This window comes from Conger conger, chromosome 3 (genome assembly GCF_963514075.1).
Source record: "Conger conger chromosome 3, fConCon1.1, whole genome shotgun sequence".
NCBI lineage: Eukaryota > Metazoa > Chordata > Actinopteri > Anguilliformes > Congridae > Conger > Conger conger.
Genome location: NC_083762.1, coordinates 20,618,729 through 20,762,907, shown reverse-complemented (window position 1 = coordinate 20,762,907; position 144,179 = coordinate 20,618,729). Strand labels below are relative to the sequence as shown.

Here is a 144,179-nt window from a genome sequence, read left to right as displayed (position 1 = left end):
GATTGGGAGCAGGACCGGGTAGTGTTTGCGTGGGTGAGCCGGGGTCTGGACTTGCTGCACAGAATGAGGACAACCCCGCTTTTTTTCTTAGCTTTTTCCAGAATTGGCCTCCACACTGGCAGAAATGTATCCAGCCTAAATATCATACTGTACAAAGTACTCTACAATATGTACTCTACTGTGTACTAGTACAAGTTTATGAGCCTTGTTTTTACATAAAATTTACATAGGCATCTTACTGTATGGCAAAAAACAAAATTCATGCATTGCTTTCTGACAGTATTCTTTAGACACAAACCATTTGGTCTCAGCCAGCTGTGCTTTTTAAGGAACGTAAGTTGTAATTGGAACTGGTTTCAATTATTGGTTCAAATAGCAGCTGGGATGGGTTACCGCTATTGAATCCTTGAGAAAGTTGCTTGAATGTGTTCTGTGAATATCCAGTCATATATGAATAGGTGTGTTAAAAAATGGGTGACTTGCATAGATTACAAGGGTGCCAAATTATGAAGGATTATACAGTCAGGCCTCCTGACAGGACTCATATCATTGGATGAATTCATCAGACAGGGGTTGTGCAGTTTTGCTTATTTACAGTGGGAATGCTGTAGTTATGAACTCTGTATGACCATCCTGTATGCTGGTGTGTATGTTTACCTTTCTATGGCATAACCATTTCTTTCACTTCCCTGTCTGTGTGTGGTGATCTGAGTGCTATTAAAATATTCACAGAGAGGATGATGGGAAGTAAAGTCCAGAGAATGATGTTGTCAGATCTGCCAGAGGGAGGGGGGAGGGCTCACCATTAGCATGGCCTTCACCGCTTTTTTGTGACGTCCTTCTGACTACAGCACACGTCAGCTTGACCCAAACAAATGCAAGAAGGTGGTGAGAACCTCCTTTGTGTCTCCTGAAAGGGAGAGGGAGGTTTATGTCAGAGGTCAAAGGGCCGAGCTATGTTTCCTAATTTAATGGGTGCACACCTTCTCTCTCATGGCTGCAGTGTGTCAACTGATGTCACCGCTTGTCCGCCTCAAGGCGTCAGTCAATGCCACGTCTGATGTCATCAAAATCAGCACTCCAGTTCGCAGTGAGCTCCTCCACAATGTGCTCATGCAAGCATATATTGGGAATGTCGCTTCAAATCAGGTCAGGACAAAATGGTTGAATGGTGCTTTGTGACTACCATGCCACTCGGTGGACCTCGTAGGTCATTGGCCGATTGGGACTGAAGTGGTCCTGATCAGGGAGAAAACGAGCTGGACCAAGGTGAAGTAAACTTACTGTGAATCAAGAGAGCTGTGTTACCCCAGTCTACCGAGAGTTTCAATGAGCACAGCGTGCTGTACTTTTCCCCAAATGATTCCCCCCCCCCCCTCCTTCTTTACAGTAGGCTACAGTATATCCCAATACTCCCAATCTGGGTGGGGAGTTGTGTCTGAAAGCACCGCAGTCGTGTTGAGTGGCCCATTAGACGTCATTTGGCTTCGCTTTAAAAGGCATTTGTTGGAGCTAATGAACAGATCACTCATTCCCATTTGTGTTGGTGGCAAGGCTACAGAAACGGTTGTGTAATTTGAGGAGGCTGGATTGGCGCAGACAGGCAGGTTCAAGGCTCCAGGATGTGTGGGATGTGTTTGTGTAATTGATTTATCCAGTGAGAGACTCAAACCAGCACGCTTCCATTGCTCTAGATGGACTATAGCCTGAAGGTGTTATGACAGAAAGACAAACTCGGGAAGATAAAAACGTGAAAGCGATGCATGCGAGCAGCTCTGTACAGCAGCCATGTTGAATATAGCTGTTATGCCATTTTACATCAACTGTTTATCAACTACCATTGCCTTCTAACGTAATCGCGGCGGTATTTTGAGTGTACGAAACCTTAGCACGGTGGCGCGACACAACCCAAAAACTAGAGCTCCTCTCCGACGAGGTGTCCCGTCAGAGCGCGTGGTCTGCCCTTGAGGGAGGCGCGGTGATTTACGAGCTCCTCGCCCCCATGTCTGGGTCGGCGGGGACAGGAGTGGGCAGGGCGCGGATCCGCCGGAGAAAGGAGAACAAGAAAAGACACAACAGCTGCTCCGGAGACTCTCCGCGGCCTTGTAGCTGCAGGTGGGAGGCCAACAAAAGGGACCCTGTTCAGCTGTCTTGTCTTTTCTCCTCCCCCCTTTAGGTGCTGGGCTCTGTCCCACTCACATTTCTCTCGTGCACGGCGGGTTCATTGTGCGTTCAGCCTGATGTGCCTTTTCAGAGACGGGAAGAGCGCTCGATTCAGAGAGAAAGAGTCGGAGAGGAACAATGCGCACCTTGCACGGTCTTCGCGTGCGCTTGTGTGCGCGTTTGAAGGGAAGAGACGAGACGAGAGCGCTACGTGTCTTTGTGCAACATAAGGTGCTTCAGTGATCTGTTTGCAAGCGTGGGCCGCTCTTGGGTGTATACCAGATCTGGGAGAGATGGCGGTTTTTCTGCCAGTGGACAATTTGGCGCTGACCGCGTTGCCGCCAGACGGCTGCCGCGCGTCTAGACAGAAAGGAATGATCAGTGTATGGAGGAAGAAAGGTACTGGTGCATAGATACCAGGGTGTTGGTTTGATTTTTCCTGTACCGCCATTTTGTTTGCCTCTTTGATCTGATTATGCTGGCCCGTAGCCAGAGAGGACCTGGATGATGGACCCTCCGCAGTAGTGCATTTGGTGACCCACCTGCGACTTGGCCTAATCCCACACAGAACATCGCAGTTTAATAACATCACCTAGTGTGGAGACCAGTTGTGAGTATGTTATGCGGAGAGATTTTCTTAAGACTGGCTGTGGTTAAGCAATAAGCACGCACCGCTCTGGAGCCAGAGCAAACCTGACTTCACATGCACCCATCTCTTCAGAGTGATACTTGTTGTCCTGTATCTCAACTTCTCCCACCGCATGGTGGATCCCAGTGAGATAAGAGAGAGGGGGGTTAAGGTGTGAGTCATAAAGCCCTTCTCTCCTCACTGTTGTGTTTGTGTTTCTGTTGGCCACAGATGATATGTTACACAGTTCCACCGCCCTCTATGACCTGTGCCATTTCAATGGCTTCAGTTGGTTCCTTGTGGAGGGATTTTCCTGAGTGCAAAGGCAGCCAGCATCACACAGGCCGAGTGTGGGCGTGTAGCGTTGAATTGTGGGATGTCCCCAACCTGCGGCAGCGATGAGAAGATCCACTGTTCTCTCGGTGTTTGTCTGCGGTGGGGGAGGAGGACAATGGCCGCTTAACGTCAGGAAACTTCCTCAAATCCAAACTCGCCCCAGCGCCAACGATCCACAACAATGCGCTCATTCATGTCTTGCGATTATTAAAATTGTAATTCATACATAACTATGGCTGTATCGTGAGGTATTACTTTACATCTGGCATACTGTCAAGACTTACTTTTCCAAAACAGAACTTATTCATTAATATAGTGACAAGCGAATCAATCTATTAGACAAAATGCTCCGATGAGGAGAAATGTTAGCAGTGGTTAACAGTGTACTTAGGTCGTGTTGAACATGAATAATAAATAGGTGTGAAGGCAGTTGAGACTGATGAGGAAGTGTTGTTGCCGGCGATGACTGTGTTTGCGCGCGTGTTTGCGTGTCTTTGTGCGTCTTTGTGCGTCTTTGTGCGTATGTTTCTCGGTGATGGCCGTGCTGTCTCCAGCAGTCCTCACTTCCCCAGAAGGTAGCAGTTAATCTCTCAGGCGCTGGGGCCTCCTATCAGCTAATCTGTGACATGGCTGTCTCCATGGGGAAGAGGGGGGGAGGGGGGCACTGGCTGAGGTGGGCCTTTAAAAACTCATTTATTTTATTACAGTAACAATGGGGCTGCTGTGGCAGAGTAATCTCCCATTAAACCATTACTGTGTGGAGGAGGAGAGGAGGAGGGAGAGGGGGAGGGGAGCTCCTTCCTTCCTGTGTCTTCAGGGCCCTCGGGGCCTCCCCCAGGGGGTGGCTTACTGTAAACAGCTGGACTCACACACACACACACACACACACACACACACACACACACACAAAGTTATGCACACATGCATATTAATGTATATGTGTGTGAATAGGACAGTATCTATGTTTGTATGTGCACACGTGCGTGTATAATGTGTACCCACTCACACACTCAAATCATGAAAGCATTCACTCTCTATCATACACACACACCCATTTTTGTGTTCCTGTTTTGTGTTTTGTGTTTATTCTTTTGCTCCTTAGCCCTGGCTAAAGCTTAACAAGTGTCATTAGCGTGGCTTTTTTTTTCTTCTTGTTTGTAGTGTTTTAGGTATGTTTCTAACTCCCAGCTGAAAATGAGCATTCTTGCATGCTGTATTCTGAAGTTCTCATGTCCTGTCAGTATTATTGCACGACGAGCAGAAGGCAGGTGAACACCTGTGTGTGGGTGGTTAAAAACATAGATGGTTGTGTGCAAGTCCATGAGGAACAGTCAGCCTTGGGGTCAGTTAGTCACGTTTGGGAATGGCAGTGGCTTCCCTGCTTTGAATACCACAGCTTTAGAGCAAACACAAACACTGTAGTCATCTCCATCATGTCATCAGTGATGGTGTCAGTGATTCATGCGTTCATCCATCACAAGAATGCACAGAGTGACGTGAGGGAACAAAGCTGAGTGAACGATTCATCTGCGAACTGGGTGTTGACTGACAATTCACTACTTCAGCGTAATCTTGACAGTTTACCTGGTGTGTCCCCAGTGCTTTACACAGTCACTGAATGGTTAATTGTGGATTGTCTGCCCTTGTCACTGATTGTGTGTCTTGCCCACCCTTCCAAGTGACTGAGCAGGTGTATTGGTAGTCGGGGTACAAAATAAGTATTGCTTGGTACTTTCAATGAAACGGTCACCAAACCCACCCAAATGTTTTCCTGGGATTCCGTTTTTTCCAAGGAAAGTATTGCTTTATATTTGTTGAGGCGGTAGCGCACCGGCAGTCAGGCTGATATCAGGCAGTGAATGAGGGCTTCAGCGTTGTCACAGACGGATAGAGGGAGCGAGTTTCTGATACTGCTCACTCGCAGTGCACATACATACACGTGGCCCAGGGGAGACGGCGTGCTATCCTAGGAGCTCCTCCAGCAGTTTCTTACATCCCTCCTCCTCCCCCCGTCCCTCCTTTCATAATGTCTGTCTTTCTTCATTCAGTCCTTTATTCCTATTGATCCCCCTTTTGCAGCTGACAAGTGTGAAATGAATACAGCGTCTTTTCTCTCTCCCTCTTTCTCTTGCTGTTTATTCTCTCTCCTGCTACCTCTCTCTCTTGCTCTGTCCTGTTCTCTCTCTCTCTCTCTCTCTCTCTCTCTCTCTCTCTGCTTACTCTTCTCCAGTAGTCAGGTTAAAATCCAGGTTTTGAAGATCCTATCTGCAGAGATAAATCTCTCAAAGCCCATTCACATCTCGGCGATAAGTCTGTCTTTCTTCTGTGGCCTGTGTGAATGCGAAAGAGAAAAGGGTCTTTCAGCCCCAAGGGACTGCGGTTTGGATGCTGGGGCAGAGGGGGGAGCCCTGCCCCCTCCCTCAGCCTGAGCTGGGAGCCTGGAGCTGGGAGGCAGGTCTCCGGATCAGAAGGTCACGGGGTCAGTGGTGTTGCCTTGTCCGTGCGGAGAAGAGGGGGAGAAGAGGGGCGTCTCATTCGACCTACTGCTGGGCTTTCCACCTCGACACCTCAGGATAATCAGCTCATACCATGTCATTATACATTAGAGAGTAAAGCTTTTTGGTGCCGCATTTTTGTTTGGTAGTCTGCAACATTAAATTCTGTTCTCTGAAAACATACATTAAGGGTATAGTGAGTGAATTTCCTTCAGTCTCCAAAAGTAGGATTGTATCTTACTTGCACTTGAAGCGAGTTCCTTTCGCTGTTGATTTTTGAGTGTTTGGTGGTGACCAGATCTCTGTGGGGCCTTCATTCTAAAAACCTTTCACCCTTAACCCACACCCTGACCTTAAATACCCACAAAGCCATTTTGTTACAGACAACAGAGCGCTGAGTTATTGCTGGTATGGGTCCGGGGCACCACTGGTGCTCCTAAAACAGAGTCTGCAACATAGCTGCCGTACAGTACCGTATCTATTTTTCTGCATTTTTTGCTTCTTAATTTGAAAGCAAATACTTTTGTGATGTGTTGGTCACCAAGCAGGCAAACACAAATAAACTATCAGCATTGTTCCAAACAAGAGCAAAACTACCTCATTAAATGTCAACTCCTTGAATGATGACTCTCTCTCTCTCTCTCTCTCTCCCCCCCCTTCTCTGTATTGTAAATTAATTCATGTTAGGTTTTGTTGGCATGCTGTGTGAAAACAAAAATAGCTGATGCACTTATAGAACACAACACACCCTAAGTGTTACTAACGTAGATGATTATCTTGTTCCATTTCTTTCTCTCTCCTCACTCTACTGTGCACAAGCACACTCACATACATACACACTTGGCACTTTCACACGAAACCTGTGGCCACACAGACACCGACAGACACATGCACGCACAGACACCCACGCCCACGCCCACACCCACACCAACACCCACGCGCACAGAGACGCACTCCACCACTGTCACCATGTCTCTTGGGTTGTACAGATTCACTTTCTCCCCGCTACATGTTCTCTTGGTCTATTTGTACATAAATGTTTTTGCAAATCCGCCTCCTCCAGCATCTCCACATCCTCTTTTCAGACTGCGTGTGTGTTTTTTGTGTGTGGCATGTGTGTCTGTCTGTCTGTCAGTCAGTGTCCTCAGATTTGTGAAAGTTTCAAGTGTATTTTTGTCCCTGTATTTTCATGTTTATTGGTGCATGTAATAATGTGCTAGGTCATTACCTGATAAGATATTCTAAACAATTCTCTCATAAAATGGATTATGATTAGACATGTTTGCCACTGTTGGTACTGGTGCACATGTTTGAATAATATATTAAAGAGCATCCTGATCTTTCATGATGTTATATGGGCCCTCTGGTATATGCAATACACTTCCCTCTATGTGATCTGACATCTCTGTTTGTGTGTGTGTGTGTGTGTGTCTGTGTGTGTCAGCACATATGTGTTTCTCTTCTGGGCTTTCCCTGAATGGAACCCTCTTTACTGTCTATCTAGCGGCTGTGTCATGGAATTTACAGAAATCCAAACAACCAAGTAGTTCAGACGCCTCCAGACTCAAGAAGTTGCCAGATCATTTTGATATTTACGTGTAAGAAATGCTGACTCAGAATGAAAGTCTCCAGTGTAACCAAACATAGCAGCGCTACCTGTGAGAAATTGTTTCTGTTTCAACTTCTTCCGGGCTCCACAGTAAACAAGAGTTACCAGAGAGGAAAATGATGTTTTGAGAGCAGGTCAATCAGGGTTAGAGGCAGAGATAAAATTTGACAGTTGTGTTGGTTTAGAGAGCGATTAATGTATTGGCCTGATACCAGGTGGTTATGCCTTATTCCTATTTGGGAGTCATTTTTTCTGTATGGCACAAAAATAACTTATATTTAAACAGCATAATTTTCCTACTCTCTGCCTTTTCCATTTTGAAAACAGTGGCACTTGCGTATAGCAGGGAATCCTGCTTTTGTGTTATTAGTTTGTGCCCGGAAGAAAGATAAAAATGACATGGTACACCTAAGACTATCGACTTCTCCCCTGTGCAGAGTATTAATCTATATAAATCAGAGATTCAAACATTAATTTTTATTGACACATCTTTGTCGTTTTATTTGATGGCCATACAGAGCCCCAGTCTCCAGATTTCTTGTGCCTTTGCTTCTGTCTCAACAGCAGTATTGGGAGGGATAACCGATAAAGAGTTTAACCACGTTTATCCAAATACCATGATTGTGTGGTTTTTGTATGTTTTCCCTGCTGATTATGGGCCTTTGCAATTTAGTGATGCAAATCTGCTGATTTTAATGACTTCTCCTGCTGGTATTTTGCCTGAATAAAGGATAAAAATATATGAACTTGATGAAAGTAAATTAGACAGGCTTGGTTTTATTTTATGGTTCATTTTTAAGATTCAAACTGTAAAAATGTGTATCACCTTCAAGGACAAGAACCTCATAATTACGAGATTTCCAGATATGGTGTTTCTTTTTCATCAATTTCTTTTCTTTTCCTCACATTGATGGAGTTTTGTGGGGTACTTATTTACATGGGGCTTATGGTTTGGTCAAAACTGACTGCAGTTTATTTCTGTTGAGATTTGTCTTGGTCCTTTATTCGTCAATGTCACTCTTTGTAGCCCGGGCAGCCCCTCTGTTCTGGGAGATGAACCTTGGTGCTCTCTTTGAGCTCTGTCCATTGGTGTGGCTGTGGCCTCCTCTGCAGACCTGGGTCATATTCGTAGTTGTTTTCGATTCAAATACTTTTCTACACTTTACTGAGCTTGTCTTGTGTATTGGAACCTACAAATTAATCTCACTAAGTGCAAACCCCACCTTCCTGTCCTCTTGGTTGGCTCAGTTGCACCAGGCAAGATCAATTGAGCACAGAAAAGATTTGAATCCAAAACAATTGCATACTTCATCTAGGTGTGTCCCTCTGGATCAATTTCAGGACCTCTCCAGCGTTGGGGGCTTCCAGGCTAGGCCACAGTACATCACATCACCTCTGAAGAAGAGCCAGAGCCCTCTCTCAGAATGGAGAAGTTATGAGGCTCGTGGCTCCATGGTCTTTTGCCTTCCTCTGTGATGCATCGTGCTGTTTGTGCTTTAAGTTTAGAAAAACAACATAATTCTTGTACCTCATATAATCCCATGGCCATCATTTCAGAAGTAACGGCCACATTTAAAATAATTTTGGGTGCATCCACTCCAAACAGGGATCGGACCTTGATCATTGATCCCAATTTTATGGTGCTAGATGTGTCACGGTGACACCGGTGAACACAAATCCTGGCGATAACTCCGCAAAATCCTCTGGTTTCATAACCCTGATTAGAGTGGCCAGACTCCCATAGAGTACCACAAATCTCCCTAAGCAGGTTATGACATAATGGCTGCTCGCTGGTGTTCGGGGCATTTATAGATGTTGCTGTGCTGGCCATGACATAGAGGACAAGGACACTGCACCAGCCTTTTTCTCCTGGGTCCTCCGTGTCAACTTTATTTCATAAATAAATGGCAAACATACATTTATTATTTGTATGTCTAAATGTGTGGTGCTGAAGGTGATTATAATGGTTACATGTACAATATCAAAGTTCCTTGTATGTCAGTGCATACATTGATTAAATGGCATAGCACTCCATTGGGTCACTCCTAACTGCAGTACAACTCACTGCATTATTGGAGATATTAGTCCTTATCTCTTTCAGTGTTTTGTTACACTGCTTCCCATTGGTCAGAAAACACCAGCCCAAGTTGTCCGATTCATTGTTGTCAATCGGTATTGGCTGGACCAGATGTTAGTTTTTTTTTTACCTCTGTAACCTCATAATGTGCTTTGCCTGCTTCCCAGTGACACTGGGGTGGCTCGGCCTTTACCACAGTGCCCCCATCCCCCCCGGCCTCCAGCCCAGAGGAGCGAGGGCAGTGGGGGGAATTAGAGATGAGAAGTAGCCTTCTTAATCTCCCTTATCCTGTCTGAGTCCAGGCCCACCTGCCAGCGCTGCTGCATGAGGGATGCACCCTTTCAGCAATAAGACATTCAAATATGTCGCGAGCGAATATTCAAATAACCTCCGGCCCTTTCCTCCAGCCAGCGCGCTGAGAAACTCCCAGCTACTTCTGTTTAAATAATGACTTCCTGCGAAGAGATCTGCTTTCGCTTGCACTTTTTGAGAAGGAAAATAAATGACATGAATGAAATGGCAGTTATTCCAGGCTGTGCTGCCACCTCCCCCCTCCCTCTCCCGTACATAGGATACTGATAAGGCAGAGTGCTGGTTTTACCTACATTTTGCATTTGAATGCCCAACCTGAATACGGCTGGGTGTTGAAACCGAGTGTTCGCTCCCGGCAGTGGTGTCACCCTGTCTAGCCCTCCCTCACCCCTCTGCCCAGTGTCTGACAGGCAGTGCCGGGGCCCCTGGCTGGGCTCTGGCCCTTCTCCGTGCCTCTGCCCTCGTTGGCTCGCTGCAACATACAGCTCAGCGGCTCGGGGGTGGAAGAGACCCAAGAGGAGTGGCCAGAATCTCTGCCGTCAAGGAGAGGCGGTCTGCCGCTGTGCCGACTGATCGAAGTATTGATCTGGAGCACTATGAGACCGCTGTGCTTTGTCAAGCCATACTTCACAGTGCAGCAGTTATGAGGCTTGTTTTTAAACCCCCGTCCTCGGCCCTGGGGAGCAGTACAAATATAGACCCTGCCTAAAGCCGTCTCTTCCACGATTCTCCGCCGCTCGCTTTTTACCTTGCGTCGTCATTCGTCTCCTTTCTGTTCCTGTTTACGGCGGGGGCAGCTCCGCGGCTTCTGGTCCCAATTGATGTGGGCGAGGAGTCCATTCCCCCTGTAATGCCGATGATTTAATTTCACCCCTCCTCCGAGCGTAAGGCCGGCATGCTTTCGAGGGAGCCGGCTTGCATGAAATGCGATTCCCTATCAAACAATGCCCATAATACATATATAACAACAACTGTTTATCGATGTGGAGGTTTGATAGCAGTGGATAAATAGTGGCAATTCGAGATTGATAGGTATAGTGGCGGTGATGATAATCCGAGGGAGCGGCGAAGCGGCGCTTAAGCAAGCCGCTCTGACGTGTCGCTGCGCCGGAGTGATTTACTCGGTTTGTCGGCTGTCGTTCGTTTATTTGCATATCGGGACGGCAGTGACATAACGGCTGCGGTGGTAATTAAACGAATAACAATAGGAGCAGTAATGATGATTGACAGGCCGCTCCTCTGCATCCTGGCCTCGGGGAGGAGTTCTCGGGATGGCGGCTGCCCTGGGCTGCAGGCGGGTCTGCGGTCTGTCAGAGACGCAGTCAGCGGGCTCTGATTCTGATTCCAGCTCCGAGGGCCACCAAGTGCCCTTCAGCTGCCAGGAGATGTGGGGTGACACTGCATCATGTGGGGGAGAGATGGCGAGGTTGAACCACTGTCACTCTCCCCTCATGGAGTTCCCCAGGATGTGTGTGTGTGTGTGTGTGTGTGTGTGTGTGTGTGTGTGTGTGTGTGTGTGTGTGTGTGTGTGTGTGTGTGTGTGTGTGTGTGTGTGTGTGTGTGTGTGTGTGTGTGTGTGTGTGTGTGTGTGTGAGCACGCATGCTGTCACTGCACGGCTTAGCTGTGAGAGACGTGCTTTCTGTCGCAATCGCCCGGTCGGATTTCAGCAGGTCAGTTGACAAGGAGCACTGAAGGCTTCTTGTATTGATTGCTTTTGTCTTGGGCTATAGCTCAGACGCCTGACATCATCGCTTCCAGACTTCAAATCAACTCCAGCAACAGCTCTGCAGCCCTGATGGTGCACCTTTCCTCAGTCTGTGAACATTTCTGTTCTCAGTTTACTGTCGCACCCTGGCCCTGGAGCGGTGGGAGATGCATAAAATTCTAATTGTGATGTTCATTATCACCCTCCGAGAGGTTCAAAGGTTAGAGAGCTTCCACTTTCATTAGTCCACCACAGTATAATATTTCCAATGGCTAAACGAGCATTGCTTCTACTTTTTGAAAATAAATCACCAGGAAAGAATTTTGGAGCACATACAGTATTAAGCTTCTGTAATTTTCTTCACTTTAATGACCACCTTCTCGCTCTGTTTTACATCCAACTAAATACATTCCTTGTGTTTGTTCTCACGTACTGTGAGATATTCCTCAATTGAATATTAGTTTCATTATTTATGCTAATTTGTAATTTAATTCAGGAAGTACTCTTGGAAACCCTTTTAAGAATTCTCAATGGGGCAGTGTGTTTATTAAAACCACTGATGAAAATCACTTTCATAATGCTAATATGGAACATTGTGTTTCTGCACAGTGGGGTCCTCCTCATTTTAAGTATCGGTACTAATTTAATGGCAGTGTTTCTAATCTTTCTGCATCTTTAAATGTATGTTTTTGTAAATATAGAGAGATGGGTGGCTACTGTAGATATTGGAGTGTTTTCTGTACAGCTCTCAGTGCTGACTGTCCCTTTCTATCGCCGCTTTCGGCCTGCTTTTGCACTGCAATACAGGATTAATTAGCCTGACCTGCGACAAAGCATCCAATCTCCTGGGGTGTACCTGTGCGTATGTTCCTGCTAATGTGTGTATGCCTGTGTTCTGAGCATATTTCTATGCATGTATTTGTGTGTGTGTGTGTGTGTGTGTGTGTGTGTGTGTGTGTGTGTGCATGTGTCCATGCACAAGGGTGAGTCTGGTTTTATTCTCATGTTCTCAGAGCTCAGCCTGTGATTTAAAAAAAAATTAATAGGAAGTACTCTACCTCAGTTCCCTGAAGACCTATATACTTAAGTACTAACCATTACAGCTGGTTTATCTATCAGTTGTTCCGGCGGCCTCTCACAGGTGTTAGCTTGGTTCTTAGCATAAATTAACCCAGCCCCCACCATAAGTTAAGCCTTCCATTCACAGACCTGAAGACCTGGAGACATGAAGATGTAGGAAGTCTATCTGCTGTAGTTTGTCACAGAGAGAGGACAGAGAGAATCTCTATCAAGGAAAATTGTCTTGCGGTTCAGTAATATGTATTTTGGAAATGCACTCTTCAGATAGTATTGACAAATTTGGTCAATAATAGTAATGATAATAATAATGAAAAATACATATAATAATAATAATTTGTTATTTGGAGTAATAAATAAATATAAATTGTCTTAAAGCAGGCTTATAATATTTATGTAAAGGTTTTTGTATTTTCCCAGCCAAGCCCTGTATCCCCTCACAAATTTGCACAAAATCCGTTTTCCCCAATCAATTCTCACATACAGAATTCTCCTGTTTCTATCAACACCTTATTAACACTACCTCTCCTTTGGGAATGATCTTACACAATCCAACAGCAGTAATTACTTCAAGAAATAGTCTGAGCATAGCGGCTCCGCTATTGTTACACTGCAAATAAATGTTTATCACTATTATTAGGTTTTTATTATTGTTATTATTATCGTTACATACATAATGTGTATAATGTTCATAAATGTCAGGGTCACACTGTGCTGTTCATAGAGGCGGCAGATGGTAATGACAGTCATAATGGAGCAAATCCGATTTCTGCGGTATGAAAGACGTCCCACTGGCTCCCCTCAGGAGGACGGCACGAGGCAGTCGATTGTGTATCGATGTGTTTACTCATGGTGAAATTGGTGTGCAGCAGTGTGTGAGGGGCTTTTTCTGTGTGTGCGTGCGCGTGGCACTGTACAGACGATGCGCACACGAGCGGTGTTTGAGAGAGGGCGGCGGACTGGCGGAGCCCTGGAAGGTGTGTCTGGGGAGCCCTATTGTTCCTGCACAGTCTGCTGAAGCACTGCTGGAGAGAGGCAGGGAGAGAGGGAGAGGGAGCGAGAGAGAGGGAGAGAGGTTGAGGGAGAGATTAGGATGTTGACTATGGCGTCCATGCTGCTCCGGGTCTGGGCTGGCTGGGCGTGTGCTGGGATTCCTACAGAAGGTTCACTACACTGCTTAACCCTTAAGGGTCTGGAGTGCCAGTCCCACTTCACAGCTTGTGCAGTATAATACAGTGTAACAAACCAGAAAGGTGTCAACTGGAGTGCTTTACATTAACCAGTTTATTGGTGGCCATATTCGGTTGCCATTGCCATATAGGGCAGCATTGTTTTGGATCTGGAATCGAATCAAACTGTGAGGGAAAGGTTCAAAGTGCTTTTCGAGCACTTAGCTCTGTCTGGCACAGCGAGGCCTGTTTTTTACATCCTGTTTTGTGCTGGAATAAACAATCTCCCTAACAGACACGCACTCGCTGACAGTACTAGTGTACTAGCAGCGCATACAGCATTAAAGCACAGAGATGCAGATTCAGACACACGTGCCCCTCACACAAACGCGTAAGTTCAGTTAGATACCATTTACTTTACATTTACTAGTGGTGCAGTTCATGTAGTTCCTGTAATTGTGAGGAGAGAATATGAGAGCAAGGGATAGAGTATGGCAGCCCCACACACTTTCACAGCGGGAATGTTATAAATTATTCATGCCATCAAGTATGCATTCCGTAAGATTTTTATTTTTTTCGGCGAGGCTAAGCGGAGTGGAACGTGGAGAATTTTCAGCAGCTTCAAGGGTGTTCAGAGTTTCCAACCTTCCAATCGCTGTCAGCCCCTCACTACCCAGACTGTTAATGATTTTCTGTGTGTGTGTGTGTGTGTGTGTGTATGTGTATGTTCCTATCTGCTTGGAACGCCTGAGTTCTCAAGGTTTTATTTGGGGGAATATGGCCAGAGATTTGATAGCGGGCGAAGTGGCTCCCACAGGGCCACATGAATAAACACTGTGGGGATTACGGTGTCAATGTGGCGGGATGTTCTCACCCATGTCGAGAGGCTTCCGCCATTAGAGATGTGACATAACTCGGTATGTGGCGGTAACATGCTACATATCTGCTGCCCTGCTTGCGTTTGTCCCCAGATCACTTATCTAAATTAAAATAAATTGGGGATTTATGCTTATTAAGGTCTGAGAGATTGTCTGGTTTAGAGACTGCTGCTCTGATAAACACAGATTATCCCTGTTTAGGCCGTATCGGTTGTGTATTTATGTGGTCCTCAATCTCTGGGAAGAGGGAAAGTGCGTTTTCTCACATCAGCATAATATATAAGGTGTTTGCTCCAGATGTGTATATACTATAACTCATTGGGCATGGGTTCTATGGTTTATGTGATACAGGGATGCGATTGTCTGCAAAGAATGTCTGGAGTCTGACAGTTGAATCCATGTCGTGGTTACATTTTCCCCCTGTCGTCGCTCTGAAATGTTGTTGTTTATGGTTATTCCATTGGATCTAATGCTCAATTTGGTGCCTTTTGAAAATTACGCAGGTCTTCCCGTGGGTAGGTGTTAGTCCTTTTCAGAAGAAGTGATATTTATGCATCTGTTTTGAGATGCGGTTGTATTTATGGGAACAGCTGTCACCGGAACCACGTGTGGCTTCATCTGGTAGAGGTTTTGTCCTGTGTGAAAATGATCCCTTGCGGATATTGAGTTGTGACGGGCCGGGACGACCATGCCGTTGTGTTGTATGCGGAGATTGTGCGGTTGTAAGAAATGTGAGAAGGACTGGAAGTGTAGAAGGATGGTATTCTGAGCGGTGTAAATGTGATGTCACATGGAGGGAAGGAATTGAAACAAGCTGATGGTTGATCCCAGCTCTGGCAGCAGTGCTTGGGTGGATAAGGGACTGAACCATGATGAGTAAAGAAACCAGGCTTCCTAATGGGCCCGGAGATCCCCACTGAGTGTAAGAATATGTGCACACACACATACACACACAGCCTTAGAAGAGAAGGGCTTAAGCCAAGGTTGCAAACCTGTCCAAGGTTGCCTTGAAGTGTGAGGCTTAGTAGGTATAATGTGGCATGTTTGTCTTGAATAGTGTGTGAAATGGATACTTTCTCTCTCCGCAGCTGCCTGGGTCGTTGAAGAGGAAGCTGGCTGCGGCTGAGAACTCTGGAGTGGTGAACGGGATGTCAGACGGCCCCACGATGCAGGGAAACGGCAAGCGACTATGCCTGGAGGACGTCACTCTGGCCATGGGCTTCCAGCACCCCGCGTACTCCTCGGGGCCTGGGGTGGGAGGTCACAGCGTGGGTATGGAGGGTAATGGACTGAGTAACAATGGCCTGGGCTCCCCATATGCCATGCCCCCCAAAGTCAGCCCTGGCTCAGCTGCGGGAGGTGGAGGCGCTGCACACGGGGGCATGCTGCCCTCCTTCAACCCCAACGGGAACAGCTCGGCTCCCTCCGTGGAGCAGGAGCTGCAGAACATTCTGGATGAGCTCACCAAGAACCCCGACCCCTCGCTCCCCGAGCTGGACATCGAGAAGATCCTGGGGAACAAGGGCGACGAGCAGACGGGCGCGGTGGGGGGCTTCATGCACCCCGAGGGCAGCGGCACCCCCAAGCGCTCCCCGCAGAGGCCCTCTCACCTGGAGAGCCACCTCACCCGCTCCCCAGGCTTCACGCAGGCCGCGGCCGCCGGCTCCCCGCAGGTAGGCCCCAGCCCGCCCTACTCGCTCCCCCACCCAGCGAAGCCCGTGCCCTCGCCCCTGTCGGCCTCCCCCCTGTCATCCTCGGCCCAGACGCAGAGCCAGGCGCGCTCGCCCATGCTGTCCGCAGCTCTGTCCAACCGGCCAGCCGCTGCCTGGCACGAGGTTTCCCGCGCCCAGCAGCTGCAGCAGATGGCCTCCAACAGCAAGCACCTGTCCTCCAGCGCGGCGCCACCCCCACCCCAGGCCTCACCGTGGGCCGGCCCCTCCCCGCCCTACCGGCCCAACGAGAAGCTGCCCAGCTCGTCTCCCCACCAGCAGCCCTTCAGCCCAGCCGGCAGCATCCAGAGCCCCCAGAGCTCGCTCATCTCCGGCATGGCCCCCGCCCCGTCCGCTGGGCCCTCGCCGCCCTACCGGCCCGAGAAGCTGGCCAGCCCCGCCCTGGCCCAGCCCCCCTTCAGCCCCCAGAGCGCCCTGCTCACCAGCAACGCGGCCCCCAGCGCCTCCGCCCAGAGCTCCCAGGCCGGCTTCCTGCCCAACATGCCGCCCTCGTCGGGGGGCACGCGGCCCTCTCCCCCCTACAGGACGGACAAACACTCCAGTCCCACAATGCAACAGCAGCCGCCGCAGCAACAGGCCCCGCCGACGCACTCCTTCAGCTCGCAGAACGGCTCGGGCAACATGGCCAGCCAACTGTTCAAAGCCATGACCTCCAGTCAGCCCAGTGGCCTGAAGCTGCTCAGGCAGCAACAACAACAGCAACAGCAACAACAACAACAGCAGCAACAGCAGCAGCAACAACAGCAGCAACAGCCAGCTGCACAGCCTCAGTCCCAGGGGCAGCAGCCCCCGGTGGTCATCTGCCAGGTGGTCAGCAAGGCCAGCACGGGCCAGGACCCCTACTCCTTCAACAACACCAAGCCGCTCCGCCACTTCGACCCCGAGCCGCCCACTCAGAAACTGGGGCCCTTGGTCCCGGGGCCGGGGTCTTTGGGGCACTACCCTGGCCCTAACATGCAGCAGGCCCCCCCGGGGCCAGGAGCGGGGCACTCGCAGCTTCTGCAGCAGCAGCAGGAGATGCAGCAGCGCATGCAGAGGAGCATGCAGGCGGGCGGGATGGCCCCGCACAGCCGAGCGGTGAGTACTTTACCCACACCTGTCACTCGCTCAGCCGCCTACAGAGGAGGGTGCCGGCAGAGACGATAGCCTGTCGCTAGCGCTTTCTTGCTGTTTGCCACGGCCAGGGGCGAAAGCGTTGGCTGGCGTTACCCCCTCTCTGTGTGGTCCACCATGTTGTTTTGTGCACTCTCATTAATTGATGTGGCCTGTTGTTTGGAATGCCCTGAAAGGGCCCCAGATCCTGATGCCTTGAAAGGGGGTGGGGGGTTGGGGGAGGGTTTTCTGATGTTGTACTTGGAATAGATCCCTCTGACAGAACTGCATTTGGACAGAACCCCAGTGGTGAGCAAAGGCCATAACCAGACCACTTCTCCATTTCTCTAGTGTGCTGTTTGTTTGTTTTCTGTTGGTGCTGGGAAAGTTGGAGTGATTACAGCGAGAGAAGGCGGGAGAGCGAAGGGAGAGAGAGGATAAGAAATGCTGTTACTGGGGTCAGAGAAATGTGCTTTCATGGGTCTGCTGACACTCCCGACCATACACAATTAAATTGTGGCTTTCTATACTGGCACTAATAATCATAATGACAACAACAACAAAATTATAATTGTAATAGCAACAATAACAACAATAAACAATAATTTAATCGCTATCACTATTACTATTTTTATTATTTGTATTAAATCCATATTAACAAATAACAGTAACACAGATGGTACGGCCAACCTTTTCTGCCTTTGTAATTGAACCATTCTGGCTTCTCTTGAAAGGATAAGAGACTTTGTGAATAACCTCTTAACTTCATGACAAGTCACTTTTAAGTTTTAATTTTTTGTTAGTTTTCAGGCTGAAGGCTCTTTTAGGGGTCTGGGTAAATCTCGATTCTTGGAGTTTTTCCCACATTTAAGAAAGATTTTTAACTCTGAGCGGCTTTGTACATACAGCCCCTAATTTCATACTATTCAGTGCATACTTCTACGCATATCTCAGAGATATGTAACCAGTAAGAGTATGTGTATGAAGTTTGAAAAGCATGATAGAATTGGGTCCAAAGCACCAATTACGATCATGGCGATGACAAGGGAAAACCGATTGCTCAGAGGTTCATTTCAAAACTTTTGTTCTGATTTCAAAAGAAAATTGGCCAAAGTAATAAAACCATGGAAAAGATTAGCGTGATTCCCCCAGATTAAAATGGCCTGTTGAAGACTGTGTCCTTTCTGTGTGAGGCCCCTCCCCCCCTCCATATGTGTGACTGACCTCATGGACGTGGGTGTCATGGAGATGCCCCCACCAAAACAATTGTGTAAGACGACACAGTGCTAAGTGCCCTCCTGACCCCGGACACTATTTGCCTATGTACTCGCCAGTCGCTCATTAAGGACAACAGGAAGGAACATTACCCCAGACGCCCAGCAGAGCCCTGAGTTGTCAGTTTGGACGCGCTCTTATTTTGAAAGATGGAGCAGGGAAGAGGGAGGGAAAGGAAGGGAGAAAGAACTAAAGTAAAAGCTTGTGTGTGTTTGTAATGTAGTGGCCAGTGATATAGGCTCTTTGTGGGGGGCAGGGTGGGGGCAGGGTGGGGGCAGTGTGAGTTCAAATCCCAGGTGTGGAGGTGGGCTGTGGGCTCTATTCCAGCACTTTGCCCTCAGGGGGAAATATTACAGATACTGGAGCTTCCTGCTGTGGGGTGAAAAGCCCTGGTCGTGTTGTCCTATGTGTTGAGGGGAGCTCTGCTGTAGACCTGTATGGAGAGGGTGGGCAGTGTGCAGTGAGCTGCTTGTGGGGTGGTGCTCCTTTGGGGCCCTGGGAGTAGGTCTCCGCACTGTTGCTTTCCCCATGTTCTCATAGGGCCTCTTAATGAAAGTGCTGGATGCTGCTGAGCTCGGAGCAGAATTCCTGGGAGAGGGAGAGAGCTTTTACAAGTGTGAGTGTTGTGGGACTGGGGGGTCTGCCCCCTTCTTTCCTCAAAGCATTCCAATTAACAGAGGAATTCTTATTTTCCACCTCTACCTTCTACCAGCCGCTCCTCTGTCTTTCTGTCATTGTCCCCTGCGAACACAGACCATTTCTGCAGTAGTGTTTGACAGCTCGAATTGGTGCATTTTGGAGTAAGGAGAACAGTTTATTACTTGGGCGTTTGTGTGTTTTGTGTACGTGTGTGTGTGTGCCTCTGAGTGTATGTGTCGATGTTTGTGCCTGTGTGTGAGTGAGTGTGTGTATGTGAATGTCTGAGAGCGTGTGTGTTCCTCCTGTTTGTGCCTGTGTGTGTGTGTGTGTGTGTGTGTGTGTGTGAATGACTATGTGTGTGTGTGTGTGTGTGAATGACTGTGTGTGTGTGTGTGTGTGTGTGAATGTCTGAGTGTGTGTGAATGTCTGAGTGTGTGTGGGTGTGGGTGTGTGTGTGTGTATGAATGTCTGAGTGTGTGTGAGTGTGTGAGTGTGGGTGTGTGAATGTCTGAGTGTGGGTGTGTGTGTGTGTGTGTGTGTGTGTGTGTGAATGTCTGAGTGTGTGAGTGTGTGTGTGTGTGTGTGTGTGTGTGTGGATTTTGTTTCAAAGTGCCGCAGCAGCATTCTCTCCTGTGCTGCAGCTTCTTTGAGGAGTGCGGTGTGTTTGAAGGCAGGGACCTCCCCTTTCAGCTAGCAGCTCTCTTTCATCAGGCCAATAAAGGATAATGAATTTGGGGGGGAGGAGTTGGTTTGGCCTCTTGGCAGTAGTGGCTGAAGGCTAAAGGGGCCCCTCAGTTTACAACCCCCTCCCCTCCAAAAAAAGCCCCTTCCCTTCTCATTCTCCATCATCTCCACGTCTCCTGGGCTTGTCTCCCTCCCTCCCCTCCTCCTCTCTACTTTTAGAGTCTATTGATTCCCACCCTCGTCTGACAGCAAGGGGGGCTCTGTGGAACTTCCTTTGCATTTAGTTATTTCAGATGGGGCCCTTCCTCTTTTGTTTGTGTGTAGCTGCATCAGTTTTTTTTTTTTACATAAGTTAATGTGCTTCTGCAAATATGCACTGATTACTTACACTTACGATATAAAGAGTATGTTGCAATGCAATAGTCTGTCGATACTGTTTAGCAGAAGCGATTTGTCTTACGGGGAATACAAGACAAATATTGCTGGCTCAGGGATTTTATTTTCAAGAGAAACTAGTCGTGTTGTTGGCTTAGGCGCAGTTTTGAAATGCGAAGGAACGGAGCCGGTCTGAATGAGTGCACAAATCATTTTGAGCGGTGTCCACACGTGTTCTTCTTGACATGATTGAAGAGGGTCTGAATGGGGAAGCAAGTTTGTTTCTTTTTTCAGCAGTAAATGGAGTCACTGTGGTTTACCTATGTAGCAGCTTTCACAGCCCCTGTAGCGCTCTCAGTTCTTTAACAGTTTATCTAAACTAACATCTGTACTACAAGACTGGCCATTGTGTGTTTCACAGTTAGGAATTTATTACGATTAATCGTAATTCTGTAATGTATTGTTAGCTATGGCCTTTGAATTTGATAAAGCAAGTTTCATTTCTGAAGAAGCTCACGACTTCCCAGCGCATGTAATGGTGCTCATGTACATTTCTGCGGCAGGGAATTTATGGTAGAAAAAAGGAACCCAAAAAAAAACCAAATGAACCTGAAAACAAAGCATACTTCTTATCTAACCTTGCCTTCCTGGCAACAGTTTCTGTCCTGCGATCATTGACGCAGATTGGGATTCCCCCCCCCCCCCCCCCTCCCCCCAGAAAAAAAACTCCCACAGTGGAAATGGCTTTTGTTGGGTCTCCAGTCTTCACACCACTCATATTTCAGAAGAAATCCACATTTTACCCTCTGCTTGTGTTTATATCAGTGACACTGTGTACTGAAAGAAAAATATTAAACCATAAGCAAAATGACTCCTGAGTGATTGATTAGTGATCGGGGTGAGAGAAGGAAAAATCTACCCTTGTCTTGTAATAAAGAGGCAACCCAGTCAGGAAAAGACTTCACACTAGATCCAATTATAAGGGTCTTTATTTCTGCGGTAAGCGTGTGCCTGCTGACAGAGTCAACACTGTATAAAATAAAATAAAAAACATTATTTACAGCAATCCTTTATACCCTCTAATAGGGACTGTGCAAACGTGTGTGCCAGTTTCAAGGATAACAACCTCATTCGATAAGAAAATAAAAGTTTTCATCCTCCCTTTTTTGTAATATTTCTTGCTCAAGGCCTGTAGGAGTTGGAACTTTCCGGCATGTCAGATATTTGTAACTGGCTCAAGCGGTTACTCAGACATTCATATAAAAGATAGAAGCAATGCTGATCATAACAGAACACATAGTTATTTGAATCTATATAAAAAAGCAATGAGAAGAAGAATAATAATATGGAAAGCGACATGTTACCCCTTAAGGGTTTTCTGTCTGTGTGTGTGTGTGTGTGTGTGTACTCATGCCTCACACACACTCATTCTCTTACGCACTTTCATATCCTCTCTCTCTGTCTGTCACTCTCACTTGCTCTCTCTCTCTCTCTCTCTCTCTCATTCGATCTCTCACTCTGTTTCTCTCCTTTGCTCTCGCTCTCCTCTCTGTCTCATTGTCTTTCTCACTTTCTCTCTCCTTTGCTCTCGCTCTCCTCTCTGTCTCATTGTCTTTCTCACTTTCTCACTCCTTTGCTCTCTCTCTCATTCGATCTCTCTCACTCTGTTTCTCTCTTTTGCTCTCCTCTCTGTCTCATTGTCTTTCTCACTTTCTCACTCCTTTGCTCTCTCTCTCATTTGATCTCTCTCACTCTGTTTCTCTCTCTCTTTCGCTGTCGCTCTCCTCTCTGTCTTCTTGTGACGGATCAGCGTTTCCCCCAAGCTGTGGAGGAGGGGTGGAGAGTGGCGATGGCGGTCATGGTTTGGGATGGGAGGCTAATGAATCTGGAGGCTAGGCAGCTGTGCAGAGAGAGACACGCGCCCTCTCTCTTTCTCCTTTTTCTCTCTCCCTCACACACACACACACACACACACGCAGAGCACTGCATAATTGCTGGCTGTGTTCTGTGTGAGTTCATTAGTTTGTGTTGCTTGCGTGTGTATTTGTGTGGATGTTGTGCTTGCATGCAATGACTTGGCTTTTCTGTGGGTCTGTGCATGCTTGTGTGTGAGTAGTTATGATGTAATGTGAGAGGGTGTTTAGGTGTCTTATGTGTGTTTGTACAATATGTGTGGGGATAAGTGCTGTTTCAATTTGTGTGAATTTGTGTTCCTTGCCAATGTCTACAAAGTAAATATGTTTTTCTGTGTACATAATCTTCCCTGCCATTTAGAGGTAGCTCAGACTATCTCCCTGGAAAGATACAGGGTCAGAGGGGGAGAGGAGATATTCTAGGTGTTTCTTTTTGCTTGTCTTAGAGAATAACACAAGTTCACCTCTGTGCAGCTTGGGTGGTTTATAGCCCTGGTGGAGTCCATGAGCTCTTGGCTCATATGTTACCAAAGAAACGTGTCAGCGAGATGGTATATTTTGAGAGTTGTCGTGGTGACAGCATGTGTTTTTTGTTTTTTCTGTGTACACAGCATATGCGAGTCAGCACATTAGCGGCTGTAGGTGAAGTTTAACTTTAGGTCCGGCCATCAAACTCGGGGCATTTGAGGGTGGCTGTGGCCAAACGCACACACACACACACATACCAAAAAACATCTCCCCTATCTCTCTATATCTCACCCCCCCTGTTGCTCTCTGTCTCTGTCTGTTGCTCTGTCCTTCCTCCAAGGCTAAAAGGAGGGGGTGGGAATGGAGTTTGAATATGCTGCAACACCACCAGCCCCCTCCCCTCCCCCAATTGTGACTTCCAGCCAGAATCCTCCACAGCAGGGAGTGGAGGAGTAACCTTGTTTCCAGTTCGTCCTCAACTGAACCACTTCTGATTTTAACATTGTAAATTTCCCTCTAAGTGGGCCAACATCACAGATAAGTTTGAGTGTGTGCCTCTCTTGTTTGTGTTGGCTGTGGTTCTGTGTGATTATGTATGTTCCTGCGTAATCGTGTGAGAATGTGTATTGTCAAAAGGAGAATTTTAGCTGGGATTTTAGCATAAATGTAAGCAACTTTTCAATGAGGTGGAATTCAATTCTGTGATCGGTTCATACACGACCAATCAAAATAATTTGGGTCTGTTTACGTCTATTTTTACATTTGCTGAAGCATTAGTTGTTGTGGTTGTGGTGCGCTGTGGAACAGGCCCTTTAGGTGTGGCGGTGTAAGTGAAAGAGAGCATTCACAGTTAGCATTCACGGCCTCCGCTCTACTCTGCACAGAAGTCAATCACAGTACCCTGTCCTCACCCCTCAGGGGGAAAAAAGCAAGGCAAATAAGGGAAAACAAGGTACAGACTTTTAACACGACTACCAAAACCAAGGATCACTTGTGATCGCATACAATCGTCTCAAACAAACAGTGTAGTTCCTGGGTTTGACAGAAATTGATGAAATTAAGCTGGGTAAAACCTGGCTGCTGGGGTAAAGTTGAATCGCAATGGTGGGGTGGTGTGAAAACGTACTGTCCACCGTAATGCAAGAGAAAAAAAAATTAAAAAAATCAGCCGTTGGTATTTGAACTGGTCACTGGTGACTGTTGCTGGTGTCATAGTGGTCGGCCAGCCTTACTTCATCCTCCCCCCGCCCGTAACCCACAGCCAGACGGACTGCCCCCGCCTGGCAGGCATGGAAAGTCCTCCTCCAGCCAGCCTGTGACTGGGAAAACACATGGAAAACCAGGATTTGCTCCGGCCAAGAGGCTCCACATACAGTGAGCCCCTTTTAATAAGCCTCCGCTACTTAAAGGGGGTGGTTGTTCGGGATTTCCCTGAGGGTCTGAGTCCTCGCTGGGACTCCAGGTGTGTCTGTCTGGGTCTGGCTATGTGGGGTAGAGAACTTTTGGGGTAGAGAACTTTTTTGCAGGGAGGCAAGGCAGCTTTCAGAACTGAAGAGTACATTTTGGAAATACTCCCATCTGGGCCTGTGTTGAGTTCTACTCAGTCATACAGGGACAGAACCCAGGGCTCAGGACAGAGCAGTGCAGGGCTGCACATGTGTTTACAGAACAGTTGTACTCCGTCTCTGAAGTGGAATGTTTATCATGTTACACAGTGGCGTGGGCCCACTGTGTTCAGCCTGAAGTTGAGAATAGTGTTCAGTAGAGTGAGTGTGTTGAGGCTGCTGTGTTCAGGCTGCTGTTGAGAATAGTGTTCGGTAGAGTGAGTGTGTTGAGGCTGCTGTGCTCAGGCTGAAGTTGAGAATAGTGTTCAGTAGAGTGAGTGTGTTGAGGCTGCTGTGTTCAGCCTGAAGTTGAGAGTAGTGTTCAGTAGAATTCTGTAAGGCTGCTGTGCTCAGGCTGGTGTGTTGTGCGTGTGTAGAGCTGATCTATTCAGCCTATGAGGTGGGGAGCGGCATTCAGGGAGGAGTGGTGTGGAGCTCGCGGCCGGAGAGAAGTCCGTGTCAGCGCCTTTCTTTAGCTCCCAGGGCTTTTATTTGCAGAGGAAGGGAGAGGGGGGGCGGGGGGTAGGGGGTGGAGGGGTGGAGGGGTGGAGGGAGAGGGGGATTGAGAAGGGAGGGAGGTGCAGGCAAATTCTTAACACAAATTCCCACCAGCATTTTCAGGAGAATGAGACAGCTACTGCACCACTTCCTGTGGCAACTAGAACCACACACATGCACACTGATACATAAATATTGACAAAGATAAATACAACCTAATGTACTCTCCCCCACTGTACCACCAGAACACACGCACACGTGCACACTCACACACTCTCACACACACACACACACACACACACACACAAACTGTTCATAGACAATCGTCCATGAGCACTAGAGAGGCCATGCACTTTCCAATGAAAGTATTCCATTGTTGCTGTTCAGGTAGCAGTTTGGTAGATTAAATGTACCTGCTCTGAGAATTGACCGACCAGAACTGACTCAATCCTCCCTCCTCCCGCTTTCTCTTTTTTATCCTTTTGTCTGTCTCTCTCTCTCATTTCTCCCTCTAGTCCTTTGTCCTTTCTTTCTCTCTTGAACTCCAGGCTCCCTGATTACTGAAGGCAGCTCATATTTAATTCTGTCACTTTATTTCTCTGCCTTTGCAGAGGAAGAGAGGGGAGGGGAGGGGAGGGGAGGGGGGGGCAGAGACAGAATGGAGGCAGACAGACTCAGACAGCAGTCTTGGCGACTGAGTTCTGGAGCACCGGACAGAGGGGGGTATACACACACGCACACTCTATCTGTGTAGGCAGCCACAAACAAAACACACACACACACACAGACGCACATACTGACTGATACAAGAATATAGACACTATCCGACTTACACACATTCACATGTATACACACACAGATACAAAACAGGCACATTCACACACTACACACAATCACACTGCCTCTGATTTGTATCGGATTTTGGAGTTGGAGGTCACCGGCTTGGTTCCAAGAATGGAAAAAACACAATTTGTTTTTGACGGCAATAGAGGTCGCATAGCAAACATTACTTGGATTTCCTGTGGTTGACAGAGGCTTTCCAAATGATAGGAAAGGAAAACAAAAACAAAACAAAAGCCCTGGTTACTTTCCCAATCCCTCATTGATTTGCTCATGTAACCTGCTGTCGTAAAGTGAGATGTGATCAACAGAAAGTTTGTAATGTCTAAACATTTGACCACACCCGCCATTTCCCCACACACTTGCCATTGTCATGTATAATAGTCTCATATTGAGTTGATTGGACATATTAATTGTAGCTTGCATGTACTTAGCCTCTGCAAGAGGTACTATTAACCACTGTGATGCAGTGAGTGACTTATCACTTTTTGCAAATGCCTGCCTGTGAAAGCATTAAATACTTCTAATGTAACAAACCTTAAAAACACAACTGTGAAAACATACAATAATGTCTATTGTATCCTGATTTTTTCTCCTTTGCCAAAAGGTATTTCAAACAAAATCAAGGCAATTACTGGAAATGCTGCTGAAATGTTTTAAAAGTCTTCTGGTTAATTATGTGTTAACACTTTGTTGGGAAGCAGGCTAAGTAAGCTGAGAACTTTGTTCCCTAATTTTTCATGTGAAGTCAACTTAGTATATGTACAGGATAATGTATACAGTCATGATATAATTTGCAAAAAAGAATATTTGTATATATTTATGCTATGTATATTTTGCCAGCTACTTAATTTAGATGCTTGCCTTTTTCATTGGATGAATATTTATTGGTCACAGAATGGTCACTCAGCATTCTGTAGCATGTAAAGGGTTAATGAGGACTCATTGTTATATTTATATCTCATTATGCCATCTTTGAAGTGCAATGGTAGTAATGGTTCAAAGACATTTAATTGTTGTACATTTACCTTTTTCAGTCAACCTATTGTACAAATTGGTCTGGCTTGATTTCCCCCCTAACAATAAAATCCAATGACCTGCTGTCATGCTGGTAAAGGTTGTTTGCATTCTCTCCTTATTGTTTTTGAAATAATTTGCATTGTACCACACCCCTTTCACATATTGTACGCAAAAATCAAACTGCCCATTTACATGAAATCGAGTGGATGACAATGTGTGTTCAGATGGACTGGACAGCACTGCTGTTTGTCATTAGCCCGTGCCGTTCGGTAATTCTGCTGTGCGTGGACCCTCTGCCGTGGAGCAGACTCTTCTGCAGTCCCCGCACATTTCCCCAGCGCAGGCCCGGAGAGCCGCCTTTTCGTCTCTGACCCGCGGCGACGGCTCCGGTCTCCAGACGGAAGCCTTGCAGGACCGGCCTTGGCCCATCCATTACGGCGGCGGCTGCCCTGCCCAATCGCGCCGCTCCGTCCCGCGCCGGCCCCCATCCGTCCTGCGCCGTGTCGCTCCGCTGACAGCTGCCCGCTCCGTCCCCGCGCCCGCCCCAGACAGCACCCCGCTGCTGAATCAGTGCTTTTCCCCGCTGAAAGTGCTTTATTATACCTGTGTGGCTTGGCTTTTATATTCCCCTCCATCTTTCTGCCCCTTCAATCTATTCCGGCTGACAGACGGTAGTTTGTTGTCTTTTCTCGCCTTGTCTTCAGACGTCCCGTGGAGAGATAGCTGGGCGGGAGGGAGCTGGGGTGGGGGCTGGTCTACAGGGGAACTTTTCGATCCATTGTGCCACATTGCAAAGGAACTAAAGTGAAACTGGTTTCTGTTCCGTCTCCAGGAAGCAGATTAAAAATGATAGGCGTGCTGTGGTAAATAGGGAAGTATTGTCTTAAGCAAATAGATGATGGTATTGATCGTAAAAAGCTGCTGTAAAGTTTTCCTTCCTGGGACTCTGATAGCTGTGCAACATCTTCAACATCTTTCTGTTACTCCCCTAGTATTTTTTTTGTTTATTTGTTGGGGTGCCAACCGTAGGTGCAGTAAGAAAGATGCATCTATTTCCAAACAAATAAACTGGACACAGTATGGATCCTTTCGTACATGGAGAGTTTGGGCGTAACGCAGAAGGTTTTCCCACATAACACCGTTTGAGGGAGTTATGATTAGAGAGTGGCACTTTACTAGTTGAAGGTGAAAGTCTGTTCTAATAGCTTTCTTAAGCAGTCTTATGGAGGTTTTTTGCCAATGTTATCACACAATGGAAGAGTACTTCTAAGTGAAACTTGAAGGGCAGGTTTGGAAGTAATGATTCACATGTTTTCAAAAGAATATCCTGAACTGGACTGGATGCAGAAGCTTTGGTTTATTTGGATGTGTTTGTTTACCTGTGCTTTTGCATGTGCCTGTGTGTGTGTCTCTGCCTAGTCCTGGGGATTCATTTCTTGAGAAGAGTCTTAACTGGAGCAATATACTGTGTGACAAGGCCCTGTTACCTATGATAGAATAGAATACTGAACTTCTTAGAATACCTGATTCTGACATCAACATAGCTACACACACACACACACACACACACACACATACATGCATGTGCACATGCTAACACACACACAATGCACATGTCCTCACAGACATACAAGCAGACACATGCATGCGCCAACAGATATGAGTTTACACAGATGCTGAAGTTCTCCTAACACAAGTGTGCAATACTAATGCAAATTATCAGGCGGTACAATCCACCGGGATAGGCCTCTGCCGTCTTCGATGAAGAAAACAAGGAAAAGTACGTGCAAAACAAACTAGTTCCAACAGCTCCTTGAAGGCTAGTCATAACAATGTGGTTTTGTGTTTGGAAGTTGCTTGTCTGACAGCATTGGGCGTGTGCCTTTCAGTGAAGCCCTGTGATTGGCTGAATGTGATGCAAGAGGGAATGTACTTCTACTCTCAGAGATCTAGCTGTGTGGTGTAAAGGTTAGGTCTCTAGCCCATGAGTGTACATCAGGGGTTGGGCACTAATCTTATACCCTTTAGCACTAAACAGCACATACATTGCACTAGCAAAAAAAAATCAGCTGAGTCAATGTCTCACATGTAAATCAGGTTGCCAAATTAGATGCGTTGTAATGTGTGTTTGAATTGGCACTGTACACAGGCCGGTTTGCTAAATAAAGCATGCTGCCTGTGCTTTGTGCTTAGCAAAAAAAAAAACTGTTTCTGTTGGTTTGATTGTTTTCCAAATAGAGATCACACAGAATGTTCTTAATCTTTTCTTTCATCTCAGTCTGAAAGATGGGCCTCTCCCTTCTGAAAAGCAATCAGGTCTGAAAGGGCTCATTAACAAATAACGATGACAGAAAAAGCTACAAGTAATTACTTTCTATCTTCTTCATTGTTGTTTTTGTATTGGTGGCATCAGTGCATTTGTTACTCTTATTGTTGTTTATAATAATTGTTGCTAATCAATACTTCACCCTGGGAAGGTAGATTTAAAAAGAGAAAAGGTGCAATAAAGAAATAAATAATGACAATGGATTAACGCGGCCTGTGAGAGTTTAAATCCCTCTGTCCTTGTTTCACCCTGTTGAGCCATAGAGCCAGGGTGATATGGGGTGTGAAAAATGAATGTCATAGAAGATAGCCTAGCTTGAGTCAGACTCAAATGAACAACACGCGTTTGGCTATGAACAACACAATGCATGATTAGATTATTAGTGAAATGTAAACACACTGTTTGTTCCATGGTATCTTTAGCATTAACCTAATTCATATGGGATTACCATGGGCTACTGGGGGCATATGGGAGGGAGGGAGAGGAGGGGCCAGTGGACTGGGGGGGGGGGATTAGGACTTGACATTTCAGCTTCAGCCAAAGGGCAGACTATAGCCTCATAAGTGGTTGTCTTTCCATTTCCTTGCTTTTCTCGACCATAGTTTTTGCATTTAGACCAATTAGAGACCGGTGCATTACTTTAGAAGTTTAGAAGGAACATAAGAGAGAGACCACTCAACTCTGCAAGAAACGTCAAGCAGTTGTAGCATGTCCATGAGGATTTATTAAGTGCCACACTGGCCCACTTCCTATTCCAGATGTCTGTTGGATGTGTATATCCCACTGAGAACGCCTTGAGGTCATGGTGTGAAGTCTGTTTTAAGGGGGCTGCTATAGAGTATAGGAGGGGTGGCTAACCTGGTTTCAAGATGTCTGTCAGTTATCTGTGGCAGCATACCTTGATAAATGAGGTCAATTGATTAGACCAAGCCATCTACTCTGGGTCTGGAATCTCTGAATTAAAAGTAAACTGCAGAGCTGCCCAGGTCCACGGTTGACTGGCCGTCACGTCGGTGTACATTGAGTATGTACACTCAGTGAGCACTTTATTAGGTATTTGTTAGACTTATTTTCTTAGACTTTTTAAGTTTTATCCTGCCGTAGCCTATGTGTACAGAGATGCTCTTTTGCATACCACTGTTGTAATGTGTGGTTATTTGCATTACTGTCACCATCCTGTCAGCTTTGACCAGTCTGGCCCTTCTCCTCTGACCTCTCTTATTAACAATGCGTTTCTGCCCGCATAACTGCTGCTTGCTGGATGTTTTTTGTTTTAGTTTTTCGCTCCATTATCTGCAAACTCTAGAGACTGTTGTATGTGTAAGCAGTTTCTGAGTAACTCAAACCACCCTGTCTGGAACCAACAATCTTTCCATGGTCGATGTCACTTAGATAACATTTTTAACATTAACATTAACTGAAGCTCCTGACCTGTATCTGCATGGTTTTATGCATTGTACTGCTGCCACATGATTGGCTGATTAGATGGTCGCATTAATAATGTGCTCAGTGAGTGTATATGTTAAAAAGCTCAACATTCTCAGAAAATAAATGCATCCGAAAGGAACCCTGTGAACCCTCTGAAGAACCCTATCTAGTTCAAGGGTCATTTGTCAGGCAAAATAGTCCTTTGTCTGGGAGCCTTCATGCTTCACACTTATGACAGAGGGTTCCATAAAGGTCTAAAACAGGTTCCTCTTTGGAGACGATCCAAAGAACCCTTGGCGGAATCTGGTGGAGGGATCCCGAGCGCCTGCTGGTTTGACGTGAGCGTGGCAGCGTGAGGGAGCCCTCCTGGGACACAGGTGAATAATGAAGAAGGCTGGTAATGAGTGGGAGCCTCTTCAGATGCTTGCGTGAGGGAGACTCCAGGGAAAGCTGGCTGCTGCTGAGACAGATTGCGTCGCTGCCTGTTCTCTCTCTGCTCTCTGGCTCTGCAGACAGGAAGCACTGGAGCTCCTCTCTCCGTTGACTGCTCTTGAAGAATGGATGATGATGGGGGGGGGTTGGGTTTAGAGCATTTCATCATGATTTCTCAGACCCCATGGACCCCTGAGAAGGTGTACACGGTAATGGGGTTTCTGATTTCTCTCTCTCACTGCTCTTTCTCTCTCTCTCTCTCTCTCTCTCTCTCTCTCTCTCTCTCTGACCTCTGTCTAAATTGAAGATGAATAATTAATACAACTCTGCCTTCCTTTAATGGCTTCACACAACAAGAGCGGTGTGCTTATATACTCACACATGGATTGACATTCCTTTCCGCCATCTACCTCTCTTCACCCTTAGTGTGGCTCAGAAGGCAAAGTAAAATATTGCTTTTCTTATTGCTAACATTGTATCACTGTGCGTATTATTAACAAACCGATTTCTTATTACCATTATATTTAGCCTTATTAGAAGTGATAGTGTTTATGGCAGTGCTGCAGTCATAGTGATGAGCTAGATCGATTAGTATGATGGATGGATTATGAAGGGAGATGTTTAGGAATGTGTAACCGTCGTGCTAAGAGGGACACATCCATAGTAGTAACACGGTCCACAAACAAAGGTTCCCTAACCACACGAGGAATTGTGCTTTATTATTTTTTTATGATGGGGGTGTAGGTCCTCGATGAAGCACAGGACTCTGGCCAGTGGCTTCCGGCACAGATTGTAATCTCTCTCAGGCACCTGCTGCAGGTCCACGGACAGTGACCCCTCTGCTTTCTTGTGAGGGAGAATGCTGGAGGTCCTCGCACTGCTGTTGTTAGATAAACTAGCAGGAGCAGAGGAATGCACTTGAGCTCTCCTGCGCTTGCTCGCTTGTTTGATATGTCTTCAGGCCAGACGGCCATGATACTGCCTGGGATTCGGTTACATATCTCCCAGGGTGCACTGCAGGCTGAAGCATGAGTAATTCATGTCAAGGCGTGGGTGGATCATGGTCAGGATATAAAGTGTATTTAAACGGATCTTTGTGTGTGTGAGTTTTCTTTTAATTGAAACCTGTGCTCCAGCCATAAGCCCAATCAATTCTCATTCTCTACCACATTCACAATACAAATTAATGTGGCAGAGACAAATTCTCTAAAACACCTGTATGCAAAACAAATATTGCCATGGTCAAGAGTGCAATATGAAATTATATTCACATTGCATTAAATACATTTTTCATGGTCCAAATACTTACAAGCCTCATAAATGAGTCGAATAAACCTTGAATTGTCTCTTTGTAGAGGCAAAGTGTAGCCCAATGAACCATAAACCCCACCCCCACCCCCTGCCACGCAGCAAGATTGTTGCTTTGAATATTTAGTGACTCCCTTGACACAGTGAGAATGCCAACATCCTTTGTGTTTATGAATATGGGCGAAAATGTGTGTGTGCGCACAAGCATGTATGTGAGGGGAGCTGAATCTGCCTTTTGGTGTTTTCTGAATTGTATAATTGGATCAGTTTTATAGTGGAGGTTCTCTTTTTCTCTCTCTCTTTCCTTCTCTCACTCTCCCTAGAGGAGTTCACCAAGCAACAAAGAAAGAGGTTCTTTCTGCGCTTTGAAACAACAGCTGTTGACAATGAGAGAGAGAGAGAGAGAGAGAGTAGAAGGGGGAGTGAGAGCGAGAGAGAGAGAGAGAATAGCAGTGCCAGCAATTTCTCTTTACCTTTCTCCTCTCTCTGTCCTTCTCTCTCCTACCTCTGTATCGCTGCCTTTCCCTCTCTCTTGTAGCCCCCCCCCCCCCCTTCCCTGTGTCGCTTGGCTAGTGAAGAGCACCAGAGAGAAACATACATTTAATATTTTACTAAATACTCTGAGTACAACAAGGTATAAAGATCTCTACAGTGTTTAGACAAATTCAACACTTGACCCTCTACATTAAATAAAACTTTGTAGCGCTGTTAAACCCCACAGTACATTAGCGCTTTTAAGGTTAACGCGAGCATTTATCAACAGGGGGTCATGTGACCTGTCCACACGAGTGAAATCACAGACTGCACAAAGTAATCAGGTGACATAGCAGCTTTGTTAGTGTGTGCCATTCATTCTGGTCTTTATAGTGGCAATAGCAGGACTTCTAGTCTCAACTGAATTGCTTGTCAAATGAGCAGTTTGTGTGGGTGAACTGATTCAGCAAACATTTCAGATTGCCAAGGGGGTAGCTTGTCTTGACAGATGATCATTTTTTGAAGCGCACACGTGAACTGAGCGTTTCGTAGATCTAGAAAGCCCAGCTATGCGCACTCGTTTCGATCAGGGTGGGTGTTCGCATTTTCAGTTGGCGCGTGGTACAGCGCGTAGCAGTGGGCAGAGACGGTGGATGCCGGACATGCTGTCTTTGTTGGAGCGGAGAAGCTGAACTTGTCCCAAGTGACCTTGCCCCAAGGAGGAACGGGGAGGGCGGCTGCAGCGGGCGGCTGGGGGTGGGGGAGCTGGACTCGCAGATGGCAGGAGATATCAGTCCAGGGTGATATGGAAGGGCCTACTTAGAAAAGAGCACAAGCGCATTAACCTCTGCTCTCTCAGAAACAACTGCTGTTCACTTTGAGGAAGGGAGGGGGGTGGAAAAGGCTGTCAAATAAATGTACAGATAGACGGGAAGATGGCTGGTGGATATGTGCACAAGCTGCCACTGGAGCGGTCGTTTTGTGTGCGTCTCATTGAGAGCTGTGATCAGTTCTAATTAAAATTGCCCACGTAGAAGCGGTCTGATTCTATTGAATGCCGCTCATTCTGCTTCAACAATGGGCTGTTTTAACCAGCTGCACAGATCTGGGCCTCTCAGTACAATCATCAGTTGGGTCCCACCTCTGCCAGGGATTTCTGTTGATTGGGAGGCAAACATAAGCGACCGGAGCCAAGGTGCAGTCAGCACCAAACAAAATCAGAACCAAAGAAAGTTCCCCTTCTCCCTTGGTCAGAGCAGTGCTCGTGCTGTGCTTTGTCATGTTTTGATTTCCCGTAGAGAGATGAAAATACGCTTGTTAAAATTCAGTTGCACCACAGAAAATGTCATGCATTTTCTTCCCGTGGATAATTGCAGTTACTCAAAAAATGTGTTCAGTTACAGGTTGTTTTCAGTGGCATAGCAGTCATAACAACAACATATTTTGACAGTCATTGTTACTCATCACATTTGTCCTTTTGCTGGTTATGTACAGGTTAACAGTAATTGCAGTATGACTGTCAGGAAGTCGCAAATGAAAAACTGGAAAGGAAACCCAGATGTAGGAGTTGAAGCAGAAATATCTCTGCGCTCCTGTGCAGGGAAGGCAGACAAACGAGGGTAATGTGAGAGTGATCTGAGACTGCTCATACACTCTCCTGTGGCTCAGTCATATCTATAGGGCTGCCCACTCTCACCTCCCTGCAACTTGGCTCTGCCAAGACACACCTTTCTTTAGCTGAGTGCTGTCTGTGTGCGTGTGTGCCTGTGTGTGTGCGTGTGCCTGTGTGTGAATCTGTATTTCTGTGTCTGCGTGTGTTTGTCTGTATGTGCGCATATGTGTGTGCATGCAAGTTTGAATGTGCATGTGTGTAGATCTGTATTTATGTGTGTCTGTTTGTGTGTGTGTGTGTGTGGGGGGGGGGGGGGGGGGGGACTATTTTTGAGTGTCTGTTAGTTTGTTTGTGCATGGGGGTCTCCATTTAAGAGTGTGGCTGTTGTGCATGTGTGTGTGTATATTTATGTGTCTGGATTTGTGTGTGTTTGGGTCTGTATTTAAGCGTGTGTGTGGTTGTGTGTGTGTGTTTGGGTCTGTATTTAAGCGTGTGTGTGCGTGCGCGTGTGTCTGGCATGCACTGGGAGAATGGAGTAGAGGGGAGGGGAGGGGGGTGTGCATGCCAGTAAAAGTCCGGGAATTCAGAGCGGTGTTTCAAAGGATCCCAGGATAGTTTACAGGCTTCAAAGAGGCAAGAGCTGGAGGGGAAAGAGGGGCATGGGAGACTGGATATCCCCCTCTGCCTCCTTTTCTCTCTCACTCGTTTCTCCTTAGCCACTCTGAATACCTGCTTCCATTCCTTTCTGTCGTCCATGCCTGCCTCTGCCTGTTTCTGTCTTTCTCTCGATCCATCGTTTTATTACACAGCATGTCTGTCTCTTGTGGAAGGCACCTGGGACTGTCCAACCAGGACTCCTCTAACAGAAAGAGGGGGTTGTGCGATGTTGCGGTTATGGTTGCCGTTGCCCCCTGGCCAAGTGGCTGCCAGTCTTCCAGGCGCGGCCTTGTGGTTTTGGCCGGCAGAGTGGACGCCCTGGACATGTCTGCCGCCCGAGAAGTAGGTCAGGCGTCACATTCGTTACCGTCCCCTGGCCCTGCGTCGTGCCCCCCGCTGGCACCCGCAAGCCCTCCGCACCGGCAGACCGGTCTGTGTCACATCGGGTAGGGACTACCGGCCGCGGCCAGAAGGGCGCACTCGCTTGACCCAAAACCTCGCCATACCTGGCTCTAGTACTGTACATACTGTAACTAAGTCTATGGCATCATGGGAAGGCCACGTGGACATCATGTTAACAGTCGTCCTAATTACTCAGGGATTACAATAGGCTATGCTTGTTGTGCTTCCTTTTTCAAGAATATATGGTTTATATGTCTCTCCAGGGAAGTGGTGGGAATACCGTGCTGCACTTGGTTGTGTTTGGAGCCACGGACAGTAATTTGGACCATGGACACTGGAGTCATGAATGGACAGTGCTCGTGATCCAGCCCTTCCCTAACAGCTGGATCAATTCCAGTTCTCTGAAACCTGTTTGCAGAACACCCCTGTCTGTGTCCCAGTTTTCTGGCTTTGAGCTTGAAGCAAGGTCGAACAAAGTAACATGACAGAAACACAGAGCTTTATTCACCAATCGTGTTGCAGAGTGGGCTTCCTTCCCTGGTAGGCTTCTCGCTCTCTATGGCTCTCTTCTTGGTTTGCTATTGCAGTTTCCCATAGTAATTAAACATTCATGCTGGTTAAAGATGTTGACTACATGCATATATAAGCTATTCCTGTTTATGTAAGTGTAATACTGTGGTGACGATACAGCGAGACAGCAGGAGCATCAGCCCTCATTACTGTAACATCAACAAGGACCAAATTGACAGCAGATTGATGTTCGACTAAAGCGTGATTCAATGCCTTAACGTTTTCATGGTATCGTGGCAATAAATAGTGTTAATATTCATAAACACAAAGGATGAGTGTGTAGCATGAGAGAAATGACAGTGGGGAGTCGAGAGCTCAACAGACATTCTCATTCGTTGAAAGAGAGTATCCATTGGTGTACGGGAGATTGTGTATCAAGACCAGATATTTGTGTATCAAGACAACCTGCAGCAGCTTTTACTGTGGTCAATTATCTTCCCATGGTAGTATTAGCACCCCCTTGCTTTTTGTAATTCAGCACAAAGGCCTTGTTTTGTGTAGTTCAACATACAGGCAGGTCATTAACGAACACCTCAATATATCCAGAGGTCCTGGTATGGTGCCTGTATTTCAAGAACTTTCTGCTTATTCTTTTCTCAAGCAAAACATTTCTGAGGATGTGTTAGTGATTTTCATAATTATAGTTACCCCGCTGAGTGTGCTGAATCACATTTTAGAAATAAATGGCAGATTCCTCCATGGGCGGTTGTATCTTGCGCAGAGATTAGATGGACTTCCTTCAAGCTCCTCCACATGCTATTACAGCCCGTGAAAACCACAACCAAAATTGACAAATGAAATGGGGTACAGATCCTATTAGAAGGGAAGCAAAAGAGCGATGAAACGACCATTGAAGACTGAGACAATATGCAAAATCAATAGCACGTTTCGTTCAATTTGTATTAATTCAAAGTACACGTGCACTATTTTTTCTTTTTCTTGCTACAACCATACAGAATGCAGCATACAACCTCTACGTTAACCCGTGGAACAAAGCCTTAAATAGCCATACCACAACAGAACTGAGGTAGGCTATAACGCTACATGAATAGAGAATTGGTTTTTTTTTTTAGAGCGGTAGGCCTATTTACGTAGGCAGACTTCAGCTTGTGTTTGTGCATGTCTTGCACTTCTCATTAAATCCTAGCTAAGAAGGAGAAGGAAAGTGTGGCAACAGGATGCACGCACACACCAGAAAGCAAGTAAACGACGGCAATCCCGAGGAATACGAGTTCACAAGATAATTAGCGTTCCTACAATAGCATAACTCAGAAACCAAACCCCAACCCCCAGCTCAAATGCGCTAACCCCAAAGAAATTAGCAATAGCCAAAGGGGAAAAAGCGCCTTGATTACACCACCCGAGCAACTGTGTAGGGAGATGTGCGGGATACAGCTTATTAATGTGTAAAGTACCTATAAAGTTACGAGGATAGATAGGCTTGATAGTAAATGCTGGAGGGGTACGGACTATAAATGTTTTTTTAGCGGTCAGTCATTCATGGAAGTGTCATGCTTTATTGTTTCTGTATTTACATCTATAGTGGTGAAGACAAGTAGCCAACACATTCGCATAAACTATTCTCTCGAGAAAATATAATATATTTTTTTGGAGATGGATATTATAGCTAAAATCTTAATGATCAAATCAGTGTTCATGTCTTGATTTTATATTATCATAATAGGTGTGGGGTTGGCTATCTGCGCCTGTACCATCAAAAGGTGTAGGCTGCTTGAATCTTCAGCGATTCTTGCGAGATTTAGCCCACGTAGGCTATATCTCCATAGTGGAGACGCGTGCGTTACTTGAAAAAGATGGAACAATACCAAGTATTCGCCCTACTGCCGTGAGAAGGTAGTGGGGCGTGTAGTTTGGCTGTGTGTGTGTGTGTGTGTGTGGAGGGAGGGAGGGATGGGGAAAGCTGCTTCATCAACAGATCTAGGGCTGCTGTTTGCTTTGGCACGTCATTGAGTCCACTGCAATGCATGCTCTGTCTGATTAGGACGGTCTTCAAAGGATATTATCATTTCATTGTAATGTCCAAAGATTATGGTAATGTCTAATTGTTTAAGTGCGAGTTGATTCCTGCGCTCCTGGCATTCACGTTAGACTACACATCAAGGCTGTGTGCGTTATTTCCTTTGTTTCGTGCGTGTGCAACCGCAAGAAGAGAGCATGGATTTTGGTGGAACGAAACATCTTAATTTGACTAGTAGCCTACGCTGAGAAAGGGTGATTGACGTGCTGTTATAGGGTGACAGAAACAGACACTGCAATTCACGGAAAAGATAAGCGCCACTCTTGTCCCTGGCCGCACATGATGTGTGCCTTCCATCCTGAAAGAATGCGATCAAAACGAGCGAGCCGGCAGACAGAAGAGGGGATCCAGGGACACCATCTAGCGTTCATCGGGAAAAATGCGGCGCTTGAACAAGACAAGGGTGTACGTTAAAAAAACAAAGGCATGCATTTAGGTTAACAGTAGCCAATTGTCCAAACGACGAAACAGCCCGAGTGCTTTTCCATGCTTAGTAATACATATCTGGGAACTGGTTTAGGAAGGCTTTGTGAACACGCCTTGTATAAATGGGTGTGGGTTTGACAAGATGCCAATGCTCTCTGTGTACTACTGATGGAGAGCGTAGGGAGTTGGATAGAAATAAAATGACGCCCAAGTGTGGAGGACTACTGATCATATATTCCGTCACTACAGTTTCAGAACTACCTTGATGCGCGGGTGTGGCAGTATGACAGTGTATTTAAATGATTGATCGTTTAAAGTTTACACATGGGTAACTAATGGATAACGTTTAAATACATTTTTATTGCACACAACTGTGGGTGAGGTTTATTGAGCGCAGTCTCACTCAGCAGTGACCACAACACTGCGTGCGATGTTTATGGAGATAATTTTACCTCTCACCCCGGGCCCTTTAGCTGCGAAATAAATATATAGGGGACTGGCGGGTTTATAGCCTCTGGACACCTTTCTGTTGAGAGTAATCATTTGAGTCTATCCTCATTTGTTCATGGCGTTTGATCAAAGCAACTGGGATTGAAATAACGGTTTTAGGAGACAGCATGAATCTTTGTTTTACCCTGTGGAGTGAAGGCCTGTATTGTACCATAATTTTAGTCGACCGCCGTCTATCTCTAGGGATTGTGGTCTTCTGAAATTGGGAGTATTTGGGAGTATTTAAATTTCTATGCATAAGACTGTGTATAACAACTGTATGCACAGACAAGAACGTGTTCTTATCCATATTATCGTTATTATTGTCGTTATTCAATAATAATGTTCGGGTGGAGAATTTTCTCTGATGATCTGGTGTTATATCACTACTGGGGCCATATGTCAGCAAACGAGATATGTAGCTACTGCGGTAATTTACCCAGTAAAGCTTTTGCAATAAAAATTACCATATGGGTTTTTCTCCTGAGACGAAATTAAGTCTATTCAACCATTTCAGATAAGTTACAATGGTGTGTACGGACGCTTGCATCAGTTACAAACCGTAAAGCAGTATGATAGACTACATACCGTTTTTTTTTAAAGAGATGGAGATGCATGCATATAAATTACATCCATCACCATAGTCTAATACTGACAAAAAGGTATTTTGGACTAATCTTTTTCTAGCAGTGAAAGGAAAAAAATGTTTTCAACGAAAATAAAAACCTAACTTTTGTCTTAATTTTTTAAAGAGGATATGAATATGTACACCAAAAGTGAACTTGTCATTAAGCTAAATGCCACGGTATTTGTAAGCGGTTGCCCTCTCTAGAGGAGTGCCATCTGGTGCCATCTAAGACCGTCGGTGGGTGATTTACAGGAACGCGTAAAAATCATAATTTGATCTGCAATACGTTTAAAGTAGTCTGTAAAGAATCCATTGTCATTTTTAAAGATGGTGCCATGGTATAAATAATAGTATCATCTGCATAGTGGTGTAATTTTGCTGGGTTTAATCCGATATCATGATCATTTATATAAATAGAAAACAAATTATCCCAAAATAGATCCCTGAGGAACACCCGTCTTTCCTATGCAGAGTTATCAGAGTTATAATTGTCTATGGACACACACTGAGTTCTCCCAGACAAAATAGTTTGAAAAGCAATTCAGCACAGGGTTACTAATACCTATGTATTTGAGTCTTTGCAGGAGAAGACCATGATCCACTGAATCAAACGCTTTGGATAAATCAATAAAAAGTGCAGCACACAATTTTCATCACCCAGAACAGTAATAATATAATTTGTGACTGATATGGCTGCAGTTATAGTACTATGCCCTTGTCTAAAACCTGACTGAGTTTGACTAAAAATATTATTATCTGACAAAAGGTGCTTTAGCTGTTAGTTTGCAACTGATTAAAATATTTAGCTGTAACGGACAGTCTGGAAATAAGGCGATAATTATCCAGGACAGAGGGATCTCCAACTTTTAATAAAGGAAGGACAAACGCTGACTTCCTGGAGCTGGGAATCACACCATAGCTTAGACTGAGATAAAAATGGAGGCATAGGTCTTGCAATCAGATCTGCAGCAGTTTTTTAAAAATACGGCTCAATTTGGTCAGGACCAGCAGACCTTTTACGATCAAGACTTGATAGAGCTTTGTAAACTTGAGTGGGAGAAATGGGGGGAAAATGAAAACTATTTCCAGGGCAACTTAAGGTGGTGGCTACACTGTCTACAGAGAGACTTGAGAGAGTGCACACTGCACAGCCTGCAGTGATAAAATGCTTATTAAAATCTACTATATTATGTTAACCCTTAATTTTGCTTTGATTTACTTTTATAAGATCAGGAAGAGTAGAGGGTGTCATAGGCCCTGATGATCATTTAACCAACTTCCACATTTTATGTGGATCATTAAGGTTCTCATTTATGGATTTAAGGTAGTTTAAAATTTATTTTATTTTTTTAATCAATTTAGAGCATTTGTGTCATAATGCCCTATAATGTACCCAGTCCCCAGCATCATTACTTCTTTTAGCTTTGGCCCATGCATTATCTCTTTCTCTGATAGGGGATGAGATAGATTAATTAAATCATGGGTGGTCTTTCCCACTGACTCTAAGGTGGATGCTTATTAATTAGGGCCAAGAAGGTTGTTTTAAAATAATTCCACGCCAGGTCAACGTCCGCCATTTCACAGACAATGTCCAATTCTATTATACAGATCATGCAAAAAGGCTTTCTCATTAAAATGTTTTTCATTTTTTCAAAAAATGTGTCCGGGCTTAGTCCACTCCACTGCAGTTATCCTAGTTTTTTTGAATATGTAATAAAATGTGTAGGTTGTGATGTGGGCATAGCTCCAATAATGTATTCCACACTGAGCAATTGGAGCTTACATGGCAGAAGTCCATGTCTACTAAGGCTCTTACCTTTGCACCCTCTTCTTTGTCCTCCCCGGCCTTTCCTTTTGTTATTGTTTCTTTGGTGCATGTTGGGAAGAGATTTATGATCGGAAGAAAAGCCTTCTCTGTCGGATGTTGCAATGACAACCGCCCCGGGCTCAACATCAGAACAATTAGTAATATTATTACGAAGTTCCCCACCGCCTCACCAGGCAACCGCCCACACGCACGAACGGATGAAAACAACCAAATATGAACGCGCCGCTTACATTGTCTGCGTTTGTGTGTGCTCCACTGGTGAGATGCTCATTCAAAACCAACAAAACACTGCTTTCAGTGCTCTAGTATCATGCAGCAGCCTGTAATTTCTTAGAGAATGCCTGGGGTTTTCTGAGAAAGGGGGTAGGAGGCAACACATGATTGAGCAGGCTATTCGATCCCAAATGAAACCAAATCTTTATGTGCTTTATACCATTAATTCTCATGATGTTTGAAAGATGGAAGCTGCGGGGGCAGCATGCCCTGAAAATTGTGGAAATACCTAACCTTGCACAGAAGACAGGTTTAAGCTCAGAATACACAAACACTTTTCACTCTGGTGCTTTTCCAATTCTGCCTGGCCAGGAAAGGGATCAATAGCCATTACCAACACTAGTGCTGACAAGTCATTCATTTCCACTGCAGTGAGCAGCAATACTCCCATCGGGATGTCATTTCTGCGGCCACGCTAGATCTGTGCATAACTTATCATACTTTGCACATGCAGAAATGTGTGCAAGTAAATAGAGATGTATGGGATCAAAGGTATAACACATCAAAGATCCGGGATTTGTATTGGATGCGAGCAGATTTTCTCGTTGCCTTCTCAAAAATAAATGAATAAAAATATTGACTGGATATTTTATTTCAAAAGTGTAAAGGTGGCTCAGAGTACTTTACATTTTCTCATTTCCTGTATTTTTAGCTTGCCGTTGTGCATTTATTTCGCACACACTATATGGTAACATGGGTGTTTAAGCAGAAGGGGATTGTGGGGTTTCAGGACGAGAGAGGAAGTCTTCTCCATGTGGGAATGCCTGATGGAGCGGGCTCCCCAGGGCCAACACAAACAAACGTTAGGCTCTGGAAACCCGCCCAGCACAGTTATTTACAGCCTGCTGTCAGGAAAGGAAGCCTAGCTGGGTCAGAAAGGGCAGAGGCATTTTGTTTTGGTCAGTTTGTTTAATTTTTTTAAAACTCTCTGGTTCCCCTTTTTTAGATGTTGCTGGATGTTTGTTGATTTACATTTTGTAAGGCCTCAAATGAGGAAGGATCCATTTAATTCATGGGCCCCCAGCTTCTCCATTTCCCTAGTTATTTCTTTAAAATGGAAATATCTTCATTCGTGACATACTGTAGCTGTTAGTGTTTTTCCCTCCAGTTCTTTTTTATTTACAGATTTGATAAAGTACTCTTTTCCATACTAATGCTACCCCATGTGCTTTTTGAGACAGTTTGAAGAATGGATTGATGTGCCTTATTGATTCGTTTGCATGCATGTCTACCATTATTTAAGTAGTTTTGACTGATGGTGAAACAAAGTTAAAATGTGCTCTTGAGTCTTGAGTTGTGCCTCCCTGACTCACACCTCTCCGTCTCCCCCTCCTTTCTCAGGACCAGAGCCCCGGGATGGTGCCTCGGCTCCAGGACCCCTCCGCCGTGCCTCGGCCTGGCCAGAGCAACTACAACATGCTGCTGGAGAACCAGCTGATTAGGAAACAGATCCAACAGGTAAGCCAGACACCGACAGGCAAACTGAGGGACGGCCATCTTTCTGAGTGCTCTCAGTCAACGATTTCACCAAATTGACTGGCTTTGTCCACATGCACATGTACAGTGTAGCACATGTGCGCGTGTGTGTGCGTGCGCGCATATGTGTGTGCTCTCACAGTAGATGGGCTCAGTTCAACTTTGGCAAATGGCAATGTGACTGAGTAAGCATGCCTGTGATGAGTGACAGCGTGATTCATCGGTGTCTTGCAGGAGAAGCAGAGGCAGATGGAGCAAATGAATGGAGGCCAGATGTCAGACTGCCAGCAGGTGGCGCCATTTCAAGGTGAGGACACCACAGGCATTCGTTTAAAAAAGGAGCATTCAGAAGACAAATGTGGAACTGAACTTAGCAGTACAATCTGGAGGAGGATGATTGAATACTGATGCAGAAGGGAGGGAGACGGTCACAAAATGAAATTGCTTCACAGAGATGGGTTTGAGGTGTCAACAATACACAAGATAAATACAGTACACACCTTGATGATTGTGCTGAAATTCATGCTTCAGGCATCCCAGCAGGTAATAAGATAAAAACATGGGCACATTTGGAAAATGTCCGCCCTGCTGTATATATGTTTACACGATTAACGCTTTTCACACATATTTGGGTTTAAATCCAGTATTCTCCTGTTGTACCACCATCACTGTTGCCCTCAACATGATTATATTTTGATATTTCACATTGTTCAATATATGATTATATACTGTATAATACTGAGGCTGGAGAGATTATTTGAAGCCAGCGCTTAATGGTAGCCAGTTCCAGTTGTATGCAGCTCGATGCCACCTTGTCGTAGTGTTTCAAATCAATCTCATAAGCAAACAACACTCTTATGTAGGGATGTGCCTTTGGCTCAGATTTACGTATTTGTAAGTGGCTCCAATTCTTATTACTTTACCACGAAAAAGGAAGCTGCAGACACATGATCCAATACATTAAAGTACATTAGTAATTTAGCTGACATTTGTATCCAAAGTGACTAACAGTTGAGAACACTTCCCCATGGACCAATGTGGGGTTAATGGCCTTGCTCCAGGGCCCAAGAGTTGAACAGATCCTATCGTGGTTACAGAGTGCTCGAATCACAAACCTTTTGGGTCCCTATCATGCACCTCATTGAATATTCTTATGATAGCCATGCACATTATACTTGATTTCCCTTCAGCCAATTTCAGAATGGGTCTGTAGGCCCCATGCATTAATTTCTAGAAGGTCATTTATGATTTTTAGGGAACCAGTGACAAAATAGAAAGGCCAAGATAAAACTCACACCTTGTTTACCTACCTAACACTTTCTGTCTCTCTTCCCCTCCTGTAGGTGTCGGCCGTCCCCTCCCCTCAGAGTGCGGATTCCCCATGGGGACGCCCCCAGCCAACCCCTCCATGCTGTCCCACAACCCCATGCTGTCCAGTCGGATGGGCCTGCCTCCGGGGCCCCTCCACCAGCCAGGCCGCGGCGGCGGAGCCTTCATGGGCAACGCCGGCCCCAAGCAGGCCCTCTATCACCCTCCCCAAGAGTTCGGTATGCCCCTCCAGTCAGGCCAGAGCATGATGGGAATGGGCGTACCTTCTCGACAGCCCACGCATCACAGCCAGGCGCCAGCCCGGTCGGGAATGCCGGGCCCTTCCTTCCCCGGCGGGTCCTTACAGCCTCAGCACCTTCGGCATGCCCTTCACCAGGGCGGCGCCGTCCCGCGTATGGTGTTCAACCCCCAGCAGCCATCACAGCCTCAGTCTCAGCTGTGGCAGCAGCAGCAGCAGCAGCAGCAGCAGGGGCTCATGCGCATGGGCTGCAACACGCACATGGACCCCGGGCTCCACCAGCATGCCTTCCCGGGCAGGGGGGCGGGTGGGGGGCCCCCTCAGTTCTCCCAGCAGCCCCTGCGCTCCGGCATGCCCGCCAACTTCCCCCCCCACCAGACTGGGGCTCCTCTCCCGAACCAGGTGGCCCCCAACCTGCCCGGCAGGCACATGCAGAAGCTGCCCCCAGGGCACCCCCTCCCCTCGATGGCCCAGCAAGGCTTGAGGCCCCGGGGCCCCTTGTCGGCCATGGCTGTGATGAAACCAGCGCCCCTGGGGATGGTGCCGCCCACCCACGGGATGGCTCCGCCCAGCTACTCCTCCTCCAGCAAGCACCCTCTAGGCATGGGCTATGGCAGCGGCAACCCAGGACATAAACTGGCCCCGTGCGAGTGTGCCCAGCACCAGAGCAACGGGGGGGTGCCTGGAGTGCCGGGCGGAGGTGGGGGCGGTGGGGGAGGCGAGGTGGACTTCATAGAAACACTGGTGGGCTCCAACGAGGACTGGCTGAACAATCTCACCATGATTGATGAGTACCTGGAACAGAACTCATAGTAGGGCCTCCTGAGCGGCTTGGCCTGGGACGCTTTCCAGGGACAGGGCTGCGTTTCGGGAATGTTCAGAGCCATACACGACAGGACGTTGTGTGAACTTGGTGAGGAGCGATGCACTGCAAAGGCCCCCAGTCTGAAACTTTACCCTCAGGCCACTCCCTCGCTCCGTTGGTCACTCCAGGGTGGGGAACGTGGTCACGCTCGCAGACGGGCAGACGGACAGACGGACGTGCTCCAGTAGTTGTTCCTCTGGATGCTGTGGCCACACCCCAAGAAGCCATCAAGACAAAGCTCCTTGTCCGGTTATGTCTGCCAGGTGTGTTGAGCAGGAAGTGTAGCAGGTCTCCGAGGTATCTGGCCCAGAGGGAACGCTCACTCTTCATGCCACCAAGGGTTCAGTGTAGACGCTGTGATCGGCGGTGATGAAGAGCACAATCTCCAGCAGTACAAACAGCTTAGTGCTGTATCTGATTCATGCAGATGTAGACATAGTCCTGATGCAATTCACAGGCAACACCGATTCCCATGGCCTCCTTTGTTTCCCAGCAAATCAGATTAAATAACCAAAGGAGGTCTAATTAATCACTTTGGGCAGACCAGGCACGTGTTACACTTCAGTGTATTGCCACAAAATCGTTTTAAACATCAAACATGTTATTATGAATGGATGCCATATTTGACATTTGTTGTGACTGAAGGTCTTACACCATTTTAGTTTGTTCCCAAGCCAAAATAGACACAAGATGTAATCTCAGTAAAGGATGTACTGAATGAGGTTTGATACTCTGTGCTTCTTAACTGTACAATGTTGTGAACTCCTGTGTTTGGTATGGTCTTTTCTCTTCTGCTTATTCGTCAGTGGAAATCTTCCTGCTGAACTGACAACAGATGAAAATTGGCTGATGTATGTTTGTCACCTCAAAGGTGATGGTACTGTGGTTCAGATTGACCAGGGTCCCACAATCTCACCTGTCACCTCAACTGGTGGCCCAGTATGATCCTGAGTGAGCTGCTTTGCTCTTCATACCGTATCCTCTCAACTGTGATTGGCTAGGGTTCCCATGAGAAGCTACTGCCAATCATGTCTGAAAACAGAAGTGAGGAACATGAGAAAGGCAGGCACCTGTATTCTGGAAAACTGCCGGTGCACAAAGGGGACCGCATTAATGGTCCTGTCAGTTCTGTAACTGTTTAGACTCATGTTTTTTTATTGTGAGTGGAGGGAAGTTGGTCTACAAGGGGCTTGTACATAATAAACTATTTTGTAAATTATGTTTTCCTAATCTATAACATATTAAAAAGGAGAAGTACACATATTTATACTTCTTTTTGTGCAAATGAATTCTGAAGGTTTCTTTGTAAATAGAAATGAAAGTAAAAACAAACAAAAAAAACAGTGGTGTAAAAAAAGCATTGATATTATAGCTTACATTGAAATCTGTTTTACAATAGAAGAATCCTTTATTTTAATTTGTTTTGAAAATGCAGACAATACAGTTAGTTTTTCAGTAATACTGTGTATTACAATGTTGGAATATTTGTTATGTTTTTGACATAACACTGCTCCTGGTACTCTGGTTTGGCCCAGGGTTCTAGAAAGTGATGGAAAGATTCTGGAGATAGCAGGCCCAAACTCTGCACCCAACACTCTGAACTAGTTTGAGGTCCAGGATCACCTGGATTCACCTATTAAAGTTGTCTTTTGTCTTCACCCTTGACCCCCAAACTCCACACACACCACTGGCTGGGTGTCTCAAGCCTACCAGCAAGACCCTTATGTTTAAAGAAAAACACACTACACCCATACTGAGGAATGACTGATGAAGCATTTCACAGACATGGATACCACCGGTCTCTTATTACTTTGAAGAAGACACAGAAAGGTACCTCATATGGACTATTATATTTTTTTTGCAAAACTGCAAAATACCTGGATTAGAGACACAGGTCTGTGGCTGTGGTGGGATACCTTGGGAACATTCAGCAGCCAAGGAAGGGTACCGGACGGTATATTTCCTAACAAGGGACACTACTGAAACATGGGGTCAGGGATTTTCAGCTTAGGGTGAACTGCAAGTGTTGATATTTCTACAACCCTCTGCACACTGCCTCCATTGTACAATACTGAGGTAACATGAGTAAGTACTGTACGTCAATTTAAATGAGCACCTGCGTTCCATATTTTATCTCGCACGAGGCGTGTAATTGTCACTCAAAACTACGGATTTTTTGTTGAAAGTGATTTGAATTTCAGAGGCTGAATGAAAGAAACAATGGATGCAGCGTGCCAGAACTTAACGTTAGCTGACTGTTCTAGAAAAGATCCCGCCATACCCTGTTCCCACAATCCTTTTGTGCAGTTCACCCTAACTCTGGGTGTCCCTTCTCTTTTGGTTCTGTAACCAAGGAGATTATTATAAGCCATTACAGTTTGTGAATATCTGTGATTTATTTTATTTTTGTCTTGATATTTTTTAGATTTTAAAAAATAAAACTGTATAAATGGATGAAAGGCTCTGTGTCTTTTTTCAAATTGGGCTTTGTTTTTTCATCCTATTTCTGCTTTCTTAGCTTGATTGTTGTGTAAAACAATGCTTTCAATGCCACTCCCTTTTCATTTCCTTTTAATCACATAAACACACATTCATGCCTCCTGGTATGCTGCTTACACCCTGCTTTTTTCATGCTTGAACTTGTATACCAATTATTTACCTTTGGGCTGTTTTTGGTTTGGCTGCCTTACATGACATAAATTAGACACATAACCCATTCATTTTGCTGACGTTCCTCAATGTGACATTCCACATGTCTTAATCGTTTTTGCTTCAGTATTAATCACAAAGTAACAGCAAGAATGTCTAGTGGTTAACAGCATAATTAACTGTGGTCACAAGTCTAATGCTTTGTACTGCTGCCAGAATCATAATATAAAGCAAACACGCAAGGTATACGGATATATATATATATATATATATATATGTACATACAAAAGAATGGAGATATGATCTCTCTGTCATGTTAATGGATGAAGCTGACTACAAGGCAATTTATGCACAAAATAATTTATATTTTTTACCTTCCAGACCTGGGTGAAATATGTAATTGTTTTTGATTCAAATACTTTTCTAAGCTCAATTGATCTTGCCTGGTGTGCAATTGAGACAACCATGAGGACCAGAAGGTGGGGTTTGTACTTGTTGAGTATTTCATAGGTTCCAATACACTAGCCAAGCTCAAGCGCATACAAGCATTTTAATCCAAACAATTACTGTATGTATTTGACCCAGGTCTGTTACCTTCCCTGATAACCAGATACGTTCTGAGATATTTCCCTTGTCTAAGGTTTAACTTAATGCCTTATTGTTTAAATAAATGGTACATTGCACTTTAATTTTGTCCATGAGGACGGGCAGTAAATCTCTCCAAATGCCTACCTGTGGATCCCCAGCACGGATGAATCTGGCTAACCATATAAATGTAATGGAACATAAATATAATTGACAAGAAGTGCATTGGGATTTGAGCCTTGCCATACCAGCAATTTTCCTTTCTGGATATTCCAGGCTTGGAATTAGCTTTTGTTTTATAAGCCCCAAAGGCTAGGATATTTTGCTTCCATTGAGCACTTCTTGAGTTGATCCTGTTTATGGATTAGTGTCCATCCTGCCGAATGAAGGACACTCAGCAATGCACACATGCACAAATTGAACATGCACACATTAAATGTACCGTTCAAGACAAAAAATATGCAGGACAGACCATCAAATGGGTGAAGCCCACTTCTTCACTGTCATTCACAAGGTTTATTTCTGATTGTATTCCATACTAAATCACAGGGCTGTGACCTGGAATGGTAATGTTATTCATGTGTTTCCTGTTTTGTGATTAAAGCATGCTGACAACATGCAGTTGCAATGTTTCCATCTGTCCAGTATGTATGCACAAAACAGTTATTTTTGTTTCTTTGAGTAAATGTACTTGGACTAAATTAATAAAGCAGGTCACCACAGCTTGTGCTTCTAGATCCAAGCACATGGATGGATGGATTTAGAGGATTTACCTGAATTGACCTTACCTACCTAAAAGCTATTAATAAAAGATTCAAATATGTATATTAAGGTAGAATATGTGTCCTTGGACCGCAGAGATAAAGTGCCATGAAAAAGTATTTGCCCCTTCCTGTTTTCCCCTATTACTGCATATTTGTCATACTGAATGATCTTTTAGATCTTTATACAAAATGCTGTATGAGACAATGGGAAACTGAAACAGAAAATAAAAGTAATTGCTCCCTTAGTCAATCAACCAATTAACCCAGTTTAATTGATAATTACATTCAGCTGATTGAACATAACCTGGCTTGATTGCAGCTAGCTCTTTTGAATCTAAACCTCACTCATATTGAACTTTACCATCAGAGTAAAGTCGCCACCACAAAGGTTCTACAAGCACACTTGATCAAAGAAAATTCCAGAAGAGATGAGAAAAATGAATCCCATCAACCTATCATATCAATCATGCCTATCACATGGTCAAGACTTTAATTTGTTGGTCAGACCAAAAAAAAACAGAATGGAAAAATAAATATGATTCCTTTTACCATGGAATGATTGTTGGTGCCTGACGGGCTAGTTTGAATATCTCAGAAATTGCTGATCTCCTGGAATTTGCACACACAACAGTATCTAAAGTTTATAACAAAGCATGTGAAATACAACAAACAACCATTGAGCGGCTCTGGTTCAAGCTGACAGGAAGGTGACAGTAACACCAATAACCATGCGTGACAACAATGGTATGCAGAAGAGCATCTGCACACAACACTTCAAACTTTGTGTGTGAAGCAGAAGCCCAACCAAAGTAAAAAAAAAGTCTAATAAATAGCTAATAAAATACAGTGGTCATTGACTGCATATCAGTCTGGAAATGCTTATAAAGCTATTTTCAAAGCTCTGGGTCTTCACTGAACCACAGTCAGAGCCATTTTAGAGGAGCGACTGGCCTGCCAGAAATTGATCCAAGGGTACAGCAACAATTCATCCAGGAAGTCACAAAATATCCCAGAAGAACACCCAAAGAACTGCAGACCACTCTAGTTCAGCTAAAGTCAGTGTTTTGGGATTTGTGGGAGAGTGGCAAGGCAAAATGCTCGTCACCCATTTGCAGAAATTAGCTAAATTTGCACCAAGCAAATATAATATTTCACAGTAAGAAAATCATACCAACAGTCAAACATGGTGGTGGTAGTGTAATGGTGTGAGGTTACTTTGCTGCCTTGGGACCTGAACCACTTGCCATTATTGAGGGAACCATACATTCTGCTCTGTCCTCAAAAATGATTGTCTAATATATTTTGTGTTAGGATCTGGAACCATTCAGTGTGACAAATATGCAATAATAGAGGAAATCAGGAAGGGGGAAAATACTTTTTCATGGCAGTGTATGGTAATTTAGTGTCTGGGATGAACCACAGGACATTTTATTTTTATCAATCTAGCTTAAAGATTAAAACAAAACAAATCTTACATATTGTCAAGTCATCCTGGACATGTTTCAGGTTAATCTTTAACTGAAGTGAAACAAAAGTTGTTACTATCTACTGATACCTGGCGGACTTGCTATTCAAACAACTAGAGCCAGCCATCAGGTCAAATATTTTTTTTGGCAGTATGTTAAGATGTCCATGGCCATGTTATAATGGCTGCAGTTCTGTGCAGGGAGTCCACAAAATAGTACCCTAAGTAGAAACTTATAGTAAAAAAACACCAAATGTATTAAGACAAACTCTCTATAATCTGAGTGTGTTGTTGTTAAATGATAACCTGCTCTTCTAGTAACCAAAGGCCAAATGATCCTTGTTGCATGTAACCTGCCAGCTTTGAAATGCACACTTATGCCCAATAGCCTACATTAAAAATGAGAATGCTTTTTATTTTTCTTCTTCTTCTTACAAATGTTATTGTTGTTGTTGATGATGGTGATGATAATGATGATGATGGTGACGATGTTGCCGCAAAACAAAAGAAAAATACAACTCCCAAAAGCCCTTGTACGAAAGGACTTTGCAACTGTCCAATCTGTGTGCCGGAGGCTGTCACATGACTTCGAGCCATCGCTCCTCTCTCTCTCACTCTCTCTCGCTCTCTCATAGCGGTCCAAAACACGAAGAAAATCAGGAACTGAAGACTGGAATCGCAGATTCTGGGTAAGTACAGTACATGAATTTGCGGCTTAAAGTCGATTTCTGAAACATATTATGTCCCCTAAATCCTTAACTGGCGTAAGCTATTTTCTGGAGCAGTAGAGGCGCATTAAAAGGACAGATCACAGTTTTGGGCCTGAGATAGTTCCTGGTCCCCCTTGCTTGCTTCAATGAATGTGGCTCACTGGACGGAATGATGGCTAGTAGTTGGAAGATGAAGTTAAAGTTTTGAGATTTGATGATAAAATTGCATTCTAATGATGCTTTGGTAGTAACATGGTTATTCGTATTTCTTTTGACACATCCAGACAAGTAAATATTTGTTATAATGAATAGGTTTTATTGGGTTTATTTTCAACTTCCAGAACGTTAATGTTACCAACTTGCTGCCAGGCATTTTAAGTAATTTTTGACACAGTGTGGGATATTTCACACACCATATTTAATTGCTATTGATCTCTCGCACATTAATACAAGCGGATCGAATAAAAGTATGTTTAACGTTAGTGAAATTGTTCATGATCATTTATCAGGTCAGAAAGTGACTTGGCTAACCTACACGCCCCTACGAAAAACTAGAACGGTAACGTTACTGTATGTTGGGAAGATGTAGTTGCATCGAAAATGGACCTGCTGAATAGCTTGTTAGCTAGCTCGTTTTCGAAGCGAGTGTATCTTACAAAAGTTCAGACTCACACAACTGTATCATTTAAGTGTAGGTTTCTAATTCGTAATGGTGCATATCAATGATTTCCTTAAATTGGCCACACATTATTATTAGGCTACGGAGCAAAGAGGGCATCATTTTTACAGCTCATTTTCAGTAACATTTTAATGCGTGGGGGCAATTTCTTTTTAGAATAAATCATAGCACCGCAACTAACCTATTGCGATGAGGCTTATAAATGGCATTGTACAAGTTATTTGGGAAACCCACCTCCCTGATCTCTGTAAACGCGAACCTACTAACTAGCTCCAACAAATGGCTACTTTTCCAGTCCCTTCTCTGTAACTGGAAGAATTGATTTAATCTTGGCATTGGAACACAACATAAAAGCTAAATGAACTGATTTGTTGCACCTGCACCTGTATTTGTTTAGTATGATTTTTTCTCTGAACCATATACAAAATGTCTACACTGGCTTCATGGTCATATTGTCCTAATGAAATTACTGAATTGGCCTACTTTAAAAATTGAACAAGTGAAAAACAAATTCTGTTCCATATCCTACTGACTTATCCTACACCATCATAGCTGCTGTGGGTCAGTTCCAGTCAGCTGATTTCACAAATTATTTCTACCTCCTATCTGAAGTATTCTGCAAATTATGAAATTCTGAAGCTGGATTTATCACTTTTGGTATTTTCACTGTCGTAGCATGAGTCCACTGTCATTTTTATCATTGCATCATTTTAGGTTCTGTCTAAGGCTAGATGCTCTTTTGTCCTCATATTGAAATGTTATTTATAGCAACCTAAATGTAAGCGACATATGGTAGTGTAAATGATTACTAATACTGAAGCAGAAGTTCACCTAGTACAAATACAAGCCTATGAGAACACAGTGAACCATGGAATTGCATCGAGATGGCTGTCAGTTGAGCTATAGTGCCAGACACACAAGGAAAATAAGCGTGTTGAAATATTTTGTTATGCAACTAAAATGTGTCAAGTTGATGTCTGTGCGCATCTAGTTCATGTGGAAACTTTTGTACAGTTGTACAGTTTGCATTTGTGCTCTAATTTAAAACAGAAAGCTGTAACCTGTACCAGTAACCTGGCAAATATTGGTTATTGCAACCGGACCATGATTTACATATTGTTGCTTCCCTCCAGAACATTAATACGATTATCATTTCTATTTATATACACTCATTGAGCACTTTATTATTCAGTTAATGTCCACGTCAACCATCAGAATAATAAAATTTAAAAAACCATTGCATGATTGTTGGTGGAATATTTCTATTATTGCTGATCTCCTGGGATTTTCATGCACTACTGGGATTTTCATGCACCGCAGAACTGTCACTACAGAGTGACAGTTCTGCGGACGGAAACGCCTTGTTGATGAGAGAGGGAATGGCAAGACTGGTTTGAGCTGACCGAAAGGCTACGGTAACTCAGATAACCACTCTGTACAATTTTGGTGAGCTGAAAAGCATCTCAGAATGTACAGCATGTTGAACCTTGAGGCGGATGGACTACAACAGCAGAAGACCATGTTGGGTTCCCCTTCTGTCAACCAAGAACAGAAAGCTGAGGCTGTCGTGGACACAGGACTGCAAAAAACGTAGCCTGGTCTGATAAATATCGATTTCTTCTGAGCCATACAGACGGTATGGTCAGAATTTGGCACCAACAGCATGAATCCATCGACCCAACCTTCCTTGTGTAAACAGTCCAGGCTGGTTGCAGTGGTGCAATGGTGTTGGGAATGTTTTCTTGGCACACTTTTGGCCCATTAATACCAATCAATCATTGCTTCAATGCCACAGCCTATGATTATTGTTACTGACCATGTGCATCCCTTCATGCCCACAATGTACCCATTTTCTAATGGCTAGTTCCAGAATGGTAATACACCATGTCTCAAACTGGTTTCATGAACATGACAATAAGTTAAATGATCTTCAGTGGCCTTCACAGTCACCGGATCTGAATCCAATAGAACACCTTTGGGATGTGGTGGAACGGGAGATTGGCAGCATGACAAATCTGCAGAAATTACATGATGCAAACATGTCAACATGGAACAGAATCTCAAAGGAATGTTTTCAACATCTTGTGGAATAATAGTATAGTGTTCCTAATAAAGTGCTCAGTGAGTGTATATGTGGGTGTGTACGTGTGTAGCATATTGTTGTACTTTATAATCCCTATAGATGATATTGTACAGTGATGTCATTGACCTTTTGTGTGATATATTCTGCTTTCAATGAGACAGCTTGCACGGCAGCAGGGCTCTCTGCTGTGCTATATATAGTTAAACTGGTAGCTTGAAACCTGAACTGTGTTTTTTCCCCTTGGTGTGATCAACAGCTGACTTGATCGACCGGAAAACCCCCACCACTTCTTTTATATGGGCCGTTGTGTGGTTAGGTCCTACTTTGTCTATGTCACACATTCATTTTATAGTAGATATAAGTCACTGATTTCTGAATTTTAATATTTTGATGGAACTAGTTGAAGAGTGAGGCCATAACTCTACGTCTTTTCTTTTCATAAGCAATCTTTAAATCTGATGTTGCCTTTATTTTCTTCTAAAAATGAATAGTTAGTGATCAAAGGCAATCATGTGAACATCTTGTGTTTACAGGATTCCCTTTAGCAAATTGTATGCAGTTAATTACAGACCTAGCACAGACAGAGATTGTGCTGGTAGACATAGGCTAATCTAGCACCACAGATCTGTTATCTGTCTGTCTTCTGTGGTCCATTCTTTGTGATTAGAAGCTAGACCTCGGACACCATGCACATATTAATTTGGATAATGCAAGGATGTTACAGGTCCTTGATTGCTAAAAAATAATTCTAATTAATAATTTTATTAAGTAAAGTAAAACTCATTTTATGCTCATGAAGCATTTTTTTCTTCTTAATAGCATTTTGGACTCAAGCTTAGTGATGATTAATGTACCAAAAAAAAGAACTAGATCACCCAAATTTGGCATATTTTAACCATCCCCTGAATACTATAGTCTATAATTTTGTTTTGGTTTGTTAAGTTGAACATTTTAAATGTTGCCTAATGGATGCCCTGTGGCATGTAGCACCACAAGAACTACGCCTCGCTATCTTTGAACTTGCAGTCCAGCCCGTATTTCCTTCTGCTATGTCATTATCTTTCAGTTTAGAGCTGCTAATCTTCACATTGTGTCAGTTCCATCGCTTGACCATGCCTTACTCTTATCTGTATCCATAGGTTATGAGGCGGAAAGTCACATAATTTCATTCTTCATAGTTTTTCATACAGTAGCCTATATCCAGTAGCGTATATGCAACCGCATTACATTTTTTCTGCTTTGTTTTGGTCTTGAGGCTGTTCTTTTTTTAGTTCTGCGAAACAAACTGTTTCCTGCTTGTGGGTGCCTGAATGTCTTTTGTTTTCATCGGTTTGCTGTGGAAATGTTCAGCGTTTGTCCTGAACATCAAAGCAGGTTCTTGTTAAAACATCAGTGAGGTTTAAGAATTTTCCCAGTGTGACTGTCACAGTTTTTATTTATCTGAAATGGAATCCTGGTAAGCCAGATGTAATTTACTTTGATGCGTTAATATTTTCAGGGACAGGAGATATTGTATGGTTTGGGGTGAAGTTCAGTGCACACCTAGAGTGTGTCTGCAGTCTATTGAAGAAAGAATCAAGCGTGTACATCACCTCAGTCCATCAGGAAGTGCCCTCATCTAGGCAAATTGTTTAAGTAAGCAGATTCACCACAAAAGTGAATTAGTAAAGAAAACGAAATCAAGTCAATTCAGATGAAATACGGGTACTTTTCCATTAAATTGGGTTTCACAGCTGTTTGTGAGGAGGCCCTCTACTGCAGTTTGGCAAGAGAGGCCGCAGTCAGCTGATGTTGCACACAAGAGACGTTCTGTACCGTGTCCTTTGCAGGTTTTTCATTGTGTGTGTGTGTGTGTGTCACAGCGACACACAGTTTATTGTCAAATTTCTCCATAGGGCTTTTGTCACTGAGGTTTTTTTTCCCCATCAACAGTTTGGTCATCGTTTTGGTTTGAAAAATATATTCCCAATGTATCCTCTATCTATTGAAGGGCATGGCCCCAAGCAGGCTGGAAGTGCATGTGGCTATCTGCTGATTATTTTCCCTCTGTGGGGCGCATCACTGCTCTGCACTTATAATTTACACCTCTGGTGGGTACACCACCCAGGACCCCCTGGACATGTACGAGGCGAGGCCCCCACCTGTGAATTTATTATCTGCAGCCTCTTTGAGTCTTTCATTTGTCTTAATGAGGCAGTCGCAGTGGAGTTAAAGTCTCTGGAAATTAGGATCTGTGACTGCCTTTGCTGTTGCCAACTTCCTTTAAATAACAGCTTTTAACTGAAAATATTTTGTGTACAGGCACACCATTATACAATAATATCATGGTATTTTTTTCTAGAAAATGTGTATTTATGTTTTTAAATGATTTTAATTTACATTACATTACATTATTGGCATTTGGCAGACACACGCTACAGGCTGCCCCTAAATATCATATTTCATCAAGTTCATCAAAACCACAGTGGTGCGTATATTTTGTTGTTATAATTATCGTGATTTGGAGCACAAATTTCTGTGAAACTGTGGTATGGGTGTGGCCTGCTAATAAGGTCCTAGTGTTAGAGAAGTGGAAAGTAACGGATTTAAGTAGCAGAAAGGAGTCAAAACACCCACTCGGTCCTAACTGCAGTATTCTGTGTGGCAGATTGGAGCAATCTCCTCCAGCTCACTGGTCAGTAGAGGCAAGGGCCTAACAGTTGTGCGCAAAAGTCCCAGAGGACCAGCAGTTTCTGAGATATTCAAACCACCCTTTCTGGCACCTACAATCAATCCACAGTCAAAGTCACTTGGATCACATTTCTTCCCCATTCTGACATTTGGTCTGAAAAACAGCTGAACCTCTTGACCATGTCTGCATGCTTTTATGCATTTAGTTGTTGCACATGATTGGCTGATTAAATATTTGCATTAACAAGCTGGTGTACAGGTCTACCTAATAAAGTGCTCAGTGAGTGTATATCCAACTGTATAAATGTATAAATATACAGTAGCCTATGTAAAAAATGTATGGATGTATAATACATTTTATTTTCTAAATTGTGCAAGTCCTCTGTGTGTTAGCAAAATGCAAGTAATGTCATGTAATGGAGAGGTTTTTTCTCCCACTATTAATAAGTAATGAAACAGCAGTGACAACAAGAGATATTCTGCTCTATTTGTTTGTGGTACTGAAAGCTGCCATAAAGAGGAACTGAAAGCAGTGATCGACCCCTCTTTCAGTTTGAAAGGGTCACATCGGGGGGTTCTAACAAGCATAAGTATAGAATGACCACAGTGGGCTTCCTGTTGCATGCTAGGATCGCATGTTTACCAGCTCGGTGGCCATATTGGACCAGAATAATCTGCTAAATCTATGTAGGTAGAAGCTATTATGTGTTTTTATAACATCGAGTTTCTGGGTGGTGTATTGTAGTGGTTCTCAAACTCAGTTCTTTGGGGACCCCTGAGTATGTTGGTTTACATGAACTGATCAAATTTAAGTTGTTGGTGAATCCAAAGGCCCATAATTGGTTAAGGTGTGGACACCTGGCCTCTAAAACTGTAAATTTGGTAGAAAATGAAGAACTCAAAGACAAGGTAAATATAATGAGCCAAACTTTCATTCTGCTAATAAGATTGAGGAAAAATTATGAAAGAATTTAAACCCATGTGTTCAACCATCTTAATCAATCAAGATGTTGGCTGCACCAAAAGCCAGCATACACAGGGGTCCCCCAGGACCCGGTTTGAGAACCACTGGTGTATTGGAGAATGTTTCTGGCATCTAGTACTGTAATTCTGTAACTAACAGCAATTATTTAGTTGATAATTGCTTCAAATTTAACCACCCATATTTCCTATATCTTAAGGACCCGAGCTACTGTGTGCTGCGAGGGGGAGATTTCTGTGGGAGTGGGCCGCAGTACATTGTGTGAAAGGTAGTGCTCTTTTCCACCCATTGGGCATTTGCAGAGAGTCTAAAACTGGGCAGATTAATGCTAGTAAAAGATGCCAAATTACGAATGATTCGACAAAACTGCCGGGTCATGCCCAGGCTGTATGAAGAACAGAGCAGTATCGATGCCAAAACAAAGGATCAATCAAAAACTGGCAACCTCTATACAATATTCATCCTGGGTGCCAGTACGTTTGTTCCAAGTACAAGTGACTGAATCAGAATTAATTCTGTTTGTCATAACATACCATAGCTGTGAAGTGTCTTGCAGTTGTTCCTGTTTTTCACTGCAGGATCCAGTTTCATACAGTTCCAGTCTCTTTGCTGTGTTCGCAAGAAATCTGAATTAAGAAAGGGACAAGGATTAGTATTTCTCTTTACATAATGAACCGATAACTAATAAGTACATAAATCTGATGTGTAGTCTGGCTCAGGTCTCATTATTTTAAGTGTATTTCTACTTGCTAACTATATCTGTGGAGGGTTCCAAAGTCAGCAGCTTGTGAGACAGGGTTCAGTTAAAGACAAACCACCCCAGTGGCTCACCCTAGATAATCTCTTACATTAAATGCTAAGGCTGGTCAGCTCTGTTTGCTGAGGATACCCACCCTGTTTCCCTGTTTTGTGCGTGGTGAAGTGATGTCACTGGTGTTCATATCCAATCTGTCCCTGCCAACCTGAGTCACAGTCTACTCACCCTGTGCCCCAGGGGCTCTTACAGAAAGAGTCTTTTCCTTGCCTCTGCCTGGCTTTCCCCCTCTGTGTCTCTCTTTGTTCTCCCGCTTCTCATTTTCATTGTTCTTCACAGTCTATAAAATCTATTGTTCAAATCTACAAATAGGCATGAGTGTTTTCAGGGGAACCATAAGACGTCATGAGTCTGGGACCGCAGGATTACCCAAAACCCCCTGCTCTGTGCTCCTCTGTGCTCCTCTGTGCTGCTCTGTGCTGCTCTGTGCTGCTCTGTGCTCCTTTGTGCTCCTCTGTGCTCCTCTGTGCTCCTCTGTGCCGCTCTGTGCAGCTCTGTGCCGCTCTGTGCTGCTCTGTGCTGCTCTGTGCTCCTCTATGCTGCTCTGTTATAGTGTGCTCTGCACTCTAGTTCACATTCCAGTTCACTGACCTTTATCTGTGAGTGAGCAGGAAAATAGCCCAGGGACAGTTGGCCTGGATATGCGCTGCACACTGTTATACATGCGAAAAGAAACTGGTTCCCTCTCCATCTCTCTTTCTCATTCCATCTCACTCACCCTTTCTGCCTGCAGGTACATAAGTATACTCCTTCAGTCTGGGATACCACTCTTTTTGAGACTGTATGAATTTCTGCCTGTTGCCATACTTAGACAGATTTGTAACCTGTACAGACAGGGCAGTAGTACTTGTTATGAATGATTAAACCATTGTGTATTTTGTGCCTGCAGTTGTTGTTTGCTGTTAGTTTGTGTCTGCTGGTTGTGCGCGTCAGATGGAGTTGAACTGATCGGTTCTCTCCATTCTGTTGATGATAGGCATCGAGGGAGAGCCTCAGAATGGAGCCACACGCAGATGTGCCTTTATTGCCAGGAGAGGAGAGAGTGACAGGTGAGTTATAAACATCACCATCATGGCCACCACCACCACCATCATCATCATCATCATCATCATCTCTATTTCCTATTTGACATAACTGCTAAATGACCAATTCTATGTTATGTGCTAAAGGCCATTGTATTATGAAATGAGGAATAGATGGAATTTGGCATGATTGAGATGAATAAGATGTTTGAGGTCAGAACCATCCCTCTGGTCTGGTCAGTGTTCATACAGAAAAATATTATCTCAGATGAAGAGTATTACGTTGTTGTGTTGCTGTGTTGCTATTTCAGAATATTGATTTCACAAAAACTATTGATTCTGTAAAATGCCCCATATTTCCATTGGGATATTTACTTGCCATGTCAGTAATTAGGCCTAGCTCATGTATAATTGGTTATCTATCAAAGGTTGTTTTTATCCTTTTCAGTATTGCTTTTTTAGATTGGTAGTTGCAGTCTTGTTGGTTGTCTTGCAGAGTATTGTAGGTACCTGCAGAATCTTATAGGCTCTTCAAGAATTTGAGGAGGTCACGGTTTGTATAGAAAATAAAGCATTTCTAAAGATAAACGAAGATTGGCTGCTGGAGTATCATGTTGGTCTCATTTACCTCATGAAATAGACTATTTTCTTTGAGTACCCTCGAGGTAGTTTACCCATGCTGGTGTAAACAAATGGTGCTTTTTAAAAAGGAAATAAAAATTGAGTTGTAAGACTTGGTGGCGTGGTCTTCTGTGCCACACTGAGACAGTCAGTTTTTGTACTGAGTTGCTCCTTCGCAGTTCCCCTTTTCTCTCAGTAGCTGTGACCTGCCAGCTGTAATCAGACTGTGGAGGGTCGCAGAGAAAAGCAGATGATGAAGTGGAACTCGTAGTGAAAGCATGTAAGGCTAGTATCTCATGAGCAGCCAGTCACTACCTTATAATCCAATACTTTCAGTATTGCCAAGGGACTTGTGATTATGACCCCTCTGAATGTGTGTTGTGTCTGTGATGAGACATCTGTAAGGGCAGCATCTGTTTATATGCTGTGTGTGAAAAGCAGAGTTCCGTATTTGTATGTGTTTGAAGGGCAGTTCAGTGTCTGTACTTGTTGTGAAGAGGACTTCAATTTGTGTAGTGTAGCGTCTGATACTTGGGTAAATTTGTGTAGCATTTATATATGATTAAATGTGTCTGTCTATAGATGGTGGGGTAAGTGTATTGTTGAGTGTGCTAACCTTGGCGCTTGCTCCCTCTCCACAGACAAAGACCTCATCTATATGTGTCCCTTCATTGGGGCAGTGAAAGGAAAAGTATTCATCACCAACTACAGACTCTTCTTTAAGAGCACTGATATGGTAAGTAAACATGGGTAGAACCTAAATTACTGAAGGGGAAATAGGCATTTCATGAGGAATGTATTGACTTGACTGGCTTGCCGTGGTTCTGTTTCTGGTGAGCTGATAAACTGTCATGCTCCCAGTAATTACAAAGGACAAATCTGTGACTAATGATAACTTTTTGTCAAAGGGCTGTTTGATTCACCCAAAGCTGTCATTTCAGCAGTCACCATAATGTGTCAACAGTGTGCTTAGCAAGCGCTAAATTTATTCTAGTCCATGAGGAATGTAGATTCCCAGGGTTTACAGATTACAGGCATTGCAGTTATTCCCTACTCTTCTCAACAGCACTGATCTCTGATTACTGCAAACAAATGACACACAAAGCACTCATATAAAGTAACTGTCACTAAATTGAACTTTTCCCTCTTGTGATCAGGAGATCAGCTGAACCTGAGTTTTTAAAATGATAGTTCACCATAAAATGTATAGTTTTTTAATATTAAATAAAAATATCTTGAGAAATGTCTTTTGACCCAACAACAATTACTCTCTACCACATCTTCAAGGGAATAAGTGTAATAATGAAAAATAATTCAAATAAGTACCTAATAAAGTGCTCACTGAGTATTCCCGGACTGCAACAACCTCAACCATCAATTAGGGAGAATTGCGACTCTTGCAGTGCTGATGCTGGCAGACTGAAGGCACTTGACTGATCATACCCTGTTAACCGAACCCCTGTCTCCCTGGGGACGACCCACTATGGCCTGTGGGGCTCCCAGCCACAGTCAGTACTGCTATTGTAAAAGATAAGATTTTGTGGGATGTGGGACATGTCAATTAATCAAGGACTAGTTCTTTGGCTGTACGTGCCAGGCAGGAGGCCCAGACCGCAGTGAGACTTCAGGAACATCCGCACACTGGAGCAGAGTCCAGAGTAGAGTGTTTAAGAAGAGGCAGAATTTATGAACTTTTATGAAGGCGAAGTCAAGTGACCTTTGTCAGAGCATGAAACCATTTTATGTCAGAGTTTAATTACAGGGCCCCTGTTTGCCGTTCTTTCACCTGTAGGCAGCAGTGGGTTCTAAAAGCACCGACGGTTAGCTACTTGGTTGTTATTATCGAGAGAAAGAATACCTGAGGGCGTAATCCTGCTCCGTTGGCGGATTATGTTTCACATTACTTCTATGAAACCCAACGTTCCTCCCGCAACACCATGGAAAAATAAGTGGGGTTTGGGGGAGGGTGGGGGGCAGTGGAACGCAGATTACCAAAATCCCACATCAGAACCTTTTCATCTCCTTCCTGGCACCGTCTGTGTTGGCATAAGCCCATGGGCACCTCAGCAGTGCTTACAGATTTGTTTTAGTGTTGCTGGGCCAGTTGCCACGGCAGCATGGATTCTCGTTTGGGAAAGGTATGAAGTATAGTTTGTTCCATGAATGAGGCCCTTGGGGAAATAAAAGCTTTGGAAAAGGTGACAAATGTTAACCTGCATGATGTTATTGGTTCAAGTGTGTTATGTTCTAATTTAAAGCATTGTATATATTGTAGATATTTTTAAGTTTATGTGAACAGAATTTAGAATCTTTTAAATTTAGCATAACAAGGACATTTTCGTTTAACTCAGTGCTTGTTCAGAGAACAATACATGGATGTATAATGGCAGTCAAAAATACAACAATATAAATGACATCAGACCATGACTGAAGATGGTCAAAGATGGAATTTTATTCATATTTTCCCTTGCTAGTGGGTCCCTTAATCTTCTACCAGAGAGCAGGAATACTGGAGAAGTGGGTAGCACCAGTCATGAGCTGGACGGAATACTTACTGGTTTGTTGGCTAGCTTTGGAAGGGGCATTGTCAGGTAGCCTATACTGTTGCAGGTATATTTAACTGAAGGATCCCTATGGAGGCTCAGTTCTTTCATTACAAAATGCAATGGAATTACACCAATTTATTGTTTTCACACGCATATGAATATTATGTACTTTGCTTTAGGTGATCAAACCCAAATGGAACCAATCAGGTTACTAGCAAATAAGAGACGATTGAGATAAAGACCTTCTAATTAGGGTGATTTTCGTTGAGGTGGGCTGTTTGGCGCGGCAGATACAGCCAGCTTCCTCTCTGCGCAGTTTGTAGGATTATAATATAAATAATTCAGTGCTTTTACATTAGGACCCTGCTGTTACCTTCAACGTTCCTCTGGGGGCCATCAGTCGAATAGAGAAAATGGGCGGGGCCAGCAGTCGGGGAGAGAACTCCTATGGACTTGACATCACCTGCAAGGTGAGAGCTTTCTTGTGTTGTAGGATTTTCCTCCAATGCTTATTAGTGCAAGTATTAGCCTGGACGTAAAGGGCAGGATGGAGTGAATGATATCTATATCTTTGCATGGGAAACCCTGTGTGTGCTTGAATGCGTGCCTGTCTGTCTGTCCAGCCTGCATGTCTGCCTGTCTGTGTATATTTATGGAACATCCATTTATGTTTTTTTTTATGTTGTGTTACAGGACATGAGGAATCTACGTTTCGCCCTGAAGCAAGAGGGCCACAGCAGGAGGGACATCTTTGAGATCCTATTCCGATACGCCTTCCCCCTCTCCCATGGCATGGTAGGCCGATCCGTTCGTAGAGGCACTAGATCATTATCTATCAAGCTGGCTTTCTCAGCCCATTTGCCAGCATGTCATATCCCAGGACTCGGCTGTACAAATTTCCTGTAACGTGGTGTCATTTGAAATGTAGAGATTCCAGTCTGAACTCCTCCAAATATAGTTATTTCTGACTAATGTCAAACAGCCCTTGGCTTAGTGCTGCACAGGTGGCAAGCTGACAGCCGCTGACCTCCTCAGCCACTGTTGCATGCATGTTCAATTACCCCCCCTCAGTTCCATGTGTGCATTAATGGATTCATTTGCATGTGTGTGGATTTAATTTGCATGCATTTAGGTATTTATGATAATGAGCGTATTGTAAAAAAAAAAAAACCCTCTGTAAGGTCTGTTCATGTGAGTCCTTCACTGTCTCCAGCCTCTGTTCGCATTTCTGAGCCAAGAGAAGTTTGAAGAGAACGGCTGGTGTGTGTACAGTCCCATGCAGGAGTTCAGAAGGCAGGTAAGAGCCTGGAAATGGGTTGGGAAGTTCACTGCACCAGTTCCGGCCTACTTCACGATTTCATCTGCTTTGTCTTTATAACAGTGCGGTAGTGTGGGTAATTATGTAACCCTTATTGGGAATGTTTTTTCTAAATTCCAAGTCGGTGTTCTGGAACTCCACTTACAACTAGTGATTCTTACATTAGTTCAGTTGAGAACATCCTAATTCGTGAGTTTATTTAAGGGTGCCTATTTTCATATTACATTATTTTCATTGCCATGTAATTTTTTTCAAGCTCAAACTTTTATTTTAAGGAGTGCTTATTTGGAGGTAAATGTAATGCCATTAACAAGGCTGATTTGTAAATGCTCAGTGTAAAAAAAGCTTGTTGCCGTGATAGAAAACCTGCTTAAGCCTTTGATTTGTTTTTTGCTTTTGTCTGCTGTGGGTTTGATTACTGGTAAATCAATGCAGGTAACAAAACAATCAATCAATCCGGTAAGCTTTGCTGCACATTTTCATTCAAATTTAGTTTGCTGCATTTAACATCAGCAAAAGAAGTACCCCAATTTGGCATACCATAGATGTATAAAATTGTAATATTGACCACATTTGTTTGTACCACATTATTATGTTATTATGCACATAAGAACAATTAATGAATTCTCACTGAATTGCCTTTTCCACTTTTAGGCAGAGTTGTTATGTGATTGTGAATTTCAGATTTAAGATACCTTAAAAATGTACTGGGGCAATACTTGCCTTAGAGCATGGGCTAAATCGTTTAATTTTAGGACTGCTGTGCTAAAGATGGTGGAGGTATGCACTCTGCTGTGTATTGCTCTAGTTTTTTTATTTGCTCTTCTGAAAATTGACTATAAAGGTTTACAGAAATGTAAATGTGTTAATTACAGTACTACCAACGGCAACGAAATAAAATAATAAAAGAATGAGAATTGGAATTGAGAACAATGACATTACCAAAGTGAGAGAGGGATTTTCTGCCCAGATAAACTTAGGTGGTCAGGATTAGAGGGATAAACCAAACGTAGGATTAACTTTGAAGGTAAACTGAAAAAGCCCCAATGTTTATACTGCAGGCTAACCGTGTGTCACAGGGGGGCGTGAGTACACTTTATGACATGAAGCCACAATTTAAAAATTCTTTTTATTTCATATTAAGGTTGCCTATTGTCTCTGCTGTGCATGTTCGTGCTTCTGAATCGTATCAGTGTGTTAAGCTATGAATATATTATATATTTTCCTTGTAGACGCCCAGACGTCAGTGAATCACTATTCTGCATTGGCTATGTTTTAGCTGTTATCAGTTTGAGCTTCTTGCTGATTGAAGTTTTTGAAATAGATCACTGGGTGGGTGTAGGCAGCTGGAGTTTATAGAGAATCTTGAACCTGTAGATGTTTGGTGCTTGAGAGGATTTGTAGAGATTTGAAATTTCCCAAACGTCTCCATAGAAGAATGGAAAGAAAAGGTTAGCTTCAGGGAAAAAAATATGTACAGCTAAATTTGTAACTTTCTGTGTTTATAAAAGCTGTGGCTTACTATCCCGACCCTCTCAGTCAAACTGTTACATCCTGCTTATGAATGCTAATGTGCCTGTAATCAGTTTCTTTAATTCCCTATCCTCCACATCACATTTCCCTACCTAGACCTCCCCCTCTCCCTCCTCCTCACCTTTTAATCTCCCTCCTCTTATCTCATCCTCTTTTTCCATAATACCTACATTCCCTGGATGTCCTATGCTTTATTTTAATTAGACATGTATAGATCTCACAGAACTGAATATTATTAAATGTTTGTTGAACATGGCCGTGCTGAAGTGAAAACTGCAATATCCTGTGGAGAAGGGGGCGGGGGGTTATTCCTTGAATTGGCATGCAGCTGTTATGCTGTTTTGGCCTTTGAAATTGTGTGACCTTAAGAGTTCAGTTCCTCCTCATCCCTTGTTCTGTCTCTGTCCTCATCCCTCTCTACCTCCATCTTTATCTCTCTCCATCCTTTTTCTCTGACTCCATCTTCATCTCTTCATTCCATGCTCTTCCCTCTATGTGTATCCATCTTCACAACTCTCCCTCCAATTTTATCCCTCTCGCTGCCTCCATCCACATCCCTCTCTCATTGTGACCTGTGTTACAACCCCTCGCAGGGCTTGCCCAATGACAAGTGGAGGATCACTTTCCTGAACCAGCAGTATGAGCTGTGTGACACATACCCCACCATTCTGATGGTCCCGTACAAGGCAACTGAGGAGGACCTGCGGAAAGTGGCCACTTTCCGTTCCCGCTGTCGTATCCCAGTGAGTCTTCCAAAGTCTTCCGGAAACCTTACCACTACCTCTGCATATCTCGGCAGGGAATGGAGTGAGCTGAAAATTCAAACCTGTGCCCTGCTTGAAGATATCTTTCTGTGTCTCATCCGTGCCCGCTCCTTCCATCGACGGCCTTCCCTCCGTCTGTCCCCAGGTTCTGTCGTGGATCCACCCAGACAACCAGGCCGTGATCACGCGCTGCAGCCAGCCCCTGGTGGGCATGAGTGGCAAGCGCAACAAAGACGACGAGCGCTACTTGGACATTATCCGCGAGACCAACGGAACCACCAGCAAGCTGACCATCTACGATGCCCGGCCCAACGTCAATGCTGTGGCCAACAAGGTTAGGTCCAGGGCGAGGTCAGGGTTGTTGGGGGAGAAAAGGGTTGCGCTGTGTCAGTAAAATAGTAAAATATGAGTAAAACATTTAACAGTAGTAAAACAGCCAAAAGAGTAAACTTCTCTGTTCTGTTGTCCGTTGTAGGTCGGTGTTTTATGTCTGCTTGATTCATTATTCATGCTGTCCACTGAAATAAATGAGGTAGAGTGAAAAAAGAGAAGGGCAGAATACTACTGCTACTACTAGTGCTAATGCTTGTAGCATGAAATGTAGCGGCATTGACTGGGATGCAGTGGACTGATATTGAATGCGCTGTGTGAATGAGCCAGGCGGAATCCAGTAACCCCCACAGCAATCTTCTGCGATGAGAATTTAGATTTTCTGGCTGCATGTGCAGGTGTGATGGCCTCTCTATATGGCCCACATGTAGTGCAGGTAATGGGTTTTCAGCCACTTGTCCTTCTGTGTCCATGACCCTAACAGGCCACAGGTGGTGGTTATGAGGGGGAGGATGCCTACCAGAATGCTGAGCTGGTGTTCCTGGACATCCACAATATCCATGTAATGAGGGAGTCACTGAAGAAACTGAAGGACATTGTTTACCCTAACGTAGAGGAGTCCCACTGGCTTTCCAGTCTGGAGTCCACACACTGGCTGGAGCACATCAAGGTACCAACATCACTGCTTTGTGCACCGTCCCTCAGTTAGACAACATCGGACAGAGAGACTACCCTTCCCCACTTAGACATCATCAGACAAAGAGTCTACTCTCCCTCACTTAGACATCATCAGACAGAGACTACTCTCCCTCACTTAGACACCATCAGACAAAGAGACTACTCTCCCTCATTTAGATCTCAGACAAAGAGACCACTCTTCCCTCAGTTAGTCATCATCAAACAGAGACTACTCTCCCTCACTTAGACACCATCAGACAAAGAGACTACTCTCCCTCATTTAGATCTCAGACAAAGAGACTACTCTTCATCAGTTTGATATCATCAGCAAAGAGACCACTCTTCCTTCAGTTGCATTATGAAATAAGAGCTTGCCCTTCTCCTTCAGCTCACTTTCCCCCGGCAGTACGAAATGTATGTACTCTGAGCGGTTTGTATTTGTGCTTTTCTGTGTGCGCATAGTGTAATGGACGGGGCAATTTCATTGGCAGGTCAGAGTGATCCCCACCTTCCCTCTCCTTTCCCCTCACCTCTGACAGCTGGTGCTATCAGGGGCGATCCAGGTCGCAGATAAGATCTCCTCTGGGAACTCGGTGGTGGTGCACTGCAGTGACGGCTGGGATCGCACGGCCCAGCTCACCTCTCTGGCCATGCTGATGCTGGACAGCCACTACCGCACCCTGAGGGGCTTCCAGGTCCTGCTGGAGAAGGAGTGGATCAGCTTCGGACACAAGTTCGCCTCTGTGAGCCCCAAGCCACTGTCCTGCTCGGTTCTATTCTGTTCCTCTTGGACAGTGACTGTTGCCACTGTTTCAGCTCTCTCAAAGCTTTTGTCTATATCCGGTCTGTTTGTGTGGTTTTTAGCAACCCCCCGAAGGGTAATTCTGAGTATGAAGTTGTGTTCCTTCTTTACATAGTGGCCTTAATACATTTCTAAATATGCCACATTTACGCTGTGCTGTGTGTTGGAATATAATGTAATATATTATTAAACAATTGTCTTGCAGACATGAAATCAGCTTTGTTTTTGTTTTGATTTGGAAATACAAAAAGGATTTGAAGTAATCTCTGGTGAGTAGATGTAACAGTGAATGTTTTTTTATTGTTTGCATACAGAGAATTGGCCATGGAGATAAAAACCATGCGGATGCAGACAGGTCCCCCATCTTTGTGCAGTTCATTGACTGTGTCTGGCAGATGACTAAACAGGTTGGTACACAACAGACATCCATTGAACCGTTGTGCTTTATTTGGTGACCTAGTCTGTGCTGTATATTGACTGCTGTATCTAATCTGGACCCTGGCATACTTTTATTTTGCTGTGACAGTGCTGTAAGCCTATTTTGACTGCGTTTATTTAAAATGGACTGTGCTGTGTTTGTCCAAAGTGTTCTTAGTGTATAGTGTCTTATTAATTTAACATGAATTATGTCTCATTAATGTTTGTTTATGAACTGGGCTTTTATTCATGCACTACAGATGCCCTGTTGTGCACTCATTACTCATGATGTGAGGCTTTACCCAGCCTTTGGGGATTAATGCTACTGTGCCCTGCTGGAACGCTCAGGACACACAAAATTAACCTTGCCTGTTAACGTGATCTAACAAACTGTGCACAGTGTGGGTCATTTTCATTAAAGTTTTACATTAATAACAATAAATAGCTCCTGCTTCCATTCCCATTTTTTATTCCGATAATAAATGAATGGCATGAATGAATAAGCATTTTAAATGTATAAATTATTACCTAGAGTGACTTGGATTGCATAAATCATAGATATTATTAATACATTTCCTGAAGCAATTCAGCTTAACTACTTAGAGTACAATAGTACTTTGGCACTTTCCCAAAAAGTAAGAATACAAGCACCCTAGCCACAATGCCATGCTAGTATGCTAATAAGAAATAATAAATAGATCAAAATAAATAGTGCCATTGTGAATGTTTAAATCTTGTGACTTGCACAGTGTTGTATATTGACCACATTACACTCATTCGGTACTGGGGTTCACTAGCAGAATTGTAGTGCAAATGTAGCTCACAGTATGGCCCCCCTCACTCTCGCCCTCACACACTCTCCCCCAGTTCCCCACAGCCTTCGAATTCAACGAGCAGCTCCTGGTGACCGTGCTGGACCACCTTTACAGCTGCCGCTTCGGCACCTTCCTCTACAACTGCGAGAGCGTCCGTGACGCCAATGTGAGACCACCGGCCTGCGCCGTCGTGAACAAAACACTGCGAATCTGTCCCCGTTTTATGTGTATTCTGTCTTTCTGAGCATGCTCCTAGTTTCCACTCACTATTGACCTGCAATGAGGGGGCTGAGGGGTTGGTAAGTGGTGCAGGGGGAGTCGCGTGAATGTCCGATGCCCTTCGTGCCTCGCCACTCCCTCCTCTCTCTCATCGTCTGAACTGGAGCGGAAAGGAGACGCATCACTGACTCTGAGCTGAAGTGTAATGCACTTTGGGGAACTGAAAAATTCATTCGTGGGCACTACACCAAGTACAGCCAGGCAAATGTGTGCTGGATTCTGTGGCTGGTTGTACAGTGTGTACACATTATGTGTGTGCCTTGTTTTCCTTTCTTTGTTTCTGTGCATGTTCGCATGTGTGTGCGTGCGTGTGTGTGCGTGCGTGTGCGTGCGTGTGCGTGCTTGTGCGTGCGTGTGCGTGTGCATGCGTGTGCGTGCGTGTGTGTGCGTGTGTGTGCGTGCCTGCTTGCCTGCCTGCCTGCGTGCGTGCGTGTGCATGCCTGTGTGTGTGAGAGTATGAGTGTGTGTGTGTAGGTGAGAACATATGTGCTTCGTCTCCTGGTCTTTCTCATCCCTTGTTCTTTCGGTCTCAGGAGGTGAGGACAAAGACCATATCACTGTGGTCCCTGATCAATAGTGGCCAGGTGTCCTACATCAACCCTTTCTATGCTGCTGAGTCCAGTCGTGTGCTCTACCCTGTAGCCAGCATGCGCCATCTAGAGTTGTGGGTGACTTACTACATCCGATGGAATCCTCGGATTCGACAGCAGGTAAAGAAAGAGTCATCCCGTGCATTTTCGCTGCGTGTTTTTCAGAGCCGCGGTTCGCCAGCTAATCCGTGTGAAATATTCAAAAGATTATTGCGAGCGGGCACTCCTCTGTGAGACCAGGGGCTGACGACAGATGGTTATGAGTATCGTCATGTTTATGCTACCTGTGAGGAGACTTGCAGACTCTTGCAGCAGTCCCGTGACTCCGAAGTCCGATTTCCAATTCGTATGTAGAGTTGCTGATTCCTGCCCTTCACTTGGTCCCAATTCAGTGGAGCAGAAAATCCTCTCTTCCCAGCTTTAATTACGGATGCAGAGCGCAGCGGCAGAGGAAACAACAGAGAGCTGCTGCTGCTCCCAGTCTTATCGCCCGTGCAGACACACACAGCGGCTTCTGACCTCAGGCACCAGCGAAAGCTCACACTTCTGAATGAGAATTTCTAAACAAAAACGCATTTGCTTTGGTGTCGGGCAGTTACATTCGAGCTCCCTGAACTAACCATCGGCTGTTTCTCATTTCAGGAGAAGCAGAACGCACTCTTCCATAATTTGCCAAATAACTAACATTTAAATTCATATACACTCAGTGAGCACTTTATTAGGCATTTATTAGACTTTTTAAAAGATTTTTTTACTACTGCTGCAGCCTATCCACTATCCACTAGAGTTATGATGTGTTGTGTGTTCAGAGATGCTCTTCTGCAAACCACTGTTATAACGTGGTTATTTGCGTTACTGTCGCCTTCCTGTCAGCTTTGACCAGACTGGCCATCAGACCTCCTCTGACGTCTCATTAACAAGGCGTCTGTAGAACTGCTGCTCACTTTTTGCACCATTCTTTGCGAACTCTAGAGAATAGTTAGGGGCTGGAAACAATGCCTGAGACTTAAATAGGATTTGTCTGCTGGTAGTTATGGTTGGTTCCAGGTCAGGTTCAGCAGTCTCTCACCGTGTTTGACGTTCTGTCTTCAGCAGCAGAGCCCAGTGGAGCAGCGCTACAAGGAGCTGCTGGCACTCAGGGACCAGTACCTGAAGAAGCTGGAGGAGCTCCAGCTGTCTGACTCTACCCCCCACCTGCCCAACAGCAGCACCCCGTCCCCAGCCTCTCCCACCCAGCGGGTCACACACCTGCACACACCCTTCTGATCCAAGGCGCTCAGCACACACACATACCTGTACATAATGGTAGATAATGTAATAATAATAATAACAATAACAATAAGTATAATAATAATAATATAATAGTTTTATGTGAGTTGTACTACTCATAATAATAGTAATACAGTGATGATGCAATAAACCACAGTACAGCCTTCATGTTTTAGACGGACCGTAGAGAAGCCTTAAAGTTGTGACATGTATACGTGCATGTACTTCAGTAAAATACAGGTCTTTCCTCCGGCACATCTTAGCATGAAAACTCATCGCTCTTCTTCGGCTTCTTGAAGTGTACATTTACAGTCCCATTTCCTGGAATCCAACACCCAGTCAGTTTGCCAAAAATGCACCATTTCTTCCTGGAACCAGAGAGGGGGCATTTAAATAAACATTTAAAACAGGGGGCTGTGAATTTGGCTGACGTTCAAGGTGGAATGTGTATTTAATGTTACTTTTATAAAACAGAACACTAGCGTCTGTATGTATTGCACTTAGGCAGCCTAATAGTTGTGTAGTGATATTGGCACTTACGGTAATGGGGATTCACACACTTGCCACCGCCTCAAATTTCAGTTTGATTTGGACTATCTATGGAGTGATAAATAAGCAATATATCACAAATATAATTTTCTCATTGAATAATTATTACATGGAACTCTCTTGGAAATGGGTGCTGCAGTGTTGCGCAAAAGAAGGGCCTTCAGTTTTTATTCTTTAGATGTCAGGAGTCAGCCAGAGGTCCTCATCCCCTAGTCCGGGACGTCTTTTGGTCTGCAGTGTGTTTCGTAATGTAACCATAAATGGTTCATGTTTGTCTGATGACTGAATTCAGTGAGGCTGGATGAATTTCAATCGTGTATTATTCGAAGCATTAACATTTTGTAACCAGTGAGGTTAAACATTTAAAGTATTCAAATGTCAAGTTTGAAGTGTTCTTAAAGAAATATACCTGACAAATAGGTAGCTGCACTTTGAATGAGTGACGGGTGAAGGGGGTATAAACCGATCTGCACCACTGCAGTCCCAGAACCAGGGCAAAGGGCCTCTGATTGAGACTAGTTCTGTGCCTTCAATGTCTGAGGTCTATCAGATTTCAGATGGACGGTGTGTATTGGGTTGTTTTCCAAGTGCAGCTTTAGTAGCATAAAAGTTGTCTCCCTGTTTCACATATCTAGTTGATAGATTTTTAGAACAACGTTGTCCTCTGCCTGATTGAGGTACCTGAGGACCATTGGCCTTGATCGTCTTGGGTATCTTGACCCATAGCCCAGGAAAAAAGTACAATTTCTGATTTAACCCCCTTGGTTAATTTCCTTAGGAATTGTTCAACCTGATGTAAAATGAAAAGCAAAGAGGCATAAACTCAGGTTGGAACTGCCCTGACGTTGCCCTGGAAACTGAGCTTCAGTATTTGAAGACCATGGCCTCAATGAGGAGATGATGTTAAACAATAGGGAGGAAATAATGCTTGATTGTTGTTACAAAAGAAAAAAAAATCTATTTTGTTTATTTTTTACTTTGTATAAGTAGAGAAACTATGTAATTACCTCACAAATGACTGTTTTACGGTTGTTGTAAGATGTAATTTTATTCAGTGTAAAGATTGACAGTTTTATAAAAAAGCTAAAGTGGCAAGAAAAATCTTTTGTTTGACAAATGGAAGGTAGCAGCTTCCTGTTGTTGGCTCTTTTTTTCCCATTTTCTTTTATTTACTAGTGGGCTTTTTTTTCCTCATGCTGCCTTGAATGGTAAAGGGCAGATGCCTGTACTGTATTATGTCTCTAGATACTGTAAGGAACAGAACCCCTCTCACCATTTCTGCAATGCTTTGCATATGTCATTTTCAACAGAAAGCATGTTAATTCTGTTCCTCTACATTTTTGCCCTCTTGTTCCAAAGGGAAATATTTTCTGCATTTTCTCTACAGTTTGTTGGTTAGCCCTGGTTTTGTAAATACTGCTAATTAAATTAATTTAAAGATTCTGTGTGTGATGAAATTAGCCTTCTATGAAATAATGAATTGCATTTGACCCTATAGGGCTGATGGCAAGATAAACAGAAAGTTCAGGGGCATTATTGTATTATTCTAATTAAAGTTGAGGAACATTATTTTAGACCCTGAAGGAACACTGTCTGATGGTTCTCACTCCAGCTGACTTAACGGTAGGACTGTAAACTTGCCTGTACTCTCTTGGTTTTAATAATTTAATAATTATTAGTGTCCCCAGTCAAGGAGATGCCAAAATCAATGTTATTCAATGTTTCCAACATATTTCCCTCCCAGTGGCCAAGATTATCATGCAGGTGAGCCAGATACTATAGTAGCTATTGAACATTTAACCGTATAAAGCCTAAATATGAAATAACACTTTTAGGAACAATAACAGTTTTTTGGATGCTTTAAAAGAAAATTCTTATTTTTTTATGATTGCAAAACACATTTTTTTATGTATCATCTTTGATACATTAGGAGTTTCAGTCAGTTTCTTTATTTCAATAATAGTGACCACAAAAAATATTTGGTCTGCTGAATTTTTACATTTCTTAAGCAAACCAGTTTTTAAAAATAAGAGGACAGCTCACACATTTGTTTTTACCACCAATTTTATCAAGTTATTACGTGAAGTATGTAACAATGTAACAATGTCAGTGTGTGATCATAGATTAAAATAAATGTTGTTTTCCTGTGTTAACATGAATGTAGGTTTTCTAATTAATGTGAACCATAAGCCTTAAAACGAATTGTCACAATTTTTTTTGTCTGTTTGCATTAGTACGTTTGCCTCTGCTTCATGATGATAAGTATTGAAATAGTCAGTGTCCTCGTTCAGAGACATTTCTGTGAGAAATGAGGAATTGTGCAGTACTTGCATCTTTGCCATCTTTCCCATTGAGGGTATTTATTTATTTATTTTTGGATGGACATATATATTAAGTTTATGTAGAATCGTACATATCTTTCAATTTACAGAATAACACTATGGACTTGCACCTTTTAGATACTTATAAGATAAAAGGCAAGGAATATAATTATGCACAGTACATGCAATGCTTTTGTTACACTTGAGGCAGGATCTACATTATTTCACCTGATACACATATCAGCACGGTCCGAATAATATGATATATGTATCAGGTGAAATAATGTAGATCCTGCCTCAAGTTATTATTATTATTATTATTATTATTGTTATTGTTATTATTATTATTATTATTAGTATTATTATTAGTATTATTATTGCTGTTGGTAATACGTCAGCATAAATAACAGTAATAATAAGTATGATTATTATTTTTATTATTGCTGCTAGTAATACGTCACCATAAATAATAATAATTGTATTATTGTTATTATTATTAATGATAATGCTGACGTATTACTATATAGAATCGTAGTCGTACACTCTGCAAAGGGACAACTGTGTGTCATGATGGATTAAACTTTTACAGATGGGCCTGGGTGTAATTCACACACAAAAATCTAATTGATGTGCATATGATATGTGCGAACACGAAATATGCGCGTGGTAAAGCCCAAACTGTATATACATTTTCTAATTTCTGGACTAGTTTCCGGGGTAGCTTGTAAATTGGTGCAGGGGGCGCTGTTTGTTAAATTATATCAATTTCCAGACGTCATGGAGAATGACGTGAATTTGAGCTGTGTCAGAAATAATATCTAACAATTCTTAATCTAACGGTTTAATTTCTGCAGGATCGTCCAAAGATCGTTCTGTTTTCCTAAACCCTAGAGGAGCGCTTCAGAATAACATGTTTATTTGCAACGGCTTACAAGTAGGCTGCGTGTAGGACCTGAGTGTTCTACAACCTTGATGAGGGTTGAACAACCTAATATTATAGTAACCGTTAATTTGCTTTTGATAAGGCTTCCCAATTAACATTATTTGCAGGTTCGTTAAAAATGACGTGTTAATGAATTTGTTCTCGGGAGACTGTTCATTGATGACTAATATTATATTCCTATAAATAATATCATGGCATGTGAGTTTGCCGATCAAACAGCAGGCTATGAGTGACCAGTGACAGTTCTAGGCTGAAGCTGTATTGCATGTCGGGTAATGGAAGGGAGATTGCGCAGAATGGCTGCGTCTTGCTGTGGTGTTTCAGAACGCTAGCTTGCTACAAACACAGGAAGCGCACGCACCGCAAGCGCTGATAGTCTCTGCCAAAAACTAAATTGGGTGGAGGAGGGGAAAGGAACAACGCTAGGACTTCCTGAAAACGTCAGTTCTTTTGGGGTCAATTCAGATTTATCAGCAAAGAGAAGCAAACAAAACATTAAGAGGAAGGATCTGGGAAAAAAATGGAAAAGCAATCGAGCGCAGGCGGCTACGGAGCCGATGGTCTTGCACACCCAGTGGTTCCGAGCAGAAAGCCTTCCCGACCCATAGGAAGCAACAGTGGATCAAGACAGCCGAGCTTTGAAGCTTTGGACAGGTGACTATCATTTATTCAATGTTACCAAAAAATGGAACGAACTGTTCTTCCGAGCGGTACGTCTATTGCATGCATCCGTGGCACGCACATATGATTTGTGGACGTTCTATTTACTGGTTAGCTAGATGGCCAGCCACCTAAAAATAAAACCACCCAGCGGTGTCGACTGTAGACATATGGTGATACAATATGTATACCTCCAGATGACAGCTGACGTTGATAGGATTTTTATTTACAGTAGCATTAAGCGTGCAGCGTAATTTATAAATCGTTGAAGTTCTGGTCGTGGCAGATTGATATCCCCGACTTTACTGTGACAAACTTGGCTGAATACTATTATTTCAGTAGGTTATTCATTGGGTTTCTCTGTCGTTCGTAAACCGTATACAGTATGTTTTTTTCTCTCACTGCTGTGCCTCTAATCCTTATCTGTCAACAACTTGAACATTAGGCTACTGTACTCAAACAACAACCGTAGGTTAGCAGGTCAATTGTGAGTGATTTTCGCTTTTCGTCCTTTTTGCATGAAGATTATGTTTTATTTATTGTTTGGTATTATGTTTGTCAGGGTATCATTTTGTCCCATTTTGTCCCATTTCAGAAGTTATTTTGACACAACCAGCCGTTCTATATCATATCCCTTGTAGTACAATGGCACCACGACCAGACCCCGGCCACAACTAACCCGCTACTTCTGCCCTCCTTGTGCCAAGGACGTTCCCGGATAATAATCTATATTTGTCATCTGCATAATTTATTATTTGCATAATGTATTATTTGTATATTGAATGATTTCATTTATTAATTTAATTTATTGATATATTACCTATAAACATTACTGTTAAACTCACTGATTCACTATTGCTGACCAGAAGCAGATGGGCTCCCCTTCTGAGCTTGGTTCTAGGCTAGCTCTGAGGGGGTTTCAGGCATGGGCTCTTTGTAAAGATTGTGACAATATTGCATTGTAAATAGTGTTATACAAATAAGATTGAATTGAAAATTGAATTGATGTAATAGTAACCACAATAATAATAAGGGGGCGGCTGGGTGGCTGATCCTGCTAAGGTACTGTGTCAGTGCTCAGATGGCCTCCTGGGACTGTGCCAGTACCAACTGTGACCACCAGCTGACTGAAACCCTCACATCCCTGGCAACTCACTTCTGGCTCCAGCATAGCCCAGGGATGTGAGGTTTTCATTTGGCTGGGATGACAGCTTCTGGTCACACACCAGCAACCTGAAGGTCTTCCTGTGGAGCCACATTAAGTGTCTTCCTGGGTCTCATGTCTGCCAGCCCAGCTTGCAAACTGAAGTGTGATAAGTGCTGACAACAGCAGTTGACATCAGGAGCTTTGGGGGAGAGTACTTTCTGCTGAATGTATAGTGGAGCTGCTGGCCATGAGCACTGATACATACAATGGTGCATACCCAGACTGGATAGAAAGAGTATTTAACTGAAATTTAAGATTGTCTGACATGACTTCATAAAACTCCATTTTGTTATGCCTGTCTGTCTCCCACAGCCCCACAGGGTCACATGTGGAGTGGTGCAAACAGCTTATCGCAGCCACCATCTCCAGCCAGATCTCCGGTTCTGTCCCTCCAGACCCTGTGTCCCGTGACTTCAAGGTAGGGGGATGCAATGCACTTCCATGTGTGCAGATTTTGCAGCCATCAACATCACTGTGCCTATGCAAGAAGATACTTAACACTGTTCACAATTGTTTCTTTGTACCATGCAATTCAGTGTCTTGGCATCTGTTCCGATTTGACGGTAGACGATTGGATAAATATCTTTTGTGAATGTCAGATTTAGACTAGGTGACTCTTCTGTGCGAATTCAGTGCTGAAGCATTTAGCACATGAGTGTCTCGACTACCATCAGAAATGTGCCTGAGGAGAAAAAAGTGCCTGAGGAGAAAAAAGTGCCTGAGGAGTGTGTAGACTGGCTTCCACAGAGGAAGCTGGGAGTGGTCTTGCTGTCGAATGTGAAATGAGAAGGAAAAGTTATATTCCTAGTGCACCAAGTGCACCCAGTGCTTGGCCACCCAGTTGTTTCCTGTTGATGTTTTATTTTCATAGTGAACCAATTGGTGACTAAAATTGCTATTAGTGATTTTGGCATAACCACTTTGTCCTTGAAATTGGTCAAAATTTTATGTAAAGCTTCACAGCATAAACATTGCCTTTATCTAGTATATGTTCCCAGATAGCTTGCGAAGAATACCCAGAGCAATTGGAAACACTTGACAGTACTGGGTATGCAGTTGATGGGTATATGGTAATGGTCTTGTATTTCTGACAGGTTGGAAGGAGGACAGATCCAAGGGTAAGGACTATCGTGGTGGCGCCTGTGGGCACATCTCTATGCATGTATTACTGTCAATGTGGGGACTTAACCAGCCATCTTATTTGCCATGTATTGACTAACATTTAAATGGAGAAAGGCTGTGGAGTTCAGTGGATCTTAATAAGCAGTCTCCTCAGTGAAAGTAATACAAGTGAATGGATGTCTACTGTACCTCCTCCTCTGTCCTCTCGTTTTCCTGACTGTGGCCTATGTGTCCTATCTGTAACAGCTAGGTTTATTTGGGAACATACAGTACTTTTCCTTTAGCGGTTACAGTAAGCTTGCGTGTTTACACAAAAGGTTGGTCAACTGACCTGTCTAAGTAATGATAGCATTACTATTTTTAAGGGAACCTTGAACCACTTGAAGTTACTTCTTGTCCTGATGGATTCAGATCTATGGACCATTAGCCTGTGCCAGACAGATACAGTTCTGAAGCACCTGCTTACACTGCACTGGATAAATCCAGCTTCTCTTTTGTTGATTAGGGATAATACTTTACAGTAATTGGGAGCTGTGTAGCATTTATACAGTACGTCCTTTATGTATATTCGTATGCAAGACATGAGAGGTCATGCGTAGCATACACATTAACTGTATAAGTGCCCGGATAGTGTTATGTAGGATTTTGCACGAGCAGTTATAGCCATAATTCCATAATGAATGATACATAAACTGTCATACAAGACCTGTATGGTGTCAGTGACTTAATGCTTTATGGCATATTGTAAGAATACATTGACACCACGTGTCATAAAGTCTATACTATATACATTTAGTCACTTGTGAGTTTCCAACATATATTTAGTATCTCACAATAACTTTTCATTGAGCATTGCCCTCTTCTATAATGGATATTATGTCATCCCACACAGTTGGACTGTGTTCAACACAGTAGATCAGGTTCAGGCACTGTCTGTCCTTAGTCACACTGGCTTCTCCTCTATGACCTCTCCATGACTTTATGTTGTTTTTTCACCAAAATATGTCACTCTTGAACTTTCTTAAGAACACAAAATCAGATCTAAGTATCTATTTCTTATAAATTATATTAGTTTTTCTGCTGTTTAGTTTCAGCAGCTTGCGAAGTCTGCGTGGAACCCTGGTCTATCCTTTTCGCTTTAAACCGATCACATCTTCGTTCAGCTTCAGTTTCATCATGATTCATCCAATGACCCAGTTCCCCTTTAACTCTGCGTTATGTCTGGTTTTGTGTTCATGACCTGCAGGTTTCCAAGAGGCAAGATCTGAGGGTAAGGCTGCAGAGTGGGTGCAGCCAGCGCTTGTCTGTCTGCTTTTCCCACGCTTTGCTCAGCAATGCACTCATGAGGCCAAACTGGCCCGTCTGCTGCTTCCAGGCTCGAGCAAATAGTGTTTAAGTCTGCAGAAATGTGGAATAAGGGCAGGACAAGCTCTCTCTGTGGCCTATTGTGAGAGTAACTGAATACAAGTAGTGTTCAGATGAGTCCACAAGGAGAACAAGTGTACTCTCCAAGTGTGAAATACTCGATAAGGTTTGATTTAATACTGGACCTTTGTGATCTCAACAAAGATTTATATAACAACCTCTCTTATGAAAGGAAAGGAAAGTGGAGTGGAAGTGTGTCCTTCATGCCTTGGACATGGCTGTGCAGTTAGTGAGAAATTGAAAGTTCAGTATCTGACAAAAATGAAAGTAGACTGACTGTTCATATCATGCGGTCTTCCCTTTCTTCGTTGGTGGAAAAAGCAACAGTTACTAATGTTTTAAAACATCAGCAGCACTGTTTGAAGATCCGTGTAGGATTCACACAGTTGAGTCCGCACAAGTGTGATAGCATATCCAAGGCCACAAAACCTTAGTCAAAACCTCCCGTATACAGTAGCTGTATGAAACAGTGCTGTCTCTCTCCTCTGGAGACTGGTTGTGTAGAATTGGGAGATGTAGTTATGTGGGGGTGAATACGAGAACACACACAAGCCCATGGCTGAATGTAGCCCCACAGCAGTAGATCCCTGGTGCTTTGGGACTTTTGCTGGGATGACTGCCAAGAGGGAATTGTTGGAGGGCTGTACAGAGGGCAGATAGATGCCAGAGTCTGCCCCTTGGTCCCCACAGCTGTGTCTGTTTACATCCTCTGTTAAAGTAAGACTGCGTGTCCATATAGGCAAACTGAATCCACAGAAGGAGCACCGTAGTCAGGGAGCGGTACGGTATGATTTTGTTTGCTACTTATTTTCATTATGCTTCCAGGTCTCAATGTGTTACAGGAACCTTCTAAAGCATTTTAGAGGGTGTCATGCACTGTGAATGTACTTCCAGCCTTCAAATGAAAGGGAAAAGTATGTAGATGTATGGCTCACCTGGGTTGTGTGTGTGAATGTTTGTGCTGTATGTGCGTGCGTGTGTGCGCTTGTGTGTTGCATTTTTATGGTACAATTTATTTAGATTTAGTCTGAGTTGTACGGAGGTTTTGCTTGCCTTTGCCACATCTCGAGAATTGGCCGGCAGGCTTTTTGGCGATCAGTGAGTTTTATAAGAGTGCTGTATCACATTTTGGATGATATTTCAGATAAAGTTTAATGTTGAGCAATTTGGTCCTTTTTGGCTCTTATATAAATGCTCCTGTGAATGGTGCCATTTTCCTCTGAAATCTTCTGCCTGTTCAGTCATTTCAGTTTATTTTAATCGCTGAATATGTACTCTTTTCTTCACAGTACAGACAAACAGATGTCTATATTTGGCAGCTGCAATCTAACAGGCATGCAGCTTTCCCTTTCTTTTGGCTGTGAAATCATGTTGCTACGCTAACCCTCTCTCATAGTCGCACGGCGCCTCAGAAAAGGGTGTTTCACACTTCCTTCGCGGTGAAACCATCTCTCGGCTTATTGTCCTCTGCCTGTTTCTCTCCCCTCTCTGTCTCTCTGGCTTGCTTGCTCTTGCAGTCCCAGGACTCTGGTGACGGGGCGAATGGCTATCACTCCGACAGCGACACTGAGCGCGCTCCTCACACCTCGGCAAGTCTCTCTGTGGGTCCTGTCCTGATCTGGCCCACCCTCCTGCCCTTTTCCCACGTACATATCTTCACCAGCTCTGCATGCCCATTCATGCTCTGTCTACCTCTTTGTGGTCAGGCTTCATGACGTTTCTGTTTTTATTTTTGACTATGCGTTTTTTTTTTGGCAGTTAATAGTTTAGCCAGACGTTGTCACTTTGCTGGCCTTGCCTATGCTGGCTAGTCTCCTCACCACTGAATTTGGCTCCAACTGATGATGTCATGCAGGGCTGTGCAGTTTGTAGTCAGAGAGTTTCATAGCAGCTGATGTGTGAGATGATAGTGGTGCTTGTGTCTGCAGTATGTCCTTGGCCAGTCTGATCTGGTGTAGCCCAGACTTGCTGTTGTTTTGTGTAGCTGCCAGCTGGAGACTGGCCTGCTTTAAACCAATTGTAGTGCATAGTTGTGTTTATATAATATACAGTAAATGTCTGAAGATTCTCTCTCCCCTCACAAAGTGGGTGCACTCTGCTGTGGCCTGTGATGTTCCCTTTTTAAATCCTTGCATTTGCTTTTAGTCAATCCAAGTGAACTAGACCATGGCTTTTTTTGGTTCCTTTTCTCATTGCCCTCATCCATCTGTAACATCGCTAGCACAGATTCATTGTTTGCCGAGCATTCCTGGCTTGCTCTTGGATCTTCTGGATAGTTTTCTTTTAAAAAGCTGCATGTCACCTTACAGATTTTAGAGCATAGTAGTTTTTTTGTTTGTCTTTGTGTTTCTTGGATTTTTGTTTTAACATTTTTGGTGAATGTGGAAGAGTTGGAAGAGTCTGTTGTTTATGTTCATTATGTTGTGTATATGTATCCATTATGGATTCATAAATTCCTGTATTTGCATAGCTATGAGCATAATGTGTACATGTGCAGAATGTGCTGTAAATGCATTTGCGGTAATGTGTTTGCTCAGTGTTTGCTCAGTGTCCAGGCTTAGCTAGCAGTAGCACTAGCATAGCGCATCCTTCCCTTAGATCACAGCCTGTCTGCTGTCCCATGTCCCGCTGCCCCTGCTGTGACCTGGCTGAGCCACCCAAATCCCCTGTGTGTCCACGTTCTCTCAGATCTTCCTGTTTCTGTATTGAGGAGACAATTCCAGATGCAAGAATTGTATGATTGTGAAAGGTCACTGGCTTCTGAAGCCTTGAACACAGAGTTTGACTTTTGAAATGGTTAGCAGGTGTACTTGTAACATTACGAATGCTGGTTACTGTGGAATTGCTGGAATTTCTCCATAAGGTTGAATCTATGTGTTACACAGCTACTACATATAGGGTGGAAGGTTGAGACTTGGGCTGTGTTGAAGTGCTACGTGTTTGAGTGTTGGTTCTGACGGGCTGGGCTCTGGGCTGGGGTTCTGTGACAGGCACTGAGAGACGGGAACAAGCAGGCCCAAATGGAGGAGGCACCGCGCGTCCCTGGGGAGTCCATTAAAGCCATTGGTGAGTGTGTCATCCTGCCTCATTCACCTAATGTGAGCTGCAGGGCTTAGTCTTTAACATGGCTTTATCAATCATCTACTCTAATAATAAAATACTTAAATACAATCCATAAGAATAGTATAGTTCATTACAGATATAGTAATGGTGCTCTGACTTAGCCAATGTCATGGCAGGGCTTTCCAACACTGCTTTCGAAATGGTACTGTCTCTGTCAGTCTATGATTCTCTCTGTAAACATCTGTGATCCTCTCTGTCAGTCTGTCTGTGATCCTTTCTGTAAAAGCCTGTGTGATCCTCTCTGTCAGTCTGTCTGTGATCCTTTCTGTCAGTCTGTGATTCTCTTTCTAAACATCTATGATTCACTTTGTAAAGTCTGCCTGTGATTCTCTCTGTAAACATCTGTGATTCTCTGTCAGTCTGTCTGTGATTCTCTGTAAAGTCTGCCTGTGATCCTCTCTGTCAGTCTGTCTGTGGGGCGACATGGCTCAGGCAGTAGGAGCAGTCGTCTGGCAGTCGGAGGGTTGCCGGTTCGATCCCCTGCCCGGGCTGTGTCGAAGTGTCCCTGAGCAAGACACCTAACCCCCAAATGCTCCTGACGAGCTGGTCGGCGCCTTGCATGGCAGCCAATCGCCGTCGGTGTGTGAGTGTGTGTATGAATGGGTGAATGAGAAGCATCAATTGTACAGCGCTTTGGATAAAGGCCCTATATAAATGCCAACCATTTACCATTTACTGTGCCATACATGGCTTTATTTCATACTAAATGTGCTCACTATGTGGCAGGTGAGAGGGGTGAGTTGCATTAAAGAAGTGCATTTCCGAATACAGAGCTTTTGTTGGTTGTCCCACAGCTAAAGATGTGATGTACATCTGCCCATTTACCGGAGCTGTAAGTGGTACACTGACAGTCACAGACTACAAGCTGTACTTCAAGAGCCTGGAACGGGTAAGGATATCTCCTTTTTTTTGTTTTGGATACAAATTCTATGCTTTACTGAGCTTGTCTGGTATGAGTATGAAATGAAAGGTCTAAAATCCTGCATTCTGGTCCTCTTAGTTGGCTCAATTGCGCCAGCCATGTTCAGTCAAACACAGAAATTTATTTAAATCCAAAACAATTATGTATTTGACCCAGGTCTGGTGCGTGCCTGTGTGTTTGTGTGCATGCACATGTGAATATGCGTGTGTGACAGTAGTCAGTGATATTGTGGAGAGAGTAGAGAGAAACCTTTGATGCTGTGAGTGAGGGCCTGTTGGGAGCAGCTGGTGCCTGCGTGAGGGGCCCCGACCCCTGCTATGTGACTCAGCATGCTGTGTGTGTGCGCCAGGACCCGCCCTTCATCCTGGATGTCAACATGGGAGCCATCAGCCGCCTGGAGACCATCGGAGTGCAGAGTCATGGGGAGAACACCCGGGGCATGGAGATTGTGTGCAAGGTGAGAGTGAGGGGAAAAGAGAGACGCAGGCATAGTGTTTACTGAATCACTCACATGCGCTCTCACAGAGCTCCACTCTTTATAGAGGGAATACTCATCGCTGTTACTTATACTGATCACTATGCTTCATAAATTGAAAATGTCCATCCAGTTCTGGTGCTTTTGTTTGGAAGTCACCCAAAATAGCCCACTCATTTCCAAAATTGCATTTTTACAAAAGCTCATGGAAGCATTACCTCCCACAGATACAATTAAATCGCATTTTACAAATTCACACTGGGATGATGAGTGTGGAGTTTCAGGCCATGGATGCCGGGTCTCTAAATTGACACTGTCCATGCATTTGTTTTGCTTTTCATAATGATGATGCAGGCCTGCTGTAAGTACCTCCTCTTTCCACAGGACATGAGGAACCCCAGGTTTGCCTATAAGAAGGAGGAACAAAGTAAACTGGAAATCTTTGAGATGCTGACCAAGCACGCCTTCCCCCTCTCCAATGACCTGGTGAGTCCAGAGGGACAGACAAATGGTGAACATTCACTCTGTCTGTGATGAATAAAGTTCCACTCACTATCTGCAAATGAGTGGTGAATGTACTTTTCCACTCTATCTGCAAACCAGTTGTGAATAGAGCTCCAGGCATTCTGTCTGCAAATGAGTGTTGAATATAGTTCCACTCACTCTATCTGCAAATGAGTGGTAACACAAACCGCAAATGAGTGGTGAGTTCCGCTCATCTGCCTTTCCTGTTTCAGCCACTGTTTGGCTTCCTGTACAAGGAGACATTCCCAGAGGATGGGTGGAAAGTGTACGATCCTGCCACTGAGTACAAGCGACTGGTGAGTACAAGATGTTTCTGTACTTTCAGTTAGTGAATGTCAATTGTGATTACAGAGACTGTTGGAAAAATAAACCCTGGCACCAAGGAAATGTATGACTACACATCTGTGACTCCTGTTAATAGACCTTGCTATAATAGATCCAACAATGTTTTCTGTTCATTATCTGTGCTTATAAATGCAGTTTCTCTGTATAGCCATGCTGTTGTATCTGAGCCTCTGTCCATCCCCTTTGCAGGGCCTGCCCAATGAGAGCTGGACCATCAGTAAGATCAACAGCAGCTATGAGGTGTGTGACACCTACCCTGCCCTGTTGGTCGTGCCCACCAGTATTCAGGATGACGAGCTGAGGAGGGTAGCCTCATTCAGAGCCAAGCATCGCATACCAGTGAGTCTGTGTGTGTATGTGCGTATATGTGTGCGTGTGTGTGCATGTATATGTGTATGACTGAACTCTGTATGCACATTGCGCATACATATGTGTCATATCAGTTTGTGCTTGTTTATGTGTTATCAGTTTGTGAGTTTGATGTGTCTGTATACCTTGTGTCTGTGTGTGTATGTGTCGATCTTTTGTCTTTGTTTGTGTGTGTGTGTGTGTGTGTGTGTGTGTGTGGCCCTGGGGTGCAATTGCATATTGTGTGTGCATATTTGTGTATTATCAGTGTGTGGATGTTCTATGTTTATCAGTGTGCATACTAAGTGTTTGTTATCAGTGAGGAAGACTATGTGTGTATTAACTCTGTTTGCCTGATGTGTTTGTGTGTATTCAGTGTGTTATCATTGTGGGTATGTGCATACTAAGTGTGTGTTATGAGTGCGGGTGTGACACCTCTGTTGTCCTCCCCAGGTGCTCTCCTGGATCCACCCGGAGACACAGGCCACCATCGTGCGCTGCAGCCAGCCCCTGGTCGGCCCCACGGACCGGCGCTGCAAGGAGGATGAGCGCTACCTGCAGACCATCATGGACGCCAACGCACAGTCGCACAAGCTCACCGTCTTCGACGCCCGGCAGAGTAGCATGGCTGATACCAACAAGGTACTGGGCTGGGGGTGTGGCTGGGACTGTCTAGGTGTGGAGTGAATACTGTGTGTTTAGCCAAAGGCTAATATGTTCAGATCCTGCTATTGCTTCCTTCAAAACCATAATTTAAATTGCTACATAATTGGTTTAAAAATAGTTTACTAAAATAGTTTAACACTTATACACAACAATTATGTAAGTGCTGTAATTAAACTGTTTTTTGTGATGCTTTCAGTCGAGTCTGGATCATGGGGTGCATTCTAAATTTTTGCATTCTCTGTTCTACGTTCTTACTGTTCCAGCATTGTCATTTGACTGCTTGTGCCAACATGCAAAAGTGTGCAATCTGGATTTTCCTCTAATACCGTGTTGCTCTCTTCTCTCGCTGTTTGCTTCAGGCCAAGGACGGGGGCTACGAGAGTGAGAGCTTTTACCCAAATGTGGAGCTCAACTTCCTGGAGATCCCAAACATGCATGTTATGCGGGAGTCTCTGCGGAAGCTGAAGGAAGTGGTGTACCCCACCATCGATGAAGCGCACTGGCTCTCCTCTGTGGATTCCACACACTGGCTGGAGTACATCAGGGTAAAGAGTGCACCTGTTTCTTTCAGATATCCTCTCTCACCTCTACCCCTCCCCCCTTTCCTCCTCAGTTTACCTAAAAGCACCCTTTTTAACCTGCCAAAGTATCCTGTGCATGTTTATCAGGAGCCCACTGTATATCTGTATGTTATGTGTCGCCACCATTTTTGATTTCCACTATTTTGGAAATGCTATTCGCAATTTTCCTGTCTCCAATTTTAGCCACATGGGTAAGACCAATGAAACAATGAGGCACATGAATAGAGGGTGTGCCCCAATGGCCACTGAGGGAATTTGGCAGTGATTGGCCACTTGATGGTGCTATAACTGTCCTTTGAATTTTCAATATTCAAACAAACATAACTCCCCTTTTGAGCTAGAGACTTTAATCCTACCATGCAATATGACTCATGAACAATGCTTTGGACTGTTTACAGTCATAATGTCCACCATTTAGATTGTCTGCTATTTAGATTTTTACAAAACATTAAAATACATTTTCTCCTAGAGCTGTTGATGGATCACCTCAACATTTGGAGTAATGCCACCAAAGTAGAAGATAGTTGTGCAGGCGAACCAAATGGCCACAGTATATAGATGAATTTGGCGGTGAAGGTGCCATAAAGAAGAGTAGCCACGTATTTGTAACCCTTTGTCTATCCGCATCAACATTGCTACACATGCTCATGATGAGGCCTGGAAGGTACAGACAAAATGTAATGGAGTTTTGCCACATGGGGGCCCTATACCAAACAGCAAGTTTCATCACCAATTACTCTGAAATGAAAGGAGCTATTTCTTTGGGGGGAATATTGCAGTAACAAATCCGAACAGGGAAACCCAACAGAATTGCTTTCATGTAGGTGCTGTAGTGCTTGCCCCCTTCATTGCTGCTTACAGCTATAATTTATTTTATTTGTTTTTTCCATGAAATGCTTGGTCTCTCTCAATAATACTCTGCCAGAGGTTTGTTGACCCATCTCCTGCTTTTGAGGAGCCTTCCCCATGTCAGTCAATCCCCCACGCATTCAGAGCTGCACCACAATATGCCTCAGGCCTGAGGTTGCTGCAGAAGTCTGATATTGTGTGCAGACATTTGAGGTGTACAGAACAGCACAATTGAGTTTAATAGTTCCACTGTCCTTTCACATGCCTTTCAGCAGCTCTTTTGGGGGAAAAGCAAGCTTGAGAGAGTGATATAGATGATGCAGATACGTTTTTTCTTTTTAGTAGTGTTGCTTTACATTTTAGGAATTGAGCCGACACTGTCCTCCAATGAGTTTCACGGCTGAAAGTCTATTTTAAAGACTAATTATCATTACATTACATTACATTATTGGCATTTGGCAGACGCTCTTATCCAGAGCGACGTACAACAAAGTGCATACCCATAACCAGGGATAAGTTCGCTGAAAGACCCTAGAGGTAAGTACAATTTCAACTGCTACCTGTACAACAAAGATAAGGACAAGGGCCATTTTTTTTTTTTTTTTTTTTTTTTTTTTTTTTGAACAAACAAACAAACAGAGCAAAAGTCACCAAAGTTAACTATCCAAACACTGCTTACCTAGCCAACTAAAATACTGATACACAAGTCACAGAGACAACAATTAAGGTTCACAGGGAGGTAGGGAGGGATGGGGAGAGGTGCTGTTTGAAGAGGTGTGTCTTCAGCTTGCGCTTGAAGGTGGGGAGGGATTCTATAGTTCTGACCTCAACGGGGAGTTCGTTCCACCACCGTGGAGCCAGAACAGACAGTAGTCGTGAGCGTGAGGTGGAGGTTCTGAGAGGGGGAGGTGCCAAGCGGCCTGTGGAGGCTGAACGAAGAGGTCTGGCAGGGGTGTAGGGTCTGATGATTTTTTGCAGATAAGCTGGGGAAGACCCTTTAACTGCTTGGAAGGCTAGCACCAATGTTTTGAATTTGATGCGAGCCATGACAGGCAGCCAGTGGAGGGAAGTAAGCAGGGGGGTGACGTGTGAGTATTTGGGAAGGTTGAAGACCAGACGAGCTGCTGCATTCTGGATGAGTTGGAGGGGTCTGATGGCAGACGCTGGGAGGCCAGCCAAGAGGGAATTGCAGTAGTCCAGGCGGGACAGAACCATCGCTTGGACCAGGAGCTGGGTCGAGTAGGGGGTGAGAAAGGGGCGGATTCTCCGTATGTAGTATAGGAAGAACCTGCAAGACCGGGTCGCCGCCGCAATGTTCTCGGAAAGGGACAGTCTGCTGTCCATCACCACGCCGAGGTTCCTTGCACTGGGTGACGGCGTGAGTGTGGTATCCCCGAGGGAAATGGAGAGATCCAGATGGGGAGAGGCATTAGCAGGGATGAATATCATTTCAGTTTTACCTGGGTTGAGCTTTAGATGGTGGTTGTCCATCCAGCTCTGGATGTCCCTCAGGCAAGCGGAGATACGGGCTGAAACCTGCGTATCAGACGGCGGGAACGAGACGAAGAGTTGGGTATCGTCCGCATAGCAGTGGTAGGATAGCCCATGTGCAGTGATCACAGGGCCAAGGGAGCGAGTGTAGAGAGAAAAAAGAAGCGGGCCAAGGACTGAGCCCTGGGGAACTCCTGTGGCGAGGGGCCGAGGTGTCGATACCGAACCAGCCCAGGCAACCTGGAAGGAGCGACCAGAGAGGTAGGACTCAATCCAGTCCAGGGCTGTGCCACAGATGCCCGTTGCTGACAGGGCAGACAGGAGGATGGAGTGATCCACAGTGTCGAAGGCAGCAGAGAGATCTAGAAGAATGAGGACAGAGGAGAGGGAGGCTGCTCGTGCGGCATGAAGTGACTCACTGACGGAGAGGAGCGCAGTCTCTGTCGAGTGGCCCGATCTGAAGCCAGACTGATGGGGTTGTTGTTAGAAAAGAAGGAAGAAAGTTGAGTAGAAGCGGCTCGTTCTATATCAGTGATCATAACTAAATATAACTGATAACAATAAACTAAACTGTCACTCTTTGAGGGTACAACATTTCAAGTTTGTTTTTGTTCAATGTATGAATTACTGGTCAGTTGACATTCCCAAACAATCATACAGAACAGTGCATCATTCTGACCAGGTGTTTAGTATCGCTGCGGGTTTTCCTCTTGACACGGTAACGTAGATTTTTTTTAAATTGCTCATTTGAACAGCAAGGGTTAGGGCTTGAGCCAGGTTGTTTGTCTATTACCTGTTAATCACTTCTACTGGTTGCATACCTGTAGAGTGATTGAACATTTGTCTTAGGTAACTTAAATAGCTGTGGAATTTATCAGTAGATTAGCTTTGATTTGGTATTGCTTGTGAGCAATTGTAGGCCATTTAAATAGGCGTGTCAGAGCGACGCTAGCGTATATTAGACTGGCGAAAGTTGTCCTTAGTCAGTAAGTGCATCATTCTGACCAGGTGTTTAGTATCGCTGCGGGTTTTCCTCTTGACACGGTAACGTAGATTTTTTTTAAATTGCTCATTTGAACAGCAAGGGTTAGGGCTTGAGCCAGGTTGTTTGTCTATTACCTGTTAATCACTTCTACTGGTTGCATACCTGTAGAGTGATTGAACATTTGTCTTAGGTAACTTAAATAGCTGTGGAATTTATCAGTAGATTAGCTTTGATTTGGTATTGCTTGTGAGCAATTGTAGGCCATTTAAATAGGCGTGTCAGAGCGACGCTAGCGTATATTAGACTGGCGAAAGTTGTCCTTAGTCAGTAAGTGCATCATTCTGACCAGGTGTTTAGTATCGCTGCGGGTTTTCCTCTTGACACGGTAACGTAGATTTTTTTTAAATTGCTCATTTGAACAGCAAGGGTTAGGGCTTGAGCCAGGTTGTTTGTCTATTACCTGTTAATCACTTCTACTGGTTGCATACCTGTAGAGTGATTGAACATTTGTCTTAGGTAACTTAAATAGCTGTGGAATTTATCAGTAGATTAGCTTTGATTTGGTATTGCTTGTGAGCAATTGTAGGCCATTTAAATAGGCGTGTCAGAGCGACGCTAGCGTATATTAGACTGGCGAAAGTTGTCCTTAGTCAGTAAGTGCATCATTCTGACCAGGTGTTTAGTATCGCTGCGGGTTTTCCTCTTGACACGGTAACGTAGATTTTTTTTAAATTGCTCATTTGAACAGCAAGGGTTAGGGCTTGAGCCAGGTTGTTTGTCTATTACCTGTTAATCACTTCTACTGGTTGCATACCTGTAGAGTGATTGAACATTTGTCTTAGGTAACTTAAATAGCTGTGGAATTTATCAGTAGATTAGCTTTGATTTGGTATTGCTTGTGAGCAATTGTAGGCCATTTAAATAGGCGTGTCAGAGCGACGCTAGCGTATATTAGACTGGCGAAAGTTGTCCTTAGTCAGTAAGTGCATCATTCTGACCAGGTGTTTAGTATCGCTGCGGGTTTTCCTCTTGACACGGTAACGTAGATTTTTTTTAAATTGCTCATTTGAACAGCAAGGGTTAGGGCTTGAGCCAGGTTGTTTGTCTATTACCTGTTAATCACTTCTACTGGTTGCATACCTGTAGAGTGATTGAACATTTGTCTTAGGTAACTTAAATAGCTGTGGAATTTATCAGTAGATTAGCTTTGATTTGGTATTGCTTGTGAGCAATTGTAGGCCATTTAAATAGGCGTGTCAGAGCGACGCTAGCGTATATTAGACTGGCGAAAGTTGTCCTTAGTCAGTAAGTGCATCATTCTGACCAGGTGTTTAGTATCGCTGCGGGTTTTCCTCTTGACACGGTAACGTAGATTTTTTTTAAATTGCTCATTTGAACAGCAAGGGTTAGGGCTTGAGCCAGGTTGTTTGTCTATTACCTGTTAATCACTTCTACTGGTTGCATACCTGTAGAGTGATTGAACATTTGTCTTAGGTAACTTAAATAGCTGTGGAATTTATCAGTAGATTAGCTTTGATTTGGTATTGCTTGTGAGCAATTGTAGGCCATTTAAATAGGCGTGTCAGAGCGACGCTAGCGTATATTAGACTGGCGAAAGTTGTCCTTAGTCAGTAAGTGCATCATTCTGACCAGGTGTTTAGTATCGCTGCGGGTTTTCCTCTTGACACGGTAACGTAGATTTTTTTTAAATTGCTCATTTGAACAGCAAGGGTTAGGGCTTGAGCCAGGTTGTTTGTCTATTACCTGTTAATCACTTCTACTGGTTGCATACCTGTAGAGTGATTGAACATTTGTCTTAGGTAACTTAAATAGCTGTGGAATTTATCAGTAGATTAGCTTTGATTTGGTATTGCTTGTGAGCAATTGTAGGCCATTTAAATAGGCGTGTCAGAGCGACGCTAGCGTATATTAGACTGGCGAAAGTTGTCCTTAGTCAGTAAGTGCATCATTCTGACCAGGTGTTTAGTATCGCTGCGGGTTTTCCTCTTGACACGGTAACGTAGATTTTTTTTAAATTGCTCATTTGAACAGCAAGGGTTAGGGCTTGAGCCAGGTTGTTTGTCTATTACCTGTTAATCACTTCTACTGGTTGCATACCTGTAGAGTGATTGAACATTTGTCTTAGGTAACTTAAATAGCTGTGGAATTTATCAGTAGATTAGCTTTGATTTGGTATTGCTTGTGAGCAATTGTAGGCCATTTAAATAGGCGTGTCAGAGCGACGCTAGCGTATATTAGACTGGCGAAAGTTGTCCTTAGTCAGTAAGTGCATCATTCTGACCAGGTGTTTAGTATCGCTGCGGGTTTTCCTCTTGACACGGTAACGTAGATTTTTTTTAAATTGCTCATTTGAACAGCAAGGGTTAGGGCTTGAGCCAGGTTGTTTGTCTATTACCTGTTAATCACTTCTACTGGTTGCATACCTGTAGAGTGATTGAACATTTGTCTTAGGTAACTTAAATAGCTGTGGAATTTATCAGTAGATTAGCTTTGATTTGGTATTGCTTGTGAGCAATTGTAGGCCATTTAAATAGGCGTGTCAGACGCTAGCGTCGCTCCGTCCCCGTTTGTGATGTTATGTTTCTCCCCATCCCAGTCTGCTCTCTCCCTCGAAGACCCCCTCTGCGACGTGGGCCTCCACGGCGTCGGAACCCCTCAAACCTCAGCTATCCCCCGCTGACCCCCTGTGAGGACTTTGCTGTCACAGGGGGACTATGGAACTGCCAGTCTGCCACTCGGAAGGCTGACTTCATCCCTGCGTATGCCTCCCTCCAGTCCCTACAATTCCTTGCCCTAACTGAGACCTGGATCACACCTGACAACACCGCCACTCCCGCTGCCCTCTCATCCTCCTTCTCCTTCTCGCACACTCCCCGGCCTTCCGGCCGTGGCGGTGGTACTGGTCTTTTAATTTCCCCCTCGTGGAAATTCTCTGTTCTCCCCCTCTCTGACCTGTCCATATCCACTTTTGAATTCCATTCTGTTGCAGTATCCTACCCTACTAACCTTTTCATTGCAGTTATCTACCGTCCTCCAGGGCCCCTGGGAAACTTCCTTGAGCTAGACACCCTTCTCAGCTCCTTCCCTGAGGATGGCACCCCACTGATTCTCCTTGGAGACTTCAACATCCACCTAGAAGCCTCCCAGTCTGCTGCCTTCCTACCGCTAATCCACTCCTTCGGCCTCTCCCTGCAACACTCTCCTCCAACCCACAAGGCGGGCAATGTCCTCGACCTTGTCTTTGTAAGGAACTGCTCATGCTCCGATTTCACGGTTACCCCTCTGCATACATCTGATCACCACTTCATCTCATTCTCCCTCCCTCTTCCTCCCCATCCTCCTCCCCCTCCTCCCTCCCACACTTCCTCAGCCCGCCGTAACCTCCGCTCCCTCTCACCCTCTTCCTTTGCCAGCACCGTCACCGCCTCACTCCCCCCTCTCGAATCCTTCTCCAAACTCCCCGCTGACTCTGCATCTGCCACCCTCCTTTCATCTCTCTCCTCCGCCTTTGACTCTCTCTGTCCCCCTGTCTCAAAGCCACCTCGCACATCCCCTCCCAGTCCTTGGATATCTGACACCCTCCGTACCTCCAGGGCCAGCCTCCGCGCAGCGGAGAGGAAGTGGGGGAAATCCAGAGACGCTTCCGACCTCATGACTTACCAGTCTCTCCTGGCGGCATTCTCTTCCGATGTCACTGCCGCCAAAGCAAAATACTATCAAACGCAAATTCAGAACTCTGCTTCTAACCCCCGGAAACTTTTCTCCATTTTCTCCTCTCTCCTCAACGCACCGCCTCCTCCTCCTCAGTCCTCCTTCGCTGCTGATGACTTTGCTGATTTCTTCGATGAGAAGGTCGCAGTCATCCGCAGATCCTTTACAACCGCCGCCCCCCTCACTGTGCCCTTCCCCCCCTCTAGGCCCATCCCTTCCTTTTCCACTTTCTCCCCCCTTACAGACTCTGATGTTTCTCAACTCCTGCTCTGCCACCGCCCTACAACCTGTGCCCTTGACCCTATCCCCTCTTCTCTTCTCCAAACTATCACACCTGACATTCTCCCATTTGTCACCTCCCTTGTCAACTCCTCCCTGTCTTCCGGCTGTTTTCCGGCATCCTCCAAGAGGGCCCACATCACTCCGCTGCTAAAAAAGCCTACCCTGGATCCCTCCATCATCCAGAACTACCGCCCGGTATCTCTTCTTCCTTTCCTTTCTAAAACTATAGAACGAGCCGCTTCTACTCAACTTTCTTCCTTCTTTTCTAACAACAACCTGCTAGACCCCCATCAGTCTGGCTTCAGATCGGGCCACTCGACAGAGACTGCGCTCCTCTCCGTCAGTGAGTCACTTCATGCCGCACGAGCAGCCTCCCTCTCCTCTGTCCTCATTCTTCTAGATCTCTCTGCTGCCTTCGACACTGTGGATCACTCCATCCTCCTGTCTGCCCTGTCAGCAACAGGCATCTGTGGCACAGCCCTGGACTGGATTGAGTCCTACCTCTCTGGTCGCTCCTTCCAGGTTGCCTGGGCTGGTTCGGTATCGACACCTCGGCCCCTCGCCACAGGAGTTCCCCAGGGCTCAGTCCTTGGCCCGCTTCTTTTTTCTCTCTACACTCGCTCCCTTGGCCCTGTGATCACTGCACATGGGCTATCCTACCACTGCTATGCGGACGATACCCAACTCTTCGTCTCGTTCCCGCCGTCTGATACGCAGGTTTCAGCCCGTATCTCTGCTTGCCTGAGGGACATCCAGAGCTGGATGGACAACCACCATCTAAAGCTCAACCCAGGTAAAACTGAAATGATATTCATCCCTGCTAATACCTCTCCCCATCTGGATCTCTCCATTTCCCTCGGGGATACCACACTCACGCCGTCACCCAGTGCAAGGAACCTCGGCGTGGTGATGGACAGCAGACTGTCCCTTTCCGAGAACATTGCGGCGGTGACCCGGTCTTGCAGGTTCTTCCTATACAACATACGGAGAATCCGCCCCTTTCTCACCCCCTACTCGACCCAGCTCCTGGTCCAAGCGATGGTTCTGTCCCGCCTGGACTACTGCAATTCCCTCTTGGCTGGCCTCCCAGCGTCTGCCATCAGACCCCTCCAACTCATCCAGAATGCAGCAGCTCGTCTGGTCTTCAACCTTCCCAAATACTCACACGTCACCCCCCTGCTTACTTCCCTCCACTGGCTGCCTGTCATGGCTCGCATCAAATTCAAAACATTGGTGCTAGCCTTCCAAGCAGTTAAAGGGTCTTCCCCAGCTTATCTGCAAAAAATCATCAGACCCTACACCCCTGCCAGACCTCTTCGTTCAGCCTCCACAGGCCGCTTGGCACCTCCCCCTCTCAGAACCTCCACCTCACGCTCACGACTACTGTCTGTTCTGGCTCCACGGTGGTGGAACGAACTCCCCGTTGAGGTCAGAACTATAGAATCCCTCCCCACCTTCAAGCGCAAGCTGAAGACACACCTCTTCAAACAGCACCTCTCCCCATCCCTCCCTACCTCCCTGTGAACCTTAATTGTTGTCTCTGTGACTTGTGTATCAGTATTTTAGTTGGCTAGGTAAGCAGTGTTTGGATAGTTAACTTTGGTGACTTTTGCTCTGTTTGTTTGTTTGTTCAAAAAAAAAAAAAAAAAAAAAAAAAAAAATGGCCCTTGTCCTTATCTTTGTTGTACAGGTAGCAGTTGAAATTGTACTTACCTCTAGGGTCTTTCAGCGAACTTATCCCTGGTTATGGGTATGCACTTTGTTGTACGTCGCTCTGGATAAGAGCGTCTGCCAAATGCCAATAATGTAACAGCACGGTACTGTAATATTTCAAAAAGACACTATCACATTTATTGACAACTCGGTGCAAGGAGGTTTATGTATTATGGGGCAGGAGGAGGTTTTGGTTTTGGTTTTGACATGTAAGCTGTGACAACGATAAAGAAAATGTTTATTATCAGTCGTCATTAATATTTTTGTTTCTAGTGTATTTGGTTGGGTCATGTACAAAGCCTAGCACTTAATTTATTGTGGAATCGTAAACAACTGAATCTATGTGCCAATGCAGTGTGCTAAGTAAAAAGACCCAAATTTAGATTGACTCTTAAACTTACTGAGCTAATGGACCACCAGGCACACGCTCACCCCGTCCTGCCCCTCTCCCCTCCCCAGCTGCTGTTGGCAGGAGCGGTGCGCATCGCAGATAAGCTGGAGTCTGGGAAGACGTCGGTGGTGGTGCACTGCAGTGACGGCTGGGACCGCACGGCCCAGCTCACCTCTCTGGCCATGCTGATGCTGGACAGCCACTACCGCACCCTGAGGGGCTTCCAGGTCCTGCTGGAGAAGGAGTGGGTCAGCTTCGGACACAAGTTCGCCGCGGTGAGGATGCCCGAGGGGTTTGGATGTATGGGCAGTGAGTGTAAGCATGCATGCATGCGTGTGTTTGTGTATGGGCTTATGTGTGTGCGTGTCCATGTTTGTGTGTGTGTGTGTGTGTGTGTGTGTTTGTGTTTTTGTGGACTTGTGTGTGCAGGCATGTGTGTGTAATTGTGTGTGTATATGCTTTTGTGTGTGGGGGGGGGTGTGAGTGTGTGTGCGCATGCATGTCTGTGTGTTTGTGTGTGTATGGGCTTGTGTGTGTGTCTATGTATGTGCTGTGTTGTCAGTGTGTGTGATGTGAGATGACCTGTGTGTGAGGGCTGAATTAATGTCAATCTGATTTGACTCTGTTTGGCCCAGCGCGTGGGACACGGGGATGAGAACCACGCCAACTCAGAGCGCTCTCCTCTCTTCGTGCAGTTCATAGACTGCGTCTGGCAGGTGATGCGACAGGTGAGGCAGCGCGATGGTGCCACAGGTGTTGATAGGTGCATGAACCACACAGTCCTCCTTACCTTCACTTTGTTTCTGTTTCTAATAGTTTCCTGCTGCCTTCGAGTTCAATGAGCTTTTCCTCATCACAATCCTGGACCACCTCTACAGCTGTCTGTTTGGTACATTCCTGTACAACAGTGAGCAGGAGCGAGTTAACCAGGCATGAACCATTCTCAATATTTGATTGTGGGGTGTAGTTCACATAATTCGTAGGTCTCTAAAAGTTAGTCAATTATCTGTTTTGTGTCTTCTACTCCTCCAACAGAGTAAATACAGGCTTTCACATTCCTTAGAAGATGACTGCAGTTGTATCAAGCTGAGAGCATGCATTAATGTACCCTTTCTCTGTCCTTTTGTTCAGGAGGTGCCAAGTAAGACCGTTTCCCTGTGGTCCTACATTAACAGCCAGGCAGAGGACTTCACCAACCCCTTCTACATCAACTATGAGGACCACGTGCTGTACCCCGTGGCCAGCCTGCGCCACCTGGAGCTGTGGGTCAGCTACTATGTCCGCTGGAACCCCCGCATGAGGCCGCAGGTTAGTGCCCCTACCCGAGGGTCAGTCTGCCCCCTTTAATATGAGAAGTGTGGACCTACTGATTCTACGCTAAGGCTGCTTATTAATTTGTGATATTAGGCGCATATGGCAATTCATTAGAATTTCTATAACATATGCAAGAGTACATGTCTTACTCTACCATTACCATTACTGTTGTTATTATTATGCGGTAACACTTAAAACCAGCTCAAGTTATGGCTGGATGTCCACATTGGAGAGGTATACGCTTAGGCTCACCAGGGAGCGATAGGGGGAAAACTGGCATTTTTACTGGTCTCATTGCTCTATAGCGGCCACTGCTGGTCAAACCAGGTGCCTTCGGATGCACAAACTTTAGATACTACTCCCCTGTTATACTCTGGCGACATGGACAGTATGTGATTGGTGGTGCGTCTGTAGTGTGGAAAAAGAGCGAGAATAGGCATCCTGTAAATCATCGTAGTCATGTCTCCGCCATCTTCTCCTGATGTTGCTGGCAGAAGATCAACAAGTTTGGCTGAGTTTCGGGGATGGGGGGAAAAAAAAAAGCGGGGTATAGAATATTAATTTTTAAAAGTATGTTGAAACTGCATGACTGAAAGCGATGCTTAATTGTGCTTTCCAGATGTTGCCAATTACAATGACAATTATTACTGAGCGGCATACACAAAGCTGTATGTTTTTATTCCATGCTGTGTTTTTTGTAAAAACTGTTATTACTGCAAGTTATATAATTGAATCAGTGGCACCAGTGCATCTGACTTTGGAAAGTAAAGTGTCATTAAACAGCTTCAGTGTGTAGGAGATGCACTCATTGACTAAGTACGCCCTCATTTTCAGTGACTATCAGACAGCTGTATTTAGTGTGCTGTGTTTCTCACAGATGCCAGTGCACCAGAGCCTGAAGGAGATGCTGGTTCTGAGGGCAGAGCTGCAGAGAAGGGTGGAGGAACTGCAGAGAGAAGCGTCTTCATCCCTCTCCATCTCCTCTTCCTCAGACCACGCCACTTCCCCCTCCCACACGAGCACGCCCTTGCACACTACTGTCTGAGCATGGACATGCTTATATGTACACACACACACACACACACACACTCACATTTATATGTACACACACACAAGCACAGTGAACACACTCTATATATGCCATTTACTTTGCGCATGATAGGTGTCGGAAATTATATATATTTTTTCTATTGAATTTTGATGAACTTATAAAAGTTGTACTGATACATTATTCCTACAGGTAAAAAGGAATAGGCTATATTTATATTAGTTCAGAAATTTGATTAAAACCATTTCAACTTGTTATTTAACACTGTATTCCTGACTTGTACATATGAATAGATGAATATATTTGTAGTTATATTGACAAAAATCACCTGCAGATTAGTTGGAATGGCAGAAGGACATATAATGAAGTTTTAAAGTCACCAAACCATGGAAAAGGAATTTTCAAAATTCTGTTTTAATTTTGGATAGATTGGGGCCTAAAATAACTTAATTATTTAAGCATGTTTAGTGTAGCAAACTGATAGTTAAGATGAAAAAATAAAGTGACCTGCAAATATGACTGATACTAGCCTGCACAAGCGGACCCTTCTGGAAAGCACTTTCTCTCTGTTTGTCTAGAGGGGAGGCGCTTTCTCTTTAGACTGGATTATCTGGATTACTCCAGAAGAAGAGTGTGGTGATGTTCTTGAAGAAGGTATTCCATATTAACTTCAGTAGTGACACACCAATCTGCCCCATTTCCCACCCCAAGTACCCCTATGATCCTGATACCTGTTCAAAATCTCAATAACTGCATTCTGGGTACTGCAGTGACTGCATAATATTGTATGACCATTCTCATGGGTGTTTACCTTTTTATGGTTTTTAATGAAACGAGTGAATATTATGCATCTGAGTCGGCCATAACCCTCTTCAGTATTTTGCTTATTTGTTTTATGACGTTTGCTGTCGTATGTTAGCGCAGACACCAGCAATCTCCATCAGGAGGTGAAAGTTCATCATGGCAGCCAACTGCAGTCTTAAGGGCAAAACGTATGTCCTGCACTGTGCGTTATGATGCCACTAGACCACGGCACAGCCAGGCCGGGGGCATAATTAAGTATTTTATCTTATTATTGTATTATTTGTATGAAGGAGATTCTGTTCAAAGTGTTTTCATTTTTACACTTTCCTGCCACCACATTAATCCAAGTCATTGTCAGTGTTCTGTCTGGAAGGTCCTGTTACTGTATCAATTTTTTTTATTTACCAATCAGATATCTCCAGGTATATATTAATGGAACAATTTTGACATTTGAAAATAATTTGTTTCAGCCAGATGCTGGTATGTTGAGAAGTGAATGACAAGCTTGTACGTTGATTTTTAAGGAACAAGTCGCTTAATAACGATGTGTAATCCCTTTACACACAACAAAATTTGTGCTTATCCTGTGTTATTCCCTAGATGTTGGCATGTATTTATTGGGACTTTTTAAGAGTGGGATTTTGTAAATAATTTATGTATTCATCCATTCGACCGTGAAGTGCTTACATTTTCTGTCGTTTTTTAATAAGTGCTGTGTTTTAATTAGGCCTTAATGTTATTTGATAATTTGTTCTCATCCAAGGTAATGGCTATTTGCTTAATAAATGTCAGTAATTTCTATAACTGGTATGTGAAAGCGAAACCCGCTGTGCCTCTGATGGTGCTCGATTTTAATTTTGGCGTTAATTTAGTCTATTATCTTCTCTGTTATGCGATGGTCCTCCAATGTGAAATTAGTTCAAGAACCACCAGTTGTAAACAGTGTGTTTAAGTGTTATGCCCGGCTTGCGTAGATGTCATTTTAATGTGCTTCTGTATACATGTAGCTTCCGCTTGCTGTTGCTTTTTTTGCAGGTACGTTTTTATTTTAGGGGTGTTTTGTTGTCTCTCCCTGGTATATTTATGGTGTAATATGAAAATGTGCCATTCCTTTTACACATTTCTGAAAACTTCAAACATTCCTTCAAATAAAAATGAGTTTAAAACTAGACTTGGTCACCAGAATTCATTTTTTAAATCATTTTATTAAGTTTAATTGTATTCACTGTTCTCAATATAATGCCAGTGAGTTACAGTAGCATGATTGTTACAGACATTCAGACCATCAGGAACAGCAAACAGTTTGTCCGTGCAGGGTAGTAAGACACTACCTGCACACTATCAGCCCTCTCAAACTCCACGTTCCTGATTTTTGAAATCATCCGAGAGAGAATTCGGATCTGAGGTGCATGTTTGCTCTTGTGAGGAAGTCCACCCTTGGGTTTTCAGGCACTGATAGGAGCAGCTGTGAGGAATTCCGGTTTGGGATTTGCAAACAGTTTTTTTTTTTAAAGGCAACAGTAGAAAAAATCCTTCAAGCAGTAAAGCGACAGCCTTATATAGAACTGTGGTATTGAGGTGAATGTAGTGTACCAGTGTACGTATGTGGAAGTACTGATCCAGAAACAGTGATTTTGGGTGACAGTAGTGAGGTCTGAGCTTATTTCAGTGCGAGTATGGATCCAGGAGTATGGAACATGTAGACAGGGCACGCTCCGTCCTTCAGGTCCTAACTGCCCTCAGTTACAGATCAAATTCGGCAGCAACACACACAGTGAGAGAAAATCCCCAACAGCAATGTTTTTACCCCCAATGCATCTTAGTACTCTATATAGGAAAACCCTTAACCATACAGATTTACAACAGCCAAATCATCTGCTGGCCGGCCATTTTTAATTTGGTCCTCGGTAAAATCCTGGTGCTCAGGATAAACCAACCATCAAGTGCAACTTCAGGCTTGTCTACTCAACAGACACTCTCAGACCTCAGCAACAGTCATAAATGGGAATTTACGACTGAAGGAGGAAAGGTGCAGACCTTGTACAAACCTGTTCCCTCTGCATCCAATCACTAGAAAAAACACACAACACCCTTACTCTCTACGTCTATCCGCTCGTCACTATACATTCCTACAAAGGTTTCCCCTCATCACTTTGACAAATTTCATTCATACAAAATGTCCTTGTGCAGATTAACACAGCCATTACTTTATAACTGTGAATTTAACTTCAGGAAAAGATGACCATCAATTCCACACAACATACCACTTGGGTTTACCCATGTAGGTTCGGGTGACTGGTGACTAAGATGTAGAAGCACTGATCATTCCTGTGCACAGATGACACATTTCAAATGCACCTTCTCCAGATAACGGGTCATACAGTGTAACTAAGACTTTTTGTACAAATATGAATCAAAGTTCTGGTCTAAACCAGTGACTCCCAAACCTTTTTTTTTTTTTTTCTCTGTACCAATTTACAGATAAACCAGTTATGTGTGCCGCTAGCAGCACACTGTAAAATATAAATTACCAGAATTAGAATGAGTTCAAAGTTAGACCACATGGTAAAAGCCTACTGTGCTAGTATCGTAGACTACTTACGTATTTTAAACCAATTTTAGTTTTTTGTTCTTTCAAAAATGTATTAATGGTTCTTAATATGAACAACATGCTGAAAGGAACATGCTTGTACGTCGCTCTGGATAAGAGCGTCTGCTAAATTCCTGTAATGTAATGTAACAACGTAAAAAGGCATAAATTACTATAATGATTCGGTTTATCTGGGGTATATGTGGGCCTACTCGGAAAATGGTAAAGAATTTGAGAACCACTGGTCTTAACGGAAACATATAATTCTACTTCAGTAAACTTGCACTTAAAGCTCCACTTTAAGGGTTAGAGTTTCTTTTTTTCAATGCCAAAACAACTTCACATACAATTGTCTCGCGGTAGTTTAGAGGCTACATCTTAATTATTTCTAGTACCAGTAAAACATTCAACGGACACAAAGCAACGCACACAAAGATGCAAAAACGATCCCTCGCTGCTACATCTTTGGTGTTAAATGTTTTGTTGTGAGCAGCATCATATCCTTCCTATGACTGCGGGGAAATAGTGGAAAAAAATGAGTACATTCGGTAAAAGTGGTGAATTCACATTTCAACCGGCTCCCCCTTAGTGCCGTTCCCAGCATGACAGTAAAGAAACGCAGAAAAGAGGCACCAACAGTGGCACTGGAGAAACAGTAGTAATGTTAATCGATGGCCGCCTGGAGTCGTGTAGGAAGCAAAGCGCTGAGATGGCTCAAAGGGATCATGGTTCAGGCGAAATTAAATGCTACAACAAGCAAAAGAAAGCCAGGTGCAAAATTATCCATTATCCAAAAAATCACTTGGAACGTATACTACAACACCAACACTGGAGCTAGCAAAATGGCTAGGACTGACACTATTACAAACACGCATATTCAGCAATAAAGAGGGGAACGACACCACTGCATACATACACAAGTGAGTATAGGGACAGGTTCACAAAGCTATTCATGTATAAACACAAACATACTCAAGCAGCAATGTACAAGCATCAATCCAAAAACATTAAACAGCCCGCTTGCTATAAAGCAACTTACAATCTCATATTAGTCTGGTTGCATGAGAGGTTACAAGCGAAGAACAAGGATAAACTAACACTAAGAGCTATCATGTATGTCTACAGACACTTCATATCCCTGTGACATATTTACCTAAACTTCAGCTACACATTCAATTCAAATTCCCTTCTTAAAATTGGAATTCTATGGTATTCCAATAAAAATTATATACACACCAACATCATATTAGTCAATATTAGTATCCCATTACAGTCATGGTTTCAGACATACTTTCCACATTTGTGGCTGAGGAATGTATTTGTACGTCATCACAATTTTCTTTTCCTTTCCAAACTTCAAACACCAGAAAGGCTAGGCATAAAAATCACAGCGCCTTTCAAGAAAAAAAAAATCATCCTTGCAGGTGAATGGAATTCCAAATTAAACTGCAGAAGTAGCCCAATTAAATGCAAGTAAAAGTGGCCCAACTTACCAAGGAGCCCCGAGCTATCCTTATGCTAAGCTAAATAAAAGAGCCTGAAACACTTGGGACTAGATTTGCAGGGGGAAATATGGTCATCAAAGGATGGACGTGCCGTAATTTAAAGAGGGCTTGAACTGGAACTGGAACTGCTATTCCATGAGCAGTCACTGAACCAAAGCTCCCCCTTGTAGTGCAGCATGACTGCGCATGGAAATGAGGTTCAGAGCCCTGCCCTCGTGACTGTCAATCCGCTGGGTACTGCAATTAACAATCAGCCTCTACAGACCCTGTTTGATTATCACACCAATATAGGGGGGAAATTTTGGAAAGCAGGAGGATTTGGACACATCCCACAGCACCCACAAGAAAGAGACATAGCTTCCCAACCCAAAGCAGAATAAATGAGATCCTTCATTCTGGAATGTCCTTCAGAAATTGTAAACAAGTTGTTTTTTTTGTCAAACAGTCAAATATGTTGATGTACACAGTCCATTATGGGGCAGGGCAGCTGGGTCTTCTGGGGGGTGCTTTGTACTGCAAAGGGGAGGGGGTGCTGATGTCTGCCCTGTGGGACGATGCAATGGTATCCTGCCCTCTTCACGGGGGGTGGGGGTGAGGGGGTGGACGAGGAGGAGGGGGGTGTGGGCTTAGAGAGTGTTTTCGTTGTTCGGGGTTTCTGCATTAGGGGACTGCAGGAGGGTCTGCTGGGCTAAGATGGAGAGAACATTGTGACAGTTATCACTAATTTGGGCAATTGACAATTTTTTGACTCATCATACATTGATTACGCTGAAAGAAAAATCATATGTTCTTGGCAATGGCAAAGTTTTACTAATTAGTGGGTATAATGGGCACTCAATCTGCCTGAATATGGACTAGTTAATCACAAAATATTTGCACTGCTCCCAAGGTTAGAGACATTTGTATTGTAGCTTGTGCAGCGGGAAACACTTTATTGAACAAGCAAGCAGCTATTTCAACTTTAACTCACATCAGTCATATGAGTTGTGTAAGATATACAATGTAAAATCACACTGAACTGTCTCAAGGGAAGGCAGTCATGCAGTCTACTTTACTACTTTTCCCACATGTAAATTTAATGAGATTTGTGATGAGAAGGTATAAGTGCATGCTATATAAATAGTCTGAGGCAGTGACTAGATTTGGTGAGTCTGGTTCATCTAGTATGTTGTCTGTGTTCAATGGTTTCCAGGACAGTAGAAAACATAATGCTGAGCTCAAGATTTCAGGTCATACTGAAATACGACCACAAGGTAGTACAGCTCCCTTTCCAATGTACAGTATGAAATTATGAAATGTGGTATGGAAACAAAAAAATTGGGTTGTCACGTTTCAGGTCTGTCTCGCCATGTTTTATGTTTATTCATGTTGTCTTAGTCACGTAGTGTCTTCATGTATTATGTTAGTCTAGGTTCGTCATGTTGTTTAGTTATGTTTCATTACGATTTATTTTCTTGTCATGTTTAGTTATGTCTCGTTACGATTTATTTTCTTGTCATGTCTAGTTATGTTTTCGTACGATTATATTCCTGGTTATGTTTAGTGGTTATCGTCTTAGTTTCGCGTTGTGTCATGTTTTGATTTATGTTTATTGTTACATTAACTGGTCGTTGTTATGCATACACTTTTACATGTTTTTCCGCAAACCTTGCGTTCCGCCTTTTCTCTCTCTCTCTCTCTCTCTCTCGTTCTGTCCTTCACTCCCCTAATGTTTCTATTTGTCTATTTACTAAAACTACTAACGCTAGATCAGGATTGGGTAGAAACTAACAAGACTAATCATGTGTTCATGTTACCTTACGTTTCTCGTGCATGTCATTTACTAATTTACTAATGCTAGGGCAGGATAGGTTTATTACTAACGATTACTAATCTCCTTGTTAAACTTGTCATCCATCGCACCTGTTTTCCATTTCCTTGCTACGCTCTAACTAATTGTCTACACCTGTCTACACCTGCATTTATAGCCCAGTCGCGCAACTGTTCACTGCGAAATTGTCTGCCTCTGTTTTTTCACGCAACTCTTGAGCATTATTTACTGTTTGATTACACGTTACGATCCACGCCTGTTTACTGACCATCGACTATTGATTTCTGTTTTGTGACCTTCGTTTTGTTTCTCGACTACGTCCCCGCCTACCGTTTTTGTACTTTTGCCCCGCTGATTGTTTCATGGTTTCGACTCCCGCTTCGCCCACGACTACGCCTCTGCCTGCCGTCCGCCTGTTCATCTGCCCCGCTGACAGCTCTCCTGCTACCGGACCTCCCTGCACGCCTACCGACTACGAGATTGCCTCTTCCCTCGGCACCGTGCTTTTTGTTTGTTTTGTATTTGTTTGGCTGGATCTTCGTGTATGGACTTTGCTTGTATTGACTACGCTCCTGGGACTCGTCCCGAATAAAGCCCTAACGGGACTTTATTTTACTATTGTTTCTGAGTCGTGCATTTTGGGTCCAACCCCCACGCACCCGTCTCAGAACAATTTCGCCACTATGGACCCTGCTGACTCAACTGCCATGTTCCACGCCCTCCGGGAACAAGGAGCCATCGTCCGGCAGCATTCACAAGGAATCTCCAAGCTTCACCTAGAGATTCGTGAACTGTGTGCAGAGATGAGGAGGCTCGCCGTTGCGGTCCTGCCACAACCACGGGAGGAACCCACCCACCCACCCACTTCCCCGGCGGTCAACCCCTCGGGAGCCTGGCAATTCCGGGAGCCCCAACAACCCCCCCCGGAGAGGTTCGGTGGAGAACCTGAGAGGTGCAAGGCGTTCCTACTCCAGTGCGAGTTTGTATTCAGACAACAGCCCCAGACCTACAACAGCGACGACCGTCGGATTGGCTATGTGATGGGACTACTCAAGGGGAGGGCGTTGGATTGGGCTACAGCGGTGTGGTCCGGGGATTCTTTCCCTCCCCGTTACCCAGCCTTCGCCGACGAGATTCGAAAGGTGTTCCAACACGCATCCAGCGACCAGGAGCCATACCAGAGACTGATTGCTCTGCGCCAGGGACGGAAGACCGCGGCAGACCACTCCATCGACTTCCGCACCCTCGCAGCAGCTACTAGTTGGAACGATGCAGCTTTGGCGAATCTCTTCCTGGCCAGCCTGAGCGAGACGCTCCAGGACGAGTTGGCGCGACTGGACCCCATCACCCAGCTCGACCAACTCGTGCGCACCACAATCCGCCTGGACAACCGCGCCAGACAACGCCGGTCGGAGAGACCGATCCTTCCCGGCAACCCGTACCCCAGGCAGGGCCCAAGTCCTCGACGTGAGGAGCAGCAGTCGGAGGGATCCGAACCCATGGACCTGTCCCGGGCCGGTACCAGGGTCTCTACCGAGGAACGAGCACGCCGCAGAACCACCGGTTCGTGCTTTTACTGTGGGAGGCCGGGTCACACCCAGGCTCGGTGCTCCTTCAGGACCAGGCGACCAGTAGAGGTGAGAGCAGTCGACAGGCATGAGGGTGCTGACAGAGAGAACCATCGTCCCACGCTCACCACGCTGTTGATTCTTCCCGACAGAACAACCCGGATTAACGCGTTGGTGGATTCTGGAGCGGACGCCAATCTCATCGACGAAGTGTTGGTGTCCGAACTGAACATTCCCACCCTCCCTCTACCCCACCCTGAGAATGCGCGGTCGCTGGATGGAAGGACTTTCTGCCGCATGACGCACATTACCATTCCCTGTCAACTGGTCATTTCTGGGAACCATCGAGAGATGATCCAGTTCCGCGTCATCCAGTCCCCCAATGACCAACTCATCTTGGGATTACCCTGGCTCCAGAAACACAACCCCACGATCAACTGGAGTTCCAATCAAGTTCAAGCCTGGGATTCTAGATGTCATCTGTCCTGCTTGCGTTCCGCTCCACCACCAGCAGAGGGAGCACCAGCTCCACCACAGACTCCCAGGCCCTCCCTGGAAAGGGTTCCCACACCTTACCATGACCTGTGCGCAGTGTTCTCCAAGATACAAGCTCAGTCTCTGCCGCCTCATCGACCCTACGACTGCGCCATCGAGCTCCTTCCTGGTTCGTCACTTCCCTCAAGTCGCCTTTACAACGTCTCCAGACCTGAAAGGGAGGCTATGGAGACATACATCCGTGACTGCCTGGCTAACGGACTAATTTGCCCTTCTTCCTCTCCCGTCGGTGCGGGATTCTTCTTCGTCCAGAAGAAGGATGGCTCCCTACGCCCGTGCATCGACTACAGGGAGCTGAACAACATCACGGTGAGGAACAAGTATCCTCTGCCCCTGATGGACTCCGCGTTCCACCCACTTCACGAGGCCACCATCTTCACCAAGCTGGATCTTTGCAACGCGTACCACCTGGTCCGGATCCGTGAGGGCGATGAATGGAAGACCGCCTTCAATACCTCTCTCGGACACTTTGAATACCTGGTCATGCCATTCGGCCTCACCAATGCTCCTGCTGTGTTCCAGGCCCTGGTGAATGACGTTCTTCGGGACTTGTTGGGTCGCCATGTGTTCGTCTACTTGGATGACATCTTGATCTACTCCACTAATGCCAAGGATCATGAAAACCACGTCAGGCAAGTTCTACAAAGGCTTCTAGAGAACAAATTGTTTGTCAAGGCAGAGAAGTGCGTCTTCCACTCTGACACAGTTGAGTTCCTTGGGTTTATCCTTGAGAGGGGACAGATCAGGGCGGATCCCAAGAAGATTCTGGCGGTCACCGACTGGCCCACACCCACCTCACGCAAGCAACTCCAGCGCTTCTTGGGATTCGCCAATTTCTACCGTAGGTTCATCCGTTCCTATAGTCAAGTGGTCTCCCCCCTAACCAAGCTCACGTCCCCAGCGGTGCCATTCCGGTGGAGCCCCGAAGCTGAGACGGCCTTCACCAAGGTCAAGAGACTGTTCGCTTCCGCTCCCATCCTGGTACACCCCGACCCCACCCGCCAGTTTGTGGTCGAGACGGATGCTTCCGACACAGGGGTGGGAGCAGTGCTCTCTCAGGTGGGGGCCGCTGACAACCGACTACACCCCTGCGCCTTCTTCTCCAAGAAGCTGTCCCCGGCGGAGAGGAACTACGACGTTGGAAACCGTGAGCTGCTGGCAGTCAAACTGGCGCTGGAGGAGTGGAGACATTGGCTGGAGGGGGCCGAGAAGCCGTTCATCGTTTGGACCGACCACAAGAACCTGGCATACCTCCAGACAGCCAAGAGGCTGAATTCTCGACAGGCGAGATGGGCGTTGTTCTTCGGGAGGTTCAACTTCTCTCTGACCTACCGTCCAGGTTCGAAGAACGTTAAGCCCGATGCCCTGTCCCGTCAATTCAACACCTGTTCTGAGCGTGAGATCCCCGAAAACATCCTTCCTACCTCCTGCACCATCGGATCCGTCACATGGAAGATCGAGGCGGTGATCCAGAGGGCTCTGCGGGAGGAGCCCGATCCCAGGTCCAACCCCGGATTACGCCTATACGTCCCCTCAGCCGCTCGGACACAGGTGCTGCAATGGGCCCATTCATCCCTCCTTTCCTGCCATCCCGGCTTTACCCGCACCTTGGCGGTGCTGAAGCGGAGATTCTGGTGGAGTGCCATGATCCCCGACACCAGACGCTTCATCAAGGCCTGCACCACATGCGCCAGAAGCAAAGCATCTCACCAGGCCCCTGCTGGACTGCTTCAACCATTGCCGGTGCCCAGCCGACCCTGGAGTCACATCGGAGTGGACTTCGTGACCGGACTTCCCCTTTCCGAGGGTAACACCACCATCCTGACGGTGGTGGACCGATTCAGCAAAGCGGCACACTTCATCCCCCTGGCTGGATTGCCCACCGCCCAAGAGACCGCGGATGTTCTGGTGAGAGAGGTGTTCCACATCCACGGACTTCCATCAGACATCGTATCTGACCGCGGCCCCCAATTCATTTCCCAAGTCTGGAAAGCGTTCTGCGTGGCCCTCGGGGCCACAGCTAGCCTCTCTTCGGGCTACCACCCTCAATCCAATGGCCAAACTGAGAGGGCCAATCAGGACCTGGGGGCCGCTCTACGCTGCGTATCGGCCAAGAACCCAGCCGGCTGGAGCAAGATGCTTACCTGGGTGGAGTACGCTCACAACACCCTACCCTGCGCTGCCACCGGGAAATCACCTTTTGAGGTCTCCCTGGGCTACCAACCTCCACTGTTCCCTGACCAAGAAGCCGAGATCGCTGTTCCCTCCCTCGCCATCCACATGAAACGGTGCGCCAAGGTTTGGAGGGATGCCAAGGCCGCGCTGCTAAGCACGGCAGACCGCAATCGGCGTTTTGCTGATCGCCACCGCACTCCAGCTCCAGTCTACAAACCAGGTGACTCCGTCTGGCTGTCCACTAAGGACATTCCCCTCCAAGCCACCTCTCACAAACTGCAACCCCGCTTTATTGGTCCCTTTAAAATCCACAAAATCATCAATCCTTCCTCTGTTAAACTGTCACTCCCTGCTTCCCTTAAGATTCACCCCACTTTCCATGTTTCTTGTATTAAGCCTGTATCCTCTCACCCCATATGTCCCCCGGATCCCCCACCACCTCCCCCCCGCATTATTGACAACCACCCTGCATTCACTGTTAAGAAACTCTTGAACATTCATAAGAGGGGCCGTGGGGTGCAATACTTGGTTGACTGGGAGGGCTATGGCCCTGAGGAGTGTTCCTGGGTCGCTCCCAGTCTCATTCTGGACAAATCGCTCATCAGAGACTTCCATTGTGACCACCCTGATAAATTCCAAGGACCGCCAGGAGTCGGTCGTTAAGGGGGGGGTCCTGTCACGTTTCAGGTCTGTCTCGCCATGTTTTATGTTTATTCATGTTGTCTTAGTCACGTAGTGTCTTCATGTATTATGTTAGTCTAGGTTCGTCATGTTGTTTAGTTATGTTTCATTACGATTTATTTTCTTGTCATGTTTAGTTATGTCTCGTTACGATTTATTTTCTTGTCATGTCTAGTTATGTTTTCGTACGATTATATTCCTGGTTATGTTTAGTGGTTATCGTCTTAGTTTCGCGTTGTGTCATGTTTTGATTTATGTTTATTGTTACATTAACTGGTCGTTGTTATGCATACACTTTTACATGTTTTTCCGCAAACCTTGCGTTCCGCCTTTTCTCTCTCTCTCTCTCTCTCGTTCTGTCCTTCACTCCCCTAATGTTTCTATTTGTCTATTTACTAAAACTACTAACGCTAGATCAGGATTGGGTAGAAACTAACAAGACTAATCATGCGTTCATGTTACCTTACGTTTCTCGTGCATGTCATTTACTAATTTACTAATGCTAGGGCAGGATAGGTTTATTACTAACGATTACTAATCTCCTTGTTAAACTTGTCATCCATCGCACCTGTTTTCCATTTCCTTGCTACGCTCTAACTAATTGTCTACACCTGTCTACACCTGCATTTATAGCCCAGTCGCGCAACTGTTCACTGCGAAATTGTCTGCCTCTGTTTTTTCACACAACTCTTGAGCATTATTTACTGTTTGATTACACGTTACGATCCACGCCTGTTTACTGACCATCGACTATTGATTTCTGTTTTGTGACCTTCGTTTTGTTTCTCGACTACGTCCCCGCCTACCGTTTTTGTACTTTTGCCCCGCTGATTGTTTCATGGTTTCGACTCCCGCTTCGCCCACGACTACGCCTCTGCCTGCCGTCCGCCTGTTCATCTGCCCCGCTGACAGCTCTCCTGCTACCGGACCTCCCTGCACGCCTACCGACTACGAGATTGCCTCTTCCCTCGGCACCGTGCTTTTTGTTTGTTTTGTATTTGTTTGGCTGGATCTTCGTGTATGGACTTTGCTTGTATTGACTACGCTCCTGGGACTCGTCCCGAATAAAGCCCTAACGGGACTTTATTTTACTATTGTTTCTGAGTCGTGCATTTTGGGTCCAACCCCCACGCACCCGTCTCATGGGTTCTGTCAAAAAGGCATCTCAAATGTCCTGAAGTGAAGAAAAAATTAATTTAGTTATAGTACAAATTGTTATTTATATTGTTATTAATATGCCTTTGTAATACCATTTTTAAATGCCTGTACACTTCTGTACATCTGTCTGGATAAGAGTGTCTCCTACGTGATTGTAATGTATTGTATAATGAATGGGAAATACATTAATAAGTCTCCATTTCTTTGCATGCTAGCAGGGAATTTAAGGGAACAAGTTCAAGACGAAAAACAATCTCAGAAAAGCAGCCACAGTACCATTTCCTCAGCCCTCATGTTTTCATTAAGATATTATATTTGGAAGAAGAAGCAAGAATTGTTTGGTTAAACAAGCAATATTTACAATGAAGTCGCTTTTCAAATGCTGCTATTGATTGTTTTCTGTATTTCGCAAAGAAAAAAATCTATATTATTATAGGATTAATTTATTATAGGATTAGGACAATTTGCTAAAATACATAAGATTTCCACAAGTCACATGGGGCACTGCTGTGGGTAGGCAGCTCTGAGCCCTAGAGAGCCACAGTAGCAAATCCAAACTAGAATACAATAATGTAATAAGTGGAACATACAAACAGAAATAATAAAAATTCTTGACTGAATAGACAGCGAGTTGCCAACCTAAGTTCAGCCTGCTTCCTGAAATTACTACCATTACTTCCATTTTCTTGCACCGTTTTGAAAGACTTTAAATTCGATGAAAATACTTCTCCAAACCCCTCTTGCCTCTGCAAGCTCCCAGCATGTGTTCAATAACGAATGTAAGGAAACAGGAATGCATGCTGTGATAACTAAGAGATACTGATGCACAGGACTGACCTAGCAAGCCCTCATTTCCTTCATTCCCTACTCCGCTGGTAACACTGATATTGGCAGATGAATGGTCTTATGTCAGTGTTACTGAGAGATGGGACACAGCCCTTCACATCACACACAGGGGAGCGTGCCATTACCTTGCGGCTCCTGGGAAACCACAGCCTCTGGGTTCTCCCCCTTGGTGACGTCCGCATTCAGACCCTCTGTATTAGGAGAGACACGAGCAGTCAATGTGAGATGGAGGGTGACTGTGCATAACTTCTATTTCTCAATTCTAAAGCCACTAGATGGCAACCTTTTGAATATCAGGAAATGTTTTTAATGCCCTATTCATTCTGATTGTTGAGGTCGTCTGTGATCTCAATCCCACGTAAATCTGCCATGTCCATAATTTGTAAAGTAAAAATTCCACCGCAAATTACCTACCATATGTCGCTAAACACAGAGTTTTAATATTAGTCCTGTGCATCCCAGTAATTTCCCTTGATGAAATGAATCTGAAACCACTCATATCATAACCAAAATACATGTGGTATCAATGGGATAAGCATAACAAACCAACCCCCTCTTTTTAGGGTTTCATACAATGAAACCTTTGATTTGGAACTATATCTATCACCTTATTCTCTTTACATGTAAAGATGGATGAGAGCTCTGGTGGGGCAACTCCTTTCTTGTTACATTACTGGCATTTGGCAGATGCTCTTATCCTGAACAACGTACAGTTGATCAGACTAAGCAGGAGACAATCCCCCTGGAGCAATGCAGGGTTAAGGGCCTTGCTCAAGGGCCTTCACAAGGGCTGTCTGGCGACCCTGGGAATCGAACCGCTGACCTTGCGGGTCCCAGTCACGTACCTTAACCACTACACTACAGGCCGCCCTACATCTTGTGCACTTTATTGTGATATTCTGTTCAGCAACATACTGTATTATTATGTATTTTTTGTATGTATTAATGCACTCTGTAATGTACTCATCATAGTGTACATGAATGGAGAGTTCCTTACGCTGTATGCTGAAGCACAGCTTCTTCTTCTGATAGGAGATGTAGCTGCTAACGGCACCTACTAACGCCACGATCACGGCACTGACAATGCCGGCAATAGTGCCTGTTTCTGCCATGGAGCCTGCCAGAGAGAGAGGTCAGGGGTCAAACACAGACATGCCAGCTCTAACACAAGTCATGGGGAAAGCAGACAGGTTGTCAGACACATTCGCTGCTGAACTGTTTTAGGTTTTTATACCAGTTTTTGTAGAGCAAAAAGGAAGAGTCCTTTGATGGTTTTCTTTTCCCTTCCCTTCAGAAGTCCTTAGTGCCGTTAATTGGAACTGCTGTGAGGTCCACTCCCAATCAGACCTTACACAATTAATGTGGTGCATTGACCATTAATTATTTATCTTTTTAATTCATTCCAAAAGCTATGTCAGGCAAAAAGCATTATAATATAACTCAGAAGAAAAAACACAGCCATGAACGCATGCCTCTTGCTCACCAGAGTCATTGTTATCCTCTGGGCCTGTTCCTCCCCGCTTATCTTCAGGGAGTGAATGAAACACAATCAGGTTGCTATGAGAACTGGAGCGACACACTACATAAATTTCCTCGTTAGATGACACATACATGCAAATGCCCCAATATTAATGGGACATTTGATATTTTCATGTCAGTTCATTTCAAAATGCATTTATTTGATATTCTCTAGCTTTGGGACAATGCTGTGAGCCCACCTACATGTATCCATACAAAAAGCACCTCATACCAAAAGAAACTTCATACAATACATATATATACCCATATATTGTTTCTATTACTTGCTCTTGTGTTTTATTCTAGCTATCTAGCTATTTGTTTTTTCTACTGTACAGTGCTTTGAGCGCTTAAAAAATTAAATGCATTATTATTATTACTATTATTATTATCATTATACATGCAAAAATCATGGTGATATTACCATCATCTTTCCCAGTGTCGAAGAGATCATCATTTGAGAATTGCCCATCTGGAAAAGAAGTACATGTTGACGGTCACCCTTCTGTTTTTGATACCTGTGACACAGTTATGGTTCCTTACTGAGAGCCCCACACAGCGATGTCATCTGCTGCCCTCAGGAGATCCAGGCAAGAGGACAGTGAGAAACAGCAGCAGAGGTGGGAGGAGACGGCATCTCCTTTGTGGCAGGGAGAGAGTGGTTGACTAGAACCGAAGGGAGTTTCCCTTCCCCAGGCGTCTGCTAAATAAAAAGACTGGGGACACATCACGTGTTTGGGCATTCATTTGTGAGGTGGGAGACATGGGTTTAACGTGTGTTATATGTCCCTCCCTCTCTCTAACAATCCCTTTTCTGACCCACAACATTATGGCCATCACATGGGATGCAGCAAGAGAAAGAGAAAAAAGCAGAGGGAAAGACCAGGCGGAAGCTTTTAGTGAGGTGCGAGCAGCAGAAGGTCCCATCGAGGTTTTCTGTGCAGGACGCCATGTTAGGTCTTGTTAATGGTGAAAGTCTGGCGGGAATATACACAGGAGGTTTGTTTCCCAGCAAAGAGATGAGATAAGTTTGGGGAGTCCAGGCTCCCGGCAGGACCAGCCACCAGCAAGGCGCAGTCAGACAGGGTTTCTTACCACTGTTGCCTCCTCTGTTGTTGGGTCTCCCATCGCCCCTGCCCCCGCTTCCAAAGCCTTTATCTGACAAGCACATGACACGCTGTAAACCACTCCACCATTGATCTCGCCACAGCCCATATTCTACTGCTACATCTTAGCCAGTGGTGAGGAGTAGGACTTGGGTCTCTCAGGTGCCATGGCAGGAACAGGGAAATTGAACCTCTGAGTGAGCACGTATAGACCAGATCCACTGAAGGAAAATACCTGCTTTCTTCACGGGTTACTGAACCACAGGTAAAATCTGGACATCTTGTGAACGTTAACTGTCCATTTGTCTCTTTAACTTATTATAAACAACCACAGAGTAATCCATGAACTGGCAGCTGCACCATGAATGCTTAATTATGTTTGTCATAACTCTGAACACAGCCGCTGTAAGCGTATGAACTTAGATTGATTCATATTATGTATCTACTACTAGACAAGCTTTTGATTAGTGACAATTAGTAACATCTCACAAGAGCCTTTCCAGTATTTACATTGCCATTTCGTGACAAAAACACATTCTTTACTTCTGAGTAATATGAAACAATTAGCCTAATTACAAATCTGCTGCAGTTCACAATGGAGGCAGAAAATAATCATTCTTACACACATAACAGAAATAGACTTAACACAAAAAACGGTTATCAAGCTTTTTCTGCAATGGTTTTTTCCCATAGGTGATGATGAACTAGAAACTGATGCACCAGTAAGGCTGTTTTTGATTGGATACACTATTCTGTTCAGAGCATGTTGTCTATAACCTACACCAGCAGGTGGCACATGAACCAGGCAGAGATTGAGCAACATATTAGAGCGAAACACAGCTATCATGTTTGGCTATGATTGAGTACTGTGGGCTGGACATTACATTTTCTGACATAGAAAGAAGAAAAAGAATATTCAACCATGTGGATGCGTATGTTTAGGCTCCAGCAACCACCACCCTCCTACCCCGACTGACCTCCTTTGTTGTTCTTGTCCTTGTCCTTGTCCTTGTCCTTGTCCTTGTCCTTTCCAGAATCGTTTTTTGGATCCAGAGCATCACCTAGGTCGAAGTCATCTGATGCGTGTTAAAAATTTAAGAAAGATTTCACCACCCATCCATTCTGTTTTTTATTCTCAAAATCATAATTTTAATAGTACAACTGCATACCTCGACATCTAAAAAGTCACAACTATGCTATTAATCATGACCAAGCTGAAGTCGCATAACCTTTGCAATGTCTGACAACCAAAGTAGTGCATTCCTGCTCAACATAGAAAGTTCCACAATATGACAATTTCTTACATGCAGGCATGTGTTCTTTAAGGCAGTGGCTTGTCATGACATTCAATCAGGACCTAGAGTACAGTATTCTTCAAAAACTGAAATTCAGCTGCTGCCATGTTTTTCAAATGCTAAACTCAGGAACAGTGAGGTAAAATTGGGGCCAATGGCAGAACAGCATGTTACTTTATTTGAAATGGCAGTAACCTATACATTCCATCATGAAGAAAAACAATTAGTGTTAAAAAAATATAATTATAATGCTTAACTATCAAGGAAAAAATATTTATACTGCATGATAAGTAATAATAACCAATCCACTGATGTGGCTCGCTGTAACATCATTGAACGATTTAAATTAAGGAAATTAAAGAAAATTCAATGAATGAATTAAAAAATGTCTTTATGATCTATGGGATTTTTAAATTAATTAACTGAATTTCAATGAATGTCCCCAACTGATTGAACTGAAATGGAACTGATCCCAGCTTTTCAATGACTAGATTCATTTAGAGTACAATGTTCGGCCCATTTAAAACAAGATCCTTACACACTAAACTTGGTTCAGTGCTGACATCTGTTTTCCTGATTTTGGTCACACCACTGTTTTAAAGACAAGTATGTCTGTTTAACATGCAACCACTCATGAACAGTTTGTTTCCAAATGCATGGATAGACAGACAAAAGCGACTCACCAGAGAATCCATTTTCACAGTTTCTTTAAGGACAACATCTATTGTTGCCACAGCAATAATGAGCAGCCTTTAAGTTTGAAGTTAACATAAAATGTGCCCTCACAAGAACCTCATTGAGGTAACAGTGCATGGCAGTCTCAGGAACTTCTTTATAGTGGAAACCTTCAATTAAGTTGTTATGTGGAGTGATGGAAGAATCACCTCTTTATTCCGTACAGCGGTACAATTCTGTAAGGAAGTCCCATTTGTGTCTGAGGCATGCCCTATTTCATATAATTCAATGTTTCAACAATGTATTCATGCATCAGTCCAGGCAGTCCCCAGTTCTCATGCAAATTACTCTCATCGTAAGCAGCTGAGCTTACACATTGAGGTGAGGAAATCATGCAGTCTTTGATAAAAGATAAAAATGAAAATACCAATGAAATACCACTAGAAATTGCCCATGTAGCCTAACACTTCATGGTAAGGCTCTACTTTTTGTTTACTTGTTTGTATTTTATAAAGCCCACAGTACAGTACGGATTCCTAAAGAAACTGTGAACTCATACACATACAGAGGGGTGGACCAGACACCAAATATGACCAATGGGAGGAGCCGTTTGGACAGGATGGTAGTGATACACAGTGAGCTAATACTGTGCAATCATATTAGGGTTCTGCATTAACGTGAAACACTTACTGTCTAAAAACTAAAGACAATCAGTATAATGCGTCATATAGCTGACATTTCTCATATTGCTGAAGTAAGGCTGTGATTTGGTTGGTAGCAAATATCAATATGGTGATTCACTAGGTTAATTTCTACTCAGTCCTATCCATATTTAATTTACCACTATCTGAGCAATTTGTGCAGTGGGAGGGTATTAGTATTGCTTATAGAAGTATGAGTATTCTGCTCCCACTAAAAAAACATCTGCAAAGAGTAGTAAAGAGTGATGAAAGTGGACACTTTCTGGACTGCAAGATTTGGCTGAAAATACTGATCACCTTCTCAAAAAAATATGTGATGATGTTGCAACACTGGGGGTCATTTTGCTTTATTTTAATTAAAGATGCAACACATTCATATTATTAGTATTATCCTAATCCAACACAAAATACTTGGCATAATGCTGATCTAAATCCATAGTCTATACAATTTGCATACATAAACACTGACTGCTGATGAGTGCATTAAGTGGCCTATGGTTGTCATGGAAACCGCAACCATACTGCATGACTAAATATACAGCAGCTTTACCATCTCAGACACCTAAAATAAAATGTATTATTATTGGAATATCTGCTCTGTGATTATAGTCACCATTAGTCCAGTGTAACTAATGCATGTCCATATCTCACATGCAAGTTCTTATACAGGTGATTATTTTATGAGGCTTGTATATATCAGGTACCATTTTTTGTTATTGAAAAACGATTAAAGATTGACACAAGTTCAAACAGTTGAGCAATCTCCTTTGCCTGCATGCAAATTGCAAGGGTTGTTGATGTGCTAAGAAATGCTGTCATCCCTGCTAACTGAAAGCCTCCCATCCCTGGGCAAGGTTAGAATCAATTATGAATCGCACTAAAAGGCTGCTGGCCACAGTCGGCACTGGCACAGTCCAGATACCAGACCTAAAGGGGTTGAGCCACCCCTGAAGTCCACTTTGGTATTCTGCTGTAAAGAGCAGGATCACTGTTTCACTGGAACTTCCTCTGCCTCAGGTTTCTGGGGCATTTCCATCAGCAAAATCATGGCAACTTAGTATGTCTCCAGCTAAACTTGTGTATATCATGCTATGCTTGAGGCAGAGATAGAGGGCAGTCCATAAATATTTGGACAATGGCATAATTTCTGTTTGTTTTGGCTCTGTACTCCAGTACACTGGATTTGAAAAATTAGGTTCACTTTTACTGTCACCTTTAATTTGAGGGTCTTTACATCCATATCAGGTGACCCCTGTAGGAATAACATTTTTTTATGCATACCCCATTTTAGGGGTCTAAAAGTAATTGGACCTCGCAGTTGTTTCTGACTAGTCAGGCACATTCAATCACTTCCTTAGTCCCACTATAAGAAAGCTTTCAGTATCTGGTCTTAATTCTAGGCTTTTGATTGCCTTTGGAGACTATCATTGCCGTTTGTCAACATGAGGACCAGAATTGAGCCAATGACAGTCAAGGAAGCCATTATGAGGCTGGGAAATGCAAAATAAAAAACCCCCCAAAAAACCTGTCCCGACAGATCAGAAACACTCTTCAGGAGGCAGCTATGGATTTGTCCATGACTGCTCTCCTCAGAAGACTTCATGAACAAACATGGTAAGTAGTACCCAAAAGAGCCTGCTGAGTCCTGGAAAAAAGGTCTTGATGGATATATGAGACCAAGATTGACTTGGATCAGATCGATGGCAAGAGCAAAGTGTGGAGGCCAAAAGGAACTGCCCCAGAACCAAACCGCCCCCCACCCCCCATCGGTGAAACATAGTGGTGGGGAGTTTGGTTGGTGCATGCATGGCTGCCCCAGATACTAGCTCACTAATTTCCTCTTATATATATATTTTTCTTACGTAGGAACATTTAGCAGTGGTCCCGACCTGTCATACAAGTCAAGTAAACAACAGCCTTGCAGTGCATGTTAGTACAGCTTGCCTGGCACAGCAAACGCGGATCAATCTTTCAAACCAAGCATTGCAGATCAAATATCAATCAAGATTCAGCAACTGCATTGCTTACTTCTCACCTCATATGTTTTCAGAAACATATTTTAGTGGACAGTTTAGGAGAAAAAAGACAAAGTTTATTAATGGTCCGCCTTATGTTTTGTCAAAAACAAAGGAACCACAGGCTACCCAATCAGGTATCAGTCGTCCCTTGTTCTCGTTAATTCCATTGGCCACATATCTGATAGAACCCACCTACAGTACCATATATGCTGTATTATAATGGACACCTTCATTTAGGACAGTTGTCTGAAGTTAGGTGTATTTGTTGAATCTGACATGGCTCACTCCCTTTGTTCTAAAAAGGTATGAGAAATTTATGATAAGAATATGAAAATGTTGTTCCATGAGGCCCAATGATCCCAAACATACTGTTACATTAACAAAGTAACAAACTATTAAGTAACAAAAATTCTTGACTAGCCACGTCATTCACGTAATCTGAATCCAATTCAACTTTCATATGCTGAAACTTGAAAACTTGGTGATGTCTATGGGCCACATACTTCAAGCAGGAATTGCATGCAAAGGATATGTGACAAAGTACTAAACACGACTACTTTCAGTGACCTAACATTAATACATCCCAATCATTATGGTGCCTTGAAATGGGGGGTCTAGGTATAATAATTGCTGTAATGTCTGCATAGTGAAAATACCCTTAAATAAAAGCTGAGATTGTGCACTTTAATTACATGTGATTGTTGATTACAAATAGTACAGAGCCAAATCAAGAAAAAACACAGAATACCTTTGTCCAAAACATTATGGAGCTCACATACACAATGGACCCAGTGATCCAAATTTCCCAGAAGTAGTGGCTTTCTTCAGAAAGTATTCATACCCCTTCACTTACTTCACACTTTATTGTGTTGCAGATTTAATTTTAAATGGATAAAATTTGTCCATCAATCTACAGGTACACTCAATAACCCATAACGAATGTTTTTAGAACTTTTCGGAGATTTACTAAAAATCTAAAACTGAAATCTCTGAATTACATACAATAAGTACGCAGAACCTTTTCTATGCCACTCCAAATTGTGGTTAGGTGCATATTGGAGTGTCCAAGGAAATCTCTGTAGACCTCCGCAATAAAAAGGCATAGATCAGGGCAAGGGTATGAAACTATTTCTAAAGCTTTCAGTGTTGGGAACCACCAGGACTCTTCCTAGAGTTGGCCATCTGGCCAAACTGAGTAACTGAACAAGCAGGGCCTTGGTCAGGGAGGTGACCAAGAACCGAGAGTTCTAACAGAGCTTCAGAAGTCCTCTGCAGAGGTAGGAGAACCTGCCGGAAGGACAACCATCTCAGCAGCACTCCATTAATTAGGCCTTTATGGTAGAGTGGCTGGACTGAAGCCTAAATGTCGCTTGGAGTTTGCCAAATTACATTTGAGAATGAGATTCTCTGGTCTGATGAGACAAAATTGTAACTCTTTGGGCAGAAATTCAAGCACTATGTCTCATCACCTGGCTAGTACCATCCGTACAGTGAAGCATGGTGGTGGCAGCATGGTGGGGGTGCTTCCTGGTGACAGGGACAGGAAGACTGGTCAAAATCGAGGGAAGGATGAATGCAGCCAAATACAGAGAGGATGTTGAGTGCATGCAACCTGAAACCGGGGTGACAGTTTACCTTTCAGCACAACAATGACCGAAGCATACAGCCGTTGGGCGTAAGGGCGGCCTGTAGCGTAGTGGTTAAGATAAATGACTGCGACACGCAAGGTCGGTGGTTCTAATCCTGGTGTAGCCGCAATATGATCTGCACAGCCGTTGGGCCCTTGAGCAAGGCCCTTAACCCTGCATTGCTCCAGGGGAGAATTGTCTCCTGCTTAGTCTAATCAACTGTACGTCGCTCTGGATAAGAGCGTCTGCCAAATGCCAATAATGTAATGTAATGTAATGTAATGTAATACAGCCAAGACAACGCTGCAATAGCTTTGGGACAAGTCTCTGACCGTCCCTGTGGAGAGAACTGAAGATGGCAGTTCACAGACGCTTCCCATCCAACCTGAAGGAGCTTGAGAGGATCTCCCAGGAAGAATGGGATAAACTGCCACAACCCAGGTGTCCAAAGCTTGTAGAGACTTGCCCAAGAAGACTCTAAGCTGTATCTGTCAAAAATGTCAATTTTCTCCATTTAAAATGAAATCTACAAAACAATAAAGTGTGGAAATTATGATTGGGTCTGAATACTTTCTGAAGCCACTGTAATTCCCAAGCTTGTTACTATTGTACCCATTTAATAACACTACCAATGCATGATTGTATTAAGCCAACATAAGGCTAAAGACATGATTGTGATTTTTGATCAACTTTACAATGGAGCAATGAGAACTGCTATACATTTTCTACCTTGATGATTTTCACATTACAGAGACAGCAATCTTCAATTGAAAATCATTCGTCACAGCAAAGAGCTGAGATACACAGATCTTCTCTTCTCAGCAGGAGCTGATTAAATGATATACGCTATCTGGTTTTCTCTGCTATTGCTGCATGCCAAGACACTAAATAAGTATTTACTCTATGACTAGCTATCTCCAACCATTTTGACTTACACATCATTGCTTCATACAATGATATCTAACTTGTTGGTACGCAGAGTAGTGGCAGCCTTTCATATTCAGAGATTCCTGCAGTGTAGGAGGGGTGTCCAACAAAACACAGCACATATTACGTAAATTCCACATTTTCTCTTCTCAGCACTGATACATCAAAAAGTGTGCTAGAATTTTTCTTGCCAATTGGCTCTTTTACCATCAATCACACTAGTATAGCATACACACATGGATACAAAAAAAGCTGTGTCTATTCCTGTTTGATAAATCCGGCAGAATTTGTTAGTTTGTTTCTGATCCCACATAAATTTGTACACAGAGTTACAAAAATATTGATAAATGAGGCCCATTGAATTCATAATGGTACAAAAGTGGCATGGGTCATGAAAGTGTATCAAATATGTTATTATTTTATATAAATAAATTATGGATTGAGACTTTATAGGCTATTTAAGACAAAACAGCTTCAAGAACTCTTGTCTATGCTCAACAGAATTATTACTGACGTATAGCAAACTTGAACATTACAGAAGCTAGTACAAACTAGCAAACTAGTGAAGCTAGTCAATTGCCTAAATTAAATGCCAGAATGTCTGGCAAGCTAAGTTTAACATGAACTGTGATGCTTTTTCACCCTATTCAGCTAACATGAGGAGAGAACAGACGCATAGGAAGAATCTAGCTTGCAGCTAAATTCAGCTAAAAACTGTGAATGTTAACTAATTCGCCAATATTCAAACTAGACAACCAGTGTGAACTGAGCTAGCTAATGAGCTAACATATGCTTAGGAGCTCCTGAATCCACACTCATCCTATTTTTGAAGGGGGTCCACAGAATCACAGTCAGTGCTGGATGGAGATACAATAAGTATTGTGATGTCATTTGCAGAACCCTAATATGAGAGGTGATCCTCATTGGGTCACATCTACAATAGTACCGACCCGGTTGGAGCCTGGGAGGTGGCCGTGTGGTTCTGGGCGCTCTGGTTGTGGAACGGGGCAGTAGGCCCGGTCGGACCGTGGCCGCAAAGATATCTTTCTGGGTGAGATCTGTTAGTAAGTGCTAATTGGTTAGATGGGTCGGGTAATTCATCAACATATCTAAACACTCTGAAGAGGAGTTTGGATGCAGAAAAATGCTGAAGCAAGTGGCTGAAGTTCTCCTTGTGGGATTCAAATCACAGACCATCGCATAAAGCTTATATAAGCATAATCACTGTGTTTCAACAATTACAAGATTCCCTGTTCTTTACCCTGAACCTAAATGCACTTTTCTCCAAATTATATAAATTTATTAAGAGTGTTTAGTGCCAGTCATTAGTGGTCACATCAGGAGGTTTGTTGGAGGTTTAGTAGTTTAGTGGTTAGTGGTAGTCAATATGTCCATCTATTAAGCCTAGAATGTTCTCTGTTGAAGACAGTAAGGTTTTTAACAAGGGCTACTGATCATGTGCTGAGCGTACTTTGGGGTGTCCCGTTTGACAATAGATCTAAAAATATCCACCACATTTCGGGTGCATAGTTACCTTCCTGGTTACCAGTCTTAGGTTGGGGATTCTCGGGAGCTTTGGTGGCGACGGCGGCAGTGACGACCTGCACTGGAGCTTGGGTCGGGGGTTTGTCATCCAGACCAACGTCAGAGAGGTCTATGGCAGGATCTGTGCCAGGATCTGTGGCAGGATGACATACGGTAATTTCACAAAACATTCAAGTGAAATCCCAAATGGAATCTGCAGAGGATGAAGGAAGACTATAATTGTGTACCTCCTTCAGGCACTTCCACTGGCTCAGTTTTGGGCTTGGGAGCAGCTATAGCAGAAAAGAGAACTCTGAATATACGTACTGAATATGCACATTTTTCTTACTTGAAGTTACATACAAGGTTACACTACACACTGAATAGATCTGGGGATCTTACGTGCTTTTGTAGGCTCACCAGCCACGACATCTGCGAGATCAAGGTCATTGGACAAGACTGCAAAACAAGAGCGATATTAACAGCAGTCAACAAAGCTAACACTTAACAGAAAACTAATTCACAGAAAATCATTGAGAGATGGAATTGAGAATCTGCTAAATCCACAATGTTTTCTTGTAAATCCATAGGACCAGTGGAAAGCCACCACCAGATCTGTGGATTAACTGATGACTCTTGTTAACAAAGAAATCCATTGCGTTATGTGTACTTTGATATCATAATTTTTGTGACCAACTGGGGCTCAATGTTATTCAGTTTCAATAGGATGCAATAAGATAGGGACTCCATGTATGTTTTGCAGGTTTTTGGCTTGTCATGTCATCATACATGCGAAGCATGGGATCATATAGAAAAGGATATTTCTTTTTCAGTCTATACTAACTGTATATGTTACAATTAGGCTATAACCTATATTTGAGATACATTAATGAGCTATTTAGCTCAAGCCCATGGGCATTCCTATGGACTGATTATTAAACCAATTATTGATATACAGTGGGCCCCAGAATTATTGGCACCCTTGATAAATCTGCACAGAAACTGCTGTAAACTAAAAAATGATAGTTACTGACATAAGCTTTATTTTTTAACTTGCATAAAGTTTTATTAATGATTCAATGGAATCAACCAAAGTCTTACATTTTTTTAAATTAAGAATGTATTTCCACAATTATCGGCACCCCTGGTTCAATACTTGCAAACACCCCTGGCAAAGATGACAGCTAAGAGTATTCTCCTAAAATCTGTGATAAGGGATTTTGAGGGATTCCTGACCATGCAGAACTGATATCCTAGGGATAACCTCTTCATTTCAAACCACAGGTTTTTATGGGATTTATTTACAAACAACCACCATGTTCTTCAATGGACATCTCAGTTTCCAGACAAATCCAATTAAAAACCTGTGGTCAAAACTGAGGAGAATATCAATGATTCTGAAAAGTTGGATGAATGGAGGAATGGTCAAAAATCTCAAATTCTCAAACTTTATCATAAATTATAGGAAAATACTCATGGCTGTCATCTTTGCCAGGGATGTTTGCACAAAGTAGTAAACCAGGGGTGCCAATAATTGTGGAACCTTGTTTTTGGGGGAACAAACATTTTATTAGAAAAATGTAAGACTTCAATTGGATCATTAATAAAGCACAGTATTTTATGCATGTTGGGAAATAAATATGTCAATAACTATATTATTTTTTTAGTTTACAGCACTTTTTCTGCATATTTATCAAGGGTGCCAATAATTCTGGAGCCCACTATGTACCCACAACTAGCCTATGCAGGCTATATGAGGCCTGTGGTAAACCCTTATGATTTGGTTGTGGAACTGAGCAGGCCACACTATGCGGGATTAAATCCTAATCGTGCCAATGATGACTGTGGCCAGTAGACCAAAGGGTGGTTTATAATTGGCCATAGCGCCCCCTTCAGTCAGGGAGGGTTCAGCTGACTGGGACCACATCTCATCGCTCTCCAGCAACCCCCACTGGGTACCCACAATCTGCGCAATAAAGCTCCACATGAACTGCCTTCTGACTCATGTAAGTGCAAGATTGGTTTACGGGCAGTGGTGTGCACAGAAGCAGCTGGTGACATCACATGCCTCTGAGGAGAGTGCATGCTTGTCAACTCTCTTCCGCAATGCAGCATGAGCACAGCTGTACACTCTTGGACATCCCAAACTGGGAGTAAAATGGGAGGGAAAGCGTGACACAAAATGAACAGATGAATCCATCTGAAAAGCTGACCATACTCATCCAATACCACCTTCATTATCACATCATTGGTACACCTATGGTCTGTGCATTGGCTTTCGCTCTCTGTTCCACAAAGGCAATTGAGATGGACAATAGCTTGAATAAAATGTGTACAACGTTCCAGTGTATCTTTAAAGCCACCTGCAGGCTGGCATGGCAAGTCAGCAGAGTTGGGAAAAACTGATGGAGTCCTTGAACTCTTCTGCCATTTATACAGTCCAATATTCCTGAATACTATTCTACTCAACACTTCCCCTACCTGCAACCTCCCTAGTGCATACTGTAGCTGCTGTATGCCTTGATTCAGGACAACTCTGAGATTAGAAGCGCTGTGATGAGAACCGGAGTTTCTGGCAGCAAGAAGCAGCCACAGAGTGTTTTTCACAATCTTTTTACCATCTCAGGCATGTTTCAGTGCTTTTACAACCACACAGTCAGTCAGAGCTGTGAATAGAATCATTAAAGTTAAAAGTAAGATGGTTTTCAGGCAAAAAATGTTTCAATGGCAGCTTAATTTCATGAATAATAAAAATTGAGATAAATGAGCCATGAAAGATAATTATATGCAACAAGATAGCTATACTGTGACTATATATGTGTGTGCATTATGTGTTACTAGGTGTTGTCTTAAAAGATTACATTAAAATGCCAGAAATAGAAAGTAATAACTACATGAGTAACTGCAGAACAATTATCAGTGGCATTGGTTACTCACTGTATTGAGAATTCTGATTCCCACAGCTGGATGCCCCACTGATTATATGGCTTATGTGAGTGTTGGCTGATTGGCAGCAGCATGCAGTGCAGAATATAATGCAAGTGAATGCTGACAGCAAGCCTGCTGCTTTCAGGGTGGTTATGGCTAAATACTATGTTCAGAAAATGTCTCAAATGAAAAATCCATTCTGTCAAATACAGAGAAAATATCCTACTGGCAAAACTTCATTTCCTATTATGTGGTTATTTTAATATTTTATTTGTTCAATCTTAGTCCACAAGTGGATGAAAGCATGGCAAGCATGTTCTAAACAGATGCATATGAACCAGCAGATATTGGCTATATATATATATATATATATATATATATATATATATATATATTTTTTTTTTTTTTTTATAATTAAACTTTAAATTTAAGTAGATTCATATCTGCTAAGTAATTTCTAAATGTATTCAAATTCACAGCGCTGGTGTGTCAACCCCAAATCATCCATTTCTGAAGTATTCCTCCTATAATGTGGCAGGTTCATTTTTTCATATAATAATCCCTGAGCCAATCAGAGAAATTAGTGACATAGGGAGTATCTATGACTTGTATATTGAGGAGGTAGGCAGAACTGTAGTGTAGCATTCACATTTGGACAGATGGGGCTCACGGGCAGAATGTCCACCTGAAGGACTGGTAGTCAATGCAGCCATACACTACATGATCTGGAATCTAATCCTATTTTACAACACATGGAATCTAATCCTATTTTACAACACATAGCTCCCCATAGTGTCACTCTGGAGAGGCTGGTTTCAGTTGGTACGGCATTCTCTGCCTCATGGTGCAATAGCAAGTCCTCTGGATAATTGAGTGTCTGCAAGGAATGAGTGGACCTGGGTAATGAGTTAAAATAATACAAAATAATGCAAAACATAATCCAAGAAATCCATGCTTGTTGAGAGGTTAGAGAATGTCATACAATAGGCATGATTCTAATATTGAAAGATGAGTCAGACAAGCATACTTTAAATAATCAACCATACTGTTCTTAAGTGTTCATTCATTTTTCTTGTACAAGCTGGGTTTTTTGGGACTGCACTGGAGCTTGATTTAACAACCCTAAAACCCCCAGCTGAGCAGAGGACATTGTGGGAGGGGTTGTGAGTCTCTAGCTTCCTGGCAATCTTCAAAGGATTAACCTTCTTTCAGTTCCATTTATCGTGTTTCTCCTTTACAGCTTGAAAGCTGTTCATCAATACTAGTTAGGTGAACTTTCTCTGGCTAGGACAGGCACAGTACACCCTTAAGCTGCTTAAATAACCTCCTTACTACTAGTTTAGCTGCTAATGCCTGATAATACTGTGGATTGTGCACACCTGCAGAAAACCTTGTTACCTCTCAAGTTAGCTTAACAGCATTATCCACTTGGCAACAATGCCATTAAGCTGACAATGAAGTAGATCTTTTCTTCTGAAAGTTTTATCTTTTAACACTTTAGTTACTTTACTTTGTTGTTCTTCATCCTTCATCCTTAGAAGTGCATAGCTTAGCTGTTAACATAATATTGTTTATATATATATATATATATATATATATATATATATATATATATATATATATATATATATATATATATATCTCATATGTAACACATTCTGCTTGAATATCTCATGAATTGTGAAGCCTATTTTTCTTTAATTAAATTTCCAGCAAAAGATTTGGCATATCAAAAAGTTTCAGGATAATCAAGAATTCAACAACATCAGAACAGATTGATAAATAACTTATTCAAACTTTGGTAGCAAACAGGTCATTATTAAAGGGATCAAAAATGCTTTCTGGCATATTTCATAACTATAAGTCTCAAAGAACAGCTGTCGTTGTAGTATAGTTTTTAAATGTTTTTTTTTTATTTATTTATTTTATTTATTGCTATTTGCAAGCACAAAATGTGCATATAATGGCAATGTTATATTTATTGTGAAAAGTGAATTCGATGGAAAATTATTTAAAAACCAGTTGAGGTGCAGTTACCTAGATTTAAGGAAGAACTCATTTAGACTTGCAGAAATCATCTGGCTGCACCCTGATTTTCTTATGACAATGCGAAACAATATGGATTATTACAGTTCACTTCTTTCAGCTGTCACCTGCCTATTGCAATTCGTAAATACAATTCCTGAATTTTTGGGTCAACTTTAATATTCGACCATTGTACGCCCTGCTGTTGATAATTACGCATCACTACGGCGTGATTTAAGCCTTTTTGACCTTTAAACTGTATCATTAACCTTTTGTGACTGTAGTACATAAATAATCAGTTATTTATGTATCTTTAAAATATGAGAAGGCATAGCCTACAGTATGTTGATCTTGAGAAATCCGAACACCTTTTGTCTTTGCCCATGAGAAAATGTATCACATTCACATCATACAGTATAAACCTTTAAAAAGGTGTGGCAGTGTCTGGCGATAATTTATTCATTATAGCCGTATGCAACGCTTATGCTATTTGTGTTACGATAAATATCCCGTAAAATCAGAATACCAGACATAAAAACAGCCCGCCGCATTAGAAGTGGGCTTGTCGCGGTCCCTAACAAAGAGGTGGAAAACGCTTACCTTTCACAGCCAGGAGAGAAAAGATTGCAAGAAGACACCATGCTGGATATTTAGCCATAGTTCTGGGTCCAAATTGAGAATACAATTTCGAATATGATGCAATAATACAATAACAGTCGACTGTGGTGTTATCTGTTAATTACCCGATCATATATCCTATATATTTTTACGGTTTAAACATCTAATTCAAATATCCGAATGGCAGCGCGACAGTCACACACAGTGCCAACAGTCTGCAGCACGCCTGTATCGCACGAGAAGAAATGAGAAAACGGCAACATCGAAATCACGTTGGCGCAACGCAGGGCGGATCCTTCATCGCCAACCCTGTTCTCTTTCTTATGGAGGACCGAACCCCCTTTTCCACTCTCTGCCGGAAACTGTAGACTGAAATTGTATTTCGACTGTTTGTGCTCACAGCTTAGTCTACACACCTCTGAACAGTTTATTTTATTCATTAACCTCACGCAACACTTTAAAAAAAGCCATTTATTCAAAAGTTGATCTGCAGGACTCTCCAAAAGCAAACATTATATGCTGACGATGATGGGTACAAGGTATCAGACACGGGCAGGGTTTAAACAACGGAATATTGATCTAATGCTCGCGGAACTCTGACTATGATGGTGTATTAATGAACATTCTTGACAAGATATCCTGAAAGAAGAGAGGTCCTTTTCACACAGTATTGTGGATCTGAATCTAATTTTGGCAGAGCTACTGTCCTTTTCCTCTATACAATCTACAATTACTACACACAAGCTTTTAAACTAATATATGTATATATACTGAATTATTTTGTATATTTTGTCCACCAAGTAGTGAGAAAAAACTGAATTTCTATTATACATAGGTTTCATTACACATTGCCATGTCAAGGTGAATCATTTTGACTTATCTTTTGATTTTCTTTTGTTAAGGATGTGTAAGCCTACATAATGCCACACCATTTGATGTTCAGTTTCCAGTGCACAAACTGAAAACCGCATGAATCTTTGTTAAAAAACCACTACACGTGCACAGCTCCGCTTCAAATATGTAACTTCCAGAAAATAGCGATTTTTGCGGACCACGGTTAAATTGGGGGAAGGAATTTTATCAGCTTTGTGGCGCTGGTGAGCAGAGGGGGCGGTGTCTCTTTTAAGCAATGTCTGAGCAGTGAGACTAAAAACGTGCAGCTGTCTGGCGATTGCGGTATCAGTAAAAATCACTGCAAAGACAAAGATTCTTTTCCTGGCATGACGAAGACATGATTCTTGACATGGATAGTCATGACCACCTGCCTGTGATGACATCATTATTGCCTCGACTGCTACAATGCTTCCATTGAATGCAACTTAAACCGAACCGATTCATTGCACTTGTGCCTGTTTATTTCCCGGTCTTGGCATCTCATCAATAAGAGATACTGAGTTTGCAGTATGGACTACATCCATATTTTATTGACCTGAAGACTGTCCACTTAAAGGCCACCTCAGGTAATGTTTCAATTTTATTCACATATAGGTTTAAAATAATTCAGAGTCCCCAGAGTATATATTTCCTGAGATAAATGCTTTTGCTGACATCATTTTCTGGTCCTGATACTTGGACCAGAAAATAAGCAACTTCAGCCAAAAACACGGGGATTCAACATGTGGTATTTCTGCATCTTCTGTAATATTTAGAGTGCATTTTCTCATTTGTAATGACATGTTCAATATAAAGGAACTTTGCCACATGTTAACATAAACCAGGACCAGAGCAAGCCAACATTAAGGGGAAACTCCACTACTTTAAGTTTCTAATAACAATTAACAAGTGGGGAAAATGCTCTTACAGACCTAGAATCAGAAGGGCAGTGCCCCCCTTTTGGCAAAATGGTTTCCCACAATTTCAAAGATCACTCAGATGGGGACATATAACCATATAAGCACTCCAATATAGGATTACTCATACAAATCTTAGTCTGAGTATACTTTAATATGCTAATGAATACTCGGTATGGGTGTTTAAAGTACTCAACAGAATCTTGACTTCCCTTTTTTCTGTGGTTTACAGCCCTAATTGCAGGTTGTAAAATCAGAAATGGTTTCCATCTCAAGTAAGTTCTTTGCCTCTTAGTTCTTAGATGCCCAACATGTACTGAATCACACTTCTTCCAACTTAGCTCATGCAAGCCTGTAAGTAAAGGATAATATGAATAAGACTTGCCGGCCTGGGGTTTTCCAATTAAAGCACAAAACCCCTCACAGATCTCAACTAGATGTGCTGCAGATTTTTAACTCTGTTTGGACAATGGAGGCAGATCAGATTTGGATTAACTCCAATTACAAAAGTATCTGAAGTGATCAAAAAGCAATGGAAGGCAGTGATCCCTTAGTATGAGCTAGCCTTACAAATAGTGAAAGGCTAAGTAAAATGGGGTGATGTGGCCAAGGGCCTGCTGGTCTTTGAAGAGCATATGGGTCAGAACTGTCAACTAGAGGAGAAGGCGTAAGAAACAGGCAATGTGTTTCTGCCTGCAGAACTGCTGCTTACTGGATGCTTTTTGTTTTTCACCCCATTCTGGTGGATGGTGTGAACATTAACTGAACCTCATGACCCATATCTGCATGAGTATATGCATTGCACTGCTGCCACACAATTGGCTGATTAAATAATCACATGAATAAGTAGGTGTACAGGTGTTCTTAATAAAGTGCTCAGTGAGTATATCTTTATGGCAACTTCTCAGATCATAAATATGATTTATCAAGACATACAGTACTTATTGCCTGACATTTTAGTTAACTTCATTGATCAGCTCATGAGTTACAGCTGATAACAGCTTTTGTGACAGAATATGAAAAGATACACATTTACATAATTATGTCTAATCTACAAGTGAACCAGCAGTTAATGGGGCTGGTGTAATTGGATAATATACAATACGGATTTTTAGGAACATTCAGACACTTTCAGTGTCTGGCCACCCATATTCTCAGAAAGCAGTTCAGCCTTTTGTTAGTTTACTGTTTGGCACAGTCATTGGATGAGACAAAAGCCTGCTTAGACATGAGCACTCAGAAATTACCTGATAGGTCCTAGAAATCACCTTCTACTGAATGTTGGAGACGGTAAGTTTACATTACATTACATTACGTTTTATTTGGCAGGCACTTTTATTGAAAGCAACATACAGAGCAGTGCATATCAAAGTCATAGAAAAACAACCAAACAAGTCAGATACAATTACAGGTTCAATTCATATATGATTGGTTGTAAGGCCAAGAACATAAGGTAGATAGGTCTGTAACTACCATACCAAAACATCATCAAATTCACGAACTACAGTACTGAGACAAATTTAAATTCCTAGATACAAAATTAAGGTACAAAATACAAGGGGCAAAGATAGACAGGTGAAAAACAAGTGACAATAGATTAGGGGACTATCGCAAAGGAGTTAAGGTACAGCGCAAAGAGATGAATCTTCAGACTGCTGCAGGAAACGGGCAGGGATTGAACCATTCTTATGGGGATGGGGTGGTATTTCCACCACTAGGTTGGGAGCTAGGGTGGAGAAGCTCTGCAGTCGGGGCAAGAGAGAGCCATTCACATGGCTGGCAGGATGAGCAAGCCTGTTTCAGCAGAGCAGACGTGTGAAAACTTCAGAAGGTTGAAGACGAGTTGGGTAGTCATGTTCTGGATGAGCTATAACGCCTGGATGGCCTAGGCTAGCAGACTTGCTAGTAGGAAGGTGACACTTGCAAGTGTATTATTCAATGTAAAATACATGCAGTTTTGCACGAGCACACACAAGCACACCAGTATTCTGAGTGAAATGCTTGGCTGAAGTGTCCGAGATCGGTAACTTGCCAAATTATGTAACCTGCCTGTGCTTGGACAGACAGTTAACTAGTTCTTGATTAAATGTGCATTTTTTGAGCTCTGTTCATGTCTGTGAGTAACTATGTGTACAGTTGTGCTCATAAGTTTACATACCCTGGCAGATTCTGTGATTCTTTGGCCATTTTTCAGAGAATATGAGTGATAATACAAAAACTTTTCTTTCACTCATGGTTAGTGGTTGGGTGAAGCCATTTATTATCAAACAATTGTGTTTGCTCTTTTTAAATCATAACGACAACAGAAACTATCCAAATGACCCTGATCAAAAGTTTACATACCCTAGTTCTTAATACCGTGTATTGCCCCCTTTAACATCAATGACAGCTTCAAGTCTTTTGTGGTAGTTGTGGATGAGGCACTTTTTTTTCTCAGATGGTAAAGCTGCCCATTTTTCTTGGCAGAAAGCCTCCAGTTCCTGTAAATTCTTGGTCTGTCTTGCATGAACTGCACGTTTGAGATCTTCCCAAAGTGGCTCAATGATATTGTGGTCAGGAGACTGAGATGGCCACTCGCCACTTTTTTCTGCTGTAGATAATGACAGGTCGACTTGGCCTTGTGTTTTGGATCATTGTCATGTTGGAATGTCCAAGAACGACCCATGCGCAGCTTCCAGGCTGATGAGTGTTTCAGTATTTTCTGATAACATGCTGCATTCATCTTGCCATCAATTTTGACCAAGTTCCCTGTGCCTTTGTAGCTCACACATCCCCAAAACATCAGCGATCCACCTCCGTGTTTCACAGTAGGAATGGTGTACCTTTCATCATAGGCCTTGTTGACTCCTCTCCAAATGTAGCGTTTATGGTTGTGGCCAAAAAGTTCAATTTTGGTCCCATCACTCCAAATAACTTTGTTCCAGAAGTTTTGAGGCTTGTCTCTGTGCTGCTTGGCGTATTGTAAGTGGGCTGCTTTGTGGCATTGGCGTAGTAATGGCTTTCTTCTGGCGACTTGACCATGCAGCCCATTTTTCTTCAAGTGCCTCCTTATTGTGCATCTTGAAACAGCCACACCACTTTTTTTCAGAGAGTCCTGTATGTCAGCTGAAGTTATTTGTGGGTTTTTCTTTGCATCCCAAACAATTTTCCTGCCAGTTGTGGCTGAAATTTTTGTTGGTCTACCTGACCGTGGTTTCAACAGAATCCCTCATTTTCCACTTCTTAATTAGAGTTTGAACACTGCTGATTGGCATTCTCAATTCCTTGGATATCTTTTCATATCCTTTTCCTGTTTTATACAGTTCAACTACCTTCTCCTGCAGATCCTTTGATAATTATTTTGCTTTCCCCATGGCTCGGAATCCAGCAACGTCAGTGCAGCACTGGATGAAACATGCAGGGGTCTGTCAGGAGCCCAGAAACTCACTGACCTTTTATACACACAAATTGATTACAAGCAAACAGATCACAGGTGAGGTTGGTTACCTTTAATAGTCATTTAAACCTGTGTGTGTCAACTTGTGTGTATGTTATCAGGCCAAAACCTCCAGGGTATGTAAACTTTTGATCAGGGTCATTTGGATAGTTTCTGTTGTCATTATGATTTAAAAAGAGCAAACACAATTGTTTGATAATGCATGGCTTCACCCAACCACTAACCATGAGTGAAAGAAAAGTTTTTGTATTATTTTTGTATATTCTCTGAAAAATGGCCATAAAATCACAAAATCTGCCATACTGTATATATTTGGAAAGATATGTTCCTGTTGATGTAAATGGTTGGTGCATTGATGAGCATGAAAGATGGAGACCTGGAGTGGTCCATTATATCATGGTGAACTATATCCAAAAATACGTCAAATCTCAAAAAATATTCACATCTCAGCTAAAGTATCTGGGTGATTAGATACTCCTGGGTAAGTGGAAACATACTTTAATTTCATTTTATATTTAAATATGGTGGACCTCAATCGATTTCTGGTTCAGGCAAGGAAAAAGGAGACAAGGAAGGAGTGATTTTAATGAGCCCATATTTTGCCTCACTAGATCAGAAACACACTTATGCTATATCTGAAAGAACAATCTCTCATTTGTATTCCAGGGAAAAGTATAGGATCCACTCTTTTTATGCCTTACCCCTTGCGCATACATCAAGTGCATGGAGGCAGCTTTTGGCCCAAAATAGCTTCATGGACTGACAGCCTTAACCCTTGTGTAGTCTTAACATTCTGTATACTCCATTTGTCCTCAGGGTCAAAAATGACTTCACTAAACCCCTAAAATAAAGCAGCTAATTGAATTTTGAACCCCAAATCTATTTTGCATGAAGAAACAACCTGTCACTCATCACAAACATTGTCATCAAATTTCAAGTTGAAAAAAGTTCATTTAGGGGTTTTTCTCTGCTGTTAAACATAGTGGTGGGTCATTTTTTATATGTATGCTCTCTGAGACAATATGTGTCCAGCAAATCATTGGGGTCGCATTGCACCTACAGCAACTAGGATCTCAACTGAACATGGAGGAGTGTAGCTTGGTTCTATCCTAGAGAGTACATTTTATATGCATGCTTTTGGACTCTAAAACCCTTAACCAAGTAATAACTAAAAGGGCTGAAGATGATATGCTATGTCAGGGAACTAATTCACTATTTGGCCATAGAAAACTTCAAAGAACCAGCTCACAGTGGTCTGCAAATGAGATGTAAATGTATGTGTGTGTCTGACTCAATGGGAGTGACCTAACAAACCTGGGGGTGGCATTCCTCCCATTAAAAAAACCTGTCAACAGAGCTTTGCTTTTACTTTTAGTTTTTAAATTGGATGTTGGCATCTTAGTTCTGAACCATGGTTTGGCATTATACAATTCATCCATGTTCTTTTTGGAATATTTGCCTTCTGGGTTTTGAGCTTTGGACTGCAAGAGGAACCACTCGGCAGCAAGATCCCTACACGCCTTAGTGTTGTGATGTCATTGGATGATATCTTTGAATCCTTGTTAGGTCTACCTGGTACCTGGCAGGTATATTTGAATGTGCCTCTCTCACCCCTTACCTTAATCCTGATTCAAGATCTGAAAAAAAAAAAAAACCTAATGATAACATGGTAATTTCTGACAATACAGATTTTCAGGAACATTCAGAAACTTTCAGTGTCTGGCCACCCATATTCTCTTCGAGTGAGAGCAGTTCAGCCTTTGGTTAGTTCACTGTTTGGCACAGTCATCTTTACCCTCTGCTTGACCCTCAACTTCTTAACTCCATGGTTACATCCATTTCTTTGCAAAATTCCAGTGCTTGCTTTCCACAGTTCACCATCTTGCTGCCACAGTTTCTCTTGGAGTGTTGTATCCAGCTCACACTGCTTAGCTGCAGTGTTACTTATTTTCTTTGCTCAGATTCTTGCCATGGTAGTGTCTGGAGCCATGGTTATGGAATTGCATATTCAGCATCTTGCTGTCTCCATTCCTTCTGGGGGAAATGAGGGTGGGGGGATTGGTAATCTTGCATAGTCAATTGGCACTGCCTTAACTGTTGTTGGGGGGTTGTATGTATGACCCCATGCTTTTCTGAGCTTGAGTTGCTGTGTTAGTTTAGGAACCACAGGTATAGAGTTATGTGACAGTGTCTGGGCTCACAAATGGCATAGTTCTACATGGTTCTACATGGTCATTTACCAACTGCCTCTTATTTCACAATCACAGACAACCCTTGACCCCATACTAACTAAAAGGGCTGAATACAATGCTATGTCAGGGAACTAATTCCTAATTCACCATTTGGTCATAGGAAACTTCAAAGGGACAGATCACAGTTGTCTGCAGAGAAGAAAAGGAACAGGAACTATGGGGTCAGCCATCTGAAGTGTAAATGTGTGTGTCTAAATTGGGGTGGCCTAACAAACCTGGAGGTGGAATACCTCCTATTAAGATCCCAAACCTAACAACACAGCTTTGCTTTTACTTTTAGTTTTTGAGTTGGAAGTTGGCAATTACGTCCTGCACCTTGGTCTGGTGTTCTACAATTAATCCGTGGTCTTGGCATTGTCTTCCATTGATTTCCTTTGTGACTGTCACCTGACTGTATCTGCAACCTTCATTGTTTCAAGGTTTTGCTCTGCCTCTCCATTAATTTGGCAATTTGATTGATATTTTTGATAAAATTTACCCAATTCAATCAAATAAATATATTTGACGTGTTGGTAAAGTAAGGTGTTTTAACTGTTGATACACTTACAGTTTGTTTGGTATTCAGAGTGCTGGATATTAAACGTGGGTGTTGACGGTTAAAACTGCTAGGTTCATAAATTGAAGTTTTAAACGCATTTTAAACCTTGCTTCTCTGACATACTAATTAAATGAGAAACAGCATTTTTATGAACACAGTGACACAAAATTAAAGGAATTGCCTGGTAGATTAGAAGGGATAAATCATGTAGATATACTGTGTACCCACCATTAAACCACTGGATAGAAACAAGGTGGTCTATGACCCTCTTTTTGGATAGTCTAAATATCCCAAAAATGTCAGAAATGGCAAAAGCTGGTTGAGAGTCTGAAATTGCTGCATGCCCGGTGCAGCTTTCAGAGGGTAAAGCGTACGGACCAGATGGATTCCCTATAGATTTTGACATTATATGCAAGTAGATTAGAAGGTCTTTGATCAGATAGAATCCCATTATGTAGTTGCATTTTTTAAAATTAAATACAGTTTGTTAAGGATGTAATTCATTTTAACCCCACTGCAACAATTCTAACAAATACAGATAAGAGAACCATTCCTCCTGTTATATGAAAATCTTCAGGGTTTGTCTGTGTTTCCATTTCTCTTTGCACTAACCATCAAATCCCTGGCCATAGCTGCAAGATCTCACTCATCTATAAAATGAGTTCAAATTGGGGAGAGACCGTATTATATCGCTATACACATATACACATTGTTGTTCCTTACTAGCCTAAATTCTTCTGTACCTGCCATTTTCAATCTATTATCAGCTTTTGGGAGGATATCAGCATATAAGGTTAGTGTAAAAAGAAGTGTGGCTTTACCCATTGAATCCTCAGCTGAACAAATGGCAAGACTTAATTTCCGGTCAGTGGGATTCAAAACATGTCGCCTGTTAGGTTGAAGTGGAAAATGGAATATAAGGAGACTCTCAGCCACTCACAGTCACCAAGTGTTTTATTCACAGCTGTTGCCCAGGGTGCTGCATAATTGCAAGAAGAAGAAAATGTGGGAAAAATAATTACTTTATTTTTACTTTATTATTTTCGATTCAGCTTGTTCAGATGTTTTTTGTGGTGAACCACTGAGAGACTTAAACCATGTAGGCCGACCCACTCTCTGACCTGACTTAGTAAGCAATATTTTTGGTAATTTAGTTTTACTCATCTTTCTTAGGATCTGGTTCTTATGATATTTTTTCAGAAGTAGGCTATATGATTGCAATACATCTATACCTATTGATAGATAGCTATGATAACATAAGTGAAGTTTGGCTCAAACAGACAAACAACGCAAACACATCATTGAAGCAATTTTATTGGTTGCATATGTAGCCGGGCTAGCACGGCTAGTTTGCTCAAAGCACAGTAAAGTGGAGGAAAGCGTTGGTTCGTAGCAGTTCACAGTGACAAATGCTCCCTGATGACATAACCCTCAAATTCAAAATAACATTGTTGCCCTTGGCTTGGGAGGAATATGCTCATACTTCTTAGTCCTAGTCAAGATGCATGGGGCTGTATTTTGCACAAGCTGGAGATTCATTAGTGAGGCAGCCAGATAGCAGGGAATTACAATAATCTAACCTAGATGTTACAAAAGCATTAATCAGTTTCTCTGCATCCCCTATGGATACAACATGCCTAATTTTAGTTATGTTCCTTGACTGAAAGAAAGCCACTCTGACCATGTTTTTACATGCCTGTGAAAAGTTATGTCTGGGTCTAGTAACACCGAGGTCTTTTACAGAAATATTTGGTTCAACAAAACGACCATCAAAATTTCTTCCTTAGAAGCATCTAAGCCTTTATATCTACAATACAAGCCTCTAACCAAGAGGTCGGTAGTGCTTTGCCAGGTTTCATTGAGATATATCTGTGGGTCATCCTTATACAGTGAAACTGTACATTGTGTATCCAAATAATATTGCCAAGAGGTAGCATATATAAACATAAGAGTAATGGTTCTAGCACTGAACCTTGTGGAATACCATATTTCATCACAGAGCAGCTGGACTCTTCTTCCTTTAACTCAACAAATGGTTTCCGATCATGCAAGTATGATCTAAACCGGGCGAATGCCTGTCCTTGAAGACGGACACAGTCCTGGAGTCTGTCCAATGGAATTTCATGATCCATTGTATCAAAAGCTGTACTCAGGTCAAAAAGTACAAGAACTGACACAGAGGTAGTCAGCTGACAGTAATAGGTCATTAGTAACATTAACAAGTGCAGATTCAGTGTTGTGCCCTGGTCTAAATTCTGATTGAATATTTCAAGCATATTGACCCAGAACTGTATTGGGATTTTAAAGTAATACAGAAATAAAAATTCTCAAAATACTTAATGAGACAGGTGCGTGGGGGGGGGGGGGGGGGGTTGGACCCAGAATGCACGGCACAGAAACAGGGGTATAATAAAGTCCCGTCAGGGCTTTATTTGGGGAATATCCAGAGAGCGTAGTCAAGCAATGTTCGTACACGTAAAATCCAGCCAAAACCAAAGTGCAGCACCGAGGGAAAAAGCACAAAGACAGCAGGCAAAGTCGTGGTACAGGCAGGCAATGGTCAACAAAACCGAAGTCAATAATCTTCGGTCAATAAACAGGCTTGGATCATAATGGGTAGACAAATGGCTTGACAATACCGCTAAAGCGGTGCACTGACAAACAGGGGGGCATGACATGAAACTGAGCTTTATATGCAGGTGTAGACAGATGTAGACAATTAGCTTGAGAGCAGCATGAGAATGGAAATCAGGTGTGGAGGATTGACAAGTTAACGAGGTAATTAGTAATCATTAGTAATAAACCTATCCTGCCCTAACCTTAGTAAATTAGTAAATGACATGCACAAGAAACGTAAGGTAACATGAACACATGGTTAGAATATTAGTATTACCCAATCCAGATCTAAAGTTAGTAGATTAGTAAGAAGACAAGGGAAATTAGGGTGTGAGTGACAAAAAGGAAGAGAGAGAAAGCAGGAATGCAAGGTTTGCAGAAAGACACGAAAAAGTGTATGCTAATCAATGAACAGTACAACATAACATGAAACATAAATTGTGACATAACAAGTTTGCAAAACTATGACAATAAACTATATTATGTGACATGACAAGACTAACATAATATGTGACATGACAATAACATAACCAAGACAATAACTAAACATAAAACATCACATGACAAGCATGAAACGTGACACTTAACTTGCCTTTATCTTATTCCCAAACAATATAGATAAAATGTATGATTAATGCCTGCTAATTACCTCTGCTAGATCAAATGTAACAATTATAGTGCCATTTGTTTTTGTGAAAAAGTTTCTCAAAAATTCATGGAAGAAATCCACGATAATGAAGACATGGGTGGCATGGATCATGTTTATCTTGAGAAAATACATAGCATAGCTACTTTTTTTTGTTCTTCACAGAAAATAAGACAAGGCCATGGAGTTTCAGGTTAAAAAAATAATTTCCACTGTCACTTTTCTTTTAGCGAAAATTTTAAACGGGTCAGTTTCACCCAAACACCACATGAGGGTTAAAAAAGTAACCTAGTGCAGTGTTTTTTGGGGTTTTTTTTGGCCAGTTATTTTATGAAATTGCAAACATAATTAAAATTAAATTAAAATATATTCCAAAAATAATTAATTATGTAAAGTAATCCTATCAATATTTCATCTGTGTTCTAAGAACTTCTTTTGAATTACAATTTTATGCCATTATATGTGTGATCCCAATTGCAAAGTAATCTTTTGGGGTCAAGTGAGCTGCATTGAAAAATGATCTTATAAATTGTGCTTCATGCATCATACTACCAAGGCAATACACTCAGCCTGACTTTCCATAGACCTTTAAACTTTCGCTATGTGGTAACTTTTTACGCGGCTCTTCTTTTTAAACGGGGGGATGACACAACTTTCACTTACACCAATTGGGGCTAAGAAATCGTAGTTGTGTGTCTTCTACTGTCCAATCCACAGTTATGGAGGCTGTTTTAAACCGGTGAGGCCGCTAGCCAATCAGACCGGTCTCGTATTGAGCTAGCGCGAGGCTGTGTACATAGCTTTTAAAGAGGAGAGAAGCGAGAGCGTAAGACTGCATACAGGCAAACAAGACAGGTAGGTCCAAGTGTCTGGGTTTTGTTTTTAATTGGTCATGATTGGATAATTGAAGATGAAGATTGGATGTAATTTTTTAAAAATCTCAATGCCGACATTTAGGCTTGTTATTGTGATTTTAAATGAAATGCATGAAAACATGCATTACTATTTAGCTAATCAACAATATGAACAGTTTACAATTTGTACATAATTTATCCATATGGCTAATTATTTAGCTTTTTGATGGGGTTTAATGTTAGTAGGATATCGATGTTTATTGTAATAACATAATGTTTTGCAGGTTTACATTAATTTATGTGTATTAATTTTCATTTTAAATTATAAGTATATGAATAGCCTGGCCCAGCGCCATTCGATATTTTTTCACTAATTCGTTTGTTGTACCATTTTCAACTTTTCAGAAGGTGAAGTTATTAAACTGTAATTGCAGGCGCGTATTCTTCACACGCATCGCTGTGTGTAACATGGCTGGCAATGCTGCGCGTACGAGCTACTGTTCTTTTAATAGGCTAGTTGCTGATATTTCATAGCATGTTCGGTGTCCTTTTGCTATCGTTGAATGAAAATGTTCGTTTTCCATCAAATTATTTAGTCTTTATTCATGCATTAAAATAAATCAAGGCTTGGAACATTATAAATGTCTATTGAGATTTTTTACCTCTCCTGTTAAATGGTTGCGCTTCCAATGCATTAAAATGGCTGGCGATTTAAACCATTGACAAGGAGCGGTTCTCACAGGCAGCGCAGACCTTCACAATTGTGAAAACATATTTTTTCTTACGGAATAAAACAATAAAAATGTTCGTTATCACCTCTGAATAATTATCCTCAATTCTCTACCAATTTTGTACTACGTATTTTACCGCTCTGTCTTTTTTTCAACTTGTCGGTTTTTACACGACTGACTTGGTATTAGAAATGGCTGGCGCATAGCCTTTGTTATAGACAGCATTGCACCAAGCGACAGTACGAGATTCAACTTTGGAAAACAGTTAAATTCTCTAAATTATGCGGCGAAATGGGGAAACATATTAATTAAATGAAAAGAACACAATCTCCTTTAACGAACAGCTGTGTTTTTTATGTCATAATTGTGAAGACATCCCTGAGACGTCCTTTGTAATCCGAGGGGGGTGTGTATGGCTTTGTTACATAGCCTACCCAACCTTCCCTTCGCTCGTTTTGCAGAAGCCATTTTAATGAATGGGGAGCTATTGCAAAGAACAGCAACCCTTCCTCGCGCTGTACAGTCAGTACCAGTACTACATAGCCTACTCGTACTGGGGGAAAGCAAGCTTCGCGAAGTATATATTTTAGACTTGGAAAACAATTGCTTTTTTTAGAAAAGTAAGAAAAAGACGTGTAATGTGACTGAAATTAAGGGTCAGTTTCTTTCATGAGATGGCATTTCACAAAATGGAAGATGAATAATTCCTGATGATGACCTTTCATTATCTACAGTATACTGATGATGAAAACTGCTGTGCGCCCGCAACATTGCAATTGTTGTATGCAAGTTGCGCGACTACTATATTAAAAAAGAGCCGGTTCACCGATTTCTGATTATGGGGAAAATAAAATCAACGAGTCTTGGGTGGGTTCGCTGAGATAATATGGCGGTGTTGCAAATTATATACAACTTTAATGCATTTTATGCATATTTTTTCTAATTAAAAATGTAATATGCCTGAATTAATATGTAATTAATTAAACTCACGAAATTGAATTGTTTTTATGAACACTCAATGGTAAACTTAAATATAAAGTCATTTTGATATTTAAGATCTATTTTTACAACTTTTCTGAATGGGGAAATTAGATCCTTTAATTATGCACTCATTCCAAGACAAGTAATCAGCAGACCTGGAGTTGTTCTGACCTCTCTGATGTGTTTTTGAGTGGATGTGTTTATAAAGGTGTTGTGAGACCATGTGTGAATTATACCTTTACTTTTGAGCGCATTGATTGTAACTGCCTTTTAATATGTTTCTCTAGTTTGAGCTGTGAATCATTAAATACCTGAAAGGCCAAGTGAAAAAAATCTGTCAGAGGGTGCAATGGCCAAAGGTGACCCAAGGAAGCCCAAGGGCAAGATGTCGGCCTATGCCTACTTTGTTCAGACATGCCGTGAGGAGCACAAGAAGAAAAGCCCTGAAATCCCAGTGAACTTTGCAGAGTTCTCCAAAAAGTGCTCAGGCAGGTGGAAGGTGAGTCATCAATGCAACTGGCTTCTTTAGGCCACCCTTTTCCTGGGCCTTTAGATGATTCATCTGAGGGCAGCCCATGGCCTAGTGGTCAAGATGACATGACATGAGATGACTGTTGGGCTCTTGAGCCCACATTGCTCTGAACTTAGTCTAATCAACTGTAGGTTACTTTGGATGAAATCATCAGCTAAATTACTAATTGGAGCTCAATTAATTTTACATACAAAAAGCTCCATAAATACTAAAATAAATATTTAGGTAGTTTCAGTGTTCAATGGAATCTTCAGTATTTTTGCCACTTCCTCCAGAAAGACCTTTCCTTTTTGTAACTTGGAACTGTGATGATAAACTATAATAATTGGTAATAAGAAGGGAAATAAGCCATGAAAAGT

General features: G+C 43.4%; 5 protein-coding genes across 14 annotated transcripts in view; 4 read left to right on the top strand and 1 right to left on the bottom strand.

The window, feature by feature from the left end:
- Positions 1–47,846, top strand: part of si:ch73-211e3.1 (mastermind-like protein 2) — a 70,524-nt gene extending 22,678 nt beyond the window's left edge. Inside the window, exons 2-5 of the mRNA XM_061233898.1 lie at positions 15,539–17,257; positions 42,821–42,937; positions 43,190–43,262; positions 44,299–47,846. Of these exons, the coding sequence (XP_061089882.1) occupies positions 15,539–17,257; positions 42,821–42,937; positions 43,190–43,262; positions 44,299–45,335 (2,946 nt within the window). The 3' untranslated portion in view covers positions 45,336–47,846. The remainder of the gene's footprint in view (positions 1–15,538; positions 17,258–42,820; positions 42,938–43,189; positions 43,263–44,298) is intronic.
- A 3,598-nt stretch (positions 47,847–51,444) lies between these two features.
- mtm1 (myotubularin 1) lies at positions 51,445–73,764 on the top strand. Of its 3 annotated transcripts, XM_061235025.1 has the most exons (15): positions 51,479–51,539; positions 58,174–58,242; positions 59,765–59,837; positions 61,073–61,167; positions 63,337–63,447; positions 63,671–63,772; positions 64,191–64,274; positions 66,422–66,571; positions 66,738–66,926; positions 67,407–67,592; positions 68,140–68,343; positions 68,717–68,809; positions 69,687–69,800; positions 70,447–70,623; positions 71,596–73,764. In XM_061235025.1, exons 3-15 carry the CDS (start codon positions 59,786–59,788, stop codon positions 71,767–71,769), a joined length of 1,731 nt encoding a protein of 576 aa, XP_061091009.1. In that variant the 5' UTR covers positions 51,479–51,539; positions 58,174–58,242; positions 59,765–59,785; the 3' UTR covers positions 71,770–73,764. The 3 variants fall into 3 exon arrangements, with proteins under 3 accessions (XP_061091010.1, XP_061091008.1, XP_061091009.1); XM_061235026.1 differs by lacking the exon at positions 58,174–58,242 and having other exon boundaries at positions 51,445–51,539; positions 71,599–73,764; XM_061235024.1 differs by lacking the exon at positions 58,174–58,242 and having other exon boundaries at positions 51,447–51,539.
- Positions 73,765–75,875: 2,111 nt separating this feature from the next.
- On the top strand, positions 75,876–100,762 carry mtmr1a (myotubularin related protein 1a). 5 transcript variants are annotated; one of them, XM_061233770.1, is made up of 18 exons: positions 75,876–76,239; positions 77,765–77,870; positions 78,547–78,570; positions 79,821–79,844; positions 81,517–81,588; positions 82,990–83,065; positions 83,917–84,011; positions 84,394–84,501; positions 84,904–85,005; positions 85,257–85,340; positions 85,579–85,728; positions 86,191–86,379; positions 86,763–86,948; positions 96,496–96,702; positions 97,063–97,155; positions 97,244–97,357; positions 97,559–97,735; positions 98,619–100,762. In XM_061233770.1, exons 1-18 carry the CDS (start codon positions 76,106–76,108, stop codon positions 98,784–98,786), a joined length of 2,109 nt encoding a protein of 702 aa, XP_061089754.1. In that variant the 5' UTR covers positions 75,876–76,105; the 3' UTR covers positions 98,787–100,762. The 5 variants fall into 5 exon arrangements, with proteins under 5 accessions (XP_061089754.1, XP_061089756.1, XP_061089755.1 ...); XM_061233772.1 differs by lacking the exon at positions 81,517–81,588; XM_061233771.1 differs by lacking the exons at positions 78,547–78,570; positions 79,821–79,844.
- Positions 100,763–100,778: 16 nt separating this feature from the next.
- On the bottom strand, positions 100,779–129,734 carry cd99l2 (CD99 molecule-like 2). Of its 4 annotated transcripts, XM_061233775.1 has the most exons (12): positions 129,427–129,734; positions 124,276–124,332; positions 124,122–124,166; positions 123,884–124,027; positions 123,300–123,407; positions 116,083–116,181; positions 115,095–115,157; positions 114,424–114,471; positions 113,965–114,006; positions 113,479–113,598; positions 112,607–112,672; positions 100,779–104,376 (listed from the first exon to the last, which is right to left on the bottom strand). In XM_061233775.1, the coding sequence occupies exons 1-12, from the start codon at positions 129,482–129,484 to the stop codon at positions 104,315–104,317; spliced, it is 912 nt and encodes a 303-aa protein (XP_061089759.1). In that variant the 5' UTR covers positions 129,485–129,734; the 3' UTR covers positions 100,779–104,314. The 4 variants fall into 4 exon arrangements, with proteins under 4 accessions (XP_061089759.1, XP_061089760.1, XP_061089761.1 ...); XM_061233776.1 differs by lacking the exon at positions 115,095–115,157 and having other exon boundaries at positions 129,427–129,732; XM_061233777.1 differs by lacking the exon at positions 123,300–123,407 and having other exon boundaries at positions 129,427–129,731.
- An 11,756-nt stretch (positions 129,735–141,490) lies between these two features.
- hmgb3a (high mobility group box 3a) overlaps positions 141,491–144,179 on the top strand; it is a 5,259-nt gene continuing 2,570 nt past the window's right edge. Inside the window, exons 1-2 of the mRNA XM_061234658.1 lie at positions 141,491–141,577; positions 143,576–143,787. Coding sequence (XP_061090642.1) covers positions 143,638–143,787 — 150 coding nt within the window. The 5' untranslated portion in view covers positions 141,491–141,577; positions 143,576–143,637. The remainder of the gene's footprint in view (positions 141,578–143,575; positions 143,788–144,179) is intronic.

Bases quoted from the DNA above. Each gene is read 5' to 3' on its own strand.
- mtmr1a (XM_061233770.1), top strand. From the start codon at position 76,106: ATGGAAAAGCAATCGAGCGCAGGCGGCTACGGAGCCGATGGTCTTGCA. The intron at 81,589-82,989 runs GCAAGTCTCTCT...GTTCTGTGACAG, and splicing joins AGCGCGCTCCTCACACCTCG to GCACTGAGAGACGGGAACAA. The intron at 97,736-98,618 runs GTTAGTGCCCCT...TGTTTCTCACAG, and splicing joins ACCCCCGCATGAGGCCGCAG to ATGCCAGTGCACCAGAGCCT.
- cd99l2 (XM_061233775.1), bottom strand. From the start codon at position 129,484: ATGGCTAAATATCCAGCATGGTGTCTTCTTGCAATCTTTTCTCTCCTG. The intron at 123,408-123,883 runs GTAACTATGCAC...ACTTACTAACAG, and splicing joins TAAGACTGGTAACCAGGAAG to ATCTCACCCAGAAAGATATC. The intron at 113,599-113,964 runs GTGAGCAAGAGG...TCTCTCTGGCAG, and splicing joins AGAGGATAACAATGACTCTG to GCTCCATGGCAGAAACAGGC.
- mtm1 (XM_061235024.1), top strand. From the start codon at position 59,786: ATGGAGCCACACGCAGATGTGCCTTTATTGCCAGGAGAGGAGAGAGTG. The intron at 61,168-63,336 runs GTAAGTAAACAT...CTTTTACATTAG, and splicing joins TCTTTAAGAGCACTGATATG to GACCCTGCTGTTACCTTCAA. The intron at 63,773-64,190 runs GTAGGCCGATCC...CACTGTCTCCAG, and splicing joins TCCCCCTCTCCCATGGCATG to CCTCTGTTCGCATTTCTGAG.